We start from the raw sequence: 144,179 nt of genomic DNA, 5'->3' as shown, positions 1-144,179 counted from the left end.
AGGCCCAGGAGCAGGCTGCCCACACAGCAAAAGAACAGAAGACCTAGCAGGGCAGGTGCAGGCCGGCTGCAGCCGAAGGAAGCTGCTAGCAGGAGTCTTGGAGAATAGCTCCACAGAAAATGGTGAGGAAGGAGGAAGAAGCCCCGGTGGGCAGGTGCACAGAATGCAGACACAGCCTGTGACTTGGGGGAGACCACAGGCAGCCACTTGCCCTCTCGGTTCTGGTTCTCAGAATGGCTAATAGCGTCCCTCGGCCCCTGCAGGGCTAATGTGTGCTAATGTATGAAATGGACCGGAGGCACTCGGCTTTGGCTACAAAATAAATTCAACAAAATGCCTGTTCCTGCTGGATGTGGTGGCCCCTGCCTATAATCCTAGCACAAGGGAGGCTGAGGCAGAAGAATTGCCACGTATTTGAGGCCAACCTGGCGTACACAGGCAGACCTTGCCTCAAACAACAACAAAAATCTGCTGCTAATGCCATCTCAGCAATTGTCTTGCCTGCGGAAGCCTGCAGATTAAGGAAGGAGAATCACAATCCTGTTTTAAATGCTGCCTACAGGATATGTGTTGTGATGAGCCTCAGAGCAGATGTGTGTCCTTAGGAAAAATGATGCATCTGTTTTTTTTTTTTTTTTTGACATTGAAACAAGCTAAACAGCCCCCTTTGATTGCTACAGAGAAGCAGCCCAGTGCAGCAGTTGATAGCACAAACTGTGGACCAGTCTTAATTTCAACCCCCAGCTGTGCACCCTGGTATAAGTCTCACCTCAGCTGGCACATCGGTAAAATAGGACCATGGGAGGCACAGGGCTTGGTGAGAATTCAGTATGACAGTGAGCTCTTGATGCTTGGCAGCTGGCCTGTAGCAAGAACCTGGGAAGCATATGCTTTTATGGCTATTTTTTTTTTTTTTTTTTTTTTTTTTTTTGCTTAGTTGTTGCAATAGGATCTTGCTGTGTAGTCCACGCTGGCATTGAGTTCAGTATGTAGCTCAGGCTGGCCTTGAACTCAAGGCGACTCTCCTGCCTCAGCCTCCCAAATGCTGAGATTATAGGTGTGCACCACCACACTTGACCTGCTGTTATGCTTTAAACCCTCTAGTTAAAGTGAAGAACACCCTCCCCTCAGCCGTGTTTGGGTAAATGGGAACTTTCACACCAGAGCCGACTGGATTTGTCACGGGGTTTATGGGCCACCCTGGGCAGTCTCCTGGCCAGTCAGGCTGGGCTGCAGTAGGCTCTCAGCTCTATGAGCTCATGAGCCAGAGGGAAACAGTTCTTTCCTCACATCCCAGCTGCAGGACCGTCAGAGGCCCAAGGGTCAGCATGGTCCCGGCCCACTCTCTGGAAGTGTCCTAAGTTCAACCTAAAGGGAGCATGGTGGGGGGAGGCCTGGGGGTGAATAGGTGCTCCCCAAAGACCTCAGCCACCTTGGCCTGAATCCCTGAGTGGCTGCTGCTTGAGCTGCTTTCAAAAGCAAATCACAAGGCTGGGGGTGTGTTGGGAGCCTGCCATGTTATTCATGAGAGCATATTCATAAGATGGCACCCGCCTGCCGCCTCTGCTGCTCCCCCGCCCATCGTGTGCCCAAGATGGCACCTACATCCTGCTTCCGGGTTCTTGCTCGGCTCACCGCCACCGCCAAATATGGTAGTCATTGATTACTTCCCCGTTATCACCCAATTGCCTGTCCCCACGTGTAATCTCATGGTTGGATAGTACTAGCCTTATAAGCTTAGGCATAGGAAGTGCTCGGGGCACAACACGGAAGAAACCGTCGAGGAAGGACATGTATTGAGGTTGCTGCCCAGTCAATAAAGGTGCTTGCAGAGGCTGAGTGTTCATGTGCTCCATTCCGCGGGACGGAAGCAGCTCTGGACAGCTGGTGGCCCGTACGGGGACCCTGCGATTGCCCCCGCGCCCTCTGCGACTCCTGTGACTGCGTTGAGAGACGGTACGTACCTGCGGGTGAGTGGAGGCTCAACCCGGCCCTTGGTGGACGCACTTTAAGGGATTTGTTAGTCGACCCCTTGTTAGGGTCGATTTTGCCCGAAAAGGAAGGGCAGGCCCCTGCTGGCTATAGCGCCTCGGGGCTTTCTATATTTGCTGAAATGGGCAATGTTAATTGTGGCCCCCTCGCCCTATCATTGCGGATGTTGCTTGGGGCACGAGGAATTAGGATGGAAAAACAAACGGTTTTACAATTCTTCAAATGCATCAACGATTTGGCCCCGTGGTTCCTGCCCACCGGCTCCCTCACCTTGCCCTCCTGGGAGAAATTAGGACGAGACATTCAATTTGCAGAAGAGCAAGGCACGGGTGTCGACCCCATGGTTCGCCCCATTTGGGAGATGGTTCGTGCATGTCTCAGAACCGAAAGTATGGTAGGCGCAGCCCAGGGACTCAAAGAGGCACGCCACGTTTTCGAGCAGGTGCGCTCGGAGAGCTCCAGGGAGGCCTCAGAGGTTGGCTCACCGAGCCATTCAGATTCAGAGGGGGAAGACCCTAAGGTGGGCCCAAAGGAGGAAACTGACAGTAAGATAGGCCCACATCACAATACAGGGCAGAAAGTTCATAAACCTGCTGGAGCCTTGTGTGAAGGGATGATGGAGAGCCTAGGGGAGGAGCTCGAGAGGGTGGAGAGTGATCTACAGGAAATGCGCACCCCCGGCGAGGCGGGGTTAGTCCCGTCGGCCCCTCCCTGGGAACCACCCCAGGGAATGAGTGCCCCTGGTGGTTGGGGGCCGCCTCCTCCCTTCCCTGCCACGCTTCCGTTCTCCGGGCGCCGCTCATTTCATGGCCGTTTATGGGACGTCTTGCGTAGGGGCCTTGCCTCATATGACGCTCCCAGCTTCTACCCGGTCCTCCAGGACCAGGCCGGCGCGCCTTATTATCAGCCCCTGGACATGAAAGTGGTTAAGGGGTTAAAAGAGGCAGTCTCCACTTACGGCCCCAACGCCCCCTTTACACAGGCTCTTTTGGAAAACATAGGAGCCACCCCTCTGACACCCTCGGATTGGGCACAACTCGCAAGGGCGTGTTTGTCCCCAGGCCAATTTATGGACTGGAAGGCATGGAATGATGAGTATTGCGGAGAGCAGGCTGAGAAAAACGCTAGAGAGCGCAATGTCAGGTGGAACAAAGATATGTTATTAGGCCAGGGAGCCCATGCACAGGATCAAATTCGACATCCTCAGGCAGTTTATGATCAGATTACTAAGTGTGCCATCGCCGCTTGGAAACAACTTGCCAAGGCAGGCGAACATACTGCCTGTCTTACCAAAATTGTGCAGGGAACGACAGAGCCTTTTTCTGATTTTGTGGCCAGGATGTTAGATGCCGCCGGCAAGGTCTTTCCAGACCCTAGTGTAGCCCAGCCCCTGGTAAAACAGCTAGTCTTTGAACAGTGTACCAAGGATTGCCGTGCAGTGATTACACCGCACAAAAATAAGAGTCTAGAGACTTGGACCAAGTTATGCAGAGAGGTAGGGGGGCCGCTATCCAATTCAGGCCTTGCAACCCAGGTGAGCGCGTCTATTAACGCCGCCCTCAGCTCTCGCACCCCAGCAACACAACAACAGACACAAAGAAATAAAAAATGTTTTGAGTGCGGCCAGACAGGACATGTTAGGAGATTTTGTCCAAATAAAGAAAGCAAAGGTGACCACCCTCAACCAAGTGGGACACCCCGTGAAGGACAAGCGGGCCTATGTCAACGGTGCCGTAAGGGCCACCATGCCGCCAAGGACTGTCGTTCCATTTTTGATAAGGAGGGCAATTCTCTAACTGGCCACAAAGAGTCCCAGTCAAAAAACGGCCAGAGGGGGCCCTCCCACCGGGCGGGCCCCCATCCCCTCAACAACCTCTTCCCGGGAATGAACAGCCAGTTAGGGCCACCCCAGGATCAGCAGGAGTGGACCTCTGTGCCACCTCCGGACTCATACTAACACCTGACATGGGAGTCCAATTGATAGAAACTTCATTTAAGGGGCCATTGCCACCGAATACTGTTGGCCTGCTTTTAGGGCGCTCTTCAGTGGCCCTTCATGGCCTTACAGTTGTGCCAGGTGTCATCAATTCTGATTATATGGGCAAGGTTAAGATTATGGCTCAGTCATTACAAGGAACACTGATTATAAACAAAGGGGATAGGATAGCCCAGTTACTTATTCTGCCCAGCTTGCATGGTCAATATCCAGCTAAGCAACAGTCTCGGGGTGCCCAGGGATTTGGGTCCACAGGCGAAAATTTTATTGGCCTTCATATGACCTTGCAGGAACAACCCATGTTGCTCCTCTCAATCAATGGTAAGAAAATTAAGGGGTTGCTAGACACCGGCGCTGACCGCTCTATCATTGCTCATAAAGATTGGCCGGCCTCCTGGCCCCTCAATGTGGCAGAACAGACCCTTCAGGGATTGGGATTTGTGCATTCACCCAGTATAAGTGCGCAGTCCCTTCCCTGGCAGGACGAGGAGGGACATGGTGGGTCTTTTCAACCCTATGTCCTTAACCTCCCAGTAACCCTTTGGGGCAGAGATATTCTAGTCCAAATGGACATCACCCTACATACGGGATGTTCTGAGGTGTCTCAAAACATGATGAAGTGGATGGGCTATACCCCCGGTAAAGGCCTGGGAATCAAATTGCAAGGAAATACTTCTCCTGTGTCCACTACCATTAAACAAGACAGGAAAGGGTTGGGTTTTTCTTAGGGGCTGCTGCAATGCCTCTCACACCCACTCCCATAAATTGACATGGAAGTCAGATACCCCTGTCTGGGTGACACAGTGGCCCCTGCCTACAGAGAAAAGAGAGGCAGCATTTCAATTGATACAAGAGCAGTTATGGCTGGGGCACATCCAGCCGTCCACTTCCCCTTGGAATACCCCCATATTTGTTATCAAAAAGAAATCTGGAAAGTGGAGGCTTCTCCATGATTTGCGGGCTGTCAATGCACAGGTCCAGCCACTGGGAGCAGTACAGCGAGGCCTGCCGGCACTCACAGCCCTACCGCGAGGATGGCCTCTCTATGTGATAGACTTGAAGGATTGTTTTTTCTCTATCCCATTACATGAGGCAGATACCTCCCGATTTGCATTCACCTTGCCCACGATCAATCAGGAGGGTCCAGATTTACGCTTTGAATGGAAGGCTCTGCCCCAAGGAATGACCAATAGCCCCACTATATGCCAGCTGTATGTCAGCTCGGTCATTCAGCTGGTGCTTCAAGAATTCCCTACCATCAGGTGTTTTCATTACATGGATGACATCCTACTTTCTGGGAAGGACGAGGTCAAACTACGGTCTGCCCTCAGTTCACTGGTTGACACACTCCGCCAGGCTAACCTGCATATGGCCCCAAACAAGATCCAACAGTCTTCCCTAACCTCGTATTTGGGGGCTAACATCTCACCTACTCAGATCTTCCCTCAAAGGCTTACCATCTGCAGGGACACCATAAAGACCCTCAACGATGCTCAGCAATTGCTAGGTGATATTAATTGGATCAGGCCGTATCTGTCTTTGCCCAATCACGAGCTACAGCCCCTATTTGAAATTCTCAAGGGAGACTCAGATCTAACTTCCCCCAGGGTGCTCAACCCGGCGGCAGAAGCTGCCCTGCAGAAGGTTGAACAAGCACTAACCAAGGCAGCACTGCAACGTATTGACCCAGAAAAACCTTTTGTCGCATGCCTCTTGAAAACAGCAAAACAACCTACAGCCGCTTTATGGCAAGATGGACCCCTGCTTTGGGTCCATCCCAGAGTCTCCCCTGCTAAGGTTATACAGTACTACCCAGAAGCGATAGCCTCTCTCACCCTAAGAGCTGTCCAACAATCCATCCAACATTTTGGCGTCCCGCCCGCGGCGTTGCATGTTCCTTATGCCAAGGAACAGATACAAACCCTAACAGCTTGTGTAGATGTGTGGGCTATCCTCAGATGCTCCTTTCATGGACCCATCAATAATCAGATGCCCAGAAGCCTGCTCCTACAATTTATGACTGCCCACCCGGTTATTTTCCCTAAAATAACCTCCTCACAGCCCATCGCGAATGCTCCGGTAATATTTACGGATGGGTCGAAATCGGGGGTAGGGGCATATGTAGTGGCCGGCCACCCCCCGGTCTCTCACCAGTTCGCCCCTGATCAGCCTCAGGTAGTGGAACTCCAAATTGTGTTAAAGGTCCTTCGAATGTTTCCAGAGAACATTAACATCGTTTCAGACTCCAAGTATGTGGTCAATGCCATGCAGATCTTAGAATCGGCCGGATCTGTTAAGCCCTCTTCCACAGTTACTCACTTATTACAAGACATACAGAACCTGCTGCTCTCCCGCAGGGGTAAGGTGTTCACCACTCACATTAGGGCCCATAGTCAACTGCCTGGACCTCTGTCCCAGGGCAACGCTGTCGCTGATGCGGCAATGCGCCCCTTGTGGATCTTCGAATTCCAGGACCCATATTCAGCAGCAAAGGAGTTCCATTCCTTGTATCATGTTAATGCGCGCACGCTAGCAGCACGATTTGGGATACCTAGACAACAGGCACGTGAGATAGTAAGGTTATGCTCAGATTGCACGGTTCTTCTACCTACACCCTCTGTCGGAATCAATCCTAGAGGCTTGAGTCCCAATCACATCTGGCAAATGGATGTTACCCATATTCAAGAATTTGGAACCCTTAAATACATGCATGTGTCTGTTGACACCCTTTCGCAGGTTATCTTTGCCACTGCAGAAACCGGTGAAAGGGTCACACATGTTATTAATCATTGCCTGGCTGCCTGGGCTGCATGGGGAAGGCCAAAAATACTAAAGACTGATAATGGCCTGGCATATACCAGCCAAGCCTTCGCTCAATTCTGCTCTAGAATGCAAGTAACTCTCAAACATGGAATACCCTATAACCCACAAGGGCAGGGCATTATTGAACGAGCTCATAGAACACTCAAGACTGTCTTACAAAAACAAAAGGAGGGAATAGGCCATGGCCTCCCCCCGAAAGGAAGACTCTCATTGGCTCTGTTTACATATAATTTTTAAAATCTGAATGCACATGATTGCTCCCCTGCAGAGGAGCACACAAGTCCCTCTCCTAAGCATAAGGGTATGGTAAAATGGAAGGATGTCCTTACAGGACAATGGAATGGCCCAGACCCAGCACTCAGCTGGACCCGAGGTGCGGTTTGTGTCTTCCCACAGGAACCAGGAAAGGAACCGGTGTGGATTCCAGAACGACTGGTGAGGATCTCCAACGCGCCGTGGACGGAGGAACCACAGGAGCTGAGAAATGACTCCATCACCGAAAAGCAATCGCCCTCCCAACAATGCGACAGTTGAGGTCTGGGGGATTCCCCTGACGTTACCGGTCACAGGTACCTTGGGAACCCCCACTCACGTCAAGTTTGCTAGGCGAAGCTATAGTGTATATCTCCACATAGTATTGCTTGCTATCGCCACCAGCATGGCTGCCACACAGGATACCCAGTATCTTTGGGGCCTTTGGCACCACCCCCCCACTTTGGCCCCCTTTTCCGCGGCTTCCCCTGCGTCACCCATGGTATATACTATCAATCAGACTACCCTAGACCTCCCTCATAAGCATGTTTCACGACCCCATTATGATTTTAACCTCTCCTTCCCGCTTACTTCCGATACGATTATACTCTCTTATGCAAACTTATCCATCACCAAAGAAAGGGCCAACCTGACATTCCCATTGCTGGAATTTGTTAATTGGACACGCCAGGAATGTGAGGGTACATCCAGGGTCAATTCGTCAGAAGGATTAAAAACCCCAAAAACCTGTCTGACCCTTAATGAGGCGTGGTGGCCCATACTGCCTGACTGTAATAAAGATTTCCAGGCCCCAAGGCATCCGTCCTTTGAATCCTGCTCTAATATTCCCAGAATGACTAGACTTAGAAGCCTCTAATATTCCCAGAATGACTAGACTAGAAGAACTCTTCTGGCGCCGCTGTGTCCCGGTTGTGCATCCCTACCCTGTAACACAGGAGGGATGGTGGCTCTGGACCACTCACCCTAGAAAGGAGGGTAATATATCCAAAATCCTAAATTACTCGGTGGAAGCCGCCTGGTTGTCTACGAGTTACTGCAGTGAGCCTCAATCTAACCCCCTCAAATATACTTCCTCCATATTTGCACAACATCAGCTCTGTAACATAATGGGAGCATGCTTAGACCTTCGCCCCTTCATGACACTTAATCAGACATTGTCCAATACTTCCACTGCCACCGGGGCAGCCAATAAGACCCACCCGCTCAACAAGGAGATCTGTGTAGACCCTTCGTTTGTCTTTGTCCTCTCCCATCGGTATTCCTTTTATTGTAACTCATCTGCTGATAATGAGACCAATGAGACCATCTGCACACTGTCCAACTGCTGGAATGGTTACCCTAATTTCGCCATTCTAGCTTACTGCCCAAGTTATCTTTGGATTCCCGTGCAAGCCCAGGACTGGGTTGGACCGGTCTCACAGCAGATCTCGCTCTCTTCCTTATCAACCAGAACTAAAAGAGGGATAAAAGATTGGTTGTGGCAGGCAGTGGGGGTGGTCTCTTCTTTGTTTGTCCCTGCAGTGGGACAGGCTGTTTTGCAGGCATGGACCTCTGACCAGCTTGCGTTGACCATGGAGGCGGTCAATCGGCTGAGCAACGCCACACGGGAAACCATTAGAGCCCAGGAACAACAGATAGAGCTAAACAGCCAAGCAATACTCCGGCTACAAGAAGAAATCCAACTCATCGGACAAGAGATCAATGCCCTGTGGCAAGTTGCCACTCAACTTTGCGACCAGAGGTGGCTGTCCTTCCGGGTGTGCGTCACTCCCGTTCGCACCAACTTGACTGAAACCACAAAAACTATGACCGCGTGGTTACAGGACACTTATCTGCCAAAATTTCATAATCTGTCTGTGATTGTTAATCACGAGTTAAACGAGATAGAAAAGGTTCAATTAAACCCAGTTAGGTTTGATTTGTCTACCCTGAGGGACGTCCTAAAAGGTTTGTGGGACCATGTCGCTTCCTGGTTCTCTTGGCCCAATTTGACTACTTGGATTCTGATTGTTGTTGCCATACTGGTGGGGTTGGTGGTCGTCAAATGCTTGCTAGACCGCTTGATGCAAACCCAGCAGCAGGTCAAGTTCACAGCTATGGCAGCAATGCAGCTGGTGGAGGGGGGCCCATCCGGTAGCCAGGCGGCTGCATATCTCCTCCATGTCGCAGAGCATCAGTAATAAAATGCTGGATCGGTGAGCCAAAGACAGGTAAGACTGAGGTACCCCACCTTGCTCAACCTAAGACAGGCCCCATTCCACACAATGACAGCAAGAGGCACCAAGGTGCGAGAGCAGATGGTACTGCATGACACTCTACTCTTGGGGGTGTAAGAGAGAGGTCAGACTATATGCCTGTATGCATCTAGGTTTCATCCTAAATACCCTAGCCCCACGCAAAGGGATGAGGCTCGAAGGTTCCTTTGGACACAGGGGTGGCCAACCTGTGCCTGAGGGTAGCCACAGAGCCATACACAGTGGAGTACAGACCACTGTAGTCACTTGGAAGACCTCGCTGTCATTTGCTTGTAAATAAGAAAGGGGGAGATGTTGGGAGCCTGCCATGTTATTCATGAGAGCATATTCATAAGATGGCACCCACCTGCCGCCTCTGCTGCTCCCCCGCCCATCGTGTGCCCAAGATGGCACCTACATCCTGCTTCCGGGTTCTTGCTCGGCTCACCACCACCGCCAAATATGGTAGTCATTGATTACTTCCCCGTTATCACCCAATTGCCTGTCCCCACGTGTAATCTCATGGTTGGATAGTACTAGCCTTATAAGCTTAGGCATAGGAAGTGCTCGGGGCACAACACGGAAGAAACCGTCGAGGACGGACATGTATTGAGGTTGCTGCCCAGTCAATAAAGGTGCTTGCAGAGGCTGAGTGTTCGTGTGCTCCATTCCGCGGGACGGAAGCGGCTCCAGACAGGGGTGTAGCTCAACTGCGTAAGCACCTGCCTTGCAAGCAGGCAGTCGTGAGTTTGATCCCTGGTACCGACAAAAAGGAAAAAAGACAAAAAAAAAAAAAAAAAAAAAGAAATCAAAAGCAAATCACCTGAAGAGGCCACAACAGCCATCTTAGCACCTGTGCAGCTACTCTGGAGGCTGACACAGGAAGATCTCAATTCAAGCCCAGTCTGGGCAATGGAATGAGGCCCTGTCTCAAAACAAAGGAAATAAAAGGGGCTGGGGTGTTGCTCGGTCAAAGAGAGCCCCTTGATTTGATTCCTGGCACCACAAACACAAGGCCCAGCGCTGAACACAGGCCCAACCACACTGAATATCCTGATGCACTCACACAGATGACAGTATCACAGGGGAACTGGAAGTCACTGGGGAGTCCCACAGCCTAACAGGTGAGTGCTCTGGGTTTCTGTCTTTTGGTTTCTTTCCGTTTCCCCCCAGCCTTGTGAACTCTTGAACGCACCTTCCCCTGCAGGGCTCCTCTCTTCCCCGTGCACCTTTGCTCCCACGCCAGGTCTCACGTACCCCATGTCTCATGGCCTTCTGCACCACCAACAGCTGACACTTAGGTGGCTTCATGGCTCCTGCTGCTAGGGACAGTGCCAGGACTGCGTAAAGGCTTTTCTAGCTTTGTGATTGTAATAACTTGGACCCCGGTATAAAATCCAAGGAAGCAAGAGACTGAATTTTGGGAAGCAAAGGCTTTATTTCCACACCTGGTGATGAGTCTCTGGGAGCCAATTTGGAGAATGCATGCCAGAGACTGAAAGAAGGACTTTAAAAAGAGGCTAGAGGAAAAGGAAGGGGAGAAACAAACAAACCTGCAGAGCCATCAATCTTGTTGACCCGAATCTGGAAATTGTATAGCTGTCCACTTAGTTCTGACAACCTCAGGAGCCTTTGGCGCCTTTTGAGTTACTCCCATCCTGCAGATAAGAATTATCTGCAATAACATTTGGAGAAGAAAGTAGAAAGCTAATTATCTCAGGACAGCTCATCAACACTAACAGGTGGGAAGGGGTCGAAAGTTACAAGAAGCTGAAACTTAAGCCTTCACAAGGATTTGGAACTTAACCCTTTTGGTGCATTAGGGTTAAGCCAGAACATTTTCCTGTAATTTCTTTGAAGCTAAGGCACATTTTATGACAGACCACCACCAGGTCAGAAAGAGGTCACCAGAAACCCCAAATCTTTATGGCCTAGCCTAGATAGATAGGTAAGGGGAGAGGGGAGGCAATAAGGTGCCATACAGAACAGAAAATGGCGGTTATGTTTTTCTTTCTTTCTGGGGAGGGGGATCAAGGTCAGGTAAAGGGTTATGCTAATAAGCAAGTCTCCTTGCACACAAGCAAGTTACTTCAAACAAGTGTAAATTAGAGGGCCATCCTAGTTTTCTTTAGCTCTTTAGTGGAGAATGGAGGAGCCTAACAGTGATTAACAACCCTTGTTAGCTTGGTTTAGGACAACTTCTGTTGTTTGTAGAGGGCAACAATGGTTAACATATCAATTAGGTAAGGTTTTACAATTCTTTAGAGAGAAGAGCATTGATTAACATATCAATTAGGTCATCCCAAGACATAAGAAGGAAAACACATACAGTAAGCCCCTGTTACAGGTTTTATTATAATACACATATAACGAAGCTATTTTCTTAGAGTACAACATTCCCCACTGATTTTAGTCAGTGAGTCAAATCATTGACTCATTGACATCTGTTTATAACCTTGTATGTGTCTTTAAAATCATAAGCTTTTAAGATCTTTGACATAGTTTATCAACTTGTTTACAATACAAGGCCCAGTAGGAGGATTAACAAAGGTCTTGCAGCTGTCATTAAAGCTGTTAACCAAAAGGAGAAAGAAAACCACCATTTAAATTTACTCTGTTTTATCATACAAGTGACAATTTTTAAGTCAGACAGAGGCCTCCTTGGGGTCTCTACAAAGGAGGAGAACACAAAATTATCAGTTACATTAGACAATCTTAAGCTTTAAAGTGTCCTTGGAAGAAATGACAGTTCACTTATCTGCAGGCTGATTGTCTTTGAAGTCCAGACTTGCTTGCAGTAGGAACAATGAATCCAGGCAGGCTTTCAGCTACTTTGACAGTCCATTGTGGCTCAAGAGATTCACAGTGAGGTCGCTTGTCCAGGTGCCTAGGCTCTCCAGCTTGCAGTGGGCAGCAGCAAAATAACCAGTGGTTGGAAGTCAGAGCTAGCTGAAAAGTCGGGGGGGGACTTAATAAGATCTTGATTAGTTAAATCAGCTAATTTTTAGAAACCTTTAAGGATAAGAGGAAGGTCTCTCATATAAAACCTCAAAAGAGGAAATATCTGCAACATAGGGAGTGCATCACACACGCAAAAGGGCAAAAGGAACATAGACTCACCCAGTTTTCACCAGTTTTTAAGGCCATTAGTAATTATGGTCTTTAAAATCTGACTTATCTTTTTACCTCTCCTGAACTCTGAGGCCGGTAAGCCCAATGGAGTTTTCTAATTGATCTGCAAAGCTTAGGTTAATTTGAGTTACTAGGCTATAAAAGCCAGGCCATTGTTGGACCCCACGGATAAAAAGGGAGATCAAATCAGAGAAACTGCTATCAGAGCTGAATCAGACTAAGTAGGAAACGCTTTTACCCATCTAGTGAAAGTATCAACCATCATAAGTAAACACTTATATCCTTGAAGTTCAGGCTTTTTATTTTTGTAAAAATCTTTTTTCTAGTATTTTCTAGGCATAGTCCCACGATAACCAGTGGTTTCTATTTGTTGCAGTACTTTTGGATTTACCAATTGGCATTGAGGGCATCTGAAGCTCACAGACTGGGCTAGCTTTATATTAGCCCCCAGGGATCTCTTGGAAGTTGAGCTACCAGATGCTGGTCTTTTCGAGTGCAAATGGGCTCTGACAAAGAAAGTAGGTGGGATCAGCAGTAATGTCAAGCTTATCTCAATCCCCACTGATTTGGGGGCTTTCTGGCTGTCTTTTGGAAGGTGGTATTTGTCAAATTATTTTCCTGTATAACAAGATCATCTTCTGCCCAATGGCTTATACAGCAGATAGTAGCCACTTGCCTTGGCATCAAGATGGCAGCCAACAAGTCCGAATTTGGGGAGCATTTTTAATCTTTTGACCCCAGAAGCCAATAAACACCATTTTTGATAAAGACAACTTGGGGCCTCAGTGTGGGCAATGAGTTTAGCCCACTATGCTGATGTCTCTGGCTCTAAGATTTGTTCCCATAGAACCTGAGAGTGTATAATGGCAGCTCCTGCAACCCGCTTACCTTGATAGACACATAACTGCTTCTATTGGAGAAGTAGAATGGAACTCCAGATAGTGGCTTATCCACTAGATCAGGTCGAAGTCCCGTGAGGTGATCGATGACCTCAGTACAATTGTGGTGAGGCAATGAGGGGTCGTCCTCAGGCAGCAAAGTAGCCGAGTTTGAAGCCGCTGTTTCCAGAAATAGTGCCTGATAATGTACGGCTCAGGAGTTAGACATCCATCGGTCTGGTGAGGCCTTGATGAGAGTCTCCAGTGAATAGGAGGAAACAATTAAGAGTTTGTGTCCAAAAGTCAATTTTTAAGCCTTCTTTATGAGGGGGCCACTGAGGAAATCACTGCAGACAGGGTGGCCATCTGGCTGCCACAGAATCAAGTCTCTTGGAAAGATAGGCAATAGGCCTCTGCCAGGGTCTCAAACTCTGGATCAGTCCTGTGGTTCCTAGAAATTTTTCACTTGCCTTCTAGTCACAGGAACTGGAATCTGTTGGATGGCTTGCAACAACCAGTGCAGTCTTTCTTTGTGTAGACTGGTTCTGACAAGGTTGGAGGGACTAGCATCAGAGCAGTTACTTTTTCGGTTGGCCCATCTGATGTGGTTGTTACTTTTTTTTTTTTAATTTTATTTAAGGAGAAAAAGAAAAAAAAGCAGAGAAAGGGTACAAGTTATACAGATTTACAGAAAAAAATAAACAGTAGGAAATCACTAGTTAATGGATTACATTTTGTCATCTCAGAAACAATTGTTCAAGTTACAAAATTAAAGCTTATAAAGTGGACATTCCAACAGTGAGACTGCAAACAGTCCTGTTCAATGATCCAACAAAACTCAGTAATATCATTATCTATCTTATACACTTAAATATACATGCAGTTATATCGTTTAGAGCACTTTCTTTTCCTCTCTTTTGTACAATGACAATTACACATTTTGGGTTTTGTTGCTCCCACAGTTCTTATTACTTTTTTGGAAGAGAGTAGAACCAAATGTGACATAACAGAACAGTCAGTCAAATCAAAAGGGTGGACATAATAGATAATGTAAAAGCATAATACTAGGTGATCAACAATGGTTACCATAATGCCTCCTGCTATCTCTAATAGAATTGCCTATATCATTAGTTATAATAAAATTGAACAAAACAGTAAAGAACAAAACCAAAACATTGGAGACATTATAGGTCTTCAAAAGTAGATAATAGTCAACCAGAATGGGCGTCATAATGAATCCCACTATCTTCACAGCTGTTGCCTAAACTATCGAACCTGGTACTATCAAGCAAAACAGAATAGAGGAACATCAGTCAAAACAAGATGGTGAGAGCAATACAGGGCTTTAAATCAAGTTAATAGTAAATCAAAGCAGGTTACTATGATATATCCTGCTATTTTTAAATTTATTTTTCCCTTAATTAAAAGGATAAAAATAAAAAAGTAAATAATAAAATGCCAATTGAGATAAAAGAGGGCATAACAGCAGGTCAGCGCAGATCAAAACATAACCATTTCAACAAAATAGTCTTTCACCACAAGATAATCCTGACATAAAAGTAGTTACCATATTGTCTCTTTCCTTGAAATCTTTGAGCATGACTTTGTATACTGTAGCATCAAATATATGAAAACAATGTAAAACCATTCAAGATTTAGAATCAACTAACAGAAAATAAACAATGGTTTCTGTATAATCTCCTTGTCTATAAAAGGTTTTGCTTATGCTATCATATATAATAAAATCCAATAAGATACCACCTGTTTAGACCAATGGAGACAGAAGAACAAAAGCTTGATGAGACTTCAAAACAAGATGATACTAGATCAGTACTACCTCTTAAGACATCATTTTCTCCAAAATAGCTGTTCCTATCATCCAATCTTCTCTGCCTCATTTCTGTTGGGCTCTTTTTCTGTCATTAGTTGTCAGTTTGTCTTCTTCATTTTGTTTTCTGCTCCATTCATTGTGGCCTCTCTGCCACTACTTCTGGATTCTTCGTATTTTTCTTTTTTAAATATCTTGCAGTATTCTCTGTAGAGTTGAATTGGTGGTTGCATATTCCCCTAGTTCCTCTTTATCCTGGAAGCACCTTGTTTTTCCATCAATTTCCAGGGATAGTTGTGCAGTCTTGGCTGGAGATTATTATCTTTCAAAGCTTGAATTATTTCCCCCCACGCTCTTCGTGATTTGATGGTTTGTGCCAAGAAGTCTGCTGTAATTCTGAGGGTGTTCCCTTGTAAGTGATCTGTTTCTTGTTTCTGATGGCTTTTAGTATTCTGTTCTTGTATTGGATTTCTGGAATTTTAATTATTATATGCCTGGGTGTTGCTCTGTTTGGGTTGTAGGTGGCTGGGGTCCTGTATGCTTCATACAACTGAGTATCTTTACCTTTTGCTAAATTAGGAAAATTCTCCTGGATTATTTCTGTGAGTAGCTTTTGTAGTTCATTTGTTTGTGTCCCTACTTCTTCTTTTATGTTCTTAATTCTTAAGTTATAGACCCTCTTATCATCTTCTAGTCTTTGTATTATTGCTGTTTGTTTCTTTGTTATTTTTAAGAAGTTTTTCATTTCAATCTCCCATATTACAAATCTACCCTCCAGTTCAGATAATCTGTCCTTAGTTTCTTTCAAGCTGTTATGCCAATTTTCGATAGACTTTTTAGTTTCCTGGTATTCTCTTTGAACCTGCTTCACGTATTCTATGCTTCCTCTATTTTCTCCATCAAACAATTCTCCCCTCTTTTTCTGTTCTTCCATTCCACCATCTGTTTTTTCTTGGGTGGTGCTTAGCACTTCTCTAACTATTCTGCTTATGTCTAGCTTCAGGTCATTAAAAACTTCATTCCTGAACTTGTCTATGAGGCTCTCGAGATAGCGCTTTATGTCTATTGGTGCTGTGTCTGCTGTTGTCTCTTTCTCAGGATTGGGGGCTGAGGAGCCTTTCTTGTTGCTCCCTCTTCCCATATTCTTTGTTCCTTGTATATGCAAGCATATGTAGGAGGCCCAGCTTCCTTCCCTGTCAGTCAGAGTCTGATTGAATTGCGCCGGCTAGGTGTTCCTGCCCACTGCAGCACACCAGGAAGTTGCAGACCAGGCAGCCTATGCGGGGAACGCCCCTCCAGATCACCTTCAGGAGCTGGGACCTGGGCTGTGCTAGCCTACTGGGTCTCAGCCAGCAGTGTCACGTGGGCTAGGCACTGCTCATCAATCCCACTTGAGAGACGGATTGGTGACTGAAGTCCCTACAGCGCCCTGTTCCCGCAAGTCTGCCCAGTCCCAGAATTTCCTCTGTTGGAGTCTCCTAGACCATGCAAGAGACCCAGTTTTCCCTCATTCACCAGAGGTGGATGCAAGGCTCTCTGCCTGTCCCACTCTCAACTCCGTTCACCGATTCCCGTTTTCAGAGCTTCCGCACGTCTCTCTCCCTGCTGAGCCAATGCAGACGCAGCCGTGGTGGAGGGAAACCCAGATCGTGGCTTCCAATGGTGCAGGCTCCAGCTTCCACGCTGAGGCTTTATCTGTTCCTGTTATAGCACCAGGATTGCATTCCCAGTTGGTTTCTCTCAGCCCAATTCATTCTTGGGTCACCGGGGCATATCTCCTCTTGCTTATGATTCCTTACTCAGCACCATTCCTGAATTCTAAGCTGGGTGTTTCAGAGAGCCTCTGTAGCTGCTGCTATCTGTCCACCATGTTCTCCTGGAAGTCCGTGGTTGTTACTTTTTGAGCATCCTGATCTGCCAAACTGTTTCCTAGAGTGAATAACAGCAACCTGCTGAGGCAGCCAGACTGCTGCCAGCAAGTCTAGGATCTGTGGAGCATTTTTTTTATCTTAGCTCTTATCAAGTTTAAGAGACCTCACTCCTAATAGATGGCTCCATGTACATGTATAGTAGCAAAAGCATATCTACTATCAGTATAGATGTTTACCCTCTTTCCCATGGCTAGTTTTAGCACCTCAGTCACAGCAATGAGCTCTGCCTTTTGGGCAGAGATGCCAGGCTCTAACTGCTTAACCCAGAGTACCTCCTTTTCGGTGGTCACTGCTGCCCTGGCCACTCATCTGCCTCTGCCATTCTGGATGAGGCTGCTTCCATCTGTGAAATTCCTCAGGTCATTGTCAGGCATAAGGGTGGCTGGGTTTAAAGCTGAAGAAGTCTTGAAAACTACCGACTCTGGGTCTAGGAGCAGGGCCTAATAGTGTGAAATTCTAGTGTTTGAAAGCCATTTTTTGGGAGGGATTTTGATAAGAGTCTCTAAACTGTGGGAGGTCACTACAGAAATCTTCTGTCCAAAAGTGAGTTTCTTAGCCTCTTTTAGTAGCATTGCCACAGTGGCCAGAATTTTTAGGCATGGAGGCCACCCTCCTGTTACTGGATCAAGCCTTTTGGAAAGATAGGCTATAGGCTTCTTCCAAGGACCAATGTCCTGGGTTAGGACTACTTTGGCAATGCCCCTGAGTTATTTATGAACAAGGTGAATGGCTTGGTAACATCAGGGAGTCCGAGGACTGGGGCCTCTGTCAAGGCCCACTTGAGCTGCTGCAAGGTCCGTTCACATTTATCAGTCCAGTTCAGCGAGTTTTTCCCTTAATGGAGTTATATAGGGGGCGAGCTGTTTTAGTAAAATTTAGAATCCACAACCTGCAGTATCTGACAGCTCCCAGAAATTCACACACCTGTTTCTTAGTTTCTGGGGATGGGATCTGCAATATAGCCTGGACTCTTTCTTTAGACAAAATCCTCTTTTTTCTGCAATTTGTAGCCCAGATAAGTCACAGTCTGACAGCACAATTGGGCCTTTTTAGCTGAGATTTTATAGCCCAATCGCCCCAAAGTCCTTAACAATTCCTCAATTGCCTCTAGACAAGCTTACAAGCTTCTGGGGGGGGGCAGGCTATTAACAAGTCATCCACGAACTGGAGGAGCACTATCTCAGGGTGTTCTTCCCTAAATTCCAAAAGAGCTCTTGCTAATGCCTCATCAAAACAGGGGGAGAGTTCTTGTAACCCTGAGGTAAATGTGTCCAGGTCAGCTGTTCTTTTACCCTATATCTGGGTCAGTCCATTCGAAGGCAAAAAGGGGTTGACTCACCAGAGCAAGAGGCAAAGTGAAGAAAGCATCTTTCAGGTCCAGAACAGAGTACCAGGTGTTCTCAGAATTTGGCACTGTTGGGTGTAGACTCAGAACTTGTCTATTAACCTCTCTGAGATCCTGTACAGGGCGATAGTCATTTCTCCCTGGCTTCTGGAGTGGAAGCAAGGGCGTGTTTCAGGGAGAGACACAAGGAATGAGAATACCATTTTCTCTTAGCCTCTGTATGTGGACTTTAATCCCTTTCCGGGCCTGCAGGTTTCTCGGGTATTGCCACAAGCAGATGGGGCGTGCTTGGGGTAAGAGTTCCACAAACAAGGGGAACCTGGTTAATTGCTAGCCCTGGAGGGTTGCTTTCTGCCCAGACTTCTGGAATCTCCTGTTTCCATTTACTTAACAGTTTTAACTCTAAGTCAGTTTGTTATGACTCAGGTACACCGGACAAATTTCCCAGTAGACGGTAATTTTTTCCTGTTTTAAAAGACCTTTTGTGCTATCTCTATTAACTGGCTGAGGGGCATTTTCTCAAAACTCTCAAAGCTTTGTAATTTTTGTCTAACATGTGGGGCCAACTGAGTTGCAAAGAGAACAACTGGCGATACTAGGGAAACCTCCTTACCTCTGGATGTCCAATCGGGGTGTCCACACTCTTTAAGGAAATGGACTTTAGGAGACTACAGATTCTTGGTTTTATTGATAACACAGGTGGACATGAAAACAAATTTATTTATATAAATAAGATATTTATATAAATAAAATATTTATATTTTATTTATTTATGTCATGCTATAGACTTTTGGCATGTTACTTTTCATAAGCAGTTGTATGGCTACATTGAGAAGTGCTTTATTCCCATGGAAAAGACTTTTAATAATCATATAAATAAAATAGGTATCTTACTGTTATTTGTCAGTTGTTATAAGTCTCAGAAAAGTTTCCTAGTGAAACATTTTTTGCTTGAACTCATGTTTTCATTATTATTCTAGCTTTTATGCAATAATGCAAAATATAGCATCTGTTCTCATGAGGACTGAAATAGTGGTCACAATTTCACATCATTTGGTTTTATTCACTACATCATAAATCTGTTTAATTTGCCTGCTAGAGATTTTAGAAACACTGTATAGCCAAGAGTAAGGAGCTGTCTTTAGGATGCTGGCTGGATTTTATGTTTTATAAATTAAATATTTTAATGATTGAATTCTATTTATTTCTATGTATTTTCACTGAAAAATTTCTTTGGCCTTACTGTCATTGAGACTATGAATGTCTCTCAAAAATGAAACATTCAATTTCCAAGAAAATAATATGAGTAGGAAAAGTGCTTTTTGGTTACTGATTTTCTAGACCATGGCAGTTGTTGGGCAGCAGCTATTTGGCAGAGCGGTGGCCTGCAGGAAGAATGTTTTCCTCTGGAAAGTTCTGGCCTTTCACTAAGCAATGCCCACTTGGGCCTGTCGTCCTAGAGAGCATTTGTATCAGGTTGGTGATTTTGTTTTATCTTTATCAGAAGCTATACATTGTTTTATATCTTCTCACCTCACTTCAAATCATACATCCTTCTGATACCTGGAATTTGAATTCTTTTTAGAGAAAAAAATGAATTTAAAAAAAAATCTATATCCCATAGGAGTCAGATTAGATTTTCTTAGTTACTTAATGGAGATGTAAAAGAGAAAAAAATGATTTTCTTTTGGTAACATTAGGTTCATATTTTACTAATATCTTTGCAGAAGAACTCTGAGCTTTTGAAATTTGGGTAGTTCTGGTTTTCTTACCCCATTAGCTTTGCTCTGTATTTCACAATTAGCTTTGGAGTGTGAACATGTATTATTGACTAAATGAAAAAGAGTGTAGATAGTGAAACAAGTGTGGTGTGTATGCTGTTCATAAGCTAATGGATGACTGAAAAATCAGGCCCAATTCTCATCTGAAAGGAACTCCAGGAACTAGAGCAATATTGTAGGACACTTGTGCACTGCCTGCATTGTGGCACTGCAGTCTTAAATTCAGGAAAGAGCTACACTGGTAATTTACTCAAAAGTTTAAAATGTGTAATACATTGTGTTTAATAATTTAGAAGCCTTCAGTAATTCTTTACATCTTAAAAAGGAAAGATTTGGAAGGAATACTGTGCCTTTTTAAAATTTCAGGAAAATACAATATTTATTAAAATAAACTGTTGAAAAATGAAATCTATAATACAACCATCCCATCATTTAAATCTTTGTTAAAGTAACTTGAAACTTGTAAGTAACTAACTCTAGCTTTGTGAAATAGGGCTTTAACTCTTGATTACTGACATGTGTGATCTGTAGAATCTGTCAGTGAACAGAGAAGGGAGGGTGCCCTTCTAAATATAGAGTTGAGCTAGGTGTGGTGGCACATGTCTCTAATCTCATTACTTTGGGAGGCTGAGGCAGGATGATTGTCAAATGAAAGCCCAACCTGTAATTTAGTGTCTTAGTGAAACCCTTGCTTCAAAAAATGTTTTTGTCTGGGAATGTCACTCAGAGTGAAAGCCCTGGGTTCAATTCTCAGTACTAAGGAATGATATTCAATGATTTTCCTACCTAGAGAAAATCCATTGACCTTTGATAACTAAAATAGTTTATCATTTAAAATAAGCATAAAAGAGTACTTATTTTAATAATGTGTTAAAATTAAGAATAGATATCCATGTAATTTGTTTTGAGTTTATGTTTAAAACTGAAAGGGAAAAGTGTACTATTTGAAAGTTAGAATGTTTTTATTTTAAACAGAAATGACATATGCCATTATTGAAAATTAACTCATTAATATAGAATAATGTATGTAATGAAGTAGATTTGTTATTATCTATGTTCTAATTTTTTGCTTATTTATTCACTTTTATTAGTACATGTTTGTTATATACAATGATTAAATTCATCATTGGAAATTTTTACCTATTCATATGTTTTAATTCTTTTTCCATTCTCCTCCCCCTTTTTCAACCCTTCTTCCCTTCTCCATTTACAAAATATGTGTTTGTGGTTTTCCCTTCTATTCATTTTTAAAAACTTTTCTCTTTCTTCCCTCCCTCTCTCTTGTTCCACTTCCCATTTGAACATGTTCTTCCTGCCTCTTGATAACTCCCCTCTATTTTGTTCCTCAGTTATCCTTCAGATCCACTACACAAGAGAAGAAATGTGACAATTCAGCATGTGTATCTGATTTATTTCACTTGACATTATGGTCTTGATGTACATCCTGTTGCCTAAAAATGACTTATTTACCCTTGTTTATGAAGGAGTAGTACTCCATTGTATATAAATACCAAATTTTCTTTATCTATGCATATCTTGATGTGCATATGGACTGTTTTCAAGATTTAGCTGATACAAACTGTACTGCTATCATGTATCACTGTGGTCTGATGCTTTTAATTCTTTCATAAATATACCTAGAAGGGACACAGCTGGGTCCAATGGAATCTCTAGTTTTTGTGTTTTGAGGAAGTTCCATACTGATTTCCATAGTGGTTATATCAATTTATACTTCTGCCAGTAAAGGAAATATGTTCCTTTGCCCCCACTGTCCCACCAGAATTTGTCATTGATTCATTTGTTGATGATAGTTATTTTTTCTGGAGTGAAATGGAATCTAAGTGTTGTTTTAATATGAATTTCTCAAAGGACCACTGATGTTGAATATTTTTTCATATATTTATTTGCTATTTGCATTTCTTCATTTGAGAAATGTCTGTTTATTTCAGATTGCCATTTGTGAATTGGGTCTTTAAATTTGGTGGGATCTGATTTTTTAAAGTTCTTTATTCTAGATATTAGTCGATTGTATGAGGAAAATATGTTAAAATATTTTTCCCATCCTATGGGTTGTCTCTTCATTCTGTTGATGTTTTCTTTTTTGTGCAAGTGTTTTATAATTTGAGGTGACGTGGGTTGTTGGTTCTTTGTAGCATTTCCTGTGTGATCAGGGTTTTTAAAAATTATTATTTAGAGAAAGACAAAACAAAATAGAAAATGGGCAGAAATAGTACATAATTTCAAAGAAAAGAAATAAACAGTAATAAAACACTAGTTGTTGTATACATATTTGTGGGGGATGAGGTGTCACTTTGTAGGCCCAACCCCCTCTAACCTGCAATTTACAATAGCCGCCCTGGTATGCGAGAAGGAGGTAGAATAGGAATGCCTGTTCTCAGTGAGCCCCTCACCCTCTGGAATCCATACTGTGAGCTGGCTTTGTTTTGCAGAAGTCTTGAGGAAGTGGCTGGCCACCCTTTGTGACACTAACAGCAGACAAATTAACAACATTCTTGAGCTAATGAATTTCTTCCTGGGCTAGAGAAGTTATGAAAACTGGTTGTGATTACTTACTTCACTTAGATAGCTTTAGAATAAACATTGTAGTCTGTCACGTTGTAGCTTGCCACAAAGAATGCCTTTTCACTACTTAATTATCTGGGCTCTGTGAACTGATCGGGTTTACTATATATGAATCCTAAAATAAAGATTGTGCGTGCAGTGCAGTGTAACGCGGTGCAGACAGTAAAGGTGTCTCTCCTGTCTTTCTTTTCCGAGCACTGTACCCCCCGTGTCCCGATCAGGCGTGTGTGCGTGTTTACCTTGCCCGGAGTTCAGAGTGCTCTAAGACACTCACGACAAGTGGCGCCCAACGTGGGGCCCGAATTCAGGGACTCCGAAGGTCGCTTAGGAAGGTAAGTATAATTTTATTACGGGGAAATGGGACAATCTGCTTCCTCTCCTTTCTTAAAAATTCTTAAACATTTATTATCTATATATGGCATATCGCTCAGGTCAGCTGACTTGGATATGTGTATTGATACAATTAAAGAATATAATCCTTGGTTTCCAGATGAAGGAACTTTGGATGTAGAAGTATGGAGGAAGGCAAGGGTTAGTATAGAAAGGGCTATGCAACAGGAGGAAAAGATTCCTTTACGTTTTTGGGCTATTTGGTCGGTTGTGTACTCTTTATTAAAAGCTATGGAAGATGAACATATTGTAGAAAATCTTCAACTAGAAATTAAGCCAGTTATTCAGGAATTGCCCCTCACAGAGGAGGAGCAGAATGTAGTTCAAAATGACGCTATCGCTTTAAGTAGTGAAAAGGCGTCCAAACTGAAAGTAAAATCCGCTACAGCCGACTCAGCTTTAGCTGCCGCAGCAATATCAAATTATGACAATCACCCAATTTTACAGGCTATACAGCATTTAACACAAGAGGTGAAACAACTCTCTGTTAAGCAGAACCCGCCTATAGTTCCCTCTGCACCTCCTCCATCTAACCCTAATTGGAGTAAAGCCAAGCTAGCTTTGGCTGATTTACCAAAATTAGGGGATTCTGATGAGGAAAAGCCTGCCTTTGCTTTCCCTGTAATCAGGCCGCAGCCAATAGATGGAGAGGCAGTTCCCCCTAGATGGGAAGCATTTAATATGGATGATTTAGCAAAATTAAAAAAGGCTGTAACCCTTTATGGCCCTCAGGCTCATTACACTAGAGAATTAATAACATCGGTAGCAGATCAGTATGGTAATCTTGCTCCTTATGATTGGAAAGCCTTGGCCAAAATTCTTTTAAAGGAGCCAGAATATTTACAGTGGCACATGTGGTTTATGGAAGGTTGTGCGGAAAAGGCAAGACAAAATGCTGACGATCGAGATCCTAATATTAGACTCCTTTCTTATCCCATGCTCTCTGGTACAGGTTTCTTTGATACTGTTGAGCATCAGGCAGGAGCTCCAAGAGAGATTCATGCTCAATTAAAAGATATTGCTTTAAAAGCTTGGGATAAAATACGGCCTAAAGGATCAGAATATGGATCTTGGGCTAAAGTTCTGCAAGGAGCCAATGAACCGTATGTTGAGTTCGTTGCAAGACTTCAAAATGTTATAGAAAAAACAGTAGTGGGACAAGACTTACAAGAGCATCTCTTAAAAATGTTAGCTTTTGAAAATGCTAATGATGAATGCAAAAGGGCTTTAATTCCAATAAAAGATACTGGAACGATTGACAATTTTATAAAACAATGTAAAGATTTAAATTCAGAATCTAGGAAAATGCAACTGTTTGCTGAAACCATGGCAACCACGTGGACTAATTGGCAATCTAAAAAGGAACAGTCTTTAAAATGCTTTAATTGTGGTCAGACAGGACATGTAAAGAGGGCCTGTCCAAAACTTGTAGGCAATGATCAAAAAAAGAGATCTAGAGCTCCTGGCTTATGTCCAAAATGCAAGAAGGGAAATCATTGGGCTCGTGAATGCAGGAGTAAACAAGTTAATTCAGCTGAACAAAAGGGAAACGGGAGAACGGGCCCTACCCCGGGCCCCGGACAAATCAATGGGGTAAATCTACCGTATTCTCCCTACAGCCAGCCACCCAACACAGTGCCGCAGTGGACATACCAGCCTTAAAAGATGTAGAATTAAGAGGAGGACAATCTCCCGTGAGAATTCCTACAGGAATTTTTGGTCCCCTGCCTGCGGGAACTTTTGGCTTGCTCACGGGTAGATCTAGTTTAAATCAAAAAGGCATTACTGTTCACTTAGGAATTATAGATGCAGACTATACTGGAGAAATTCAAATTCTGATGTCCTCACTTATAGATTATAAATTATTAAAGGGAGAACGTATAGCTCAACTCATTTTACTGCCTTATATCCCAATAGGATCCTCTGTTGTTCAGCGAACAGGAGGGTTCGGCAGCACTAACCCTATTAATGTAATGTGGACAGCTAAATTATCTCAACAACAACCTCTTATTAATATTTTTATTGAGCATAAAAAAAATTCAGGCTCTTATAGATACAGGCTCGGATATTACTATTGTTAAACCCACTGATTGGCCTTCTCATATTACTTATACTATTATTCCATGTAATATAAAAGGAGTAAGTAAAACTCCAGTAAATACAATTGGACAAGCCACAATGCATATACATATAAAAAATGAAGAGGGTCAAGTTGCTGTTATTAAACCTTATATCTTAGAGGTGCCAGTTTCTATTTTAGGAAGAGATATATTAGAACAATGGGGAGCTTATATACATTTTTAATATTTTGCATGTTTCTACAGCTTAGGGAAATGAATCCTTTAAAGCTTAATTGGAAAAATGATGACCCAATTTGGATAGATCAGTGGCCTTTGACTACTCAAAAGTTACAGGCAGCACAGGAATTGATTGATCAACAACTTTCTCTACATCACATAGAACCATCCACATCTCCTTGGAATTCTCCAATATTTGTGATAAAAAAGAAATCAGGCAAGTGGAGACTTTTAACGGACTTACGTGCTGTAAATTCATCCTTATTTCAAATGGGAGCCCTTCAGCCCGGCATTCCTTTACCCTCAGCGCTCCCTGCTGGTTGGTTTGTATATGTTATAGATTTACAAGATTGTTTTTTTAACATCCCATTACATCCAGAAGATAGAAAACGGTTTGCTTTTTCAATTCCTCAAACAAACTATCAAAGACCTTATCAAAGATATCAATGGAGGACTTTACCCCAAGGAATGAAAAATTCCCCAACTATATGTCAAATTTATGTTGATGCAGCATTAAAACCAGTGCGTGCACGATGGCCTCAGGTTTATACGGCTCATTTCATGGATGATATTTTATTCTCATATAGTGATAGAAATGTTTTAGAAGATATTTTAAAAACTTTACCTCAATATTTTTCTCCGTTTGGACTTGTAATAGCACAGGATAAAATTCAAAAGGAAGAAGTTAGTCATTATTTGGGATATATTCTTACTAGACAAAAGGTGATTCCACAAAAAATGTCTATTAGGAGAGATAAGTTATCCACTTTAAATGATTTTCAAAAATTATTAGGGGATATTAATTGGCTTCGTCCCACACTAGGTATCCCTACCCATGCATTGCAACATTTGTTTGCTACTCTACAGGGCTCTTCAGATCCATCCAGCCCTCGTTCTTTAACAGCAAAAGCAGAGCAAGAATTACAGTTTGTAGAACAACGAATTAAGGATGCATTTTTAATTAGGATTGATCCTAAATTGCCTCTAACTTTATATATTATTAATACTTTTCAATATCCCTCTGCAGTTTTAGGTCAGAATGCTATGCCAGTAGAATGGGTATTCACTAAAACTAAGCAATCTAAAAATGTTATGCCTTATATTGACATGGTTGCAGCTTTAATTATGAATGGTAGAGCTCGTTCTATAACTTTGATAGGAGAAGATATAAACAATATAGTTATCCCTTTAACTAAGGAACAATGGGAATATTTGTTGTCAATTACTGAAACCTTACAAATTGCTTTAGCAGATTTCATGGGAACTTTTTCATATCATTTTCCTAAAAGTAAATTATGGGATTTTTTTAGATGTCAACAATTTGTGGTTAATACCTTATTAGCTGTACAGCCAATTCCACAAGCTTTGACTATATTTACAGATGGATCTAAAAATAAAGCTGCATATTGGACTCAAAAATCTTACTGGGTACGTCAGACAAATTTTAACTCTGTACAACAAAATGAACTTTTTGCTATATTACAAGTGTTTTTAGATTTTCATAACCAACCTATTAATATTATAGCCGATTCGGCCTATTCTGTTGGAGTAGTGACAAATATCTATTCAGCTGTGTTATATTCTAATAAGCCTGCTTTATTGTCTTTATTTCAAAATTTACAAATACATGTTCAAAAAAGAAATCATTCTTATTTTATTACTCATTTACGTTCTCATTCTCAGTTACCCGGACCATTAGTATCAGGTAACAATGCAGTGGATTCCTTAGTTATGTTCACTACACCCGTTGAAGAACATCAATTTAATCATGCGAATGCAGGACATTTGCATCTTAAATATAAGATACCTTTTACAAAAGCTAAACAAATTGTAAAAGCCTGCCCTATTTGTAGACCATTACATTTAAGAATTATTCCCGCAGGTGTCAACCCTCGAGGAACTCAACCTAATGAGTTATGGCAAATGGATATTACACATGTACCTTCTTTTGGTCGGCTTTCTTATGTACATGTAGTTATTGATACATATTCTTCATTTCTATGGGCTACTGCTCAACAGGGAGAATCCACTAAAAATGTTATTGTACATTTATTGGAGACTTTTGCAGTTATGGGAATTCCTTCTAAAATCAAAACAGATAATGGACCTGCTTATACTAGCAGAACATTTAAACAATTTTGTGATCTCCATAATATTATTCATATTACAGGGATTGAATATAACCCCCAGGGTCAAGCTATTGTTGAAAGAGCACATGGCACTCTTAAGTTGCAAATTAAAAAATTAAAAAGGAGGAGTCAGGAGGATATTCAGATACCAATACTGTTTAAATTGCAAAACAGTCCAAAAACATTACTGCATCAAGCATTGTTTATTTTAAATTTTCTCAATTCACCACAAGGTGAAATATTAACAAGAGCTGAAAGACATTTCGAACAGCAACAACAGCCCTTTGTGATTAATGAACCTATTTGGACTAAAACAGCTCCAGAGGCTGAATGGGAGAAGGGCACACTGCTCTATAAGGGGAAAGGTTTTGGTTATATCTCCACAGAAAATGGAATTCAGCAGTGGGTCCCTGGATGATGGATCAGGATCCGCGCTTCCAGACCCTGTTCGCCAGCCCCGGAGACAACTCCCCAAGGAACCGGAACCGTGCCTTCAGAAGCGAGCGCGAAACCAGCTAAAAGCTGAAGATGCTGAGCTTGTTCCTATCGCAGCCATGGCCAGATTACAGCTAAGAAAATCCCGCCGCTCACAGCGACCAAATTTAAATCCCCTCCCTACATGGGGACAATTAAAGAAATTGACCATAGAAGGGCAACGGCTTGTCCTTCAAGCAGGAAAGCCTTTAAACCCTGAAAACTTGTTTTTAGCTTTATGTGCCTTGCTCACCATTGCATCGGGGACTGAGGTACCTCCACATTCGTACTGGGCATATATTCCAAATCCCCCTTTATTAGAACCTGTAAAATGGGGAACTAGTGATATTTTACTTTATACCACACCTAGAGAAATTTTGTCAGCACCGTGGGCTGATTTAACCCCCCACAATCAAGATGATGGGACATTATTCAATTTTACTTATTATGGTAATCAAAGGCCTATTTGCATTGGGGAACCGCCTTGCATCCCTCTGGGATGGCAGTATTGGATTCAACATGGAATAAAAGCAGGCAACAAAAGGACAAGGCTTCAAGCCTTGGCTGCTCAAACCTTTAATGTTACCTGGAGAAATTTAACAGCACCTGATACAAATACATTTCCTGTATGCCCTGAATTCACTTATAAAAATGTTTCTTATAATCCCATAATTTGGCAACTAAGTATGGGAAAATTTGCTAAAAATATTGATGGGTATATTATTTGGGGACCATTTGGAAAATTCGTTAATGGATGTGCTGAATGGAATGAGACAAGATGTAATCTCTCTGTTGTGTATAGTCTTCCAGATCCAAAGAAAATAACTGACGGAGCTCCTATATTTTCTCAGAAGACGTCTCTTTTGTGGTGGGGAGATGGTGGAATCGCTAACCCTGCTGTTGCAGCCGAAGAATACCCTCATCACCTTCAAAATCATATTTGGAAGATTCCAGCCGCTATGCAACCTGTAACCTTGTACAATGTTTCCTATTCAGGGACTAGTCGATCTGTATCTACTACTTATAATTTTACTAGGTTTAAAATGTATAATATTACTGTTTGTGCACCTCTGCCTTATGTCTTTTTAGTGGGAACTTTTAATTTTACACATTTTTCTTGTACTTGTTTAAATTGTCAATTGTTTACATGCTTAAATAGCACACTAACTTTCACTAAGCCTTATACAGTTATGCTGTTACAACAAAAAACTCATATTTGGTTGCCTGTAAATTTAACTCGACCATGGTCTCAAGACCCGGTAATTTCTGTTACTACTGAATTTTTTAAACATCTGTTAAAACGTACAAAAAGATTTATTGGAATAGTGGTTGCTGTACTGTTAAGTCTGATAACTGTAGCCTCCCTAGCAGCAGTCTCAGGAATAGCTTTACAAACCTCTTTGCAAGAAAAACATGTTGTAGAATTATGGCATGAAAATTCTCATGAACTTTGGTTAACTCAGTGGCAAATAAACGCCAAACTACAACAACAAATAGACCTCCTTAAACAAACAGTTGAATGGATGGGTAGAAAAATATTGGCTCTTCAGCATCAAGTGTTTTTAAAATGTGATTGGAATTCAACTACTTTCTGTATAACCCAACGACCTTATAATCAAACAGAACATGAATGGGAAATGATTAGAATGTATCTAAATGGAAACACCTCTGCCCAGGAGGAAATAGAATCTTTGCATAATCAAATTGACAAGGATTTTGCAAAGCAAAATGATGATGAATCCCTAGCACAATTCGCGCAATTGCTTGCTCAATCTTTGAAAGGATTAGATTCCAAAGGAATCTGGCAGAGCATAACCCACACTTTTAGTGGCATGGGACTTAGTTTAATTATAGTTCTCATTGCCATAGTTCTTGTGTATTTTTACTGCATAAGACGAAATACTATTAATAACCTGATCTTATGGAAATTGTTGTTAAAAAATAAAAAGGAAGGAAGTGTGGGGGATGAGGTGTCACTTTGTAGGCCCAACCCCCTCTAACCTGCAATTTACAATAGCCGCCCTGGTATGCGAGAAGGAGGTAGAATAGGAATGCCTGTTCTCAGTGAGCCCCTCACCCTCTGGAATCCATACTGTGAGCTGGCTTTGTTTTGCAGAAGTCTTGAGGAAGTGGCTGGCCACCCTTTGTGACACTAACAGCAGACAAATTAACAACATTCTTGAGCTAATGAATTTCTTCCTGGGCTAGAGAAGTTATGAAAACTGGTTGTGATTATTTACTTCACTTAGATAGCTTTAGAATAAACATTGTAGTCTGTCACGTTGTAGCTTGCCACAAAGAATGCCTTTTCACTACTTAATTATCTGGGCTCTGTGAACTGATCGGGTTTACTATATATGAATCCTAAAATAAAGATTGTGCGTGCAGTGCAGTGTAACGCGGTGCAGACAGTAAAGGTGTCTCTCCTGTCTTTCTTTTCCGAGCACTGTACCCCCCGTGTCCCGATCAGGCGTGTGTGCGTGTTTACCTTGCCCGGAGTTCAGAGTGCTCTAAGACACTCACGACACATATTGTCCCCCCACAAATAGTTGTTCAGGATACAAAAGTGGAACGGAAAAATGGGAATTCAACCAGGGAGACTGCAAACAGTTCTGTTCAACTATCCAACAAAAACTAAATAATATGGCCATCAATCCTATACACTTAGACATGTATGCATTTATCCATATCTTAATTTATGTTGAGACCTAACTAAATCTATTAGATTAAAATCCTTCTGAACAAAGATTAATAATATTGTTGGATTCCACATCGTAACACTCCAGAATCAGCACTGGGTACTGTAGTGCCCCTTTCTTTCCTTCAGAATATTTGTTCATTTCATCATATGTCATAAGATCAGTTCTCATAAACTGTCTATAGATTTTATGCAAACATGAGTCTTAGCATGTATTTCTATCCTTTCTATATTAGAGGGAGAAACAGAGCAAAGCAGGACAGAACTAAGCATATTCCTATAAACACATAAAACTAAAAAGACATATAAAACTGCTGTATAAGGAGTTCTACCATGGTCACTGTGCTATTTCTTGTTAGCATTAACAGAACTGGCTATATCATCAGATAAAGAACAATTGAATAGCAGAGGAGGAGCTGGGTGGATCCGGAGTGCCTGCAGAAGCCCGTTCCTTTGTCTGAAGGACTGAATACTTCTGCAAGCAGGGAGGGATCACAGGTTCCTGAGGCACCTCAGCCTGTGGTGAGTGCCCAGCACAGTCTGCCCAAATCTCAGACTGTTCCGGACCCCCCAGGCTTCTGGGTGCAGTGAAGTGGAGCAGTGGGTTAGAGGCCACTACAGCCACCTCCCCATCCCTCCCGGCTACACTTGGAAGTCTGCTGAGCTCAAAATGGATGGGCGGGCCTACACTAACCCCTGAGTCCAGCCGCGCCTAGCCATCTGCCTGCAGAGGAGGAGTTGGGCGGATCTGGAGTGCCTACAGAAGTCCCTTCCTTTGCCTAGAGGACTGTGGATATCTCTGCAAGCAGGGAGGGATCACAGGCTCCTGAGGCACTGCGGCCTGTGGTGAGCACCCTAACGCGGCTGCGATTGAAGAGCTGTGGAGCTTCCAAGGGGCAGGTGGGTGCACAGTGTCCCTGAGGCCCAGCTTGTCTGGAACTGCAGAGTTCTGAGCAGGCAGAGGAGGGCCACTGGTTCTGTAGGCCCAATGGCTTGGGGTAGCGCAGTGTCAGTCTCAGTAGCTCCAAACATAGAAGGGGATTTTCAACAGATCCTGAGGAAGCTTTCAAATAACACTTGAAACACAGAAATATAGAAAATGACAAAACGAAAGACCAAATTACAACCTCAAACCTCCAGCCCATCTCAGGAAACCCTAGGAGCAATGTATATAGAAGAAAATATATCCCATCCACCTCATATATCGGACATAATAGCTACTGAAGTTGACAAACAACTCCAGGAAGCTTTAAAGAAATTCAAACTTGAAATAATCTCCCAGATAAAAGAAGAAATGATAAAAGAAATGAAAGAGATTCTAAATATATCTAAAGAAAACACAGATAAAAAATTGGAGGAACTAAACAAAAAGATAGAATCCCTACATGAGCAATATAAGAAACAAACAGAATACATAATGCAGATGCACAGAGATATACAGGAAATAAAAAACTCCACTGAAAGTTGTAAAAACCGCCTTAATGAAAGTGAAGATAGAATTTCAGACCTTGAAGACAGGATTGCAGCTAGTGAACAGGAAAGGAAAGATCTTTTGAAAATAACAAGGAATCAGGAAACAACAATTCAACAACTGCAAGACGATGCAAAGAAGAATAACATAAGAATGATAGGGATTAATGAAAAAGAAGGAGACAACATAAAGGATATCAAGAAGATATTTAGAGAAGTAATAGCTGAAAATTTCCCAAGCATGAGATCAGAAACCGACATCAGGATCAGTGAAGCATATAGAACTCCAAATAGTCATAACCAAAATAAAACTACACCCAGACATATAATAATCACCATCCCAGAAATCCAACACAAGAATAGATTATTAAAAGCTGTCAGAGAGAAAAGACAGATCACTTATAAAGGAAAACCTATCAGAATCACAGCAGACTTCTCATCACAAACAATAAAGTCAAGAAGAGCATGGAGTGAAGTATTCCAGATCCTAAAGCAAAATGATTTCCAACCTAGACTGATATATCCTGCAAAACTATCATTTAAAATAGATGGTGAAATACGATACTTCCATGACAAAGAACAGCTGAAGAACTTCATGAACACCAAACCAACCCTGCAAAAAATATTGAAAGACAGTTTAGATACACAAAGGAAAAAACCACTAAGCAAAGCAAATAATTAAACAGAACAGAAAGATAAAGATGCAACAGCAGAGAGATAAGAATCCTACACATAAACAACATTTAACAGTAATAACCATTAATGTAAATGGTCTCAATGCACCAATCAAAAGAAACAGACTAGCAGAATGGATCAAGAAACAAAATCCAACCATATGCTGTTTACAGGAAACCCATCTAACCCAGAAGGATACTCACAGACTGAAAGTCAAAGGATGGAAAACAATTCTTCATGCAGCAGGAATCCAAAAAAAGGCAGGAGTAGCCATTCTGTTTGCAGACAACGTGAACTTTAAACCAACAATGACCATAAAGGACAAAGAAGGTCACTACATACTCGTAAGGGGAAAACTCCAAGAGGAAGAGATAACTATCTTAAATATATACGCACCAAACTCCAGAGCGCCCAGTTATATAAAACAATTATTAACAGAAATGAAAACTCAAATTATCAGTAACACAATTGTAACGGGAGACCTTAATACACCATTGACACCAAGGGACAGATCGACCAGACAGAAAATGAGTAAAGAAATAACAGAACTGAATCATACCTGTGAACAAATGGGTTTGATAGACATATACAGAATGTTCCACCCAACAACATCAGAATACACATTCTTCTCAGCAGTACATGGATCGTTTTCTAAAATAGACCATATATTAGCTCATAGAACATATTTAAACAAGTGCAAAAGAGCTGAAATCATCCCTTGCATGTTATCGGATCACAGCGCTCTGAAATTAGAAATTAATGATAAGAGATACTGCAAAAATCCCACAAACACATGGAAACTGAATAACACACTCTTGAGTAATCAGTGGGTCACAGAAGAAATTAAAGAAGAAATCAAACAATACCTAAAAGAAAATGAAAATGCAGATACAACTTACCGGAATCTGTGGGATACAATGAAAGCCGTTCTGAGAGGAAAATTTATTGCACTGAGTTCCCACATCAGGAAAACAGAACGAATACAAATAAATAACTTGATGCTACACCTCAAACAGCTAGAAAAGGAAGAGCAAGTCAAGCCCAAAGCCAAAAGAAGAGAGGAAATTATAAAAATCAGAGCAGAAATCAATGCAATAGAGACTAAGAAAACAATCCAAAGGATCAACAAATCAAAGAGTTGGTTCTTTGAAAGAATAAACAAAATCGATAAGCCCCTAGCCAACCTTATTTAAAAAAGGGAAGAAAAAGCTCAAATTCATGCAATAAGAAATGAAAAAGGAGAAATCACTACAGACCCAATAGAAATACAGAAGATCATTAACACCTATTTCGAAAACCTCTACTCTCAAAAGTTTGATAACACAGAAAAAATAGACAGATTCTTAGAAGCATATGAAGTGCCAAAGCTAGATCAAGAGGATGTAAAACTGTTGAATAACCCAATCTCTGTTACTGAAATTGAAAATGTAATTAAGTCCTTACCCACCAAGAAGAGCCCAGGCCCAGATGGATTCACTGCAGAATTCTACAAGAAATACAAAGAAGACCTAATGCCGACACTCCTCAAACTATTCAATGAAATTGAAAGGAAAGCAATCCTTCCTAAGTCATTCCTGGAAGCAAATATTACTCTAGTACCAAAACCTGAGAAAGACCCAACTAAAAAAGAGAACTATAGACCGATCTCCCTAATAAACACAGATGCAAAAATCCTCAATAAAATATTGGCAAATAGCAAATCATCAAGAAGATTATACACCATGACCAAGTGGGATTCATCCCAGGAATGCAAGGATGGTTCAACATACGCAAATCAATAAATGTAAACCACCATATCAATAAAGCCAAAAATAAGAATCACATGATCATTTCTATAGATGCAGAAAAAGCCTTCGATAAGGTCCAACATTTATTCATGATAAAAACTCTACAGAAAATTGGAATAGATGGTCTTTACCTCAATATAATAAAGGCCATTTATGACAAACCAACAGCCAGCATCATACTAAATGGCCAAAAATTGAAAGCCTTTACTTTAAAATCAGGCACAAGACAAGGATGTCCTTTATCACCACTCCTATTTAATATAGTACTGGAAGTACTAGCCAGAGCAATTAGGCAAGAAAGAGAAATAAAAGGGGTAAAGATAGGTAAAGAAGAAGTTAAGATGTCATTGTTTGCAGACGACATGATACTCTACATAGAAGACCCCCTAAGCTCCATTGAAAGACTCTTAGATACAATAAATAAATTCAGTAATGAGGCTAGATACAAAATCAATACTCAGAAATCAATAGAATTCCTATACTCAAACAACAAAATCACAGAGAGGGAAATAAGAGAAACTGGATTATTCACATTAGCAAGCAAAAAAATGAAATATTTAGGAATTACTCTTACGAAAGAAGTGAAAGACTTATACAGTGAAAACTATAATACACTGAAAAAGGAAATTGAAGATGATCTCAGAAAATGGAAAGACATCCCTTGCTCATGGATAGGAAGAACAAACATTGTGAAGATGGCCATTCTCCCAAAACTCTTATACAGATTCAATGCAATCCCAAAAGAAATACCATCAACATACCTTATAGATCTAGAGAAATCACTCCTAAATTTCATCTGGAACCAGAAGAGACCTAGAATTGCAAAGGCAATTCTAAGCAGCAAAGGCAAAGCAGGAGGCATCACAATCCCTGACTTGAAATTATACTACAAAGCAACAGTAGTAAAATCAACATGGTATTGGAATCAAAACAGAGGCGAAGATCAATGGAATAGATTAGAAGATACAACCACAACTACGAACACACTCAACCACCTTATCTTTGATAAAGGAGCCAAGCAGGTTCACTGGAAGAACGACAGTCTCTTTAATAAATGGTGCTGGAAAAACTGGCTCTCCATTTGCCGAAAACTAAAGCTAGACCCATGTCTATCACCATGTACTAAATTAAAATCTAAATGGGTCAAAGATCTGAATATTAAAACAGAAACACTAAATCTACTGGAAGACAAAGTGGGTAGAAACCTTGGAGACATAAGAGTAGGTAGAGAATTCATGAACAGGACTCAAACCGCACGGGAAATACTTCCCAGAATCAATAACTGGGACCACTTCTTATTAAAAAGTTTCTGCATGTCAAAAGAAATCTCCAGCATAGTGAAAAGAAAACCCACAAACTGGGAAAAGATTTTAGTGAACTCTCTCTCAGACAAGGGACTCTTGTCTAAAACATATAAAGAATTAAAAAAACTCAGACCTCCAAAATTCAAAGATCCAATCCAAAAATTGGCATCTGAGATGAATAGGCAATTCTCAGATGAAGAAATGCAAATGGCAAATAAATATATGCAAACATGCTCATCATCATTGGTCATCAGAGAAATGCAAATTAAAACCACACTGAGATACCATCTCACTCCTGAAAGAATGGCCAGGATCAAGAAAACCAACAACAACAACAAATGCTGGAGAGGCTGTGGGGAAAAAGGAACTCTCCTGCACTGCTGGTGGGAGTGTAGACTGGTACAGCCTTTGTGGAGATCTGTCTGGAGGTTTCTCAAAAAGTTGGGATTGGAAATACCATTTATTCCAGCTATTCCACTTCTAGGCATATTCCCAGAAGAACTGAAAGCATCATACCACAGGCATATATGTGCACCTATGTTTATAGCAGCACAATTTGTAATCGCCAGATCTTGGAAACAACCCAAGTGTCCATCAACTGAGGAATGGATAAAAAAGTTGTGGTATTTCTATACAATGGAGTATTATTCAGCTATAAAGAAGGATCGCATTGAGATATTTATCAATAAATGGGCGCAGCTTGAGACCATACTCATAAGTGAAATAAATCAATCTCGCATGTATGAATACCGAATAGTTTCCCTAATGTAAGTAATGATTCAAATATATGAAAATATGTGGCAATCATGATTCCCCATTATGTGGCCTTGAAGCCTTATAAAATTTTCACTTATTAATTAGAAAGGCTTTATTCTGGGCTTCTTGATATGGAAATATTTGAAGCTATAGTATATGAAGTTTTATCCAAATATCTCAAGGAAAAAGACAGACACTATGGTAACTATTATTCTTTAAAAAAAATTATTTAGTTATTTCTTATGTTTATTTTAATTAAGGGAAAAATTTAAAAAATTAGGATATATAATAGTAACTCTTTTCGATTTCCTATTAACTTGTTTTGAAGTCCTGTAATACTCCCACGATCTTGTTTTGACTGATTAGACTCTTCCATTCTGTGGGATAGTATCAAGTCTGAGGGTATAGGCAACTACTTTGAAGGCAATAAGATTCACTAAGATGCCCATTCAGGTTTGACTATTGTCTCCTTTGGAAGTCCTGTAATGTTTACAATGTCTAAGTTTTATTGGTCTTGTTCTCTACTGTTTTGTCCAACTTTATAATATCTAATGAGATAGACAAATCTTTTTAAGGAAACAAGAGACAACGTTGATAACTATTGTTTTTTTTTTTTAAAGAGGAAAAAGAGAAAAACACAAAACAAAACAAAGCAGTGTAAGGTTACACATAATACATAACTACAAAAAAAAAACATAACAGTAAGAAATCACCTGTTAATAGATTACATAATATCATCTTGGAAATAGTTGCTCAAATCACAGTATCAAAGAATACAAAGTAGACATTCAAACGGAGAGACTGCAAACAGCTGTGTTCAATGATCCAAAAACATTAATATAGTCAGCTATTTAACATCCCTAAACACACTTGTTGTTATATCCGTTAGAGCTCTTTTTTTTTCCCCTCCCTCTCTTTTTTATAACAAAATTTATACATTTTGGATTTTATTACTCCTCAGTTCTCATTACTCTCTTGGGGGGGAGAGAATAAACTCAAATATGGCAAAACAAAGCTGTAAGTCCAAACCAAGGATAGACATAGCACATGATGTAGAACAGAGTACAAGGTCATCAACAATGGTTATCAACATTGTCTCTTGTTTCCTTAAAAGGAATTGTCCATCTCATTAGATATTATAAAGCCGCACAAAACAGTGGAGAACAAGACCAATAAAACTTAGGCATTGTGAACATTACAGGACTTCCAAAGGAGACAATAGTCAAACCAGAATGGGCATCTTTGTGAATCTTATTGCCTTCAAATTAGTTGCCTATACCTTCAAACTTGCTACTATCGCACAGAATGGAACAGAGTCTAATCAGTCAAAACAAGATCTTGGGAGTATTACAGGACTTCAAAACAAGTTAATAGGAGATCAAAAAGAGTTACTACTATATATCCTAATTTTTTAAGTTTTTCCCTTAATTATAATAAACATAAGAAATAGCTAAATAATATTTTTTTAAAGAATAGTAGTTACCATAGTGTCTGTCTTTTTCCTTAAAATATTTGGATAAAACTTCATATACTATAGCTTCAAATATTTCCATATCAAAAAGCCCAGAGTAAAGCCTTTCTAATTAATAAGTGAAAATTTTATAAGGCTTCAAGGCCACATAATGGGGAATCATGATTATCACATATTTTTATATATTTGAATCATTACTTACATTAGGGAAACTATTCGGTATTCATACATGCGAGATTGATTTATTTCACTTATGAGTATGGTCTCAAGCTGCGCCCATTTATTGATAAATATCTCAATGCGATCCTTCTTTATAGCTGAATAATACTCCATTGTATAGAAATACCACAACTTTTTTATCCATTCCTCAGTTGATGGACACTTGGGTTGTTTCCAAGATCTGGCGATTACAAATTGTGCTGCTATAAACATAGGTGCACATATATCCCTGTGGTATGATGCTTTCAGTTCTTCTGGGAATATGCCTAGAAGTGGAATAGCTGGAATAAATGGGATTTCCAATCCCAACTTTTTGAGAAACCTCCAGACAGATCTCCACAAAGGCTGTACCAGTCTACACTCCCACCAACAGTGCAGGAGAGTTCCTTTTTCCCCACAGCCTCTCCAGCATTTGTTGTTGTTGGTTTTCTTGATCCTGGCCATTCTTTCAGGAGTGAGATGGTATCTCAGTGTGGTTTTAATTTGCATTTCTCTAATGACCAATGATGATGAGCATTTTTTCATGTATTTATTTGCCATTTGCATTTCTTCATCTGAGAATTGCGTATTCATCTCAGATGCCCATTTTTGGATTGGATCTTTGAATTTTGAAGGTCTGAGTTTTTTTAATTCTTTATATGTTTTAGACAAGAGTCCCTTGTCTGAGAGAGAGTTCACTAAAATCTTTTCCCAGTTTGTGGGTTTTCTTTTCACTATGCTGGAGATTTCTTTTGACATGCAAAAACTTTTTAATAAGAAGTGGTCCCAGTTATTGATTCTGGGAAGTATTTCCCGTGCAGTTTGAGTCCTATTCATGAATTCTCTACCTACTCCTATGTCTCCAAGGTTTCTACCCAATTTGTCTTCCAATAGATTTAGCGTTTCTGTTTTAATATTCAGATCTTTGACCCATTTAGATTTTAATTTAGTACATGGTGATAGACATGGGTCTAGCTTTAGTTTTTGGCAAATGGAGAGCCAGTTTTTCCAGCACCATTTATTAAAGAGACTGTCGTTCTTCCAGTGAACCTGCTTGGCTCCTTTATCGAAGATAAGGTGGTTGAGTGTGTTTGTAGTTGTGGTTGTATCTTCTAATCTATTCCATTGATCTTCAGCTCTGTTTTGATTCCAATACCATGTTGATTTTACTACTGTTGCTTTGTAGTATAATTTCAAGTCAGGGATTGTGATGCCTCCTGCTTTGTCTTTGCTGCTTAGAATTGCTTTTGCGATTCTAGGTCTCTTCTGGTTCCAGATGAAATTTAGGAGTGATTTCTCTAGATCTATAAGGTATGTTGATGGTATTTCTATTGGGATTGCATTGAATCTGTATAAGAGTTTTGGGAGAATGGCCATCTTCACAATGTTTGTTCTTCCTATCCATGAGCAAGGGATGTCTTTCCATTTTCTGAGATCATCTTCAATTTCCTTTTTCAGTGTAATATAGTTTTCACTGTATAAGTCTTTCACTTCTTTCGTAAGAGTAATTCCTAAATATTTCATTTTTTTGCTTGCTAATGTGAATAGTCCAGTTTCCCTTATTTCCCTCTCTGTGGTTTTGTTGTTTGTGTATAGGAATGCTATTGATTTCTGAGTATTGATTTTGTATCCAGCCACATTCCTGAATTTATTTATTGTATCTAAGAGTCTTTCAATGGAGCTTAGGGGGTCTTCTATATAGAGTATCATGTCATCTGCAAACAATGACAACTTAACTTCTTCTTTTCCTATCTTTACCCCTTTTATTTCTCTTTCTTGCCTAATTGCTCTGGCTAGTACTTCCAGTACTATATTAAATAGGAGTGGTGATAAAGGACATCCTTGTCTTGTGCCTGATTTTAAAGTAAAGGCTTTCAATTTTTGGCCATTTAGTATGATGCTGGCTGTTGGTTTGTCATAAATGGCCTTTATTATATTGAGGTAAAGACCATCTATTCCAATTTTCTGTAGAGTTTTTATCATGAATAAATGTTGGACCTTATCGAAGGCTTTTTCTGCATCTATAGAAATGATCATGTGATTCTTATTTTTGGCTTTATTGATATGGTGAATTACATTTATTGATTTGCGTATATTGAACCATCCTTGCATTCCTGGGATGAATCCCACTTGGTCATGGTGTATAATCTTCTTGATGATTTGCTGGATCCTATTTGCCAATATTTTATTGAGGATTTTTGCATCTGTGTTCATTAGGGAGATCGGTCTATAGTTCTCTTTTTTAGTTGGGTCTTTCTCAGGTTTTGGTACTAGAGTGATATTTGCTTCCAGGAATGACTTAGGCAGGATTGCTTCCCTTTCAATTTCATTGAATAGTTTGAGGAGTGTCGGCATTAGGTCTTCTTTGTATTTCTTGTAGAATTCTGCAGTGAATCCATCTGGGCCTGGGCTCTTCTTGGTGGGTAAGGACTTAATTACATTTTCAATTTCAGTAACCGAGATTGGGTTATTCAACAGTTTTACATCCTCTTGATCTAGCTTTGGCACTTCATATGCTTCTAAGAAACTGTCTATTTCTTCTGTGTTATCAAACTTTTGAGAGTAGAGGTATTCAAAATAGGTGTTGATGATCTTCTGTATTTCTATTGGGTCTGTAGTGACTTCTCCTTTTTCATTTCTTATTGCATGAATTTGAGCTTTTTCTTCCCTTTTTTTAATAAGGTTGGCTAAGGGCTTATCGATTTTGTTTATTCTTTCAAAGAACCAACTCTTTGATTTGTTGATCCTTTGGATTGTTTTCTTAGTCTCTATTGCATTGATTTCTGCTCTGATTTTTATAATTTCCTCTCTTCTTTTGGCTTTGGGCTTGACTTGCTCTTCCTTTTCTAGCTGTTTGAGGTGTAGCATCAAGTTATTTATTTGTATTCGTTCTGTTTTCCTGATGTGGGAACTCAGTGCAATAAATTTTCCTCTCAGAACGGCTTTCATTGTATCCCACAGATTCCGGTAAGTTGTATCTGCATTTTCATTTTCTTTTAGGTATTGTTTGATCTCTTCTTTAATTTCTTCTGTGACCCACTGATTACTCAAGAGTGTGTTATTCAGTTTCCATGTGTTTGTGGGATTTTTGCAGTATCTCTTATCATTAATTTCTAATTTCAGAGCGCTGTGATCCGATAACATGCAAGGGATGATTTCAGCTCTTTTGCACTTGTTTAAATATGTTCTATGAGCTAATATATGGTCTATTTTAGAAAACGATCCATGTACTGCTGAGAAGAATGTGTATTCTGATGTTGTTGGGTGGAACATTCTGTATATGTCTATCAAACCCATTTGTTCACAGGTATGATTCAGTTCTGTTATTTCTTTACTCATTTTCTGTCTGGTCGATCTGTCCCTTGGTGTCAATGGTGTATTAAGGTCTCCCGTTACAATTGTGTTACTGATAATTTGAGTTTTCATTTCTGTTAATAATTGTTTTATATAACTGGGCGCTCTGGAGTTTGGTGCGTATATATTTAAGATAGTTATCTCTTCCTCTTGGAGTTTTCCCCTTACGAGTATGTAGTGACCTTCTTTGTCCTTTATGGTCATTGTTGGTTTAAAGTTCACGTTGTCTGCAAACAGAATGGCTACTCCTGCCTTTTTTTGGATTCCTGCTGCATGAAGAATTGTTTTCCATCCTTTGACTTTCAGTCTGTGAGTATCCTTCTGGGTTAGATGGGTTTCCTGTAAACAGCATATGGTTGGATTTTGTTTCTTGATCCATTCTGCTAGTCTGTTTCTTTTGATTGGTGCATTGAGACCATTTACATTAATGGTTATTACTGTTAAATGTTGTTTATGTGTAGGATTCTTATCTCTCTGCTGTTGCATCTTTATCTTTCTGTTCTGTTTAATTATTTGCTTTGCTTAGTGGTTTTTTCCTTTGTGTATCTAAACTGTCTTTCAATATTTTTTGCAGGGTTGGTTTGGTGTTCATGAAGTTCTTCAGCTGTTCTTTGTCATGGAAGTATCGTATTTCACCATCTATTTTAAATGATAGTTTTGCAGGATATATCAGTCTAGGTTGGAAATCATTTTGCTTTAGGATCTGGAATACTTCACTCCATGCTCTTCTTGACTTTATTGTTTGTGATGAGAAGTCTGCTGTGATTCTGATAGGTTTTCCTTTATAAGTGATCTGTCTTTTCTCTCTGACAGCTTTTAATAATCTATTCTTGTGTTGGATTTCTGGGATGGTGATTATTATATGTCTGGGTGTAGTTTTATTTTGGTTATGACTATTTGGAGTTCTATATGCTTCACTGATCCTGATGTCAGTTTCTGATCTCATGCTTGGGAAGTTTTCAGCTATTGCTTCTCTAAATATCCTCTTGATATCCTTTATGTTGTCTCCTTCTTTTTCATTAATCCCTATCATTCTTATGTTATTCTTCTTTGCATCATCTTGCAGTTGTTGAATTGTTGTTTCCTGATTCCTTGTTATTTTTAAAAGATCTTTCCTTTCCTGTTCACTTGCTGCAATCCTGTCTTCAAGGTCTGAAATTCTATCTTCACTTTCATTAAGGCGGTTTTTACAACTTTCAGTGGAGTTTTTTATTTCCTGTATATCTCTGTGCATCTGCATTATGTATTCTGTTTGTTTCTTATATTGCTCGTCTAGGGATTCTATCTTTTTGTTTAATTCCTCCAATTTTTTATCTGTGTTTTCTTTAGATATATTTAGAATCTCTTTCATTTCTTTTATCATTTCTTCTTTTATCTGGGAAATTATTTCGAGTTTGAATTTCTTTAAAGCTTCCTGGAGTTGCTTGTCAACTTCAGTAGCTATTGTGTCTAATATATGAGGAGGATGAGATATATTTTCTTCTAAATACACTTCTCCTAGGGTTTCCTGAGATGGGCTGGAGGTTTGAGGTTGTAATTTGGTCTTTCGTTTTGTCATTTTCCTATATTTCTGTGTTTCAAGTGTTATTTGAAAGCCTCCTCAGGATCTGTTGAAAATCCCCTTCTATGTTTGCAGCTACTGAGACTCTGGCACCACTCTACCCCAGGCCATTGGGCCTGCAGAACCAATGGCCCTTCTCTGCTTGTTCAGAACTCCGTGGTTCCAGACAAGCTGGGCCTCAGGGACACTGTGCGCCCACCTGCCCCTTGGTAGATCCACAGCTCTTGGATCGCAGCCGGGTTAGGGTACTCACCACAGACCGCAGTGCCTCAGGAGCCTGTGATCCCTCCCTGCTTGCAGAGATATCCACAAACCTCCAGACAAAGGAAGGGCCTCCTGCGGGCACTCCTGATCTACCCCGCTCCTCCTCTGCACGCAGATGGCTATGCGTGGCTGGGCTCAGGCCGAGGTGCCTCAGGAACCCGGGACCCCTCCTCCTCCAGCCAAAGGAAGGGGCCTCTGCAGGCGGCTCCGGATCCGCGCAGCTCCTCCTCCGCACACGGATGGCCAGGCGCGGCTGGGCACAGGCCGAGGTTCCTCAGGAACCCGGGACCCCTCCTCCTCCAGACAAAGGAAGGGGCCTCTGCAGGCGGCTCCGGATCCGCGCAGCTCCTCCTCCGCACACCGACGGCTAGGCGCGGCTGTGTACGAGCCGAGGTGCCCCAGGAACCCGGGACCCCTCCTCCTCCAGACAAAGGACGGGGCCTCTGCAGGCGGCTCCGGATCCGCGCAGCTCCTCCTCCGCACACCGACGGCCAGGCGCGGCTGGGTACGGGCCGAGGTGCCCCAGGAACCCGGGACCCCTCCTCCTCCAGACAAAGGAAGGGGCCTCTGCAGGCGGCTCCGGATCCGCGCAGCTCCTCCTCCGCACACCGACGGCCAGGCGCGGCTGGGTACGGGCCGAGGTGCCCCAGGAACCCGGGACCCCTCCTCCTCCAGACCGATAACTATTGTTAATAACCGTGTACTCTGTTCTACATCATGTGCTAAGTCTATCCTTGGTTTTGACTGACAGCTTTGTTCTGCCATATTTGACTTTATTCTCCCCCCCCCCAAAAAAAGTAACAAGAACTAAGGAGTAATAAAATCTAAAATGTGTAAATTTTGTTGTAAAAAGAGAGGAAGGGAAAAAAAAAGAGCTCTAACGGATATAACAGCAAGTGTGTATAGGGGTGTTGAATAACTGACTATATTAATGTTTTTGGATCATTGAACACAGCTGTTTGTAGTCTCTCTGTTTGAATGTCTACTTTGTATTCTTTGATACTGTGATTTGAGCAACTATTTCCAAGATGATAATATGTAATCTATTAACAGGTGATTTCTTACTGTTATGTGTTTTTTTGTAGTTCTGTATTATATGTAACCTTACACTGCTTTGTTTTGTTTTGTGTTTTTCTCTTTTTCCTCTTAAATAAAAAAAAAGAATAATTGAATATATCAGTACATAGCATAATTAATAGAAATACAACTTTGTTTATAGCATAGAGCTACAAAATCAGGTAGTAATCAAATCAGAATGGATATCATAGTGAATCATTGTCATTTTCAGTATAGTTGTCCATACTGAACTTGAGGCCAGCAACCTAACAGTTTTGAATAAAATCTGTCAATAATAAGCAGCAATGAAACAAGTCAGATTTAACTAAGATCAGCCATAATACAACAGTATAAGTCATACATGGATCCTGATTGAGTTAAAGGAAATTAAAGATGACCACTGTGCTATGTCCTGATATCTTCAGGACAGCTGTCTGTGCCCTCAGACCCAGTGCTTGTATACAAACTAGGACTGAACAAGTTCCAATCAAGCAGATTGGTGCAAGTAATAAGAGTTTTAATTAATGATACACTATTAGCTATATCTTCTGATGTTTTTTAAAAGACTATTCTTCCTCTTTAACTCCCCCAGGATGAACTGTGTATTTTTGGGTCTCCCCAACACTCACAGTTTTTACTGGGGAGCAACCTGCTATTCACCTCAGTGTTTCTGAACTTTATCACTGCTGGACTGGATTTCTAGTTATATTTCTTCATTTATTAAAGCTGTCTGTTCAACCTATCCATAAATACTGGTCCAGTTACTCCTATTATTCTCTGGTTCCCTATCACATCAAGTTCCATTTTCTCATATTTGATTTTGGTCCATATAACCTTCTTCTGGCTAATTATATTTCCTATAAAGAGCCTCTTGGTGGACCCTACCTCTTGATCCACTCTGTCTGTGATTCTCTATTTTTTCCATTATGTTAGTGTATCTAGGCCATCTATATTAGAAATTATATCCTACATTCTCTGTCGCATTTCTGTTGTGCTCTTTTCCCATTATTAGTTGTCTGTTTGTCTTCTTCATTTCACTTTTTGTTCCATTCGTTGGGGCCTCTCTGCCATTGTTCCAGAAATCCTTGTGCTTTTCTCTCTCTTTAGAATGTCCTGTAGTATTCTCTGTAGAGTTGGATTCATGGTTGCAAATTCCCCCAGTTCCTCTTTAACTTGGAAGCACCTTGTTTTTCCATTAAATTTTAGGGACAGTTTTGCAGCATGTATCAATCTTTGGTGGAGGTTATTGTCTTTCAAGGCTTGGATTATTTCATCCCACACTCTTCTAGATTTGATGGTTTGTGCCGAGAAGTCTGTTTTAATTCTAATGAGTTTTCACTTGTAAGTGATCTGTTTCTTATCTCTGACAGCTTTTAATATTTTATTCTTATATTGGATTTCTGGAATCTTAATTATTCTATGTCAGTTCTGTTTTGATTGTAGTTCTGTTTTGATTGTGGGTGGCTGGAGTTCTGTATGCCTCATACATCTGAGGTCCTTTCCTTTTCCTATGTTTGGGAAGTTTTCCTTAATTATTTCTGTGAATATCCTTTGCAGTCCCTTTGTTTGTACTCCTGCTTCTTCATTCCATTCTTTATTCTTAAGTTATAGATCTTCTTGTCATCTTCTAGCCTTTGTATGTTACTGCTTGTTTCCTTGTTATATTCAAGAAGTTTTTCCTTTGATGTTCCCACATACAAACCTGTCCTCCAGTTCAGATAATCTATCCTTAGTTTCTTTCACACTGTTATGTCAGCTTTCAATAGAGTTTTTAGTTTTCTGGTAATCTCTTTGAACCTGCTTCATGTATTCTGTGTTGCCTCTATTTTCTCCATCAAACAATTCTCTCCCCTTTTTTCTGTTCTTCCATTCTTCCATCTGTTTTGTCTTGGGAGGTGCCTAGCATTTCTTTATTTATTCTATTTATGTCTTGCTTTACTTGGTCAAATATCTCACTTTTGAGCTTGTCTATGAGGTCCCAAAAATATCACTTTATGCCATGCCTGATATTGCATGTTTTCTGTCCTCATTCTCCTTTGCATTTACCTTTCCTGGATCAGTGTTCTCAGGATTCGGGACTGAGGACCCTTTCTTGTTGCCTCCTCTTCTCATATTTTTTGTTCTTTCCATACAGGCATGTATAGGAGGCCCAATTTCTTTTTTAGTTGGTTTCAGTTTGTCTGAAGCACACTGACTAGGTGGTTCTGCCCACTGCCGTGTACTAGGAGGTACAGACTTGGGCAGCCTATGTTGGGCCTGCCCCTCCGGGTCAACCTACTGAAGGCTTCACTGCATTTGGGTGCACTGTCCAGCATAGGGACTTGGTTAGGGCTAGCCTATTGGGCCTCCACCCATGGCATCACCCAGGTCAAGTGCTCCCCACCAATCTTGCTTGAGAAGATATGGAGTATCTGGCTGAAGTCACTGCAGTGTCTTGTTCTGGCCAGTCTGCCTGGTCCCAGAATGTCCTCTGTTGGGGCCTCTTTGTCTATTGAAGAGTTTTTATTCCCCTCACTCACTGCAGGTCAATGCAGGGTTCCCTGCCAACTCTGCTCTCAATTTGGTTCATCAGTTCCTGCTCTCAGATTGTTCACATATCCAGTGAGTTAAAACTAGTGGGCAATCCCACCTATGCCAACCGAGATGCAGCAGTGGCAGGGTATTCAAGCTGCAAGTTCAAGCAGCGGCACCGAGACTTTAGCTGTTCCAATCATAGCACCAGGACTGTATTTTTAATTGGTTTCTCTCAGCTTAGTTCATTCCTGGGTCAGCAGGGTATTTCTCCCTCTGTTTGGGACTCTCCATGCTGTATTATTTTTGGAATCTAAGTTGGCTATCTCAGAGAAACTCTGTAGCTGCTGTTAATCTATCTACCATCTTTTCTAAGCATCATCAGGGTTTTGTCATAAAGTTTTTGCCTATATCGTTGTCTGCAAGAGTTTTACCTAGTCTGTGTTTCAGCAGGTTAAATGTTTCTGTTTTTATATGTAGATCATTGATCCATTTTGATTTTAGTTTTTTTTTTTTTTTTTGTCTTTTTCATTTTTTATCGGTACTAGGGATCGAACTCACGACTGCCTGCTTGCAAGGCAGGCGCTTATGCCGCTGAGCTAAATCCCCAGCCCCTTGATTTTAGTTTAGAGCGTGGGGAGATATATATCTAAGTTCAGTCTCTGACAAGTGGGAAGCCAGTTTTCTCAGCATCATTTGTTAAAAGAAGCTTTTTCCAATTCAGTCTCTTTGTCAAAGCTAAGGTAGTTGAGTGTATTTGGAGTTGTTTCTTGTGTCCTCTGTTCTGTTCCACGATTCCTTGGTCTGTTTGTTTGCCAGTACTATGCAGTGTTTTGTTTGTTTTATGATAGTAAATTTGTGGCATAACTTCAGATTGGAAATTGTGTTGCTCCCTGTCCTGTCCTTGTTTACTAGAATTGTTTTTGATATTCCTTGTCTCTCCTGGTTCTAAATAATTTTAGAATGACTTTCTCTAGCTCTATGAGGTATGCTATTGGTATTTTACTGGGATTCATTAAATTTTATAACAGATAACAGTCATAGAAATATGACTTTTTCACTATATTTTTTCTGTCTGTTCATGAGCAGATGTCCTTTGATTAATCTCCTTTGTGAGAGTGCTACAGTTTTCAATGTAAAAGTCTTTTAGGTCCTCTATTAAAGTGATTCCTAAGTATTTTATTTTTCCTTATGTTATTGTGAAAACTGTTGTTTTGTTGATTTCTCTCTTATTGAATGTGTTACTTGTACACAGAAATGGTATTGATTTTTGAGTATTAACTTTTATACTGCTTGGTTACATAAAAATTTGCTTAACACCTGAAAAAAAAATCTCTTTTCCTTATGTACTATATTAAAAACTATCATTACTGTTCAAAAGTTCAAAGAGGTTTTTAGTATTTGTGTTTAGCGTGTACAATGTATTAGAACATTCTCTGCGAGCATGTATTTGTTGACTATTTAGAAACACACATCTTACCACAAATCACCCCAATACTGAATATGGAACTGATATGGGAGATTAGGATGTGGCAAAGCTGGCTATGGAAGTGGGTGTGACCTGTTAATTACAAAGTCCTAGAGCACATACACAGACTGTTCCCAAAGCCCTGCACCTGAACTTTTTCTAAGAACTTGCACAGATTTTGAATAGGATAGCTTAGACCTGGCATCAGTTGTGGATGTGGGATCCTAGTATTACCTCTCAGGATCCATATGTAGAAGTGTTCATGGGTTTACTTGATATTTTAACACTGTAAAATATCTCAGATGCCAAGAAAAACATGCTATTGTGCTTTCCTCATGAGAGCCCACTCTGCTTTCTCCAAAGTGTTCTTTTATCTTAATTTTTCTTCTTTCACTCAGATCAAGCTTTTTCTGAAGAACCAGTTGCTCGCATACTCCTCACTTTTACTTTTTAAAAATAAACTTTACCACTGGTTTTTGCTTACTTCATTCAGTTCTTTGTTTAAGATGAGAAGACCCTCAAATCTAACTCCAGAATGAGAGGTGAGCAGCCTAGAGTCCAGTAATGTTTAATTGGAAAGGCACTTTTAGATGAGTTAGCCTATAATAGAAATATGAAACTTAATGTTCTCTCTGATGGATTTTGGTCTTTCTTGGGCCCTATTTCTTTCTATACCCTTGTTAGTACATTGTGGAATGGAAATGTTTATCTTGTGTCATTTTTATGTTAGATATACTTACCTTTCTTTACATTTTTATAGAGGATCACAGCTAAAGGTTGGCCTTAAATCCTAGAGGAGATTTTGGATCTGGACTTTTCTGTAAGATTTTAACTTGCTGTGAGAGCTCCTAAAATCCAACTTGACATAATCATGAAAGACTTTCAAAATTAATATGAATGTTCAGGTAATACATACAAACTGGGAGAAAGATACTTATTGTATTTGGGTGAAATGACACAAGGAATGTGACAACATTCTCCCTGTTACTGAGGCACAACACCAGATTCCCACAAGTTAAAGGAAGAAAAGGTTTATTTCAGCTCACAGTTTGTAAAGGTTTCAGTTCATAGTCAGCTAGTTCCAAGGCAGGGAAGCATGACAGTGGAGCATCACAGAAGAGAAACAGTTTTTTTATGTCTTTTTTTTTATTTAAGGAGAAAAGAAAAAAAACAGTGAAAGGGTACAAGTTATACAGATTTACAGAAGAAAAAAATGAACAGTAGGAAATCACTAGTTAATGGATTACATATTGCCATCTTAGAAATAATTGTTCAACTCACAAAATTAAAGCTTGTAGAGTGGACATTCCAACAATGATACTGCAAACAGTTCTGTTCAATGATCCAATAAAACTCTGTGATATCATTTTCTATCTTATACACTTAAATATACATGCAGTTATATAGTTTAGAGCACTTTATTTTCCTCTCTTTTGTACAATGACTATTACACATTTTGGGTTTCATTGCTCCCACGGTTCTTATTGCTTTTTTGGAAGAGAGTAAAACCAAATGTGACATAACAGAACAGAATCAGTCAAGTCAAAAGGGTGGACATAATAGATAATATAGAAACATAATACAAGGTGATCAACAATGGTTACCATAATGCCTCCCGCTATCTCTAACAGAATTGCCTATATCATTAGTTATAATACAATTGAACAAAACAGTAAAGAACAAAACCGACAAAACGAAAACATTGGAGACATTGTAGGTCTTCAAAAGTAGATAAAAGTCAACGAGAATGGGCGTTATAATGAATCTCATTATCTTCACAGCTGATGCCTAAACTTTCGAACTTGATACTATCCAGCAAAACAGAATAGGGGAACATCAGTCAAAAACAAGATGGTGAGAGTAATACAGGGCTTCAAATCGAGATAATAGAAAGTCAAAGTGGGTTACTATAATATATCCTGCTATTTTTTCCCTTTAATTAAACGGATAAAAATAAAAAAGTAAATAATGGAGTGGAGATTGAGATAAAAGAGGGCATAGCAGTGAAACAGCGCAGATCAAAACATAACCATTTAAGCAGAATAGTATTTCTCCACCAGATAATCCCGACCCAAAAGTAGTTACCATATTGACTCTTTCCTTGAAGTCCTTGAGTACAACTTAGTATACTGTAGCATTAAGTATATCAAAACAATGTAAAACCTTTTAAGAGAATGACAGCATTACAGAGTATTTAGAATCGACTAACAGAAAATGAACAATGGTTTCTGTATAATCTCCTTGTCTTTAAAAGGTTTTTGCTTATACTATCGTACATAATAAAATCCAATAAGATACAACCTATTTAGACCATTGGAGACAGAAGAACAAAAGCTAGATGAGACTTCAAAACAAGATGATACTAAATCAGTATTACCTATTAAGATGTCATTTTCTCCAAAATAGCTGTTCCTATCATCCAATCTTCTCTGTCTCATTTCTGTTGAGCTCTTTTTCTGTCAGTAGCTGTCAGTTTGTCTTCTTCATTTTGTTCTCTGCTCCATTCGTTGTGGCCTCCCCGCCACTATTTCTGGGTTCTTTGTATTTTTCTTTTTTTAGAATATCCTGCAATACTTTCTGTAGAGTTGAATTGGTGGTTGCAAATTCCCCCAGTTCCTCTTTATCCTGGAAGCACCTTGTTTTTCCATCAATTTCCAGGGACAGTTGTGCAGGATATCTCAATCTTGGCTGGAGATTATTATCTTTCAAAGCTTGAATTATTTCCCCCCACGCCCTTTGTGATTTGATGGTTTGTGCAGAGAAATCTGCTGTAATTCTGATGGGTGTTCCCTTGTAAGTGGTCTGTTTCTTGTCTCTTACAGCTTTTAATATTCTGTTCTTGTATTGAATTTCTGGAATTTTTATTATTATATGCCTGGGTGTTTCTCTGTTAGGGTTGTAGGTAGCTGGGGTCCTGTATGCCTCATACATCTGAGTATCTTTACCTTTTGCTAAATTAGGAAAGTTCTCCTGGATTATTTCTCTGAGTAGCTTTTGTAGTTCACTTGTTTGTGTCCCTACTTCTTCTTTTATGTTCTTAATCCTTAAGTTATGGCTCTTCTTTTCATCTTCTTGTCTTTGTATTATTGCTGTTTGTTTCTTTGTTATTTTTAAGAAGTTTTTCATTTCAATCTCCCATATTACAAGTCTGCCCTCCAGTTCAGATGGTCTGTCCTTAGTTTCTTTCAAGTTGTTATGCCAGTCTTGGATAGACTTCTTAATTTCTTGATAGTCCCTTTGAACCTGCTTCTCGTACTCTATGCTTTCTCTGTTTTCTCCATCAAACAATTCTCCCCTCTTTTTCTGTTCTTCCATTCCACCATCTGTTTTTTCCTGGGTGGTGCTTAGCATTTCTCTAACTATTCTGCATACTTCTAGCTTCAGGTCGTTGATAACTTCATTCCTGAATTGGTCTATGAGGCTAGAAGAGAAACAGTTAATGGCAGCAAGGAGCAGCAGCAACAAAAAGTCTGACTTTCCCTTCTCCTTTTACATTTTGAGATATTATAATGGATCAAATATTTTGTTGAGTTCATTTTTAAAAAATTCATTCTTAAACTATTTGAATCATCTATGCAACATTCATGTATCACTCATCCATAGAAGCCCTGTAGCAGAAGCCTATAGCTGTGTATGCCCGGTCAGTCCTACAGGTTGAGTTTTTTAAAGACTGTGCAGTGTAGCTGTGTTAGATGTGTTTTCTACCACCAAAACTAGTCATCCTCTCATGATTGTTTCTGTGCTGGGTTGGGAGGCCTGGAGTAGAGTCTTGAAGGCTACTCTGATGTCCAGTCTTTGGAGAAAGTGACCATCTCCAGCTGCTTCTTTTCAGGTAGGTACACTTATTAGAGTACCAGTAAGTTGTTCAATGAATGATGGAAAAATTAGAGCATGATTGGTCTGCGAACAAGTGACTCACTTAGAAGTCAGAGGTAGGCTGCTTCATAATCTGAGCACATTGCTCAGAGAGAATTCAGAGAACATTTATTTTGGCTGATTTGACCATGAAACGTTGTAGGAGTAGATTAAAGCTATGTGTGCTCTGAGCCACGAGTTTCAAGTTTTGTGGGTGTTTGATTTAATCTTCATGGTGGTTTTCTCTGTATGGTGGGGTTTATTGTGGAACATTGGTTTCTTAGTTCAAATATTGACTAACTTATTCTATCAGACACAAATGAGCATTTTGTGAAGAGAGATTGATACATATTTAATAAATTCCATGATTGTAATTTGAATTTCTAATATGCATAATACATAATTACTATGCTAATAAGTATGCCTTTTCATCTGGCAGTGGGATTTTTTGCCCGTAATAATGAGTTCAATGATTTTTAGGAACAAAATTTCAGATTTTATTTTATTTTAAAGAGGGTAAAATTAAATACAACAAAATAACATAAGAAAGCAATGTAACAGACCTAAATTTCTTTTTTACAGTTTTTTAATTTGAATTTTTATTTTATTTAAAGAAAGAATAAAACAGAAAAAGGGTAGAAATAATACATAATTTCAAAGAAAAAATAAGGAGTAAGAAATCACTAGTTGATAATTACATATTGTCCTCTTTCAAATAGTTATTCAAGTTATGAAAGTGAAGCATACAAAGTAGATATTCAAACAGTGATACTGCAAACAGTTCTTTTCAACTATCAAACAAAAACTTACTAATATGATTAACAATCTTATACACCTAAACACACATGCAGTTGTCCATATCTTCATGTATGTTGAGATTAAACAAACCAAGGCAGGCTAAAATCACTCTGAACAAAGAATAATAGTATTGCTGGATTTCATATCATGACACTTCAGGATCAGCACTGGGTACTGTAGTGTCGGTTTTTCTTCAATGTAGTTGTTCATTTCTTCATGCATTATAAAATCAGTTCTCATAAACGGATTTATAGATTCTATGCATGCATGAGTCTCTACATGTATTTCTATCCTTTCTGTATTAGAGGGAGAAACAAAACAAAGCAAGACAAGAAAAACATATTTCTACAAATACATGGAATGAAAAAGTCATACAAAACCACAGTACAAGGTGTTTTATAATGGTTACTGTGTTGTCTCTTGTTATCTTCAATCGAATTGTCTATATCATCAAGCATAGCATAATTGAATGTAGCAGTACATAACAATGTTAATAAAAACAAAACATTGTACAGAGTGTAAAACTTCAAAAGCAGGTAATAATCAAACCAGAATGGTATCATAGTGAATCTTGTCATCTTCAGTCTACTTGCCTATACTCTCAGACTTGATACTATCAATCATAACAGTTTTGAATAAAATCTGTTGATGCCAAATAGGAATCTAACAAACCAGATTCAACTAAGATCAGTCTTGGTAAAACAGTGTAAGTTACACAGGGCTTCAGATTAAGTTAATAGTGAGTTAAGGATGATTAGTGTGCTATATCCTGCTATTTTGGGGATAGCTGTCTGTGCCCTCAGATCTAGTGTGAATAGACAAACTGGGACAGAATATAATCTATCTAAACAGAGTGCTGTGAGTAATGTGGGTTAAAACAATATCCTCTGCCTTCTTTTTTTTAGATTACTACTCCCCTTTAACTTCCACAGGATGCACTGTGCATTTTTGGGTCCCACAAAATCCCTCACTATTTAGATTGAGGGTGCAACCTGCTATTTACCAAAGTGGTTCTGAACCTTATTCTTCCTGGACTTAATCTCAAGTTGTATTCCTTTACCTACAAAACCTGTCTTTCCAACGTATCTGCAGGTGCTGGTCGAGTTGCCCCTATTACTGTCTGGTTCCCTGTCACATAGAGCAATGTTTTCTCATATTTGATTTTCAGTCTGTAAACCCTTTTTCAGGTTAATTAAATTTCTTATATATATTACTTGTATACAGCACCTCAGTGGACCCTGCCTCCTGATCTACTATGCCTGTGTTTCTTTTTTCTTTTTTTTTTTTTAGTGTGTCAAGTCCATCTATATTAGAGATTATAGCAAGCTTCTCTCCCTCATTTCTGTTGTGCTATTTTTCTGCCATTAGTTGTCTGCTTTTCTCTTTCATTCCACTTTCTGCTCCATTCATTGAGGCCTCTCTGCCACTGTTCCTGAAATCCTGGTACTTTTTTCTCTATATATGATTTCCTTCAGTATTCCCTGTAGGGTTGGATTGGTGGTCGCAAATTCCCCTAGTTCCTCTTCTCTTGGAAGCATCTTGTTTCTCCATTAATTTCAAGAGACAGTTTTTCAGGAAACATCAATCTGGGCTGGAGGTTATTTTCTTTCAGGGCTTGGAATACTTCACTCCAAGATCTTTTTGATTTGATGATCTGTGTTGTGAAGTCTGCTGTGATTTTGATGAGTTTTCCTTTATAGGTGATCTGTTTCTTTTCCCTGATGGCTTTTAGTATTCTGTTCTTTATTGAATTTCTGGGATCTTGATTATTATATGTCTGGGTGTAGCTCTGCTTTGGTTGTAGGAGGCTGGAGTTCTATATGCCTCATACATCTGAATATCATTTCCTTTTCTTATGCTTGGGAAGTTTTCCTTAGTTATTTCTGTGAATATCCTTTGTATCTCCTTTATACATACTCATGCTTCTTCATTCACATTTTTAATTCTTAAGTTATAGATCCTCTTGTTATCTTCTTGCCTTTGTATGGCTACTGCCTGTTTCCTTGTTATTTTTAAGAGATATTTCCTTTCATGGTTAACATTGCAAACCTGTGTTCAAGTTTTGAGAGTCTGTCTTTTGTTTCTTTCAAGTAGTTTTGCCAGCTTTCAATGAAGCTTTTAATTTCCTGGTAATCTCTTTGAATCTGATTCATGTATTCTAGGTTTCCTTTATATTCTTCATCAAACATTTCTTTCCTCTTTTGTGTTCCTCCATTGTTATGTCTGTTTCTTCTTGAGAGGTGGTTAGCATTTCTTTTATTAATCCACTTATATGGCTGTGGCCATCCCAAGAGGAGAACCACCAGTGTCTCCTGAGATCCACGCCATGTTGGAACTTAGGGCCCTGGGCAACCAAGCAATCAGCTTACCTCCCTGGTAAGGGGCTGTGGTGTGGCAGGCTGCAGCTGCCCCAGGGTGAGAACCACCAGCATCTCCTGAGATCCATGCCATATTGGATCTTAGGGCACTGGGAAACCAAGCAAATAGCTCACCTCCTTCTAAGTGGTAGTGAGCCTACTGGCACACAGGCTGAATCAAACATCCCACTTCTTCTCCCACTCCATTAGCAAATGGGAGCCAGAGATTTGGGCATCTCTTAGGAGGCTGGCCATATGCAATATAGCAAATAAGGGGGATTTCCTTCTACCATCTCTTTGAAGGTAAATATTTTTACCACTGTTTTGCTTTATTCTGATTAATGGTATTGCTCTATTCAATATCCTGTTTTGATAAGTTCTGTAATGTTCTGCATATCATTTTATTTTGCTATCCATGATTGAAAGATCAATTATTGTGAAGATAACAGATATACTGTGGTACCTATTACTGTTATCCCATAACCTGCTGTGAAGTTCTGTACCAATGTCAGTACACTGTCTAAATTGGCTTTGTTCTGTCTTGTTTTGTTGTATTTTACTACCTTCAAAGTAAAAAACAAAAAAATTAATCCACTTATATCTTGCTTTACTTGATTAATTATTTCACTTTTGAGCTTGTCTATGAAGTCCTGAAGATATCTCTTCATGTCCACTGATCCTGTGTCTGATATTGCATTGTTTGCTTCCCTCAGTCTTTTTTGTATTTAACTCTCTTGGATCAATATTCTCAGGGTTGGGAACTGGATACTCTTTCTTATTTCTTTCTCTTGTCATGTTTTGGTTTCTTCCGTACAGGGTATAGAGGAGGTCCCAGGCCCTTTCCTTGTTGGTTATGGTTCTTCTGAAGTGCACTGGCTAGGTATTTCTGCCCTCTCCAGTTTGCTATTGGTCATTTAGGTGCAAGCAGGAGCAGCTTATGTTGGCCCCTCCCCTCCAGGTCAGTCAACTTCAGGGGCCTTTACTGCATTAGTGTGTGCCATGTGTACAAAATTGGTTTGGGATGACTTATTGGGACCTGGCCAGGGTCACGATCCAGCCAAGCATATCCCACCAATCTGATCTGGGAAGGGAACAACTGACTGAAGTCACTGCCATTCCTTGTTCCTGCCCATCCTGCCCCATTCCAACATGTTGTCCAGTTGTTCACCCCTTTCCTGTGAGAGGGTCTTATTCCCTGCACTCACTGTGAGTTAATGCAGGTCTCCACGCTGGCTCTGTTCTCTGCTGGGTTTGCCAACATTCAACTTCAGTGTGATCACGGATCCGGTGGGTCACAATGATGCAAGTTCGGACAGGTCCGGTAAGTCATGGTGGTGTGAGTTTGGGTGACTCCAGCGAGAGCGCTGTGGCGGCTAATCTTAGTTGCTCCAATGGTAGCCCTGGCACTGTGTGTTTGACCAGCTCTTTTACCTTTGGTTTATTCCTGGGTCAAGAGGATCCATCTCTCTCTGTCTGGACCTCTCCAAGATGTTTCATCCTGGCATCTGAGTTGTCTCTCTCAGGGAGCCTCTGTATGCTGCTGCTCACTGACCTGCCATCTTTGTGAGAGTCCCAAATAAAATTTCTTATGCTGCTTTCAAAAGAGAAGATTTGGTTGTCTTCTAAGGGGCCATACTAAAATTTCTTTCATATATATTTTATGAAAAATATTTTATATTTTAAATCAATCTTATATATACATCAACAATTGCCACTTGAAATATAAAATTATAAGAATGTCAAGATAAACTTAGAGCCAAAAAGTTGATATTGTAATTATATTTCACTCTGATGTTTTATGAAAAAACTTTTTAAAATGATGAAATAGAGAAGAGAGGACTTTCACATGGAGATAAAAGGCCTACACCTGTCATAACAGTGAAAAAAAAAAAAAACCAACACAGATCAGTGTACATATAGCTTTCTACCCAGGTATAAAACAACCTCATACCTTATGATGTAAACTTCCATTGTGCCTATTGAAATACAATATTGTTTCTTTTCTTCATTAACTTTATTAGTACAATTTAGATATACATAATTTCATATTCATTATAGAATATTTGTAACTGTACATGATATATCTTGGCTCCTCTTCTATTCACATTCCCATGCCCTCTCTTCAACCCTTTTCCCCTTCCTTATTTACAAATCCTTGTTTCCATTTTAGCTTTTTTTCTCATTTTTTCTTTTTCATTCCATCTCCTCAGTTCTCCATTCCTTTTGAAAAATTACTTTCTATTACTGTGAAGTGTCTATTATACATTTTGATTCTTATTTGTACTTTCAGTTTCTCACACCAGAGAGACAGTATGATATTTACACATATGTCTTATTTATTTCACTTAAGAGTATGGTCTCAAGGTTCATCCATTTAGCTATAAGTGCCTCAAATTTATGCTTCCATATAGCTGAGTAGTACTCTGTTAGATAAAAAATACCACACCTGTTTTTATCCATTCCTCAGTTGATAGGCATTTGGGTTGCTTCCAACATTTTTAAAATTTTACTTTAGAGATTAAGACAAAAGAGGACAGAATGAAGCAGATCAGAACAGAACAATGTAAGCACCACAGCACTTCACAACAAGACAACCGTATATTAACCATAATGTCTCTTTTTTTTTAAATAGTTGAGCATACCTTCACACACAATAATGTCAAACGTAACAAAATAGTATAAAACCATTCAAGAGAATGAAAGAATTACAGGGCATTCAGAACCAAATAACAGAAAATGAATAATGGCTAGTATATTATCTCATTTGCCATATAAAACTTGCTTATACTATCCATATTAAACTCCAACAAGATACAACATGATAGAACCAATGGAAATACAAGGACACATTTAGCTACTACAGACTGTATTGCTATGGTTGTGCATATGTTTTTAATTCTTTTAATGCTTTTAATTCTTTAGGAAAGATACCAAGAAGAAGAAAGGCTAAGTTGAAGGGGACATCTAGTCCTAGTTTTTTGAGGAATCTCCATCTGATTTTGACAATGGTTGCACCAGTTTACAATCCCATCAACAACAGAGAAGTGTTACTTTTGCCCCACAGACCTATCATTTATAACTGATTGATGTGCTGATTATAGGCATTCTTTCTGGACTGAGATGGGATTTAAGCATTATTTTAATTTGCATTTCTCAAATTTCAGTGATGTTGAACATGGTTTTAAGTATTTATTTGCTGTTTGTATTTCTGAGAATTATGTACTCACTTCAGATGTCTATTTTTGGATTGGGTCTTTAATTTGCAGATCTGATTTTTTTCAGTTCTTTATATGTTCTAGATATTAGTTCTTTGTTTGAAGAACTGGCTAAGATTTTTCCAATTCTGTGGGTTGTGTTTACACTCTGTTGGTGATTGATTTCCTTTGCTGTGTAAAACCTTTTTAATAAGATGAGATCCCAGTTGTTGATTCTTTGTGGTATTTCTTGTGACACTGGAGTTTTATTTAGAAGTCCTTGCCTACACTTATGTCTTGAAGAGTTTTACCTATTCTCTCTTTGGGCACACTTAGTGTATCTGGTTTTTTTTTTGTTTTGTTTTGTTTTGTCTTTTTCCTATTTATGGGTACTGGGGATTGAACTCATGACTGCCTGCTTACAAGGCAGGCGCTTATGCCGCTAAGCTAAATCCCCAGCCCTTGTATCTGTTTTAATACTTAGATATTTGACTTACTTTTATTTTAGTTCAGTGTATGATGATATGTAGGGGTCTAGTTTTAGTTTTTGGCATGTGGAAAGTCTGTTTTTCAGCACCATTTATTAAAGAAGCTTTCTTCCAGTAAATGTATTTAGCTTCTGTGTCAAGGGTAAGATGGCAAAATGTATTTAAAGATGTTTCTGCCTATTCTAATATGTTCCATTGATTCTCCGATCTGTTTTTCGGTCAGTATCATGCTGTTTTTATCACAACAGCTTTTCAGTAGAGCATCATGCCATCTGCATATAATGATAATTTAACTTCTTTTTTTTAAATTGGTACTGGGGATTGAACTCACGACTGCCTGCTTGCAAGGCAGGTGCTTATGCTGCTGAGCTAAATCCCTAGCCCCTGTTAATTCAACTCCTTTCTTTCCTATCATCATTCCTTTTCTTTCTTTCTTTCTCTTACCTAATTGATCTAGCTAATGTTTCTAGAACCATATTGCAAAGGAGTAGTGATAGTGGTTGTCTTTGTCTTGTTCTTGATTTTTTAGTGAAAGTTTTCAGTTTTTGAACATTTACTGTGATGTTGGCTATTGGTTTGTCATGTATGACTTTATTCAGATTGAAATAAGGATCATCTATTTCAATATTGTGTAGGATTTTTAAAAAAATCATGAATTGGTATGGACTTTGTCAAATGCTTTTCATGTAACTACTGAGGTGATGATATGGGTTTTGTCTTTAGTTTCATGAATATGATATATTATGTTTATTGATTCACATATTTTGAATGATCCCTGAATCCCTGGGAGGAATACTACTTGGTCTAGAGGTATAATTCTCTTGATGAATTTTGCATATTCTTTCTGTCAGTATCCGAGAATTTTTGCATCTATGTTCATTAGGGACATTGGTCTATACTTCTCTTTTGGGGTTGAATCCTTCTCTGATTTTGTTATCAGGGTAATACTTGCTTTCAGGAACGAGTTTGTGAGTTTGATTCCCTTTCATTTTTCTTAAAGAGTTTGATGTGTAATGACATTAGATCTTCTCTAAATTTCTTGTTCAATTCAGCTGTATACCCATCAGGCTATGGACCTTTCTTTGTTGGTATATTTTAAAATTACATTTTCAATTTCATTGAAAGATATTGTCTTATTTAGAATTTTTATATTTTCCTGATTCCCCTTTTGTCACTCATATGGATCTAGGAATCTGTTAATTTCTTCTGCGTTATTCATCTTTTTAGAGTACAGGTCTCTAAGTAGGTGTTGATGATCTGCATTTCTACAGTATCCATTGTGATTTCCTCCTCTTCATTTTTAATTGCATGAATTTGATTCTCTTCTTTATTCTTTTTGGTAAGGTAGGCTACAAGTTTATAAATTTCATTGAATCTTCTGAAGAATCAACTCTTCAATTCATTGTTTTTTTACTGTTTTCTTAGTTTCTATTGCATTAATTTGTGTTCTGATCTTTATAGTTTGCTCTCTTATATGAGCTTTGTGTTTGATTTTTTCTTTTTTTCTAGAAATTTAAGCTTCAGCATTGACTTGTTTATTTGAATTTTTTCTGTTTTCCTAATATGAGAAGTCACTGCTGTAAGTTTCTCTCCCAGGATTGCTACCATTGTGTCCCATAAGTTCTGGTATGTTGCATCACTATTATCATTTAACTGTGGATATTGTTTAATTTATTCTTTAATTTTATCTATGATGCATTTGTTCTAAGTGTTTATGTAGTTATTGTGGTTTATGTTGCTATTGATTTCCATTTTCATTGCTCTATGATCTGATAATATGCATGGGGTAATTTCCTTTCCTTTGCATTTACTTAAGCATGTTCTGTGGGCTAGTGTTTGGTCTAGAACATTTCATGTAGAGCTGTGAAGAATGTGTATTCTAATGCTGTGGGGTGGAACACTGTAGACATCTAATAAGTCTATTTGTTTGCAAGTTTGATTTAGTTCTGATGTTTTTTGTTCATGATTTTGTCTAGTTGATCTATGTATTTGTGATGAAGGGATATATTAAGGTTCCCCATTGCAATTGCTTTAGTGATTATTCAAATTTTCATTTCAATTAATATTTGTTTCATGTAGGTGGGTGTACCAGTATTTTTTGCATACATATTTATGATTGTTATTTTTTCTTCCTGGAGTTTTCCCTTAACAAGTATGTAGTCACCTTCTTTGTCTCTTTTGATCTGTATTAGCTTAAAATTACAATTGTGTGTGAATCAAATAGCTATTCCTTCTTTTTCTGGGTTCTTGGTGCAAGGAGTATTGTGTTCCATCCTTTCAGTTTCAGATTATGAATTTCTTTTTGAGTTAAATGTGTTTCTTAAATGCAGAAAATAGTTGGGTCTTACCTTTTGATTCATTCTGCCGTTTGTGTTTTTTTGTTGTTGTTGTTTTGTTTTGTTTTGTTTTTGCATGTAGTTTTTTCTCCCTGGTACTGGGATTCAAACTCAGGACCTGTCACTTGCTAGGCAGCTGAGCTATATCCCCAGCCCTCAGTTTATTTCTTTTGATTGGTGAATTGAGACCGTTTACATTGATGGGTATAGCTGATATGACTATGTTGTTTCTCATATATAATTTTCCCATCATGGCTCATTATCATTTCCCTCTGTTTAATTTCCTCCCCTGGCATGTGGCTTATTTATATTGGTTCTCTTGGAATTGTAGGCTTTCCATTTTCTTTTAGAATACTTTTTATCACTCTTTGTAGAGCTGGTGTGGTTGTCATGAGTTTCGTTAGTTGTTCTTTAGCACAGAAGTATTTTATTTGTCCATTAATTCTGAAAGATAATTTTATAGGGTACAACAATTTGAGCTGGAAGCTGTTTTCTTTCAGGTATTGATATACTTTACTCCAAACTGTCCTTGACTTATTGGGTTTGTGTGGAGAAGTAAGCTGTGATCCCAAAGGGCTTTCCTTCACGGGTGTTTTGTCTCTGTTTTGTAACAGCTTTTTTTTTTTTTTTTTCTTTTTCCTTTTTATCGGTACCGGGGATCGAACTCACGACTGCTTGCTTTCAAGGCAGGCACTTATGCCGCTGAGCTAAACCCCCAGCCCTTTGTAACAGCTTTTAATACCCTCTTCTTGTGCTGAATATCTGGAGTTTTGATTATTATATACTTTGGTATAGATTTATTTTGATCATGGCTAGTTGGAGTTCTATATGCCTCATTTATGTAATGTGAAATTATTTTTCCATGCTTGGGAAGTTTCTTGTTATTAAATATCTGAATAGATATTTTAGGTCATTTTTTCACTGATTCCTGCATTTTCATTGACTCCAGTTAATCTTTTTGGTTGTTTTGTTTTGTTTTGTTTTGTTTTTTTCTTTTTTGGAACTGGGGATTGAACTCATGACCTCGTGCTTGCTAGGCAGGCACTTATGCTGCTGAGCTAAATCCCTGACCCTGTTAAAGTTTATAGAAGCTCTTTTTAAATGACTTACCCTTGTCCATCCATACTTACGTAGAAGTTAGGAACCCTCTCTCCTCCGAAGGTGGGGGCTGCGGAGGTGAGGGGAGCAGCCGCTGGCCGGGGAGCGCGCGCAGCAGGCAGGCAGACAGAGCACTCGCGGGCTGTGAGTGGGGGACGCTCCTGCGACCCCACTGGCTATTCTGCTGGGGGAAGTAGTTCATCTTCACTGATACGATCCTTTGAAATTCTTTTATTTCAAAAACTGTTACCTTCATTCTTTTCCTCCCTACTTTATTTTTTCCTGATAGATTTGTCATAGAAACATTGGGCTCTGATATAGACTTTCAAAATATGTGAAATGGTATTTCAATATATGAATTTGTTTCAGGCTCAGGATATCAAAAAAACCCTCAAGAATGGTTTGAACAGCAGGTCAGAATGAGGACTAGGATGCAGAGTAAGTAAATTTGTTTGATGTGTTTTTCCTGGTTATCTTATATACAAAAATAATCATTTGTTCATACAAGCATTTGGGTTGTTTATGATCTCACTAATAAAAAACAGCTGCAATTATTAGTTCACTAATTTCCATTTGCTTGGACTGGGATTAGATGGACTGGGTGTACAACATAGATAGTGGCATGAGAAAATCTGGATGATGGATGTGGCGTGACAGTATGTCCAATCATAGCAGCAAGCATATATAGAATGACATTGTACTACTTTGACAATCATGGTTTTTAGTTAGCAGACTTTATAGTAACACAACAGTTTTACATACCCATTCTCTTATGTAGTAAGAGCTGGGATGCACAAACTGTTTTCTTGTTCAAGTTTAGGATTGGATTAAGTGTCATAGAATTTAAGAAATGCTCATAAACTGATGTCATGAAGTTTTACTTTGAACACCTTGCCTGTCATAATTTCTGTAGAAATGTGTCCAATTAATCCTTGACTATATTAAACTTGTACATGTACACACCCACACACACATTGTGTGCCTTAAATAACCTTTATATTCTTTAATATTCTTTTATATTCTTTATATTCTTTTATATTCTTTAATAACCTAAATATTCTTTATCTCTATTTTACTCCTCTGACTATAGTGGTCTCAAGGTCCTCAGGTGTCCCCTTATTTTTATTAAATAATAGAAAAATCTCTATTATGTGTCTCATTTATGGAATGATTAACTCTGTAACTGGACAAGATAACCTCTTTGGCTTTGTTTTTCCATGAATATTAATATGATCACAATTCTTTTTTTCCTCAGCAGTGACAGACTGTTTTTACTTTTTTCCCATTTACCATATGTAAAACAGTGTGAATAGGAAAGGATGTGTCTCTAAAGATGTAAGATCATTAAATAAATGCTTTGGAACCTATTTTAAAAGTTGGTGTGAAATGCCTATCATCCCAGCTCTTGGGAGACTGAGGAAAGAGGATTGTTGTGAGTTCAAGACCAGACGGGGCTACAAAATGAGCTCAAAGCCAGCCTGAACTGCATAGTGAGAAAGACCAAAAAATAAAATAAAAGATGATGTGGAGAAAAGAAGATAGACTTTGGAGTTACAGCACCTGGGTTCTAGACTTAACACTCTTCACTTGCTAATTGAAAGAGCTTGGTAAAGTCACTTAAACTTTATGAACCCTGATTTTCTTACCTTAGGAACACCAGTGTTTGTAACTGAGTTATTATAATGAGCTTCTATGTGTAAACAATTTTTTAAATTCTAAATATAATATCATATAACTAAGTGATTATTTGTTCTTAACATATTGTGTAAAGGTCAATAACTGGAAGATCAAGCTTTCTACTCTTTTACAGAGTAATTATTGATGTATTCTTTAGACTAGAAAAGCTTTATCTTTTTTTTTAAATAGGTACTGGGGATTGGACTCACGGCCGCCTGCTTGAAAAGCTTTATCTTTTAAGATTTCTTTCAGGATTTTTGTTACTGCCTCTAATGATTTTAATAAGAATAACTTTAATTAGTGTGTATATACTGTGCTGTATGTGTTTCAGGAATTATATAACTATTAATGTATAGTATATAATAAGTTATTCATCATAAATACAGATACTTCACAGGATTTTCATATGTATTATTTCATTTGATCTTTGCAAATCATATAGTAAGGTATTTAGGATAAACATCTGATGGGTTTGAGTTTTTTGGTTCATATTTTGCTTTGATAATGCAATTATAACTTTAATGCCTTTAGAAACCTCTAATATATGAATTAATTAAGCTAATTTCCTAAGCTAAAGTAGTAACTAAAAAAGTTTGCCTCGGGGGGCTGGGGATTTAGCTCAGTGGCATAAGCCCATGCCTTGTAAATGTGTGGTCGTGAGTTCGAGCCCCAGTACTGATAAAAAGAAAAAAGAAAAAGACAAAAAAAAAATGATATGGGGCTGGGGATTTAGCTCAGCGGCATAAGCACCTGCCTTGCAAGCAGGTATTCATGAGTTCGATCCCCGTTACTGATAAAAAGGAAAAAGACCAAAAAAAAATTTGCCTCTTAGATTTAAGGTTGATGTTATTTTGTTTTGAGTTTCCTTGTCATATAATAAAAAATGAGGCTATTTCTGTGTCTTAGCAATGCTAATTTTATTCCTCCTGTTAGTCTAGTGTTTCTCATATGAATACTGTAACTGCATGCCAGGAAAATCAATTATATATACAAAAGTAATAAAATTTGAGGCAAACAATAGATGGCAGTACTGCCTGGTGCAGATAATAGCAATGAGGTTGCTCATCCTTTTTACCCTCTGAACCCTGGCCCTTTTCCTGCGTTTCCTCTTAGATGTCAAAACCTGCTGCCCTGATAAGACAGATGGAAGGGGAAAAGGGAAAGGCTGGGATAGTTTTAAATATTTTCTAAAGTAATGATGGAAGTGGAGATCTGGTGAAGTTGTGAAAAACTATTTTTGAACTTTTATTTAATCACAAACCTAAAACAGTTGTGTCTGTTAACAGAAATGATGGGAAGTTTTAAAAATACTACTACTGTTTGAAATTGTCAGAAACCCCAGAGGAAATGTTGAGTTAGTTTGAGGTAGAATAATGAGGATCAAAATTGAGTTTTATGTTGAAATACCTTATCCAGAAAGTTACTAGTCAATAATCCACATTTTTGTCCTCCCCCCCCCTTTACAGCATCTTCAGCACTCAAGAGTTCGATACATGACCGTTTTTCAGATGGTATATGTTTCCTTTTATTATGGTGTGCTTATTTTCTTTGTCCACTTAACTTTGTGCTATAGTTTTACCAATCTCATTAGATAAGCATAGGTCAAATACTTCAAGGCTTTCTCTCAAAACTGAAGTGTATACTTTGTATTAGATAACTACATGTTCTGAATAACTTTAAAAGAAATATGTCTTATGTCTCAAAGAGCTTTCAGTACAATGGGCATTAAAATACTCTTTTTCTTCTGCTTCTAACCTGTGCTTTCTTTTTCCTTGGTAGAATTAGTATCTTCTTTCTCTACTAAAAATAAATGTTCAAATTATAAAACATACATTGATAGTGTATTTTAATTATTTGATCATTAGGTGACAGCGTTCAGGTGTCAGAGCTTAGAAACCAGTCTCCATCATCTTTCATCTGGGCTGTCATAAGGATTAACTTAATTCATACACACAGGACACTTAGAAAGTGCTTGGCACATAATAAATACCCAAATAAAGTACTATACATGAAGCTCTAAAAATTAAAGATTTTATTTATTTTATAGGATGACCGACGCAGCCCCCCAATGAGACCGAGGACGCTCTTGTTGGTAACAGGAACTGCTGCTTTATTGCCGCGCGCTCTGGCTTATATATTCGGCCGTGACCAATCACATATCGCCACAGAATCAGCACGGGGCGAGCATGGAGTGTGCACGGGGAGGCTAGTTAGGAGAGGGACATAGCGCATTGCGGAAGCTGACGTGGTTCTTAGTTCCGGGCGGGGTATAGTATGTTGAGCACCTGTGCCCAACAATAGGAAAACTCAAAGGTTCTATTATCTCTCTCTCTCTCTCTTTTTTTTTTTTTTGTCTTTTTCGTTTTTATGGGTACCAGAGATCGAACTCACGACTGCCTGCTTGCAAGGCAGGCGCTTATGCTGCTGAGCTAAATCCCCAGCCCCAAGTTTTATTATCTCTTTACCTTCCGTTTGTTCTATATCTTCACTTTTTCTTTAAACAGTCGTTAGAGGAAAACCTAACTAGCTAATTTTTTTTGTCTTTTTCCTTTTTATTCGTACCAGGGATCAAACTCACGACTGCCTGCTTGCAAGCCAGGCGCTTATGCCACAGCTAAATCCCCAGCCCACTAGCTAATTTTTTTGACATGACAAAGTTTTTTGATAAATCATGCACCAAATATTAAAGTCCTTACAATTCATCATTATTTGTTCTCTTATAAAATGTACCCTAAACATTTCAATATTGCCAGGCATTGTAGCTCTTACCTATAATCCAAGCTATGCCAGAATCTGATGCAGGAGGATCACAAGTTCAAGGCCAGCCTGGGAAATTTACTATCACTCTACCTCAAAATTAAAAGGGATGAGGATATAGCTCATTGCTCCTTGGTTTAATCTCTAATACTGTTTAAAAAAATTAAATATGAATTTTAATGTACTTTTTTTTTTAAAAAAAAGATCATATCACTGTATTTTCTGATCAGTGTCCAGAATCAGTTTGGAAATTACTACAAAGTAAGTAAAGCCATGCTTACAGATATAACTATAATCATGGCCAAATTTTGTTCTTATTTTTAAAGATCTTCTTTATTTTTAAAGATCTTCTATAATTTGTATCTTTTTCCCCTTGATTATGTTTCTTGAGTTACTCTCTCTACTCAAATCTGAGTTTGAAATTCAAAATGTAACAATAAAAGTCTATATGTTGGTTTGCTTTTAGTTTGATATAGTAATAGTTTGAGTCTTACCATTTGGAAAATTTTCATATAATGTTAAGAAAGTATGACATATGGCCACGGATATAGCTCAGTGGCACAGTGCCTGCCTGTCAGATGTGAGGTTGTGAGTTTAATTCTCAGTACCAAAAAAAAAAAAAGAAAGAAAGAAAGAAAGAAAATATGACACAAAAAATGTTACAAAGTAGTATGCTACAATATAATAGTGATTGTTCAGAACAAAAGATGCTGGTATTTTTCTTTTACTGTATAATTTTCTGTATTTTGCAGATTATAGGCAATGGCTATGTTTCTTAGATTATATGAAGTATAATCTAACAGTATACTGCCTTTCTTTTTCCATTTTTAAATCAAGTCCCAAAATTTGAGGTACTCATCAGTTCAGCTAAAAAAAATTATATATAAAATCTTCATAAAGCTTTTTTCTTCTACATCACTTTTTCTAAAGTAAAAGACTAAAGAAAAAGCCTTTGGAAGTCTCTTGTGTTCATACATTTTACATGGTATTTAACTTCAGTTTTTAGCAGATTCTAGTGATGAAATAATAAATGAGTAAGTTTCTGGAAAAGTAAAAGAAAATGTTTTGTGGAAAATTACCCTTTATGTAAATATATGCCCTATTTTGCTCTAAATCTTTGACTTTTGAAAACTCTTAAATGGTAGCCCTCTGCTGCCACAGTTGCCTCCTGATGCTTCAGTCCCAGGAAACAAGACTGTCCGCAGATGTAACCTACAATGGAGGTTGGGAGAGCAAAGTGCAGAGCATGCAGCTGCAGATGATGAGGTCATTAGCACGATTTGGAGAATGGATGAGTTCACGGGGACTGTCTGCTTACACATATTTATATCCCCGGTACCATACATAGAGTATGACACTTAATGGATGCTTTAACTGTTAATTAGATGAAACCGAGAACATCCGGGAGAACATGGCGGACAGATAGCAGCAGCTACAGAGGCTCTCTGAAACACCCAGCTTAGAATTCAGGAATGGTGCTGAGTAAGGAATCATAAGCAAGAGGAGATATGCCCGGTGATCCAAGAACGAACGGGGCTGAGAGAAACCAACTAGGAATGCAATCCTGGTGCTATAACAGGAACAGATAAAGCCTCAGCATGGAAGCTGGAGCCCGCGCCATTGGAAGCCGTGATTTGGGTTTCCCACCACGCGGCGGCTGCGTCTGCATCGGCTCGGCAGGGAGAGAGACCCATGGAAGCTCTGAGAACGGGAATCGGTGAACAGAGTTGAGAGCAGGACGGGCAGGGAGCCATGCCATCCACCTCCGGTGAGTGAGGTAAAACTGGGTCTCTTCGCCATGGTCTAGGAGACTCCAACAGAGGAAATTCTGGGACTGGGCCGACTTGCAGGAACAGGGCGCTGCAGTGACTTCAGTCACCAATCCGGCTCTCAAGCGGGTTTGGTGAGCAGTGCCTAGCCCACATGACACTGCTGGTTGAGATCCAGTAGGCTAGCACAGCCCAGGTTCCAGGGCCTGAAGGTAGATTGACCTGGAGGGGTGGGCCCCGCATAGGCTGCCTGGTCCATAACTCTCTGGTGCGCTGCGGTGGGCGGGAACACCTAGCCGGTGCAATTCAATCAGACTGTGGCTGACAGGGAAGGAAGCAGGACCTCCTATATACGCTTGCATATACAAGGAACAAAGAATATGGGAAGAGGGAGCAACAAGAAAGGCTCCTCAGCCCCCAATCCTGAGAAAGAGACAACAGCAGACACAGCACCAATAGACATAAAGCGCTATCTCGAGAGCCTCATAGACAAGTCAGGAATGAAGTTATTAATGACCTGAAGCTAGACATAAGCAGAATAGTTAGAGAAATGCTAAGCACCACCCAAGAAAAAACAGATGGTGGAATGGAAGAACAGAAAAAGAGGGGAGAATTGTTTGATGGAGAAAATAGAGAAAGCATAGAATACGTGAAGCAGGTTCAAAAAGAATACCAGGAAACTAAAAAGTCTATCGAAAATTGGCATAACAGCTTGAAAGAAACTAAGGACAGATTATCTGAACTGGAGGGTAGATTTGTAATATGGGAGATTGAAATGAAAAACTTCTTAAAAATAACAAAGAAACAAACAGCAATAATACAAAGACTAGAAGATGATAAGAGGGTCTATAACTTAAGAATTAAGAACATAAAAGAAGAAGTAGGGACACAAACAAATGAACTACAAAAGCTACTCACAGAAATAATCCAGGAGAATTTTCCTAATTTAGCAAAAGGTAAAGATACTCAGTTGTATGAAGCATACAGGACCCCAGCCACCTACAACCCAAACAGAGCAACACCCAGGCATATAATAATTAAAATTCCAGAAATCCAATACAAGAACAGAATACTAAAAGCCATCAGAAACAAGAAACAGATCACTTACAAGGGAACACCCTCAGAATTACAGCAGACTTCTTGGCACAAACCATCAAATCACGAAGAGCGTGGGGGGAAATAATACAAGCTTTGAAAGATAATAATCTCCAGCCAAGACTGCACAACTATCCCTGGAAATTGATGGAAAAACAAGGTGCTTCCAGGATAAAGAGGAACTAGGGGAATATGCAACCACCAATTCAACTCTACAGAGAATACTGCAAGATATTTAAAAAAGAAAAATACGAAGAATCCAGAAGTAGTGGCAGAGAGGCCACAATGAATGGAGCAGAAAACAAAATGAAGAAGACAAACTGACAACTAATGACAGAAAAAGAGCCCAAAAGAAATGAGGCAGAGAAGATTGGATGATAGGAACAGCTATTTTGGAGAAAATGATGTCTTAAGAGGTAGTACTGATCTAGTATCATCTTGTTTTGAAGTCTCGTCAAGCTTTTGTTCTTCTGTCTCCATTGGTCTAAACAGGTGGTATCTTATTATATATGATAGTATAAGCAAAACCTTTTATAGACAAGGAGATTATACAGAAACCATTGTTTATTTTCTGTTAGTTGATTCTAAATACCCTGTAATACTGTCATTCTCTTGAATGGTTTTACATTGTTTTCATATATTTGATGCTACAGTATATGAAGTTATGCTCAAAGATTTCAAGGAAAGAGACAATATGGTAACTACTTTTATGTCAGGATTATCTTGTGGTGAAACACTATTTTGCTTAAATGGTTATGTTTTGATCTGCGCTGACCTGCTGTTATGCCCTCTTTTATCTCAATCTCCATTTTATTATTTACTTTTTTTATCCTTTTAATTAAGGGAAAAATAAATTTAAAAATAGCAGGATATATTATAGTAACCCACTTTGACTTTCCATTATCTTGATTTAAAGCCCTGTATTGCTCTCACCATCTTGTTTTGACTGATGTTTCTCTATTCTGTTTTGCTTGATAGTACCAGGTTCGAAAGTTTAGGCATCAGCTGTGAAGATAGTGGGATTCATTATGACGCCCATTCTGGTTGACTATTATCTACTTTTGAAGACCTATGTCTCCAATGTTTTGGTTTTGTTGGTTTTGTTCTTTACTGTTTTGTTCAATTTTATTATAACTAATGATATAGGCAATTCTATTAGAGATAGAGGGAGGCATTATGGTAACCATTGTTGATCACCTAGTATTATGCTTTTACATTATCTATTATGTCCACCCTTTTGATTTGACTGACTGTTCTGTTATGTCACATTTGGTTCTACTCTCTTCCAAAAAAGTAATAAGAACTGTGGGAGCAACAAAACCCAAAATGTGTAATTGTCAATGTACAAAAGAGAGGAAAAGAAAGTGCTCTAAACGATATAACTGCATGTATATTTAAGTGTATAAGATAGATAATGATATTACTGAGTTTTGTTGGATCATTGAACAGAACTGTTTGCAGTCTCACTGTTGGAATGTCCACTTTATAAGCTTTAATTTTGTAACTTGAACAACTGTTTCTGAGATGACAAAATGTAATCCATTAACTAGTGATTTCCTACTGTTTATTTTTTTCTGTAAATCTGTATAACTTGTACCCTTTCTCTGCTTTTTTTTCCTCCTTAAATAAAATTTAAAAAAAAAAAAAAGAAAAGAAAACTCTTAAATGTATCTACCTATGCAAATGGTGCTACAGAGTACTTAGAACTTGATGAAAGAATATATAAAAATGCATGTGTCCAGGTTTCTAAGTATATTGTTAATATAGGCTGAAAGGAAATCTATATCAATCTTATGTACCATGTATTTGCACACTGAATGTTCTACACATAGTAAGTACTTAACAGATACATTATTCATAAATGTTTAAATTATACATTCCTAGGATACATTTTATAGGTCATATATGTTACATTTGCATTCAGAAAAAGTGAAATTGTGAATAAATTCACATTGATATCAATGTAAATTCTACCATTCTACCAATGGATAGAAGTAATTTGTTTCTCAAAGGCAGATTTTAACGTTTACCTTATTATAATTATTTATGATATCATTTTCTCATGACCCCATAGCTTCAATTTATAGGTATCCTTAAATAACACTTCAAAATTGAAGGTAGGATTTTACTTCATAACTACCTATCAGTGCTCACAAATTTGCATACATAATACATACCATCCTATATGATAGTATGTACGGTTATGGACTTAGTCCTATCATTTTCAGATATGTAATCAGGAAAATTATCAATTTCAGTTTTCACTTATGAAATATAGATAATAATATCTACCATATAAGGGTATTAGAATTAAACAAAAAAATTAAGTTACACTTAGTACCTAGTAAACATTGCATACATTTGGCTTTCTGTTCCACCTCTCCTAATGCTAGGGATCAATCCAGGCCCTCAATGTGCTAGGCAAGCACTCTACCACTTAGCTGTATTCCCAGCCTATAGCCCTTATTTTTACTGTGGTAACCTTAAAACTAATGTTATGTTGTTGTTTAGTTTCTGAACATTTTTGAAGTTTAAAAAAGGAGAAAATATTATCTTTTGAGATTGGTCAGAGAAAGATTTGATTTTGTCATAAGAAATTGACCCTTTTCTGTTTTTGTTTTAGGACAAGACTCCACAGCTCATACTAAGCAATCTTCCATGCTGAGTAAGTGGCCAACAGTTTTTCTTTTAGGCCTCCTTCATGAGGCCTATTTCCTGAATCCTATTTCCTGTGTTCTCCTTCCTGAGTTCTATTTTTGGAATCTAACTTCCTGTGTTCTCCTTCCGAGCTTCTAATTCCTGAATCCTACTTCCTATGTTCTCCTTCATGTGGCCTATTTCCTGAATCCTAATTCCTGTGTTCTACTTCCGGAATTCTATTTCCTGAATCTTACTTCCTGTGTTTCCTTCCTGAGTTCTATTTCCTGAATCCTACTTCCTGTGTTCTCCTTCATGAGGCCTATTTCCTGAATCCTACTTCCTGTGTTCTACTTCTGAAATTCTATTTCCTGAAACCTACTTCCTGTGTTCTTCTTCCAGACTTCTATTTCCTGAAACCTACTTCCTGTGTTCTTCTTCCAGAATTCTATTTCCTGAATCCTACTTCCTATGTTCTCCTTCCTGAGTTCTATTTCCTGAATCTTACTTCCTGTGTTCTCCATCCTGAGTTCTATTTCCTGAATCCTACTTCCTGTGTTCTACTTCCGGAATTCTATTTCCTAAATCCTACTTCCTGTGTTCTACTTTTGGAATTTTATTTCCTGAATCATACTTTTTGTGTTCTACTTCCTGACTTCTATTTCCTGAATCCTACTTCCTGTGTTCTCCTTCATGAGGCCTATTTTCTGAATCCTAATTCCTGTGTTCGACTTCCTGAGTTCTATTTCCAGAACCCTACTTCCTGTGTTCTCCTTCCTGAGTTCTATTTCCTGAATCCTACTTCCTGTGTTCTCCTTCATGAGCCCTATTTTCTGAATTCTAATTCCTGTGTTCTACTTCCTGAGTTGTATTTCCTGAATCCTACTTCCTGTGTTATCCTTCCTGTGTTCTATTTCCTCAATCTTACTTCCTGTGTTCTCCTTCCTGAGTTCTATTTCCTGAATCCTACTTCCTGTGTTCTATTTCCGGAATTCTATTTCCTGAATCTTACTTCCTGTGTTTTCCTTAATGAGTTATATTTCCTGAATCCTACTTCCTGTGTTCTACTTCCGGAATTCTATTTCTTAAATCCTACTTCCTGTGTTCTACTTCGGGAATACTATTTCCTGAATCCTACTTCCTGTGTTGTACTTCCTGAGTTCTATTTCCTGAATCCTACTTCCTGTGTTCTCCTTCCTGAGTTCTATTTCCTGAATCCTACTTCCTGTGTTCTACTTCCCGAGTTCTATTTCCTGAACCCTACTTCCTGTGTTCTCCTTCATGAGGCCTATTTCTTTTTTTTTTTTTTTTTCTTTTCATGAGGCCTATTTCCTGAATCCTACTTCCTTTGTTCTTCTTCCGGAATTCTATTTCCTGAATCCTACTTCCTGTATTCTACTTCCTGGGTGCGGGGGACTGAATCCAGGACTTCTCACAGTTTAGGCAAGGATTCTAGCATTATTCCTAGTCCTCCATTTTTATTTATATATTTCTAAACAATAATTTTAAGTGTATATGTATATTTAAAACATATATAAAATTTCATTATGAGTATATACTATATGCTTTCTATATTATGTGAGAATGTACAATGTGAAAAAATACACATATGCAAATACAAAATAAATAAAAATATATAGGTAAAAGCCATACATGGTGAATTCATTAGTCAATTTTGGTATCCTTTGACAAAATATATGAGAATAAAAACCTAGAGAAGGATAGATTCTCTGCAGTTTACAGTTACAAAGGTTTCAACTCATGATTGGTTGGTGACTTTTTTATGATTATTTTAAGGCAGAAACAAAATAAGAGGAGGTCATGATTTAGGAAAATTGCTCAACTCATGGCAGCCTGGAAGCAGAGGGAAAAGGGAAGATTCACACATGAAGAGGCTGGGAGCAGACAGTGTTCCCAAAGTTGAGCCCCCAGTATTGAGTTCCTTCAACTAGGCTCCATCTTGATTCTACAATCTCTAAAAAATCTCATCAAATTATGACCTCGTTGGTGGATTAATTCCCTGGTGAATTAGAGACTTGTGATCCAATCACTTTCCAAAAATCCATTCTCTGAATATGAACATCTATGAAAACATTTTAATCTAAACCAAAACACTAAATAACTCTCAGTTATATAAAATCTTTCAATCATTCAGTGAAAAAAAATAGTCTGTTGTGGCACTTGTGTTACAGATTTGCCACCATGGCTCTAAATGATGTTTTTAGTGTACTGAATAAAAGCTCCATGGAACTGATATTTTATCTTAATATACTTAGAATTACTGGAGGTGAACAGAAGAAGAGAAACATCCATGGATAACAATATGCTTTTCATTTTCCAGAACAAAGATAGCCACAAATTGATACTGCATGTTGTAATTATATCTAGATAGATGATAATTATTTACTGTGTCTGTAAAGGCATAACAATCCTACGCCTAAAGTTATACTATAAACCTACAGTGATAAAAACAGTATGATAACAGGAAATACACAACACAAATGTGGATCAGTGAAGCAGACTAGAAGATGCACAGGGTCAGGGATATATCTCAATAGTATAAGTAACTGCCTGTCACTGCAAGGGTCTGAGTTAGGAGTCACCATCCCAACCCCCTACAGGAAGTCACTGCAGTGAAGCATGCCTGCTTACTACATAACTCATTCCCCTGTTTGCTCCTAATTTAATCAATTTTACCTGCGCAATTAATCTTATAGGTTGATCACAGTTCTGTCCCACCTTATGCCCACCTTGCAAATTCTCATTTTTCCTCTCCTTTGACCCATCTAATCTCATGACTTAACTCAAGTCCCTGGAAAAGACAGAATCCTTGGCAACCCGCTCGGAACCCCTTCTGTCTCTTTTAGAAGAAGCGTTCTTTCTGTCAATAAACATATTCTGCTCTTAACCTCCGTTGTTTCTAAAACTCATTCTTCGATTTTAAAGAACACGACTCTACCGGATAGTAGGTTGGGAGTATCTTTCCCCTATATCAGTTTGACCCACATGGTACCCACCTTATGATTTTGCTCTAAAGAACTTCCTTTGAGAAGTGGATTCATTGGCCATACACTTTTGGGTTCCCTCTTGAGTCTCAGGAGCTATCTCGCTCTTAGTAAAGTTCGTACTCTTTAAATTCTGTTATTCCTTAGAATTCTTTCGCCAATTTGGGGAACATAAACTCAGTGCATCTGACATCCAGCAGGTTGGGAGCCACATTTACTTCCCCTTATATCAAAATGAGGAACTAGAAGCCGATTGTTATTTTAGACGGGCTAAAGTAAAAGCAGATACGCACAACTGCTTCCGGGTCCCTCAAGCCCAGACCCGAGAGCCAGCGCGCATGTCCGACCTGGCGCGCAGGCGCTAGAAGGAAAGGAAAGATTGAACCGCCAGCCGTAGTTTCCTTGATTTGTTTGCGGGCGTGGCTGGCCTGGGTTCCCGGAAGTAGTGTGTACGGGACTGTTCGGAACGGAATCTGTGTCTGGCAGCAGGCAGTGGTGCTGCCTGTTCGGTGACTGCTAGGGTTGCTAGACGACGCAAACTAGCTCTCGTCACTTCCTCAGCCCGCCGTCTGTCCACTTCTCAGGCCGGAACAAGGGGACCAGGAGCCGGGAGAGCTCAGAGTTGTCCTGCTAAGTCCAGGACAGCGGGAAAGCCGAACGGCGGGAGTCGGGGGCCACACCACCTGCAGGAAAGAACCCCAGCCGCGGCGGGAAGATGGCTGCAGACAAACCTGCAGGTGAGGCGGCGGGGACGCGCGGGGGCGGGCTAAACGGCGCGGCGGCGGCAGGGTCCGGGTGAGACGAGGCGGTGGGGACTGGAGGGCTCCTCAACTTTGGCTTGCATTTCTATCCCCTACCTCAGTGCTAACGGGAGTTGAGGCTTACAGGTCTGATCTACTCAGGTGCTATACAAATCCATGACTGACCGCCTTTGCCATGGTCCCCAGAAAAAACTAGCCTGAAACGCTTACTTGTATCTTGCCGCTTCACAGACTGCGATTTCCAATGGGATGGGCAGACCGAGGAAGTTCATCCCAGAACGCGCAGCTCCCATAGTGTTCTATAGCTCAGGCCGGTATTCTGTGCTGTTTGAAGCACTTGAGGCTCCCTCTGGTCAGTGATGAGCTGTGGAATTAACTTTGTGGCAACCGCGCATTTAAATAGGCGTGAAGCTAAAGTGCCTCATCTGTGTGCGCTTTCTGATAAATTTATTACCCGTTTATCCCCAGTTCCTCGGTATTAATTCCTTAGTCTGGGTGATACGTTATGGATTGTTTGCCTCATTTCTAGAATCTCCCACATTAAGGAATAAAATTCTTTCTAGCCTACTTCTAGGAATGACTGACACGTGAGTTGCAATTAATATTGTATGAGGAGGGGCTGGGGATTTAGCTCAGCAGCATAAGCGCCTGCCTTGCAAGCAGGTAGTTGTCAGTTCGATACCCGGTAGCGATAAAAAAGAGAAAGACAAATACATATATATATATATATATATATATATATAAAACCTGGAAGCCTCATACAATAAATATATATAAGGCTTCCAGGTTTTACCAGAAAGAATTAACGTGACAATTTAGAAGAGATCAACACACTTTTTACAATGAGAAGTTGAAAAGGAAAAAAGTTCATTGTGCTGTGAAGTTTATTGGATATTGATCTCAATGACAAATGAACTTCAATGTGAAATTAAAATGAGCCAATCCTCTTATACAAGTACAAAATAATAAATTATAGGAAGAAATCAGGGATGTAGCTAAATGATACATTGCTTGCCCAGGATTCAAGACGCCCTGTGAGTTGGAGCCTAACACTGCCCACACTCACACATACACACACACACTGATTAGAGAATATCTTCAGTAATCTGCTAAGAAGACAAAAGTTTTAGAAAATGAGAGTGCTATGGGATTTTAGATAATTTGGTCAGAGAGGCCCTCTGGTGAGCTGCTACTTGAACAGAGACCTGAGTAAAATAAAAGAGTCATGTAGAGGTTCAGGGATTTGGCTCAGAGGCCTAAATGACTGCCAGGTAAGTGCAAGGTCTCTAGTTCAGTTGAAGGTAGGGGGAGCCATGTAGAATGGGGAGAGGAGGATCAGAGGCTTGTCACAGGCAGGAAATAAACATGGTTTACCCACAATTGAACAAGGGAGCTAAATCTTTAGAACAGTGCCTTTGTTCCCAAAGTTTACCATTCCTCATTGCTAATTCCATTGCATTTGTTTGCCTGGAATCACCTTTGTAGATCTGCAAACAATCCAGTTTTTAAATCCTACCTCAGTTCTTTCTCTTATTTTTTCATTTGTTCATTCACAAAACTTGCGAGTAGCCACTGTCTTAGATGTTGAAGAAATGAATATGACACACTATTGAGGACCTGCTTTTAAGTCTGTTAGAGATAACAGACCTATCATAGTTGTAGTCCCATTTGGTAAGAGATGTACAGTATTTATATAGTTAAAAAATATGATCCAAAGTTTGTAAGAAACTTTTCTGTAGTAAAAAATCAATATAAAGTAGATGAATGTTAGTATGGTTCCCTCGAATCACTGCTCCTTCCCGTCTCCATTTCAACTAATGTAGTTCTTATCTTTATTTTCTGATAGGATTTATTTTACATCAAGTAGCCCTTTGTGAACATTTGTGTGACAGTGCATGTGTTGGGGGTCATTTTATGAACATTTGTGTGAGAGTGCATGTGTCATTTACATGGAAGTACATTTCCGGCCTTTTTTTTTAAATCTTTTTGACAGAGTTTCACAATGCAGTTCAGGGTTGTTTATTTTGTAGCTAGGCTGGCCTTGAACTCACAGTGATCTTCCTGATCCTCTTGCCACAGCCTCCCAAGTACTGGGATTACAAGCATGCACCATTACTCCCAGCTCCATCCCTTTTTTGAGACAGGGTTTCACTAAATTAGAAAGTTGGCCAGGGCAGCCTTCAATTTGCAATCCTCCTGCCTTTAGCCCTAAGTGCTGAAATCAAAGGTGTGTGCCACCATACCTAGCTAAGTAGCTTTTGACTACTACCTGGTTTATGAGCATCTTCAGTTTATTTCCAAGTGATTTTTTATACTCTTCACACCAGAAATGATTCCCTTTTTATGTATTGTCCTTTTGTGAGTTTACATTATAGTACCCTTCTTTCTCTTCTCCAACTATTTAGGATATACTTCACATGCTACTCTGAGCTCCTGAAGTCAAGGTTCGGATTATGGCCTTGCAGGGATTTAAGAAGACAGATGACCAAGGTGCTGGACATTTAGCTCAGTGGAAGAACATTACTTAGTGTGCTCAAGAGTTAAGGATCTAGCACTAAAAACAAAAAAAGAAAGGTAAACTACCTGATCTCTGTAGCTGTAGATGAGTTTAGGTCAAGCAAGACTGGAAGCCTAGAAAATACCAAACACTGTCAAATATTGTGATATTAATGTATTCAGTAAATTTTCACTTAACAACCTTGTTTGTCATTCACTGTTTTATTTTATTTTATTTTATTTTTGATACTGAGAATCAAACTCGTGACTTTTCACTTCTCAGCAGATGCTGTACCACTGAGCTATATTCCTGACTCCATCCACTACTTTAGAGAGTAGACTAGAGAAAAAAGACAAAGCAACTGTCTTAGTGGAGCTTACTGTGTAGTACAGAAGACGTAAACATGTAAATAAAATAAAAAGTATGATTTCAAGTTATGATAAGTACTCTGAAAAAAGAAAAATGAATGCTATGGTTTGGATATGGTTTGAGTGCTTCCCTCAAGGCTTATGTGTTGGAAACCTGATTTCCAAATTAGGATATTAAGATATGATATGGGGGGGGGGAGGTTGTAGCTCGGTGGTAAAGTGTGAGCTTATCACACATGAGAGTCTAGGTTTGATCCTGGTACCAAACAGAAGGGGTCCCGGAATCTTTGTGAGGTAGAGCCTAGTGGGACATGATCACATCATTGGGATATTGCCTAGGTAGGGACCTTAGCTGTTCTTGTGAGAGTCAGTTACAGAGAGCAAGCCTGGCCTTTCCCTGTCTGGCATCCTCTTTTGCTATGTGCTCTCTGCCTCACAGGTGTCCTGTCATACTGTCAAGAGGGCCCTGACCACACCGCATGAACTTTAGAAATCATGGGCTTTTCAGCCTCTAAAACTGAGCTAAATGACCTTCTTCTTTACAAAATACCTGGCCTCAGGCATTTTGTTATGGCAATGAAAAATGGACTGAAAGAATAGAAGAAAACTGAAAATAAGAACTCTAGTTTTAGATGGATTAGTTAGAGAGAGGCTCCTTTAAAGGTGACATTAGAATACAGACCCTAAATATGAAGAACCAGTCACCTGGCAGAAGAGTAATCCAGGTAGGAAAATGTGCAGAACCCGTGGAAAACATTTAAAGAACGTCAAGAAGATCCCTGAATAAAGCTCTCTGTGGACAGAGGTTTGTATCTGCATTAGTTGTACTGTAGCATCAGAGCCTAGAACAATGTCTGACATGTGCCAGGTTCTGTATACATAGTTATAGTGAGCTGAGTTCGCACAGCAGGAAGGAAAGGAAAACTTGTGGCGGGAGCTGCTATATGCTGGACTTTGTAGGCCATGAAGGAAGTGTGTTTCTAACTAATGGGAAGCCACTTGGGAGTTTTCAGCAAAGCTGTTATCCAGTGTTCTGATTTATATCTTAATGGAACCAGGTGAGAAAGGGTGACAAGTTAGGAGCATGGGTTTTGAAGTTTATCCTAGCTTGGTATTTGTGAACCTAGCCAAGTCTTAAGAACCACCTTTTTCTTTCTTTTCTGCTTCGCTTTGCCTCTTTCCTCTGCCTCTCTTTTCTCTCCCTCTCCCTCTCTTTCTTTCTTTTGCCTCATCTTTCCCATGTGTAGGATAAAAAAGATAATAGTGTCTGCCTAGCCTGTGATGCTGGAGAAAGCTAATCTAAGGCTTTGATTTTTTTTTTTTAATGCTAGGTGGTATTTAGGTTAGTGGTAAAATGGAGAGGAGAGGTAGATATGAAAAATTTTAAATAAAACTGGCAGACTTTGGTGATTGATTGGAAATACCAATAAACAGAAGAAAACCATGCTTCTTTAGACACGATCTTAGTCAAACTTTGCTTTTTTTATTTGTAAAATGGAAACCGTAGGAGCTTTCTAATATAGTTTCCTTACATATTTATAGTTTTATAGTTTGTGGGGATCAGCTGAGGTAAAGGGTATTTTAGCTAGGCAGAGTGGCTCACACCTGTATTCGGGAGGCTTAGGCAAGAGGTCCCCTATGAGTTTGAAGCCAACCTGAACTACTCATGTTCAAAGTCATCCTGAACTGCATAGTGAGTCCCAGTCTCAAAAGGAAGGGAGGTGTTTTAGGTGAACCTGAGTTTTAGCAGAACCCAGTTTTCCCTTGAAAAGTACAATTCTAGGATGCGAAAAGTGAAGATGAGAAGAGAAATGAAGATGTAATTATTTCATAACTGGTTCCTACTTCACTTTGCAAAATGAAGACAAATAGCAGGTCAGTTGCATGTGAGGTCTTTCTGGAAGGATTTTGAAGAGAAACTTAAAGAGTACCACACAGAAGAGAGAAAGGAGGAGTGACTTATCCATTCCTCTCATTTCCTCTTTTTTAATTAGTTAAGTTCATCCCATAGGAGCCTAATTTATTTCTGTCTCTGAACCATGTGGCATCTCAGTAATGGATCACCAAGCAGATTCCACACTCACAGTTATATTTCTTTTTTTCTTTTTTTTTTTTTTCTTTTTTTTTGTCTTTTTCTTTTTTTATCGGTACCAAGGATCGAACTCACAACTGCCTGCTTACAAGGCAGGCGCTTATGCCGCTGAGCTAAACCTCTAGCCCCTCATAGTTATATTTCAAGCAAATCCTAAAGAGAGAGGTGTCCCAGAATGGAGAGGCACTAGCCAAAGACAAAGAGTGAAAAGAGACAGTAGAAGGCTCACAAGCTTGTGTCCCTGTTAACATGGATGAGTAGTGTGAAATCAGTATCATTTATGACTAAAGAAATACCAGCAATGTTTTAGGATGACTTGACTTTTATAATTATTTGAAGCTGGAGTTAGAACTCAAACTCTTGGATTTGAAGTTACTAGAGAATTGGAACTACAAGGAAAGTCATGGGGTATCTAATAGAAAAGAATGGGGGTTGAAGATGTAACTCAGTGGAAGAGAGAAAGAAAAAGAATATGAAGAGGAAGAAGATAGGACATGAGTAACCTGAAATCAGGAAAAAGCTACTTAATAGTAACTTTGAAATTTGGGACCATCTTGACCAGAAAACCTGTACAAAATACAAACAAATAGTGAGGCAGGAGTATAGCACAGTGGTAGAGTACTTGTCCAGCATGCACAAGGCCCTGGGTTCAATTGCAGCACCAGAAAGGAAAAAAGGGAGGCTGGAAATTGTAAGCCAGAGCAATTTTAGTTTATTTAAATACCTAAAACATCTTATTAAATGTTAGTTTTCTGTTAGTGTCACCGATCCTACTCTATAGAAGTAGTACCAAAGTTGTTTTTCCAGACTTGTTTGCCTATATAAGCTCACATCAATTTATAATATACATGTGTATCTAGTATATGTATTTTTTAACAGCAAGTACTTTAGAAAAGAAGAAAGTTACAAAATATCCTCATATCTTTCCTTAAGAAATTAAAAATAAAAGACAGAATAAAACCAAAAACAGAAGAAAATAATAAAGATCAGAAAACACAATCCCTTATTAAAATGGCAACATCATTTTTCATAAAAATCAACATTTTGATTCTTCCATTACTATAGAGATATAAGAGACTCAGAATAGTCTAAACAACTTTGATGAAGGAACAAAATTTAGAACCCCAGCCCTCCCCAATCCCACGACTTATCACAAAGTTACACTAATGAAAAAATGGCATTCATATCAAGATAGACAAACCACCATAGCAATATGAAGTCCCAAAACAGTATATGTATTTAAATTTTAAAATACATTTTAAAGATATGGACATACATCTATCTGTATAAAAAGCACATGTATGTTAAGTCATCACTACATTAGAGAGATGAGTAAACATGCTAAGCAGCACTGTCCTCCTATCCCCCACCATCGCCCAGTCCAGCAAGAAATCTCTGCATTATTTGTTGTTTCAGCTTTTTATTACAAATCACTTCAGACATTTAAAAAATTGAAAAATAAAATGACTGTGGTAGCACTTGCCTGTAATCCTAGCATTTGAGAGGCTAAGGCAAAAGCATCACAAATTAACATGTAGTCCGAACACTTGCTACTTAGCAAGACCCTATCTTGAAAGAGAAAATCCATGTATCCACTTCATATAGTTCAGCAGTCATGTCTAGCCATGAAGAGGTAATAAAAATTGTTACACTTCACTTCTGAATACTTCAATATGCGTTCTTTAAAAAAGAACATTAACTTTCATAGCCACAATGCCATTTTCCCAAGTATGCTTTAAAGCTATGCTTTTTAAACTAGAATGCTATTAAGGTTTACCTATTTTATTTTATCTATTGAATTCCCACTGTTTGATTTTTTAACGAAGTTTCTTTAAGAGTGAGTCAGTTTTTTGGTTGGTTGGTTTGTTTTCTTAAAGCAGGATCTTGCTTTGAGATTTAGGTTGACCTTCAATTCACTATGTAGTTCAGGCTGGCCTCAAACTCATGGTGCTCCTCCTGCCTTGGCCTTCCAAGTGTTGGAATTATAGACCTGCTCCAGCACAGCTGGTTGAATCATTTATTTTGTATACACCCAACATTCTGGACTGGTCTGATTGTTTCTTCCTGATATCCTTTAATTCGTTCCTTTATTGCTTGTATTTTCATGAGCTGAAATGACTTCTACAGAATTGATATATGTAATTTGTGTAATTCATAAAGCTTATAACATAAATTATCACTGTTAATGATAGCAAATGTGATTGGTTTTTTTTTTCTTCATTTACAATTAGTCTTATAGGATGGCCTATATGGATGTGGTGGTATACACTTGGAATCCTAGCACTCAGGAGGCTGAGGCAGGAGGATTGCCTCGAGTTTGAGGCCAACCTGGGCTACATAGTGAGTTTGAGGTCAGCCTGAACTGCATAGCCAGACCCTGTCCCATCTCAAAAAAATAAAACAAAAAAGGCAAAATAAATATTAGAATTTAGAATAATATATTGGTCTTATGATTCCAAGTTCAAATATGTAATTATATACATATATAGACAAGTGCTCAACCACCAAATTACATCCCCAGCTTTTAAAATTAAGACCTTACTGAATTTATATTATTGCGTGAACACAAATAACCAAGAATTACTGTAAGTTTAATTTTTTAGATTTATAAATTATATAGGGAAATGTTTACTGTTTCAAATTAAGCATTTATTCAAATTGAATCGAATAGTAAATTTTTTTGAATAGTTAAAATTTTTTGTTTGAAGGCATTTAGCGGTGTAAATGGATTTAAATATCAGTAACAACCCTTTAAAATTACACCTTAAAATAGAATAAGATGCCTAAATTGGTTGTAAAGATTTTAGGGGAATCTAGGTTTTTTTAATTTGTGACTTAAATCAAGTACTATTTTAAATCTAAAGTAAATCTCAAGTCATTTGTATGCATTAAAAACTGCTCTTAGAGCAGAGCATGGTGAGCAGAGCTGTAATCCTAGTGCTCCAGAAGCCAAGGCAGGAGGATCACTGTGAATTCCAGGCCAGCCTGGGCTACATAGTGGGTTCAAAGCTAACTAGAACTAAATAGTGAGACCCTGTCTCAAAAAAACAAAACCTAAAAAAATTTTTTTTTAAACTTCTAGTAATGAATGGCTAATCTTTTGGGCTTGGGAATATGTCTTACCCATTTCTCCAGCTCCTCTGTCCAGTTCAAAGTGGAGGGAACACGATTTAAGGAATTTGGATTATAGAACATGGTTCCTTTGATCATGTGTTATTTCTTGGTGCTATTTAGAAATCAGCGTTTACATGTCAGGAGTTGTTGTTTCATACTAGGAATCAGAGCCAGGATCTTTGCACTGCACTACATTTTCAGGCTATTTTGCATTTTTTATTTTGAGATGGGGTCTCACTAATTTACTGTGTTTCCCAGGCAAATCTTGAGGTTGCCATCTTTCTGCCTCAGCCTCCTGGTGTGTGGGGATTACAGCAGTAAGTCACTATACCTTGCTGTGTTGGGTGTTGATGAGTCATTTATTCTTCAGAAGAAAGTACATGTGAGGAGCCAGAGATAGAGCTCAGCAGCATAAGCACCTGTCTGGCAAGTACAAGGTCCTGAGTTCGATTCCTGATACCAAAAGAAAAAAAAGTGTATGTGAGCCAGGCATGGTGTACATGCCTATAATCTCAGCATTCAAAAGGCTGAGGCAGGAAGAGCACCACAAATTTAAGGCCATCCTGAATTACAAAGTGAGACCCTGTGTAAAACAAACAAAAAGCCAGGCATGGTGGTACATGCCTGTAATCCCAGCACGTAGGAGACTGATACAGGAAGATCACTGTGAGTTTGAGGCCAGCCTGAACTGCATAGTGAAACCCTGTCTCAAAAAAGACAAAAAAAGAAAAAAAAAAAAAAAAGAAAGCACACCTGAGGTTTCTTAACCTCAGCTATCTGGTTACTTCAGTTACCAGATTTTCTTTGTTTGGTTTTGGTTTGGGTTTTTTTTCTTATTTAAAATTTTCTGAGGCTGGGTATGGTGGCTCAAGCCTGTAATCCCAGCAATTGGGAGGCTGAGGCAGGAGGATCCTTGCTAGCTCAAGACCAACCTGGCCTACAAAGTGAGCTCAAGGCCAACCTGAACTGCATAGCGAGACCCTGTCTCAACAAGAAAAAAAAAAGTTTTCTGGGCAAGGGGATGTAGCTCAGCAGCAGAGCTTCTGCTTGGCAAGTATAAGGTCGTAAATTTAATCCCTGGTACAAAAAAACCTTTCCTTCATGAGGGCAGCATCAGTATTTTGTGACAACAGTCAGATTTCTTTTTTTATAAAACCTTTTCCTAAACATTATTAAGGCTGTATTTTGGTAGTGTAGCATGCAGTTGTCCTCCAATCAGATTCGAACTGCTAATATTCTGTATTGGAATGTGTCTGTGCCTTCAGTTAACTGACTTTCAGCTTTGAAAAAGCAGTGCATTTCTTTCCTACTTTGTTGAAGCTTAAAAGGCAACTGTTTGGCTAAATATGAAGTCTGTTGGCTTAAAGAATATCAAAGTTTGTTGCTCAAAGAGTTCTGTACACCTAGACCAGCCATGTTCAATAAGCCAAATTAGAAGGAAAGTCAGGCTTATGAATGAACAGTCACATATGCTTTCATTTGGAAATGGAGACTACTTTTGGGCAAATGAAGACATATTGTGGAATTACATGCAGACTGTATCTGGTAAGAAGTCAACAGTTAAAATAATGATTCTTTTTAAAACATTTGAAAAACATTACAGCCTGGCATGGAGGTGCACCTTTGTATTCCCAGCACTGGAAAAGCTAAGGCAAGAGGATCACTGCAGGTTCAAGGCCAGCATGGGCTACATAGTGAGTGCAAGGCCAGCCTGAACTACACAGCTGAAACCCTCTCTCAAACAAACAAAAGAAAAAGCTGATTACAGAAGTTAATGCCTGCCTCTTAAAGAAAACTTTGGAAGTATTCTGAAATACAATAAGAAAAATAAAAGTAATAGTAATGTCATTGTTAAGGTGTGTATCTAAATATCCCCCCAAAACCTCATGCCACCTGTAGGGGGATGCTTTTCAGAGGTGACTGAACCTAGAGTGTGTGATTGACTCATGGTGCAATGCTGGGATTAAAGGTGCTGAAATTTTTAAGGGTGGGTGATAGCTGGATCAGTCCACTGATTGGATTGGCACTTCCCTAATTCCAGTAGACTGGACATAATATAAGGGACAAAAGGAGGCTTGTCTTGTTCTCTGTCTTACTGCTTTTGCTGTCTTCTGCCACTATGAAGTTGCCCCTGTCTTGGAACCAGTTGATTATGAACTGAAACGTCCTCAAACTGAGATACATAAACTTTCTTTCACCCCTTTAACTTCAGGTGCTGGGTATTTTGTCTCAGCAATGGAAGAAAAGTAACATAAGACATTGAGGCGCAGTTTTTTTGTTTTCTCTGATTTGTTTTTATTTTTTGTTTTTTGAGACAGGGTCTCCCTGTGTAGCCCAGGTGGGCCTCAAACTCACAGTGAGCCTCCTGCTTCAGTCTCCCAAATTCTGGGATTACAGGTGTGTGCTACCACACTCGGCAAAAAAGAAGTCTTTTTGCTCAAGTAGAAGAATGTAGGTAAAGTAATGGTTTATGAGCATGTAGATGATTTATTGAGACCAATCATCTAAAATGTATGTAGGAATGTAGATACTGGAGTCTCTTGTCAGCTTTTGTCACTAGCTTATTTATATTGAAGTTGGCTTCTTTATGTTTCTTTGGGGATGATGACAGGGTGGCCATATAAGCCACTCTACTTTCAGTGGAAAATAGCTTACCTTGGTGAATTGTAGGGTATTTCCTCTGACCTATATTCCTAAGTCATTCTGACAAGTGGGATCCATTAAAGTATTTTACTTTAAAAAGTTCCATTAAAGTATTTTATTTACCAAATATATCATGCATGTATAAACATCATATTGTTTCATTAGAGTGACAAGCTGAAAGAAAAAACATGTATTTTGTCCCAAAGAAAAGGACTTCAGCCAGACAACAACTCAGGCCACACTTGCTTTTACTTTAACCCACTGTGAGCCATTTTAAGTTGACTTTTGGATGTCTTAAGAAATTTTTGATGTGCTATATGGTTGGGGCTTTTTGCATGTGGATATCCAGTTGTCCCAGTATATTTTATTGAAGGTACAATCCTTTCTCTATTTAATTGCTTTTGCATCTTTGCCAGAAATCAATTGTATGTAATGTGGGTATCTATTTTGAGATTTTTGGTACCTTGGTGGTTTTTCTTTCTTGATAGCATTGCCATTTTGTCATGATTGGGGTAATTTTGTGATAAGTTGTGGGACTGGGGAGGGTTGGAGCTCTAATTTTGTTCCTTTATCAAAGTTGTTTAGACTACTCTTAGTCTTTTGTATTTCTACAGAAATGTAAGAATCAAAATGGTAATTTTATGAAAAATGTCATTTTGATAAGGGATTGTGTTTTCTGATCTTTATTATTTTCTTCTGTTTGTTTTTGGTTTTATTCTGTTTTATTTTTAATTTCTTAAGGAAAGATAGGATATTTTATAACTTTCTTCTTTTCTAATAAATATACCTGGTGTTAAAAATTTTTTTTAATTTAATCTAGGGAGGGCATACCTTAGAACAAAGAATGGGGATAAGTTGATAACAAACCAAGATTTGATTTGATTTTTTTTTTGAGACAGGGTTTCACTGTACAGTTCAGGCTAGCCTTGAACTCACTTTGTAGCCCAGGCTGACCTCAAATGCAGCTATCCAGCTGTCTCAGCCTCCCACTAGTGGGATTATAGGTGTGCATCACCCTGCCCAGCAAACCAAGAATTTTTGACATTTAGTTTAAATGTGTTTCCTTATACCTGACATGGTGGTGCATGCCTGTAATCCCAGTACTTGGGAGGGTAAAGCAGGAGAATCGTTGCAAGTTTGAGACCAGCCTGGGCTACAAAGTGAGCTCAAGGCCAGCCTGAACTGCATAGTGAGACCCTGGCTCAAAAAGACAAAAATAAACAAACAAATAAATAAATATTTTTCCCTATGAGGGAAGATATATTTCTTAAAGGTTTTCTAAATTCTTCTTTTCCTTAAAATCTTAAATAATAAGTGTATAAAGGATATTTATGTTCATTATTAAAACTTTGAGATAAGAATTCTGCTTCAATGTAATAGATCCTTGCTTCCCGTGGTCCTAGACTCCTATGTCCCGTTTTTATACTATTTTTCCCTTTTTCTGAGCTAAGGTCTCATTAAGGTGCCCAAAATGGCCTTGAACTTGTGATCCTCCTGTTTCGGCCTCCTTAGTATCTTATAGACATTTGCCAGCACACCTGGTATACACATTTTCATAAATCTTTATTTTATTTTACTTTTAGTACTGGTCATTGAACCCAGAACCTTTGCATTGAGCTATAGTCCCAGTCTTTGGTGTGGTGTGGTGTGGTTTGTGTTTGTTTTTGCTTTTATTTTTGTTTTTGTTTTGAGATAGGGCCAAGTCACTAAATTGCCAGGACAGGGCCCTAATTTAGCAGTCTTGCTTCAGCATCCCAGTTAAGTAGGATTACAGGCATGTGTGCCATACCTTGCATACACATTTTAAAGTACTGGATCCTTACTGTTTTTGCGTACCTGAAAGTTTTTGCCAAACATACTTAAATGGTTTATAACCTTACAGTCAAACTCACTGAAATTGTTTTCCAAAGAAAACCACGGTGGCACAGGCCCATAATCCCAAGACTGTGGGAGGCTAAAGCAAGATGATCACAAATTAGAACCCAGCTTTGTGCAATTTATCAACTTCATGGGACCCGCTCTCAAAATAATAAATAAATAAATGGACTGAAGTATAAAAGCCCTAGAGTCAGTCTCCAGTACTAGGAAAAAAGCCCCCCCCCCAAAAAAAAAAAAACACACATTTAACACTGTCTTTTTAAACTGGTAAACTTTCCCAAAACTTACTAGTTTTTCTTATCTCTGCTAGGACTCAGTTCTTATCTTCATGCTGAGGAACAGAAATAACCAATTTATCTGCTGACTTGATGTTCAGAAGTAACATTTCTGATAGCCCAAATACCAGAGTGCCTTTTCCTGGCTTGGTCCTGGGGATTGAAAGTAGGACCTTCTGCTTGCCAAGCACAGGTTGTACCACTGAAATAAAGGCCTGGCCCCAGAGTGGCTTTTCTCTTAGATAAATCTTAAGTAAATTCTCTGAAATACAGGTTATATTTTGTTCTTGGGGGGAGATGGGTACTGGGGATTGAACTCAGGACCTCATGCTAGCCAAGCAGGTGCTATATCATGTTTTGCGGTGTTTTTGTTGTTGTTGTTGTTGTTGTTGTTGTTGTTGTTGTTGTTGTGCTGGGGATCGAGCTCACGACCTCAAGTTTGCCAAGCAAGCACTTATACTGCTGAGCTAAACCCCCGGCCCTATATCATGTTCTTAATATGCACAATAATTCTTTCATTTGGGGGGAGAACGAGGAACCAAGCTCAAGACCTCATGCTTACCAGGCAAGCACTGCGCCACTGAGCTAAATCTCCAGCCCATGGTAATTTTTTTTAATTGGTACCGGTAATTTTTTTTAATTGGACCGCAAGCTTGCAAGGCAAACACTTACGCTGCTGAGCTAAATCCCTAGCCCCTCCATGGTAATTCTTAAAAGAGTATGCATTCTTTTAGCAGTCTTATAGTGATATAAAGAGCTATTCCATAATCAAGTCACACTGACTCTAACATTACATCATTAGTGTCTATTTTTAAAGGACAAACATAAGTGTGTTTTAAAAAGTGTAACTCCAAGAATCCTTAGCTGCGGGGCTGGGGATTTAGCTCAGCAGCATAAGCACCTGCCTTGCAAGCAAGCGGTCATGAGTTCGATCCCTGGTACTGATAAAAAAGAAGAAGACAAAAAAAAAGAATCCTGAGCTGCCAAAGAAGAGGACCCATATTTTTTAGGATCCTCAGTAAATGACAGACCAGAAGATCTCAAATTTAAGCCTGATCTGGTAATTTAGCAACACCTTATTTCAAAATAAAAGGTGAAGCATGGTGACACACACCTGTATCCCCAGCACTCTGGTAGGCTGAGACAGGAAAATTGCAAGTTTGAGCCCATCCTGGGTGACTTAGTAGACCTTGCCTTAAAAAACAAAGTCTGGGCATGGTGGCATACACCTATAATCCCAGCACTCACGACAGGCAGGCAGGAGGATTGCCGTAGGTTTGAGGCCGGCCCAAGCTACATAGTGAGTTTAAGGCCAGCCTGAACTGCACAGTGAAACCCTGTCTCAAACACACACACACACACACTATAAAAAGAAGGGCCTGGATTCAATGCAAATAAAAAGGGCCTGGGAAACATTATTTCAGGGTTTTTTTGTTATTGTTGTTTTGTTTTTTTATTGGTACCAAGGATCGAACTCATGACTGCCTGCTTGCAAGGCAGGCGTTTATGCCGCTTATGCCGCTGAGCTAAATCCCCAGCCCCAGTTTTCTTTTTTTTATATTGGGGATTGAACTCATGACCTCACACTTGCCAGGCACACATTTGAGGTTTTCAGAGGAACAGTTCCTTATTACAGCACTGATTAGCCAGTATTGAGAGAACTCTAATTTAGGCAATTTCATTAGAAATGAATGTAGCTCAGTGATGGAGCCTGTGCTTAGAGTGCTCGAGATAAGAAAGGAGGAAGCAAGATTGAGACTGAAGTTGTGACAGACTCATTAACCACTTTCATCTAAAGAACTCTAAAACTTGTGTGTTTACAGATCAGGGAGCAGAAAAACACGAAGGGACAGGTCAGCCCTCTGGGATCACTGACCAGGAGAAGGAGCTGTCTGCCAGCGCTGCCCAAGCCTTCACAGTAAGAAATGGTCTCACTTTTAAATCTGCTCACATTAGGACTGCCAAGTATGGATTTGTTCACATGAATTTTTAAGTTTATAATTTTGGTTCTATACTAATTCAAGAGTTAAGATATAGAGAAGTAGGTTTCATTTTAAAGCATTTTAGAGTTTAATTAAATATAGTGAAAGAAATAGAATTTAAGTTATTCTCAAGTTTTTATGTTTCATAATTGTTTAAACTCCACACTGTTGTTTTTTAAGTCTTTTAAATTTAGATTTGTAAATATGTGGGTTAGTCTTTTCATTTCACTACTCTGTTCAATTCTTTGTCTTGACTGTACTATAAAGTGGGACCCCAAAAGTTTGTCAGAATTTTAACCTTTTTAAATTAAGTGATAAGAAAAAAAATCTTATTTGACTACCAGCATATATGCATGTAAGCAAAAGAATTTGATACTTGCATATTTGAAGTGTATTTACCAGATATGAAAAATTTAGAGTAATATTACTTTTCTTAGCTAGTCTTTGCTATTTACACACTGCTAGCAATATGCACACATATACATCAGTGTACCTATCATAGCTACATGTATGTGTTATAGATATATGTGTCAGTTCAGAGAGTGTTAGGAATAAATATCCATATTTTTAAATTGATATGAATATTGCTTTGTCTAATGATTTCAATTAGTGTATTTAGGGGAACGATCTAAGAATTTTAAAGCTAAAGATAAGTGAAATTATTTGGAAATGATGTGTTGTTCTTAAAGCTGGTATGTAATTTTGTGTGTGCATGTGTGGCTTTTTGTTTTTTGTTTTTTTTTTAGTCTGGAAATTATGATGCCTGTCTACAACACCTTGCCTGTCTACAAGATATAAACAAAGATGATTATAAAATAATTTTGAATACAGCAGTAGCTGAGTTTTTTAAAAGTAACCAAACAACAACAGATAATTTGAGACAAACACTTAACCAGCTGAAGAATCAGGTGATACACAAATGAATTTAACTATAAAAAATTGTTATGTTGATTTTGTGAAAGACAAGTAGCTAAGGAAAATAAATGTGATCTCATTTGTTAATGGCACAATTTCTAATGTATTTGAATTTGTTGATACTAATTTTGTTTGTATAAAGTTGTTATTCCAGGAAATGAAAGGTATGTTATGTATATATGTGTATGCTTTTCCCATGGGTTTTTCATTAACCTGAACAGAATAAACTTATACCAGATTTGAATGAACTTTAGAGTTTTTAAGAATTTAAGTGGAAATATATGAAGAACCTTAACTTCTGAGATACACCTTGTTTATGTATGTCTGATAATATCTTTTTTGGAGGGGGTTCTGGGACTTGAACTCACAACCTCATGCTTGCCAGGCAGGTACTTGTGCCACTGAACTAAATTCTTGGCCTATATCTAGTAATATCTTGATTGTTGATAATACTGTCAAGTTGTTTCAGCATTTGGGGCAAGGAGATGGTTAATTAAATAGAAGATACTCTGATTTATGTCTAATTTGGGGCTCCAGTTGGTTATCATTTTACTGTATTCAAAACAGCCACATTTCTCACATCACAGGGCTAGATCTTTTATGTTGGAGAGGGCTAAGACAGATGGAGTTCTTAAGATCATCTAGCAGACCTAAAAGGTCCACTGCATGACAGGGCTCTAATAAGAACCTACATGCTGCATCTCAGTAGACCCATGAAGCAGCTACTGTAATTTTTCTCATTTTATATGTTGGAGATCTTGAAAAACCAAGAGTATGTTAGCTATTCAAAGACACAAAGCTCTTAAATATTAAGAGTGACATAAACCCAGTTCTGTTTGGCTTTGGAGCTAGTGAGTGTGTGTGTGTGTGTGTGTGTGTGTGTGTGTGTGTGTGTGTGTGGTACCGGGGATTGAACTCACAACCTTGTGCTCTTCAGACAGGTGCTTATACCACTGAGCCAAATCCCCAACCCAGAGCTAGCACTTTTAATTACTTAATGCTGTAGGGATTCCAGAAATACTTCTGAGCTCCTGATCTATAATCAAAAGTACCTTTATACTGTACCTACTCTCGCCCTAGGTATAGTGATCCCTTCAGGTTTTGTATAACTTTATAGAACTAATTTTTAAACTCTGTTAAAATTCCTCAACAAAATGACCATAATCAACATTTATTTAATACTTATTTGATACCAGATTTTTTATTAAATACATTTTATGCCCTATTTCATAAAATTCTAACTTTCAACCCATGACATATTTGCTAATTCAGGGTTGTTTGGGTTTTTATTTTGTTTCATTTTGTTTTTGTTTTTTAGGTTTTGACTTTTGAGTTTGTTTATTTGTTTCAGTTTTGGTTTTGGTTTTCAGTGTAATGAAAACTGAGCCAAAGACCTTCCCAATTAAGTACACCCAGCCCTTTGAATTTTTTAAATTGAGACAGGGTCTTAATAAGTCACTAAGTTGCCCAGGCTGGGGTCTGAAACTCATGATCCTTCTGCCCCAGGGTTCTACACTACTGGGATTATGTGTGCTGCCACCCTAAGCTTGCTATTTCAGTTGTAAAAGTAGGGTTTAAATTGTCTAATAACTTTAAATATAAATCACTGATAAAGAGAGGAGCAGGATTTGACTTACCCAGGCTGACCCCTGAGACTATTGTAACTAATAGAGTCTTCATAAATTTGTACATATCATATTTCAGCATTTTTGTGGATTTATTACCCATGACTCAGAATTTCAGAATCAAAGGAAAGATATCTGCTTTTACGTAGTCCATGTGGTCTCTAACCCTATAGACAGTTTTTTTTAGGACAAATTTGTTTGGCTTTTAACCAGAGGCTTCTGCAGACTTCCTGTTAAGCCAAGAAACTGCTTTTTAAATTTTTTCTCCAGCATTTAGTCTTACTGAAGTTGGCTCAGTACCTTTGAACTCTGAGTTTCTTGCAGGGTTTGTTCGTATGTCTCCTGACTTTTAGATCATACTTCTGTTCTTATTTATGTCATGGACACACTTACCAACCTATCCCAGTTTTTTTTAACTCATTTGGTGTGTTTTTGTTTTGACTGGAGCAATTAATTATTTTGGTGAATTATAGAAAACAGGGCAAAATGGGCTGGAGATATAGCTCAGTGATAGAGTGCTTACCTAGCATGCCTGAGACCCTTGGGTTTGATCCCTAGCAAGACAGAAAAGAAAATGTTGTAAAGTTATTCACATTGTAAGTTAGTCAATTCTGAATACAGAGCACCTTATCTAGCCCCCAATTTTTTCTGGCCACAAACTATTTTGTAGTTTGGGGGTTTTTTCCTTCATTATATAACTACAAGAACATAAGTTGCCTTTTTTCGAAAATGAGATTTTCTGTTTAAAGACACTAATTTTTTTAGTATGGGGGATTGAAATCAGGGTGCTACACATTTAGATAAGTACTCTGTGGTTGAGCTACATCCTCAGCCCATTTAATTTTTTTTTATTTTGAGTCAGGGTCTCAACATACTGTCTATGCTGGCTTCAGATTTACAATCCTCCTGCCTCAGCCCCCCACTTAGGGGGGATTAGAAGATTGCATCACTATACCCAGCTAGTTATAGTTAGTTTTTGTTATTGTTGTTTTTTGTTTTTGTCTTTTTGAGGCAAAGTTTCACTGTGCAGTTAAGGCTGTGAGTTTTAGGGCCAACCTGAACTACATAAAGAGAGCGTCTCTCAAAGAAAGAAAGAAATATTGCCCTGGCCTGGAGATGTAACCCAGTGGTAGAGCAGTTCCCGAGCATGCGTTAGGCTTGGACTCAATCCCCCATGACTTAAAAGAAAAATGTTAACCAGTGTTCTTGTTTACTCATATGAATTCTTTTACTTTTGCCCTTAATTGCCGTATTGTTGTTAGAACATGTTCTCTCCATTGATTGCTTCATAGGTCCACTCAGCTATTGAAGAAATGGATGGATTAGATGATGTTGAAAACAGCATGTTGTATTATAATCAAGCAGTCATTCTTTATCATCTGCGGCAGTATACAGAAGCAATAGCAGTTGGTGAAAAACTTTATCAGTTCATAGAACCTTTTGGTATGTTATCTTTTGTGAAGTCCAGATTTCCTTATATTCTTATACTGGCAAAATTCTCCGGTACTTTTTTTTTCTTTTTGAGGCAGAGTTTGCTGTGCAGTTCAGGCTGGCATTGAACTCACTTTGTAGTCTAGCCTAGCCTCAAACTGGCAGTGATCCTCCTGCCTCAGTACCCTAAGTGCTGGGATTACAGGCATGCATCACCATGCCCAACTCTGGTACTTTTACCTAAATAACCTCAGGCAAAAAATTACATGTCAGTAGTTAAAGGAAAAATAAACTATGTCATCTTTCTCAATGGTTAGAAGAGATAGAAGTTTATGACATTTGATTGATCCAGGTTTTCTTTTAGCACCTCTCTCTATCCAGTTTTTTGAAGATAACTGTTAGGAATACTGTTGGAAAGACTTACTGACTTTTCTTTGCTGTTTAAATATTACTTTGGTAAACTGGATTGTTTCTTACCTCGGTGCCTTTATAAAGAAGAGCATTTGAAATGTTAGAGGGCAGTCTAGGATATTATTTTTGTCTGTTGCCTAACTGCAATTATGGTACATAACTGTAGAGAATATAGTATAAAAATATGTTGCTTTTTGTTCTTACCTAGCTTACTATTGCTGGTCTCAAGTAGGAGTAGTAAGAAAGATAAAGGCAAATATGAAACAGAGTTAATGAAGCAGCAGAGGTGATTAGAGGAGTTGTCAGTGTCCAGCCTCCAGGCAGTCCAGTGTCATTTTGATTGATATTTTGTCTTCTACGTGGTTCTTTTCTTTCCAAAATTAATAGGAGTTTCAAATTGATTAATACCTGATTGCTATGTGCTTACCACAGAACAAGTGGTAGGTGTGGCAGCACCCTGAGGTGCTTTGGGAAGAGTTTAGGATCCTTTCTTGCTGAGAGCTGGTTCCAGGAAGCCATTTTGAGGGTCTTCTATTCTTTCTCTCAACTTTGAGAGCTTGGTGGTTGGACGGACCAGGCAAGAAAGATGTCAGTAAGGCATTGTATAACTGGTAACCACTTTTTTCTATGTAGCTAGCAGTCAGAATTGTGGCCCACTTGTTTTCCTATGAAGCTACTGTTTATGTTTTTTGAATTCCCCTAATAGCCCACACAAGATCTAGTTCATTTGTATCATGGCTGAATAGAATATAGCAATCAGTATAGTCAGGATTCAAATTGACTTGATTTTTCTTATTGAAAATTGTTATGATTATTTTTCTGACTTTTACTACTTGGGGTCTTCTAAAACATTTTATCCTTATAAGAGGAGCTAGATTCATAGCAAAACTGAGAGAAAGGTACAGAGATTCCCCCATGTGCTACTTCCCCTCACTTTAGAGTCTCCCATTTTGGTAAATGTACATCACTATGTTCATTATAATAGATAAACCTGTATTGACATTTCATTATCACACAAAGTCCATACCTTTCATCAGGGTTCACTCTGGGTGGTATATGAGTTAGGACATTCATATCAATTACAGTGCTACACATAGTGTTTTCATTGCCCTAAAAGTTCTCTATGTATTGATTCTCTTTTTTCTTTACAACTTGTGAATTTTTGTTGTTGTTGTTGTCTTTATAGTTTTGCCTTTTCTAGAACACCAAATTTGGAATCACATCTGTCCTAATTTTTCCTTCAGTAATAATTAGTGTGCACAAGGGCCAGTGCTAGGGACCAGACACTGTTCTGGAATCTGGCGATACTATAGAAACCCAAATAAAGTCTTTGGGGTTTTTTGGGGTTTTTTGTTTTTTTATTTTTTGTTTTCGAATCGATTGAATTCATGACCTCACACTTGCCAGGCAGGCACTTGTGCCACTGAGCTAAGTCCCCAGTCCCAAGAAAGTCTTTATTTTCATTAAGTATATTTTCTAATGGTAAAGAAAACACAATGAAGTAGTTTGAATGCTGTGAAATAAAGCTAAATTTGTTTTAAGAGGATAGAGATTGACTATATGGTAATCAAACAAGACCTGAGATATGTCACTATTTAAATAGAAATGTTGCTGGGTATGGTGGCATATACCAGTAATTCCACCATTTGGGAGGTTGAGGCAGGAGAATCCTTGCAAGTTCAAGACCAGCCCAGGCTATAAAGTAAGCTGAAGGCCATCCTGAGCTCCTGAACTGTGTAGTGAGACCCTGTCTCAAAGAGACCAAAAAAATCAAAAACAAAAAAACCATCATAACACAGAGATGTGGTGACGCCTCATAGCATGACATTTTTAGCATAGCACATTACTTTTATTTGTGGCTCCAGATGATAAGCTTTCTTTAAATAAAGATTTGGATTTTGCTCTTCAGAGCTTTGTATGCTTTGGTGGGTAGTCTGAGATATGTGCTTCACTTTGGATTATGACTTTTTTTTTTTTCCCTGCCAGAAGAAAAATTTGCCCAAGCGGTATGTTTTTTGCTTGTAGACCTGTACATCTTAACCTACCAAGCTGAGAAAGCTTTGCATCTTCTTGCTGTCCTAGAAAAAATGATTTCTCAGGGTAGCAATAACAAAAATGGAAAGAACGAGGTAAGTGTTCTGAGATAATAAAATTAAAATTTAGAAATATGATTAATATTTGTGGACATGAAATCTTGACTTTATTGTGGTATAATTCACATAAACTACCCTTTATTTTTTCATTTTGCCTTTGTCCAAACCCAGTAAATTACCATTTTAAAGTGTACAGTTCTGCTGCACATGGTGGTGCACACCTGTACACCCAGCACTTAGGAGGCTGAAGCAGAAAGATCACCATGAGTTCGAGGCCAGCCTTGACCACATAGCAATACCCTCAGAAAAAAAAAAAGAGTAAAGTGTGTATGTAGTTCAGGGTTTTTTTGTTTTAGTATATTCACAGAATTGTACATCAGTTATCACTAACTCCAGAACATTCGTATCACTTCAAAAAGAAGTCCTGTGTTTATTGGCAATTCCTCTCCATTTGCTCTTCCTTGGCAGCCATTGATACGTTTACCTGTCTGCAGATTTGCCCAGTACTAGCTATCTGGCCATTACATCTAAATGATGTCCTTTAATACTCCTTTTTGTGTGTGTGTGTGTGTGTGTGTGTGTGTGTTGAGGCAGGGTCTCACTATGTAGTTTAGGCTGGCCTTGAACTCACTATCTGCTATATAGACCATGGGCCAGAAATTTGGCTCAGGGGCACAAGCGCCTACCTGGCAAGCACAAGGTCATGAGTTCAATCTCCAGTACAAAAAAAGCATTCTTGTCAAGATGTGAAGCAGAGGATACCAATATACTATGTAGCCCAACCTTGCCTCAAACTCATGACAATCCTCCTGCCTCATGCTCCTGAGAGCTTCAGCCTTCTGAGAGCTGGGATAGTGGTTGTGTCTCACCATGCTCAGCAATACATGACCTTTTGTGACTGGCTTCTTTTACTTATTATAATTCTTTGAGACTACCTCCACGTTATACCATGTACTCGGTCCTTTTTTCATGTACTCTATCCTTTTTATGGATGAATACTGTTCCATTCATTATATTAACATATCGTGTTGTTTCAAATTCATTCATCACTTGTTGGGCATTTGGGTTTTCCCTTTTTTAGGGCTATTATAATATTTCTCTGAACTTTGACGTACAGACTCATGTGGGAATGTTTTCAACATTTTGGAGTATACATTTAGGGGTGGAATAACTGAGTAATACAGTAACTGTATGTTACATTAGGAGAAACTACCAGACTTTTCCAGAGTGGCTGCATTGTTTTGCATTACCATCAGAAAATTACAAAAATTATAATTTTTCCATACTTTAAAAAAAAAATTTTACCTGTCTTGGTGATTTTAGTTTTGATGTATATTTCATTAACTAGTAAGGATGTACATTTAGCATCTTGTCATGTATGAGCTGTTTTTACAGAATGTGAAGGTGGAAATTAAACCTATAATCTAGCTAAGTGTGGTAGCATGCACCTGTAGTCCCACCCACTTGGGATGCTAAGATAGGAGATTTGCATGAGCCTGGGGGACTGTCTTCCAGCTCCAAAAGAGAGAGAGAGAGAGAAAGAGATGGAGGAAGGGAGGAAGGAAGGAGTAAAGGAGTTTGATTCATAATCTAAATACACAGGATTGTTTTCATTAGGGAAAGTTTTATCATTAAAGCTGTTTATACATTTATGAAGATTAAGCTTTATTATGTTCTGCTAAGAGACATAGTATATATAAAGAACACATCTTGGACCTCATGTTTTGTTTCTTTTGTTTGTGCTTCTGGTTGTAAAGGGATGCCCATTTTTATTATTCTTGCCCTTTTGTTTTAGCAAAGAAATATTTGCAGGAAACAGATTGTCAGTACCTTTCTGTATAAATTCATGAAGTTAAAGATAAACATCTAACATATTTTCCTTTTTCACCTTAACAAGTACGTATATAAAAGGGACCAAACAATTTTAGTTGAATAATCAGCATTATTCTTCCATGTTACATAGTAAACTACTTAATATTTATAATTCAACACTTAGGATATTTACTAAAATATAATTCAGTTCAGATGTTTGTATGCTCTCATGGATACTAAAGTACAAAAATGTACACTGCAGTTCTTGCTTTCTGGATCTTGAGTGTGAAGGCATAGGAGATTAGGGATGTTTTGGGGGAGTTTGGGTGTTTAATTTGGGCCTTGAATACTTTGACAAGTTCAAAAAGAAGAGCTAGAGCAAGATAACAGTGCTGCTGGAGAAAACAGAACAAAAAATGTAAGCGTCTGGCATGCTGGAGACTTTTTCTGGTAATGAAACAAGCAGGACCTAAGATATGTAATGGAAAGTAGCAGGAGATGCAAACTGCAACATGAGTATGAGTCATAACTTGAAAGTCCTGTACTGCTTTTTTAGGGAGTTGGGATTTGATGATGTTTGTAGCAGAGAAGGTTTTTAAGATGGCAATGACGTGCTCTATTGTGGGTTTTGGAAACAGTTTGAGCCTGGTGTAGTAGTGCAATCCCAACCCTCAGGAGGATGAAGCAGGAGGATCACTTTGAGTTCCGGGGCATCCAAGTTCCAGGGCAGCCTGTGCTATATAGCAAACCTATCTTGAAATGAATGAATGAATGAGAGAGAATAATACCCATTCTTCTTATTTAAAAAAAATCCAATATTATGCTCAACTCTGAGCTTCTTATACATAGTTTCTTATCACCCACTTCAGACTACTAAACCTGAATTTCTGGGAATGGAATCTGGGATTTTGCATTTTTATTTTTTGTTTGTTTTGTTTTTTGTTTTTGTACTGAGGCTTGAACTCACAACCTTGTGCTTACCAGGCAAGTGCTTGAGCCACTGAGCTAAATTCCCAGCTTTGTTTTGGTTTTGAGGTAGTGTCATCAGTAGTTCAGGCTGGCCTTGAACTCCCTATGTAGTCCAGGCCAGCCTCAAACTTGAGACAATCCTTTTGCCTCAGCCTTCTGAGTGGTGGGATTACAACAATGTGCCACAATGCCCAACAAGATTGTACATTTTGAAAATACTCTATAAGTGTTCATATCTGATCACTTGGAACTCAATTATGGTCAAAAATATTTAATTTCAATTAACTTTGTTTCACCATCCTGCAGACTGGTAATAATACCAACAAAGATGGATCTAATCATAAAGCTGAAAGTGGAGCTCTGATAGAAGCTGCAAAATCAAAGATACATCAGGTAGTGTAACCTTTGAAGGGTGGTTATAGTTGATATATATTTGCTTGTACTGTGGTATAAATAATGAAGCAATGTGACCAATCATTGAAAGCAGTATATAATTCAAAGCATGTATATTTATTTGTCTTTGAGGGTATTGTACTTTAGAAGTACATTTATTGTAATCCCAGCACTCGGGAGACTGAGTCAGAAGGATCACAATGAGTTTGAGGCCCTTTAGGCTACATAGTTTGAGGTTGACCTGGACTGTATGGTGAGACCCTGTCTCAAAAAACAAAAAAGAAATACATTTATCTTTCTAAATATATTTTGATTTAAGATGTTAGTGTGATATAATTTCTAGTTATTTTACAAAAAAATTGAGAGAAATGGCCTGGGAATGTATTAGATGATAACATCAACTTGTGATTACCATGTGCAGGTAAGAATTAATAGGTTTTTTTGCTCAGAACTCCAGTGTAAATTGTATTTTACTGTATTTTTAGTGTTTTAAAGTATATTCCAAGCATATAGTCAAAATAAAATACTTAAAATAATTTTAAACTTGTTTTTTCAGTGAACTGATAAAACTATGTTATAAATATATTGGGTTTAATTTCCTTAGCTAGAAAGTAAAACTCTCCCAGAAGGAAATGAACCACACTGCTTACATATTAACATACTTCTTTGACAGTACAAAGTAAGAGCTTATATCCAAATGAAGTCCCTGAAAGCATGCAAAAGGGAAATCAAATCAGTCATGAACACAGCTGGAAATGTGAGTTTCTTCTAGACTATTCTTTTGTTTTTCAGTTTATAATGTTCTTATTTAAAGTATGGGTACTCATCACTTTAAATAATTTATTTTGCACTGGGCATATAAGTGGCAGAGCATGGGCTTGGCATGTGCAAGATCCTGGGTTCTGTTTAGCACCAAATAATTTATCTTAGTATATTATCTTTATTATTATAAAATCTAAATCTTGATATTTAAAGTCCAGAAGTAGTGATCATACTGCATCCATAATTCAATATATTTTTCACTTAAAAGTATAACATCTTGAGCCCGGCATGGTGGCTCACGCCTGTAATCCCAGCATTCGGGAGGCTGAGGCAGGAGGATCGTTGTAAGTTCCAGACCAGCCTGGGCTACAAAGTGAGCTCAAGGGCAGCCTGAACTGCACAGTGAGACCCTGTCTCAAAAAGACCAAAAAAGAAGTACAACATCTTGGACTGGGAATATAGCTCCATGGTAATGTGTTTGCCCACTATGAATGCACAAATCCCTGAGTTCAGTTCCCAACACTGCAAATTAAAAAGAATATTATTGCCTGGTGCGGGGTACATGCCTATAATCCCAGCACTCTGGGAGGCTGAGGCAGGAGTATCACCATGAGTTTGAGGCTGACCTGGGCTACATAGTGACTTCAAACCAAATATGTAAGTGAATAAGGAATGGACTGAGAGTATAGCTCAATGCAAAGCCTCTGGATTCAATACCCTCCTCCCAAAAAAAGAGCATTTTCTTTTTTTTGGTACCAGGGATAGAACTCATTCATGACTTTGTACTTGCCAGTCATGCACTTACGCTGCTGTGTTAAATCCCTGACCCCAAAAAGAGCGTTTTCAGTTTGTAGCCTTTAGAACCTCCATTTTATTTATTGTTACTTTTTTTTTAAACCTCCATTTTAAATACTTGCGTAGTGTTCTGTGAGGGTTTTATCACAGTTCACATAAACATTTTGCTGACATTAGTGATTTATATAATTTTAGCATTTTTTTAGTATTATACTCAAGACATTTATTAAAAATTTAATGATCAGATTATAGCAAAATCCTGTTCCTTCCAAATGCGTTTTGGTTAGAGTATGCCTTTGGTGTTTTCCTGGTACTAGAATATTTGATATATTGTTTCTTCTCCCTTTCCCTCCACCCTGACCCTCTATTGATAAATAATTAAGATGATAGGGGGGAAAAAACGGAATTGTGAAGAGTCTTACTTTTTTAGAAAAACTTGATTTGGAAGTATGAATCAACTGGATATGGTAGCGCAAGCCTGTAATCCCAGTACTCTGAAAGCTGAAGCAGGAGGATGGCAAGTTTATGCCCAGCCTGAGTAATTTAACAAAGCCCTATTTCAAAATAAAAAATTTTTAAATGGGCTGAGATCATAGCTCAGTGTTAAGGGGCTAGGTTCAGTCCTCAGTACTGCTCCCTCTCACCTTACCCCTCAGAAAAGTGTCAACCTTGAAAACCCTTGTTTCCTAGTGACCATAACCTGGATCCTGAGGCAGACCAAAGGAAGAACTAAGATTTCGAAGAAAGGAAAGCCTAAAGCTAAAGTGAATAAATAATGAGGCAAGGATTCCTGCCATCCTCCTGAGTCTGCCTGCTTTTATATTCTTAAGTACTATTTAGAAGACCCTCCACTGTCAGGATCCTTTTTTCTGTTTTGTTGTTCTTTTCAGAACAAGTCTCAGTATGTTGCCTGGGTTGTACGCCTCAGCCCCTCAGTAGCTGAGACTACAGAAGTACAACACCACGCCCAACTCCATGAGGGTTCTTAAGAAGGGCAAGGTGATCCGGAATCTAGAACATGATCTGTTAAAGGGTGAGACTAGTGCTCATTAAAAAAGACTTCCTATTGGATGTGCCAGACATGGTGGCTCACACCTGTAATCCCAGCACTTGAGAGGCTGAGGCAGGAGGATCACTGTGATTTTGAGGCCAGCCTGGGCTACAGAGTGAGTTCAAGACCAATCTGAACTGCATAGTGAAACCCTGTCTCAAAAAAGACCAAAAAAAAAGACTTGCTATTGAAAAACTCTTCCATTTATAGGATGATGCTTTTTATTTCTATTTAGAAAAAGTATTTGGTTATTTGGGTCCTAATGAAAGATGCATTTGTATTTTATATTTTTAGAAATAGGAAAGATCCCTAGTAAGTGCAAGGTCCTGAGTTCAATTCTCGGTACCAAAAAAAATAAATAGGAATGATAGTTATGTCCCCATTAGAATGAAAGACCTACTTTGTGCTCCTAAACTGAGTTCCAGCTAAACAAAGGCAATGGCACCTACCTGCAGTCCCAAGTACCCAGGAAACCAGGGCAAAAAGATCACTTGAGCCTATGAGTTTGAGGCCACCCTAGGCAACACAGTGAGACTCTGTCTCTAAAAGTTAATTGGCTTCTAATTAGTAGTCAAATAAAATATAGTCATTTGAAACTATATAGAAAATATGTGTGTGCATATGTATGTATGTATGTATGTATGTATGTGTGTATGTATGGTGTGTGTATGTAGATCCTGGGGATTAAACTCAAGGTCTTTTGCATATTAGGCAAGTATTCTATCACTGAGCTACATCGCCAGTCCTAAACTATACTGATACATACTTTTTTCTTTATAGATAGACCCTAAATTCTTTCATACAGTTTTTAGTCTTTTAGGTTGTAAGAACAGTGAAAAAGTTAGACCATATATAGTTTTTTGTGACCATAACTTAATGGATTCATTCATGCTTTTCAAATATATGCCTAGGCAACAGTACAATTATGATCTTGCATTAGGCTGCAAGTAACTTTTATATTTCCTTTTCAGTCTGCACCTTCTCTGTTTCTTAAAAGCAATTTTGAGTACTTAAGGGGCAATTATCGAAAAGCTGTGAAGCTATTAAATAGTTCGAACATTGCTGAGCATCCAGGATTCATGAAAACAGGTAAAAAAGAATTATCTACCTGGCTCATCTATGCCTTGTTACCTCCCACCCAACCCATGCCCTGGACTGTTTTCAAAGTGATTTTTTTTTGCTGATTTTAAATGAAAATGTTGTAATGTTCTGCTGTAGAAATTCCTGGAATTTTAGTTCATGATTTGTTGTAAAAAGTCTATTACTTTTTCTTTCACTTTTCTTTCTTTCTTTTTTTTTTTTTTTTTTGTCTTTTTCTTTTTTGTTGGTACCAGGGATCAAACTCACGACTGCCTGCTTGCAAGGCAGGCGCTTATGCCCCTGAGCTAAATCCCCAGCCCCTCTTTCACTTTTCTTAACCTCACTTGTTTTTTCTTTCTTTTTGGTTTTTAATATCAACTTAGAAATTGTATACAAGGAATAAGATCCTTGGGGTTTTGCTTTGTGGAGTGAGACCTTTTTAAGGAAATGAGATAGTAATTTTAGTTTTTTCCTTTTCCCAGAAAAGCGGTAAATATTATAGTGATTTATTTAAACTATTACTTATATCAAAACTATTTCTATAAACTTAGAAAAATAGTAATTATTCTTGTCTATTTAGAAAGTTAATTGCTTAATACCAAACGTAAAATGAAAAGTTTAAGTGGTAACTGTTACAAAGGTTTGTACCCTTGCTATTTGATTTTATTTATTTAGTATTTTGTTTTGTTTTGTTTTGTTTTGTTTTGTTTTGGGTACCAAGAATCAAACTCACGAACTCACGTTTGCCAGGCTGGTACCATGTCACTAAGCTGTATCCCCAGCCCACCATTGCTATTTTAGGATAGGAAAGAAAATTGCTCAAGAAATGAGGGTAAACTATTATTTAAAATGCTAGTGTTGTATGAAGTTTAAAGTATAAATAAGTGACTATAGATATTAATTACAGAGTAGATGGATAACATGCATGAGTCCAGTTCCCAGCACCAAAAAGAAAAGAAAAGCAAAAAGTTAACGAGTTGTTTGATTTGTTTCGGTGTTTTGAATTATCTTCAAACACATACATAGTACACATACTAATGTACTCAAGCCTTCCACCTTTCAGTGCACTGGATTGGAGGCGTGACAATGAAAAGGACAGCTTTTTAAATTTTTGTAGAGGTATTTTATTCTAGATGCCTGTTTTTAGTTCTGAATTTTTGTTTTTTTGAACCTAGGAATGCTGAGCTACATCTATATGACCAGCCCACCTGCACTTCCCTGTCTCTCCCTCCCTCTCTTTCCTCGACTCCTCTCCTCAGCCTCTGCTCCTCCTTTCTTTTCTTTTTGTCTCTGTCTTTCTGCCTGTCTGCCTTTCTTTTTCTTTCTGGGACTAAAATTGAATCTAGAGCCTTGACACTGAACTATATCCTCAGCCCCCTTTTCTTTTAACTTTTGAGACAAAGTCTCTTTAAGTTGCCCAGGCTAGGCTTAAACTTGTGATTCTCCTACCTCAGCTTTCCAGAGTGCTGATATCTCATAGGTTTGTAATACCATGCTGAGTTTTTTGTTTCTGTTTTTTGTTTTTTGTTTTTGTTTTTTTCTTTCAGTCCTGGTGATGTAACCCAGGGCCTCACACATGCTAAGCAAGCACTGTACCACTAAACTACATTCCGAAGCCTTGTTTTTTAACTTAGTAATCAGGTCTTGCTAAAGTGCCCAGGCTGACCTAGGACTTGGTAGTCTTCCTGTCTCATCTTCTCTAGCAGCTAGAGTTAGGCATGTGCCACCACACCTTGCTGATTTTTCATATTTTAATGAGGAATATAGTTTAATATAGAGACCTGGGATTCAATCCCCAATACTGCAAACAGAATTAACCTACGTAATATAATTCATCTTGTATAAAGGCTGTCAAGGTTCAAATTACTTACTTGTTTATTTAATACTGGGGATTGAACTCAACATGGAAGATCACGTCCCCAGTCCTTTTTTTTTTTTTTTTTTTTTTTCAGACAGGGTCACACTGTACTGCTCAGGCTAGCCTCCAACCTCCACTCCTCTTTCCTCAGCCTTCTGAGTAGCTGAGTTTACGGTCATTTGCCTTCACTCACATCCAGCAAGAGTATGATTTTTTTGTGGAAAAAATTTATTTGTGTTTTCAGGTGAATGTTTGCGATGCATGTTCTGGAATAACCTTGGTTGCATCCATTTTGCCATGAGCAAGCACAATTTGGGAATTTTTTACTTTAAGAAGGCACTGCAAGAGAATGACAACGTCTGTGCACAGCTCAGCGCCGGGAGCACTGACCCAGGTGAGCCCAGCACTTGGGAACAGTTTGTATTTTACTGCTCAATAAAAGAATAAACCGGGGGTGGTGATTCACGCCTGCAATCCGAGCACTTGGAAAGCTGAGGCAGGAGGATCCTTGAGAGTTCCAGACCAGCCTGGGCTACAAAGTGAGCTCAAGGCCAGCCTGAACTGCACAGTGAGACCCTGTCTCAAAAAGGCAAAAAGAGGCTGGGAATTTAGCTCAGCAGCATAAGCACCAGCCTTGTAAGCAGGCAGTGGTGAGTTCGATCCCTGGTACCGATAAAAAAAAAAAAAAAAAAAGACAAAAATAAATAAATAATATGATGTAAAGAGTAAAATTTTTTTGTTTGTTTGTTTTTGAGACAGTCTTGCTGTGTAGTTCAAACTGGCCTTGAACTCACCTTGTGGCTCAGACATTCATAGCACTCCTCCTGCCTCAGTCTGAGATTACAGGCATGCACCACTATACCCAGTGGGAGCAATTCTGAATTACAGAAAATTTGTTAAGTTCATTTTCTTTCATGCATTTAAAGTCAGTACCACTGCATGATAATGTTATGCACTGTATTTGATTAGCCAAAATTTGTATTTCTACTGGGTGTTGTGGTGCATGCCTGTAATCCCAGTTTAAATTAGTTGTCTAATTTTAAAAATAATGACAACATATTTAACTGATACACATTCTAAATAACAAGTAGTCTTATTACAGATAATGAATAAATCATTAAATAAGTGATCACATGTCAATAAAATGGTTAACCAAGCTGAAAATGAAAGAGGGAACTCTACTTTCCTAGAGCAGTGCTGCCTGCATTGCTGACAGATGAGCAGACATCTCTGGGCCTACCAGCATCTACAATTGAGATGACTGGATAATATCTGTAAGCTTTCACCACTGATGAAATCTATTGCATTTTCAGATTTTGGCACTTACTTTAAATGTGGTGTTAAACATGGTAGGGTTCAAGTACTTACTAGAATTAAAGTCTTCAGTGTAACTGTTACTTTAATGATTTATTCCCATTGAATTTTTATTGCTAGGCAAAAAATTTTCAGGAAGACCCATGTGTACTTTATTAACCAACAAGAGGTATGAGTTGCTGTATAACTGTGGGATTCAGCTTCTTCACATCAGAAGGCCTCTTGCTGCCTTCGAGTGTCTGATTGAAGCTGTTCAGGTTTATCATGCAAATCCTCGCCTATGGTTACGGCTGGCTGAATGCTGCATTGCTGCCAATAAGGGGGTGAGTGCTGCTTGGCTACTTTGTTTTTTAACAATTTCTCTTCATTTCTTACATGGAAAGCAGAGAATACTTGGAACATGTAAGACCTCATTTTTGTTTTAACCCTCATTGAATTCTATAATTTTGCTGTTTTGTATTATTGAGGGAAATTAATTTCAAAAAGTCCTTTGTTAATAGCCTGGTTCTTGGTCAGTGTGTCACTTTGGCATTGAAGCCAGTGAGAAGATGCTGTCTGTTGGGACAGCAAGCTGCTAGCTGCTGGGACAGGGCTTATACATCTGCTGGTGTGAGGACAATATGTACACCAAGGATGAGAGGAAGACTGGTAATAGAACATGGAAAGAACTACTTTTACTTCAATGCTTAGGGCTTTTATTTTATTTCAGTAAAAGGTAGTAGAACTCCTGGATTACAAGGCTATTTCTGACATATTTGTGCCTAAGTAGATAGGGAAATAAGCCAGTTTACAATTGTTATTATATCTGCAGATGACAGTTGTTAGAAGCCGTTTGAATCTGAGTTGAAAGGGTGTTATGTTTTGTGTGCACATATCGCCACAAAGCCTCATGCAGCTGTAGGTGGGGCTTTTTCAGAGGTGGCTGGCTTTAGAGTGTGTGGTTGATTCATGATGCATGCTAGGATTAAGGCTGCCAAGATTAAGGGTGAGTGATTACTAAATCAGTCCACTGATTGGGTTAGCACTGTCCTAATCCCAGTAGACTGGATTCAGTGTAAAAGCTTGTCTTGGTCCTTTCCTGACTTGCTTTTTTTCTGCTGCCATAAACCTGTTCTCTTCTGTGTTGCCCCTCTGCCAAGTCACCTTGCTTCAGAACCAACCAATTATGCACTGAAACATGTATAAACTGTGAGCTAAATAAACCATTCCCCCTTTAATTTTGGTTTTTGCTTTGCTTTGTTTTGTTTTGTTTTTGATACTGGGGATTGAACTCATGACCTCATGCTTGCCAGGGAGGCACTTGTACATATATCCCCAGCTCCCCCTTTAACTTTGAAAGTCAGGTAATTTGTCTCAGCATGAGAGAAAATTAACTAAGAAGAGTCAGTGGGACTTTGGGGAAGGACAAATTAAATTATCAGATATATAATTCTGATATTATCCTATTTCCTGTTCTCCTGCCCTCCCCATGATCTCTGGTTGTGTGAAATCTCCAGGTACTGACATGATGAGGTTTGCCTGATGCACCTGCCATGGGTGATACAGGATGTTGAAGCTCTTTTACTTAGCAGCAATTTCTTTTTTTTTTTTTTTTTTTTTTTTTTTTTGTCTTTTTCATTTTTATCAGTACCAGGTATCGAACTCAAAACTGCCTGCTTGCAAGGCAGGCGCTTATGCCGCTGAGCTAAATCCCCAGCCCCCAGCAGCAATGCAGCAATTTCGAGAAACAACTTATAAAAACAAAGAGATTAAAGAAGTATGTGTCCCTGGCAGTGTTCGCAATCAGTGTATAAGTAACGTGTGATATGAACACACCAAGGGAGAGAGACCATTGGTGATGTCTTTGATCTATGTAATTGTACTTTACTTGCTTGCTTTTTTTTTTTTTTTTTTTTTTTGTACTGAGGCTCGAACTCATGACCTCATCCTTTTCAGGCAGGTGTTTATGCCACTGAGCTAAATCCCAGCCCCATACTTTGCTTCCTTTTTTATTTGTTTTGGTTTTTGAGATAGTTTCCTTGTGTAGTTCGAACTGGCCTTGAGTGGAGATCCTCCTACCTCAGCCTCAAAACTGCTGGGATTACAGGAATATAATGCCATACCCAGCCATACTTTGTTTTCCTAAAAGGCAGCTTTCTTTTATGAACTTGATTGTGCTAGTATTTAGTGCATATACATTTCTACAGTTCTCTCTTCCTGTTGAATTGTTTCTTTAGCCAATATGTAATCACCTGCTGTGCCTTTGTCTGATCGTAAGGTAGCTACTGCTGCTTATTTTAGGGCTCCCATTGCAAAGAATGGCATTTTTCTTCCTTTAGTTTTTTAGTCTGGTGAGTTTCTTTTTGGATTAAATGTTTTCTTGTATGAGACATACTGTTGGGTTTTGGTTTTGTTGACCCATTCTGCCAATCTGAATCCTTTGAGTGAGGACCATTCGTGTTGAGAGTTATTATTGAAACTTACTGACTTGTTCTTGTCATGGTATTATTTCCTATTGCCAATTCCTTGTTTTCCCTTTTGCTTATCAGCTCAATGTAAACAGTCTTCCCATTACTCTTTCTGACATCATAGGCTTCATTTTCTCTTTCTAGGATATCCTTGGAAATTTTATAGAGTATTGGTTTGATGGTCATGATTTTTTTTTTTTTTTTCTTGAGACAGGTCTCTGTCTAGTTCAGGCTGGCCTTGGGCTCACTTTGTAGCCCAGGCTGGTCTCAAAATTGCAATGATCCACCTGTCTCAGCCTCCTGGGATTACAGGAATGTGCCACCACACCTGGTTCTAGTCATGAATTTCTTAAGGTGCTCTTTGTTGCGGAAATACTTTATTTCTCTACTTTTGAAGGATAGTTTTGCAGGATATGTTAGTCTTCAAACACTTCACTCCAGTCTTCTGGCCTTTAAAATTTATGTTAAGAAGTGAAAATTAAAAAACAAAAAAAAAAAAGAATTGTATAATTCCAAAAAAAAATGTATAAATCTAGTGGATTCACCTTTATAAGTGGTTTGTTGCTTTTCTTTGACGGGCTTTTTTGTTTGTTGGTTTTTTGGTTTTTGGAGATAAGATCTTGCTATGTAGCTCACCTGGCCTCAAATTCTCACTAATCCTCCTGCCTCAGCCTCACTACTGTGTTGGATTTGTTCCTCCTGGGATTTGATAACATAATGTATCAGGGAGAAGTTATTGTCTGATCTTGGCTATTTGGAATTTTGAGTATACATTATATTCTTTCACCTCGAAGGTCATGGTGGCACATGTAATCCCAACACTAAGAAAGCTGAGGCAGGAAAATCACTGTGCGTTCATGGCCAGCCTAAACTACGTAGAGAGACCCTGTCTCAAAAAAAAAAAATGAAACAAAAATCCTCCCCCATACTTGGAAAGTTTTCTGCTGTGATTTCTGTGAACTGATTTTTTTTTTTAGAATGTTATTTGTGCCATGTTCTGATTTTTCAGTAATTTTAGTTAATATTAGTTTATAAAAAATAAAAATAAAAACAGGCAAACCAGATATTGGCATACAGTAAAAACCAGCTAATAGCAACCCCAATAAAAGCTAGAAAAGAAGTTAAGGAAGGGAAAAAAGCAATCACCATTAGAAAAAAGAAGAAAATTTTAGAGAAATATGAGGGTGGCATTCATGTGACTGATCTCACGAACATGAACAGCATTTGAAATCCACCATCTCAATAGTCCTACAGAGAAAAGATTTGTATAAGGAAGCTAGTGTTACTAAAGATGTTATGCAAATTAGTAAGTTACAATCAACAATAAGGTAGAAAGACTACTATTATATTACTGTGAATAAACAAAAGATAGATGGCAAGTTATAACCTAACTGAGTCTATAATTTGTGAAAAGCTAGGAGCATAAATGCAGATCTCATAATGGATAATCAATTAAGTGATGATGGTGAAACATTTAGTGGCAGTAAGGAGCGGTTTCAAAATTTTAGAGTGAAAATCAGGGTTCATAGCATCACTAGGCATGGTAAAGCAGCTAGTGTTTTAACAGGGCTGCTGAAAATTACATACACCACTTCTAAGTGATGACACAGGAATGGCTTCTGTAAGTTTTCAGCTGTGATGAAACTGACCTTTTCTGGAAGAAAATGCATACAGTACCCAGAAGAGAAGAAAGTGCTAGGCCACAAGCCTATGAATGATAGGCTAGCATTACTACTATGTTCCACTGTGAGTGGTGACACCTCAAGATAAAGCATCTCTTGATTTATCACTCTGAGATCCTAGGTATTCAAAAAAATGAAGTCCTGAAGTGGGGTAGGGTCATGTGAAGATCCAACACAAAAGCCTGCATAACAAGAGCACTTATTCTTGAGTGGATCCGGGAGACTTTCTGTCCTACTGTTAAGAGATACCTAAACGACAAAAGTTTACCACTTAAGGCTCTCTTCATCATGAACAATATTTCTGCTCACCCACAACATTTGGAAGAAGAATCAGCTGAAGAATTCCTCCTCAGTTAAGTTCCTCCCACCTAATACAGCCCCTCTACTGCAGCTTAAGGGCCAGTAGGTTATAGGTAACTTCAAAAAGTTATGTATATATAACAAGGAACTGTTGCTGAAGTGCTTCCAGATGGTCTCAGATACAGATTTAACCCTTAAAGAGTTCTGAAAGAAACATTACAACATCCTTTTCTGTGTGGGGTTAATTGAGAAATCCTGGGCCATTGTCTCCAAGTTAAACACTGAAATCTGCCTGAAAGAAAATGTGACCTAAAATTATACAAGACAGAGACTTGGAAGGCTGTGCAGAAGAGTTGACCCTGTGGTTGATGACACTGTCCCTATAGCAGTCCATAGGCTTTCTGATAGACAGTGGTGATGTTGAGTGGAGGAGGAATACTTAGAGGAACTTTAGTAACTTCTGGCCAAGCAATAGAGAATGGCAGTTAAGGAGCTTTTTAAGGAGGAAGGAGAGTATCAACAATCAGTGCAGCAAAATTCTTTTGAAATAAAGGAAATCCAAAGAAGATGGACAGAGAAGATGGAAGAACATGGCGGATAAATAGCAGCAGCCTCTGAGGCTCTTGGAGAAACCGCACTTGAAATCTAGGAATGGTGCCGGACAGGAAGTTCAGGCAAGGGGGGATATTCTTTGCTGACCCAGGAACGAACTAAATTAAGAGAAACCATCTGGAAATGCAATCCTGGTGAGACAGCAGGCACAGATAAGGTATCAGCACGGAAGCTGGACCCGTGCCACTGGAAACTGCAATTTGAATTACCTGCAGCCACTGTTGTGTCCCAGTCGGCACAGCAGGAAGAGAGGTGCAAAAGCTCGGAGAGTGGGAAGCATTGAAAGGAGTTGGGAGCAGGACTGGCTGGGTGCCCAGCATCGACCTGCGGTGAGTGAGCAAGCGAGCGAATCGGACCCTTACATAGAGAAGTATGTCCTCAGCAGAGGACACACTTGGACCTGGCAGACTTCCCGGAATGAGAAGCTGCAGTGACTTCAGTCACATATCCCCCTCTCAAGCAGGATTGGTGGGGAGTGCCTAGCCTGTGAGACGCCGCTGGCTGAGACCCAATAGGCTAGCCCAACTCAGGTCCCAGCGCCTGAAGGTGCACCCTAGAGGCGAGGCCTTGGGGTAGGTTGACCTGGAGGGGCGGGCCCAGCAGAGGCTGCCCTGGTCTGTGTCTCCCTAGTACACTGCAGTGGGCGGGGACACCTAGCCAGCGCAATTCAAACAGACTGTGGCCGACAGGGAAGGAAGCTGGGCCTCCTATACACGCTTAAATATAAGGAACAAAGAATATGGGAAGAGGGAGCAACAAGAAAGGGTCCTCACCCCCAATCCTGAGAAACACGCCATAGTAGACATGGCACCAATAGATATAAAGCACTATCTCCAGAGCCTCATAGACGAGTTCAGGAATGAAGTTATTAATGACCTGAAGCAAGACATAAGCAGAATAGTTAGAGAAATGCTAAGCACCACCCAAGAAAAAACAGGTGGTAGAATGGAAGAACAGAAAAAAAGGGGAGAATTGTTTGATGGAGAAAATAGAGAAAACATTGAATACATGAAGCAGGTTCAAAGAGATTACCAGGAAACTGAAAACTCTGTAGAAAACTGGCATAACAGCTTGAAAGAAACTAAGGACAGATTATCTGAACTGGAGGGCAGATTTGTAATATGGGAGCATGAAATGAAAAACTTCTTAAAAATAACAAAAAAACAACAATACAAAAACTAGAAGATGATAAGAGGATCTATAACTTAAGAATCAAGAACATAAGAGAAGAAGTGGGGACACAAACAAATGAACTACAAAAGCTATTCACAGAAATAATCGGAGAGAATTTCCCTAATTTGGCAAATAGTAAAAATACTCAGATATATGAGGCATACTGGACCCCAGCAACTTACAACCCAAACAGAGCTACACCCAGGCATATAATAATCAAAATTCCGGAAATCCAGTATAAGAACAGAATATTAAAAGCCGTCAGAGACAAGAAACAGATCACTTACAAGGGAACACCCATCAGAATTACAGCAGACTTCTCGGCACAAACCTTCAAATCACAAAGAGTGTGGGGGGAAATAATTCAAGCTTTGAAAGATAATAACCTCCAGCCAAGATTGATATATCCTGCACAACTGTTCCTAGAAATTGATGGAAAAACAAGGTGCTTCCAGATAAAGAGGAACTAGGGGAATTTGCAACCACTAATTCAACTCTACAGAGAATACTGCAGGATAGTCTAAAAAAAGAAAATACCAAGATTCCAGAAATAGTGGCAGAGAGGCCACAATGAATGGAGCAGAAAATGAAATGAAGAATGACAAACTGACAACAAACGACAGAAAAAGAGCTCAACAGAAATGAGGCAGAGAAGATCGGAAGGTAGGAACAGCAATTTAGGAGAAAACAAGACATCATAATAGCTAGTGCTGATTTAGTATCATCTTGTTTTGAAGTCCCATCAAACGTGTATTCTTCAGTCTCCATTAGTCTTAAAAGGTTGTATCTTATTGGATTTTATTATATATGATAATATAAGCAAAAACTTTTATAGACAAGGAGTTTATATACAAACCATTGTTCATTTTCTGTTAATTTGTTCTAAATACCCTGTAATAATGTCATTCTCTTGAATGGTTTTATAGTGTTGTGATATGTTTGGTGCTACAATATAAGAAGTTATACTCAAAGATTTCAAGGAAAGAGACACTATGGTAACTATTTTTGTCAGGATATCTTGTGGTGAAACACTTGGTTTGCTTAAATGATTATGATTTGACCTGCGCTGTTCTGTTATGCCCTCTTTTATCTCAATCCTCCTTTTTTTAAATTATTTACTTTTTTCTTTTTATTTTTTTAATTAAGGGAAAAATAAAAAATAGCAGGATACATTATAGTAACCTACTTTGATTTCCTATTAACTTGATTTGAAATCCTGTATTGCCCTCACCATCTTGTTTTGACTGATTTTCCTCTATTCTGCTGTATAGGCATAACTGTGACGACAGTAAGAATCATTATGATGCCCATTCCGATTGACTATTATTTTCTTTTAAAATCCTGTAATGTCTCCAGTGCTTTGGTTTTATTCTTTACTGTTTAGTTCAATTTTATTATAACTGCCAATTCTTCTTAAAATAGCAAGAGGCAGTACGGTAACCATTGTTGATCACCTTTTATTTTGTTTTTACATTATCTATTATGTCCATCCTTTTGATTTGACTGACTCTGTTCTGATATGTCGCATTTGGTTTTACTCTCTTCAAAAAAAATAATAAGAACTGTGGGAGTAATAAAACCCAAAATGTGTAATTGTCATTCTACAAAAAAAAAAAGAAAAGAAAGTGCTCTAAAGGTTATAACTGCATATATGTTTAAGTGTATAAGATAGATAACCATATTACTGAGTGTTTTTTTGGATCAATGAACAAAACTGTTTGCACTCTCACTGTTTGAAAGTCCACTTTATGTGCTTCAATTTTGTAACTTGAACAACTATTTCTAAGATGAGAATATGTAATCTATTAACTAGTGATTTCTTGCTGTTTATTTTTTAAATTTTATATTACTTGTACCCTTTTTCTGTTTTTTTTTTTCCCCTTTTTCTGCTTAAATAAAAAAAAATTAAATTAAAAAAAAAAAAAAAAGAAGATGGACAGAGCTGTAAACATTTGTAGAGAGGACCCACCCGGGGGCTGGGGATTTAGCTCAGCGGCATAAGCGCCTGCCTTGTAAGCAGGCAGTCTTGAGTTCAATCCCCGGTACCGATAAAAAGGAAAAAGACAAAAAAAAAAAGAAAAGAGAGGACCCACCCAGAGAGAAAAATCCATTCATTGCATTCACTTGCTTAAAGACAATGTCATGTCATACTACAAAACAATGTTAAAGAAAAGACAGAAATAACCAACCTTAGGCCAGTTTTTAATTGTGAAAAGATTGAGCCTGGTGAGCCAGAAGCAGTCCAAGTGGGCTACCGACTCTCCCAAGGAGAAAAAGGACACCAGAGAGCCAGATTCCGATGTTCCTATGGAAGGGAACTCTCCTTCCAAACAGTAACCACCTTCCATGTCATCCACCCTTTCTACAAGCCAAAGGTGCCAAATTGAATAGTGAGTACAGTATAAAAGTGTTGTTTTTGTTAAACTAGATTAGCATTTTTGATAAATTACACACATTATACAACTCATTATGGAAGCAATATATGTGCACCTATGTTTATAGCAACACAATTTATAACAGCTTGATCTTAGCAACAACCTAAATGCCCACCCACTGAGGAATGGATTAAAAAAAAGATGTGTTGCTTTTATACAATGGAGTACTACTCAGCTATAAAGAAGGATAAACTAGAGACTTTTATACATACATGGGTGCAACTTGAGACGGTACTCATAAGTGAAATAAGTAACACACACATGTAAACATCGTATTGTCTCACTAGTGTGAGAAGCTGAATGAAACAACATATGTGTGCGTGTGAGATATATATGCATATATGTGTGTGTGTATATAAACTAGTCAAAATAGTTATACTACGGATTTCTCTCATGTTACTAAAGAGAAAGATTTGTGTGGGTATTGTTCAGACAGCTGAATGTAGATGTCTTATGCTCTGGATGATTTGGGGATGACAATACACAGTGTAGGTACCATTGTTGGCCCCTGATTGATGTATTTTCATTTTTATTGAGACAGGGTCCACTGTGCCATTCAGGCTGGTCTTGAGCTCACTTTGTAGCCCCAGGCTGATCTCGAATTTGCAACTATCCATTGGCCTCAGCCTCCTGAATGCTGGAATTATAGGCATGTGCCACCATGCCCAAGCTGTGTTTTGAAATTTTTAGTTTTTCTCCTTTTTTTTGTTTTGTTTTGTTTTGTTTTCTCCTTGAAATAAAATAGATTTGAAAAAATAAAAACAAGCATTTCCTTGTTTATTAAAACTTATATGTGTAAGTACAACAGTAATAAAGTTAAAAACTAAAGTTAGAGCATGTAACTCAGTGCAAGCCCCTGGTTTTGGTCTTTAGCACCAAAAGGGCAAAAAAATTTTGCATAATATGAAAACACTGAGGAAGAATTTAATTCTACAAGGTCTTATTCATGAGCTCCAGTTTGAGAATTTGTAGTTTGTTTTTATGGTGCTAAGCAAGTCTAGCACTGAGGTACATCCACAGTGCTAGGCAGTTTGGGTGTCTGTATGATGAATAGTTGGGATCCCTCATAAAGGTACCCTAGGGATTTAGAGTGAAGAGAGAAGTGTGGCCTCAGTGCACATGCATTACCTTTCAGTGCTGCATTCTGGGTAAAAATTGGAAAAAGTTTGAAGGACACACACGTGTGAGAGCTGCTTCCTTTTGCCTCCTTATATTCCTGGAAGCAACACTAGCAGCTCTAGTGGAGCCACCTGAGGAAATTTGACTAAGGCTCTTGCTCTTGCTACATTAGCAGGGTCTGATTCAGAAATGTGGCCAGATGTGCTGCCATCATTTCTGTCAGTACGGGAAGGATATCAGCTTCGCCAGGCGGGGCCAAGTGATCATCCTTCAGTGGATTATCCAGGACATCCATTCACTGAAGGAGCCTGTACTTACTCTTTATCCTTGAATTAGACAATTTAAAAACTTTTTAAAAAATAGAAAGAGGAGATATACCATACATGTATATAAAAGTAGCCTTTACTGTTTTCAGATTAAATAGGAATTTAGTAAGTATCTCCTTTTTTTTTTGAAACATGGTCTTGTTATGCAGTTCAGGCTGCCCTTGAGCTCACTTTGTAGCCTAGACTGGTCTCAGACTCACAGTGATCCTCCTGCCACAGCCAACTGCTGGGATTAAAGACATGTGCCACCACACCCAGTTGAATTTCAGATTCTTAGAAGGCAAGGATTATGCCCATATAAACTTAAATGTGGATAGTTTCTTAGAGGTTATATATTGCTGGAAGTTTAATGAATACTTTTAGGTAAGGAGGAGAAAGATCTGTGGTTTTTTGTTTTTGTTTGTTTGTTGTTTGTTTGTTTGTTTGTTTGTTTGTTTTTGGTACCAGGGATCGAACTCATGACCTCAACACTTGCCAGGCAGGCACTTATGCCACTGAGCTAAATTCTCAACCTGATCTATGTTTCAAGATAGGCATGAGGCAGGCTTGGTGGTACATTCTTGTAATTCCAGCACTCAAGAGACTGAGGCAGGAGGATCACCATGAATTACAGACATAAATTCAAGGACAGCCTGAACTACATAGCAACAAGAGGCATGATGGTGCACGCTTAGAACTCCAGGACTAAGGGAGGGACTAAGGGAAGAAGATCACAATTTGAGCCCAAGCCTGGGCAACTCAGCAATTTAGTAAGGGCCCTATCTCAGAGAGAAAATTAGGGGGTGGGAGAATCAAGGAAATGTTTTTGTTTTTATTTTTTGAAGGGAGAGTTGGGGTTTTTTGGTGGTGATAGTGGTAGTAGTGTTTGGAGACAGGGTCCCTCTATGTAGTTCAGGCTGTCCTTAAACTCACTTATGTAGCCCAGGTTTAAACTAATAGCAGTCTTGCTGCCTCAGCCTCCTGAGTGTTGGGATTATAGGCATCTGCCACCATGCCAGGCTGAAAAAATGTTTTAGAAGATAGAACTGCCTCTCTTTTTTCTTTTACACTGTATTTTTACTCTGATGCCCAAATGCCCATAACATGCAACATGGTCCTGGGAGTGTAGAATGATGTAAACAAATAATTCTAATAATAGTCATTTTTGGATTGGCTTTTTTCCTTAAAATTGCCTCAAGTCTCATATTAACAAAGTATATGTACTTTGTTTTCAGCTTCATGTACTTCTTTCCTCCAATAAACATTTCCTTTATCACAAAAAACTCACATTAATGAAAATTAACTTTCTTAAATTTAGAGTAATTGTGAAAAGTAGTTCATTTTTTAGATTATATCTTTTGAGGGGGCAGGTCAGGGTCTTGCTTTGTAGTTCAGTCTGTCCTTGAACTCACTGTATAGTCCAGGTTGACCTCAAACTCACAGCTTTCCTAAGTGCTGGGGTTACAGGTATGTACCTCCATGCCCAGTCTCACATTGTATCTTATAGTTTCCTTAAATTTATTTGAAATGATTTGTATTTTGTAGACTTCTGAACAAGAAACTAAAGGTCTTCCAAGTAAAAAGGGAATCGTGCAGTCTATCGTTGGTCAAGGCTATCATCGTAAAATAGTTCTGGCATCACAATCCATACAGAATACAGTATATAAGTAAGTATTTTGCAAAAACTAAATGTTTCACATAATGTACTTATGCATTAAAAATATGCTTAGAATTCATCATTTCAAAGGAGTGATTGCTTTGTAACTAGGTTTTATTACCACTTCAGTAAACCGACCCAAAGATGGGTCATAATGCATGTTATCTGATACCATTTTGGTTTACTGTTCCGTGTGTGCTTGAAATTGATGCCCTAAGAAACTGTGGTTGATTCAGAGTCATTGCTCAGAATATCCAGAAGAGGGTGTCATGGTATCTCTCTTCATAGAGAGTCACATCTCAGGATCCATGCTAGATTGGCTCTAGGATGACTGTCAGCCCAAAGCTGCTCCCTTCTGTGAGTTCCCTGTCAGTGGGTCCAGCCAACCACAGGTGAAAAATATTCGGAAGAAAGAAATTATATCCTTATGGAATGTGTACAGACTTTCTTGTTATATCCACAAGCAATATAACCACTTAGGTAGCATTCACATTGTGTAGGTAGCATTCACATTCTGTTAGTTGTAACAAGTACGCTAAAGACAATTTGAAGTATATGAGAGGATGTGTACAGGATATATGCAAGTATTGCTTTGGGAGAAGGATTTTGGTTGTTTCTTTGTTTTTTGTTTGTTGGGGTTTTTTTTATTTGTTGGTCGATTTGAAACAGGGCCTCAGTATGTAACGGGCTGGTTTTAAACTCTTAGCAGACCTACTGTGTCAGCCTCCCAACTGTTGCAATTAGAGGTGTGCGCCACCACACCCAACCAGAACTATTTTTAAAAGCAAAGATCAACCAAAACAAGGCTCAAATGTGAAAATATTTTTCCCCTTCCACAGTATTACTTTACTGGTCCTGACCTTCATTACATTTTTCCTTGTTTGAAGATCTTCTGAGCATTATTAGTACTGGCACTGTAGTAGTCAGTCATTCTTGGTTTATATAATGTACATACTTACTTAAAATTCATTATTTATGCTTTTTTTACATCTTATATATACGATTCTGGATTGGGATTCTTATACTTATTTTTTGGTCTTTTTCCTTTTTATCGGTACCAGGGATCGAACTCACGACTGCCTGCTTGCAAGGCAGGCTCTTATGCCGCTGAGCTAAATCCCCAGCCTCTGGATTGGGATTCTTTAGCATTCTCTTTTAACTCTCCATATTAAAATTTCTGCTGGGGTGGTAGCCCAGTGGTAAAACACTTGCCTTAGCATGCCTGATGCCCCTGTGTTCAGCTGCCTGTCAGAACATGTAGTATAATAAGATCAGCTAATACAATCTGCTCCCCAGCACTATAAAAAAAAGAAAGAAGGCTGGGGACTTAGCTCAGTGGAGCAGTGCCTGCCTGGCAAGTGTAAGGTCCTGAGTTAAATTCCCGGTATACACACACACACACACACACACACACACAAAACCTAGAAAATAAACTAAAATTTCTACCAAAGAACAAATTTTATGCCAGCCCAGCCTGGACTACATACAAAAACTCTTATCTCCAAAAAACCAATTTCATTAACAGCTCATTGGTTTTGTTCCTGATAATAGAAGATTCTCCTGTCTCTCTCCATCTTCTCGAGTTAGCTCAATTTGGTTTTCTTCTTTTAAGTGACGGGCAGTCTTCAGCCATTCCTGTAGCCAGTATGGAGTTTGCAGCCATTTGTCTCAGAAATGCCTTGTTGCTGTTATCTGAAGAACAGCAAGATCCAAAGCAGGAAAATGGCTCTAAAAGCAACAGTCAGCTCGGAGGGAACCCAGAGAACAGCGAGAGCAGCGAAACTTGCAGGTAAGCTGAGCCCTGTCTCTTGCCTCTTCAGTTAACATCATCTTTTAAAAACTCCTAAAAGCTTTAGCCTGAATTTCCAAAATTCTGTTTTAAGCCATAACAAAAGGGATTATATTTCCAGAAGACAAAAATAAAATGAAGATTAAATAAGGAAAAATTCTTGAAGGAAAAGATGGAAATAGCAGCCAGGCATGGTGGTATACTCCTGTAATCCCAGTACAGAGGCTGAGGCAGGACGATCGCTGAGTGTTCAAGACCAGCCCAGACTACACAGTGAGTTCAAAGCTAGCCTGAACTGCATAGTGAGACCTTGTCTCAAAAAGACCAAGAAAAAAGCCCTGTGATTATCAAAGATAGCTTTACTGTTAACATTTCTGAAAATACTTAAACCCTAAAATGTCTTCATTTCTTGTTATACTTTGCTTTTTCTCTAGTTATACGGTAAACTGCTAACCCACCAAATATTTGTTTTCTGGAATAAAGTAAAAATCACACACCAAATACAGAAATTGAGAGAATTGACTTAATAGTAACAAAATAAATACCACTAGATAAAGTTCTGCATTTTATGCGAAGTGGTTTGGTTTTGTTCGTCTGTTTTGTTTTTGTTTTTTTGTACTGGGAATCAGACTCAGGATCTTGCACTTTACCAGGCAGGCACTGTGCTGCTGAGCTGTATCCTGCACCACCACCCCCAACTTTTTTTTTTTTGACAGTGTCTCTATAGTTCAGGCTAGCCTCCAACTCATGGAGATCTTCCAAGGCCTCCCAAGTGCTGGGATTACAGGTGTTCACCACCAAAGCTGGCAAGTATTTTTTTTTTCCTGTTATTGGAGATTAAAAGTAGGAATTTTAGATTTTATTAGACAGTAGGAATGAGGAATGGAGAATAGGAATAACTCCTAAGAGACACAAGGGGTCCTGAATGGGTTGCCCCAGCAATTTTTTTCTTGATTATAATTTTTAAATTATTATAGAAAACTCAGGAGGCAGGCTTGGTGATACATTGCCTGTAATTGCAACACTTGGGAGGCTGAGGAAGGGAGGGTGACAAGTTTGAGGCCAGCCTGGGCTGCATAGGGAGTTCTAGACCAGCCTAGAGTAGTAAAGAAGACTCTGTCTCAAAAAAAAAAAAAAGATCTGTGACATAGGCAATTAACCTCAGCTCTTGGGAGGCTATCTTATTTACTTTTTTTTCATTGCGATGCAAAAATACTCAACACCCAATATGAAGGAAGGGAAGGTTTATTTCTTACAGTTTGGAGGTTTTAGTCCATACTCAACTGGCTCCAAGACAGGGTGGCATGGCAGGACAGCCGTTTATGGCCACCACAAACAGCAAGAGCAAACAGAGCAAAAGAGGGAAGATGCACCTTTTTCCCACCCTTACACTGTATGTTAGCTGCACCCTTGGGTGGGTGCAGCACTTACACCACCAATCCCAGTGCCAGACAACAAGTCAGTCACAAATACCAGACTCATCTGCATCCATGATTTCATCCGACTTGGGGGACCATCTGAGCACAAACCGTAACAGAGGCTGAGGCAGGAGGATCAGGAATTTGAGACCATCTTAATTTAGCAATTTGAGAGGGTGGGAGAGCACACATCTGTAATCCCAGAAGTCAGAAGGCTGTGGCAAGAAGATGCCACATAGTGAGTTCAAGGATGGCATGAACTTTCCAGAGAGACCTGTCTTAACTATAGAAAGAAAAAATGAACGAATGACAGACAAATTTTTAAATTATGAAAGGTTTGTCCCTGATTGATTGATAGATAGATGTTTAAATTAGGAAGGATTTACCCATGTCAACCAGTTAGATTTTTTACTGTAGTTGATAAAAAACAATGTGAATATTTTTTAAAATGTGTGAAAATATTGGAGTGATTTCCTTTATAATAGGCATGTTTTCAGTTTTTTATTGTGGGTTTTTTTGTTGTTTCTGATGGTGGAGGTAGTTGGTTGGTTTGTGGTTTTTTTGTTTGTTTTGTTTTTCTTTTTTTCTTCTTATCTTTGAAATAAAATGAATTTGTTTGATTGTTTTGAGACAGTCTCCCTATGTAGTCCAGTCTGATTTTGAACTCAAAAGAATCCTGCCTTAGCTTCCACTCCAGTTTTTGGTTTGGTTTAGGTTGTTTGTTGTTGTTTTGGGGTTTTTGCTTTTATGGTAATGGTAATCAAATTTAGGTCATTCTGCCCCTGAGCTCTACATTCTCAGCACTTTCATTGTGAGACAGAATCTTACTTGGTTTTCTAATCTGGCCTTGAATTTGTACTTCTCCTGTCTCATCTCCTACGTAGGTGGGATTTCAGGTGTGCTCTTCAGGGCCCCACAAGTTAAGAGACTTTTTAAAAACACTATTGTATGCTGGGGAAATAAACCAATACACCAGTAGTTTTAACATAGTGGTGATACCAAATTTATTTTGACTCATATGTTATCATGAACACTTGCATGGGAATGGGGCGAGAGAGACAGATTTAACATTTGTTTCTTTTCCTAATAAGAATCTGTCTATTTCAGCAGTAAAAGCCATGATGGAGATAAATTGATTCCAGCTCCACCCTCTTCTCCATTGAGAAAACAGGAACTAGAAAACTTGAAGTGAGTATGTAAGCAAAAGGAGCACTGCACCTATTAAAATGAGCATTTTTTATTTTTATGCCCTTTGTTGGTGATAGAATTAGGCAACACCTCAGTGTGTGAAATAAAACGAATGTTAATAAGCTGAACAGGTTTTGTAAACAGAAGAAGGCTGAAGAAAGCAAAATGAGAAAACAAAATCTGAGCATTCTAGGAGGCTGAGGCAAGAGAATTCCCAAATCTGAGCCCAATTTGGACAATTTAGTGATATACCAAGACCCATCTCGAAATAAAAAAAGGACTGGGGAACATCGTGGGTTCATTCCCCACTATTGCTAGATAACAAAATAGCAGTCAAATTCCAACCTTATAACTAAGTTTAGTGCTAGATTTTGTTCTGAGTGGTAATGTAAAAAAAAAATAATAATAATAGGGCCGGGGATTTAGCTCAGTGGCATAAGCGCCTGCCTTGCAAGTGTGCAGTTGTGAGTTTGTTCCCCGGTACCAGAAAAAATAATAACAATAATAAATAAAGTGAATTTCACATTATAAAATAAGGCAAACTTGGATTCTTCTGTATATATTAACTTTTTTTTTTAACAGCAGATGGAAGAAAGGAAACATAATAAGATAGAAGGGACCTTAAGGTATATACAGAAAAAGGATTACTGTGCAAGACTATAGCAGCAGAAATGTGGAACAATGGCCAAGAGAAGAAGTCCTAGAAGATTTGTGCCATAATTTCACAATGGATGGCCAGGCATGGTGGCACATGCCTGTGTAATCCTAACACTAGGGAGTCTAAAGCAGGCGGATTGCTACAAATTCAAAGCCAGCCTGTAATACGCAGCAAGACATCATCTCAAGAAAAAGAAGAGAGAGAGAGAAAGCCCACAATGCAGTGTTAAAGGAAGTCTATGACAGGAGCCAGCTGTCTTTTACATAAGAAGCCTGAGTGTATTGGTTCTTCATAAGATTATGGAATTCTTTGAGAGTTCATCTATTTATGAGCTGAATTCTTTAATGTGATTGAAAATGTATGTGATTAGTATAAAGTTTAGTTTTTATGGATAGTTATATTTCACCCTTTGTGCTCTAAAATACCCAAGACACCAATACAAAGCCCAATTTTTCTAACATAAGTAATATGCAAAAATTATCATTATCTGATGGTCACTTCTTATGATATGGGCTCATAGTCTCTTGAGTATTGTCAGTTTGTTCATTTGTACAGAAATGAAAATGAATGAAAAATTTTCCCTCTCCAAGATACATTTATGTTTTCCAAAGACAGGAGACAGTTGAAGCAGTATGGAATCTTTGTTAAAATCAGTGTAGCTTTTAAAAAATATTCTTACATTTGAAACAAAAATTTGTCCCCAAATTGGGAAAATGTCTCTGAAATCAATTAAACCTTTTAATTGTAAGGCTCAGATAATTTAAGAGACATTAATATCACACAAATCAGGGCTGGAGGTATAGCTGAGTGATAGAGGGTTTGCTGGCGTGCTGAAGGCTCTGAGCTCAGTCCCCAACGTGGTAGAAAATAAATAAAACCATGGATCAGGAAGAGGATAAATGAATAGACAGATGGACAAACATACACTAAAATAGTGGTTTGGTTCCTGAAGTACTCAAAGCTGCACAAAGCCATTCATTTCATTCAGTTGAGAAAATGTATCAATGTGCATACTCTGAAATCTAAAATTAAATACTATGACTTTAAAACTTCAAAGTGATTCTTGCTCTGCAAAGCCAGTTTCTCCCTCACACTTTACTTTCACTTTCTCAAGTAAACTTTTGTTTACTTAACAAAAAAATCTTAGGCATGGTGGGTGGCACATGCCTATAAAACCATCATTGGTGAGGGTGAGGTAGGAGGATCTCAGTGAGTTTGAGGCCAGCCTGGGCTACATAGTAAAGTCAATGTCAGCAGGAATTGCATAACAAGACCCTGTCTCAAACCCTGTACCACCACCACCCCCTAGAAATTCTGTATTTTATCAGCTTCAGGTTACTTGTACAGCATATAATCAAATTATTTGCCCAGACTGTATCCTCTAGATCCAGGCTTAGTGACTCGTACCTATAATTCCAAGACTGGGGAGGCTGAGGCAAGAAGATCTCAGCAAGTTTGAGGCCCAGCCTAAAAAACATAGTTAGTACTGTATCTCCAAAAGACCATGAAGCTCAGGTGGCTTTATGGGCACTCTGGTTGGGGAGTCCACTTCCTCTTCACTATCCCAAGCTTCTCACTAAGCAACACAGTGCTGCTGCTGCTACAGAGGGCAGTGCATAGAGGTGGCCACCTTCTGCAGGCCAGAACTGGTCTTCAGGGCCTCCGTGACCCCCTTGCAGACCACGTGGGCTCAGCAAAAGGAGTTGCAGGTCTCCAAGTTACTGGGCTGTGTGCCATTATGTCTGCCTATCCCTCAGGATCAGGAAGCATGAGTGACTTCCACACTGCCATCCCTGCAGATGCAGAGAGACAAAGAGACAACCCCTGGCCCTGCTCTAGCAAGAAAGCCCATCTTTTTATCGTATGTTATGGGTGCAAAGGATATCTTACTGGCTTTCATACGCATTTTCCTGAAGTTCCAAATGAAGCAAAGTTTAATGTACTTAAACATTCCTTGAAAAACATTAATTGAAATGCTTTACTAGTTTTTTTTTTTGTTTTGGTTTTGAGACAGAGTTTCACTCTACAGTTCAGGCTAGCCTTGAACTCATTTTGTAGCCTAAACTGGACTGGAATGCACAGCAATCCTCCTGAGTGCTGGATTACAGATGTATGTCACCATGCCCTCTTTTTTTTGTTTCGTTTTTGTTTTTGTTTTGTTTTGTTTTTATCAGTACCAGGGATCGAACACACAACTGCCTGCTTGCAAGGCAGGCGCTTATGCCGCTGAGCTAAATCCCCAGCCTTTGTTTTTGTTTCGTACTGGGAAATTAACTCACTGTCTCCAGAGCTTGCTAGGCAGATGCTGTGCCACTGAGCTATATCCCCAGCCTATAGTTTTTTTTTTTTTTATGGTGGTGTGACTCAAATTTCCTGAATGCTGAGCAAGAACGTCACTGAGCTACACTGCCAGCCCCTTCTTACACATTTAAAGAGATTCATCTTTTGTAGTGCGATGTAATAGTTCTTCATGTATTCTAGATGGAAGTCTCTATACTAGCTGTTCCATTCATGGTACAAAATACTCGACCCCAGGACTCTAGAGGGAGTGGACATGAGACAGACCCCTCACATTCTCCTGGCTCCAAGCCTGAAAGGTGTGACAGAGCATACCTGCTCCAGCCTGGGCAGTCCAGAAGCAGAGAAAGAAAGCCAGAGAGACAGCCTAAGAGCCACACCCCAGTGACATGGTCACTCTTCAACTGGGCTCTGCCTCCTGTAACATGGTCAGCTCCAAATGAGTACAACAGCCCCATGTTTGTTCACCTTCCCAAAACCTTGCCTCTGAACACAGGCTTTCTGGGAACGTCCTAACAGTCTCCTAGAGGCTGTGTAACTCATCAATGTTTTATAGCATTCTGTGGGTTTTCACTATTTTGAAGATGTTCAAAGAACATTTCTCATTTTTTTCTCAAATATTTACTGAACAGATGCAGAATAAATGGTCTAAGGGTAATCTTAATCTGAAAATATAACTTCAGGCATTCAGAGGGCTATCTCAAAGAATGAAGACTTATTTAGCATTTCTAGAACTTGAAACAAATAGAGGCAACCAACAGGCTGCAGGAGAGCACTCAAAGTATACTACTTATCTTACTAGCTTCTCTCCACATAATGCATTCCACATTTAACTTGTCCCTTCCTCTGAAAAAAGGTGTTAGAATTTAATATTTCCCATACTACCCTAAATTGTACATGCATGGTAAAGGCTCCTCTGCTAACAATGTATATACTCATACTATTGGGAAAAATTGTAAGTGTAACAAACTTACACTTTGTGACAGGATCTTGCTGTGTACCTCAGACTGGCCTTGAACTTGTTATGCAGCCCAAGCTGGCCTCAAACTCAAAATTTTCCTGCCTCAGCCTCCCAAATGTTGGGATTTATAGACACTACCACACCCAACAAAAATGGACATGTTTAACATTTTCCTGGATTGTAGATAAATGGAATAAGATTGAGGTGTTTTTCTATTTTTTAATTTTAAAATCTAACACTTATCAGGCTGGGGATTTAACTTAGCAGAATAAGCCCCTGCCTGTCAAGCACAAGGTCGTGAGTTCAATCCCTAGTACCAAAAAAAAAATTGCAGCAATAATATCTAGCACTATCTTCAGTTTGTTAAAAGAAGTTACCTCATTGAATATTTGTAGTCATTTTCCAAGTAATATTTGCCACGAGATTTCACTGCAAATTTATTTTCCTTTGACAAATACTGACTGACTAGATTTTACTCATCCTAGCTTCTTTTTTTTTTTTTTTTTTTTTGTCTTTTTCCTTTTTATCGGTGCCGGGGATCGAACTCACGACTGCCTGCTTGCAAAGCAGGTACTTATGCCGCTGAGCTAAATCTCAAGCCTCCATCCTAGCTTCTTTTAGTAAGTGTTAGTATTTCAGATACTTGGATTAGATAAATTTAACTCAGGTTATAGGACTTTACTTTTTTTTTTTTTTTTTTTTTTTTTTGGCTTTTTTTCATTTTTATCGGTACCAGGGATCAAACTCACCACTGCCTGCTTTCAAGGCAGGTGCTTATGCCGCTGAGCTAAATCCCCATCCCCTAACTTTACATATTTTAATACACTGTCTTGCATAGTTGTAATTTAGGCTAAAAGCAAAAAGAAAAAACAATTCCCTTTTTCTTTCTCTCTTTCCTTTTCAGGGGTTGATGTCTGAGAACCTAGGAGGGAAGAGTAGGGTTTTGTTGGGTCTTTCCCAGGGAGAAGCACCTATATCTGTTCCCTGGGGAGAGTTCTTCTGGTCTGCTGAACTGTCAGATCCGCTGAATGGTTGGTAAAGCAGATTGGACAGTGCCTCAAAGTAGTGTGTGTGTGTGTTGGGGAGGGGACGTATTTTAAGCAGTAATGATCAAAAGTGAAGTGATTCTCCAGGAGCTTAGTAGACAGAGCCATATGCATTTCTTAAGTGTTTCTGTCTGTAGGAATTGTCATGTTCTAGGAGAAAGAAAAAGCTGCATGTGGGAGAGATTTGGGATAGATGAAAAAGGGAGCATAAATGATGGGGTGACTTTGGCATTGAAACTTGTTTAATCCTAATGTTCCTTGATCATAATGCCAACCTCAAAGATACTTTTGTTTTGTTTGGGGTTTTTTTAGAAGGAGGTATTTGTTTTGTTTTGTCCTTCTGAGACAGGTCTCACTATGTAGTCAGGCTGGCTTTGAACTCACTATGTAGCTCCAGCCCAAATTGAGCAATCCTCCTTCCTCAGACTCCCAAGTGGTGGAATTACAGGCCACCACACCTGGCCAGGTTTTTGTTTTTGTTTTTGTTTTTGTCTTTTGGTAGGAGATAGACAAGGTCCTGTTATAGTGCAGAGCAATTTTGAACTTGCCATTAACCCAAACCTAGAACCTCTCACCTCAGAATTGGAGTGATGGGATTACAGGCATGTGTGACTATGCCTAGCTTGCTTTCTTTGCTTGCTTGTTCCATTTTTCACAGTGTTGGGGATTGAGCCCACATGCCTGTGCATGCTAGGCAAGTGCATTACCACTGGTTTATACTTCTAGACCCCAAAATATGATTTTCACTTAATTATTTTTGACAGAATGATTATTTTATTGAGTCTATTATGAGTTAATGTGCTATTTTATAGAAATATATACTGCTGGGGATTTAGCTCAGCGGCATAAGCGCCTGCCTTGCAAGCAGGCAGTCATGAGTTCGATCCCTGGTACCGATAAAAACAAAAAAGACAAAAAGAAATATAGTATCCCTTTGGAAGGGATACTACTTACATGCACTTACATTACTCTCCTCTGTGAACAGTTACATTTAAAATTATATACTCCTGCCTAGCAAGCATGAGGTTCTACGTTTGATTCCCAGTTCCAGTAAATGAATGAGTAAATGAATAATAAATCACTCACTCAGGCCAGGCATGGAAGTGTATGCCTGTAACCCCAGCACCTAAGAGGCCTATACAGGAGGATTGCCATGAGTTCAAGGCCATCCTGAACTACAAGGCAAGACTGTCTCAAAAAAGAAAAAAATAAATAAAACTATAGTTAGTACTGTTAGGTTTTTTTCTTCGCATGACAGAGAAGCAAGGATGGAAAAAAAAGGAAAAGGATTTTATTACAGGCACGTGAGGGATGCAAAAGAGTACAAGATCCCTTCAAGGCAGACAAAGAAATGCAGGCTGTTATTAGGTTTGATGGGGGTAGAGATTGAAGGGACAGGCAGAATAACGTATTGACAGCTGATTGGGGGAACTGTGGCACACCTGAAAAGCGGGAAATTCAATTTCGGCTTGAAAGAAGAACACAGAAGTTAATATTGAAGGGACATGCTGTCATCTTTAGAGTCAGTCCACTGCCATGTTGGGCAGATACCACACTGAGGCTGGCAGAGCTTCACGTGAGCAGAACCCATCAAGTACCAATATATCTGTGTAGTGTTATGGTTAAATTTTCTTTTCATCCTTTTTAAATCACAAGTTAGAACTGAATGTGATGGTGCCTGCCTGTAATCCAAAGAAGTCATGAGTTTAAAACCAGCAGGAAGGTCATGATTTAAAACTAGCCTGACCTACATAGCAAGACTTGCTCTCAAAAACAAAGGACAAGCAGGAGTACTAAATTATATATGCCTAGCTAGACTTCGTGGCACACAAATAATCCTAGCATGCAGGAGGCTGAGGCAAGAGGATCACTGCAAGTTCAAGGCCAGTTTGGGCTACCTAATTCTCAGCCAGCCTGAACTACATGGTGAGCAAGACCCTGTCTCAAAAAAAAAAAAAGAAAGAAAAGAAAAAGTAATATATGCCTAGAAGTCAGAATATAAACTTTGTATTGTATTTGCAGGGTATCTTGACAGTGTTGTGAATCAGTCAGAAGCAGTGTCACAGGATGTGACAAGCAGTGAGTGGGAGTCTATGGGGCAGATCCAGAGAATCTGTCTGACCACTTTGGATCTTGAACTCCACACCATTTTTTTCTTTTTTTGTTTTTTTTGTTTTTTTGTCTTTTGTGTTTTTTTGTCTTTTTCCTTTTTATCAGTACCGGGGATCGAACTCACGACTGCCTGCTTGCAAGGCAGGCACTTAGTGCCTTCTCCAGGGCCCATTTACTTTTCTGTGTTAGGAGTTGAGAGTCCATGGCCAGGGATTTAGCTTAGCAACATAAGCACCTGACTGCATGGAGTTGAGAGCCTGTATTTCCTTTAAAGGAGAACCTTTCTGACTCTAGTGACCTACAGGCTAGTGTTACAGGTGTGCACCACTGCTCCCAGAGCAAGGCTTGTGCTAAATAAACTGAGCTTCATGTGAAGTAGAAAACTGAACAAACTTAGGTTTGCACCCAACTTAGCAAAATTCGTGTACCTTAAATTTTTATATTCATATATATTTTTTATCCTGGCTTTTTCCCTTTAATATTCATGAAATAACAGTAACTGGATTTTTTCCCCCTCGTACTGGGATTGAATTCAGGGACTTAACATTAAGCTCCCACCCCACCCTAGCCCTTTCTTATTTTGAGACAAGATGTCACCAACCCACTAACTTTCATCAACTGGACATGAACTTGAACTTCTCCTGCCTCAGCTTCTCAGAATGTTGAGATTAAAGGCATGCGCTATTGCCTAGCTATGGATTAAGTTGTAGGTGTGTGTGTTGCAAGGGATCAAAGACAAGACCTTGCTTGTGCCAGGTCAGGACTTCACCACTGTCTCTCCAGCCCTAAAGCTACCCTTAATGTTGTTGCTGACCAATAACCACTGACACCTTAATAGGTTCAGAGGAGAATAGCACTGTGTAGTGAGCTAAGCTCAGATGGTTCTTCAGTAACTTCATTTGGTCATATTTTGGACAGACACTAAAGATGACTTACCTAACTGACTGAACTGCTGCAGGTGGTGGTTTGTTTTTTGTTTTTTGCCAGCTAGTTTGTCTTTCATTTTTTGTTTTTTTGAAAGAGGGTCTCATTATGTAGTTTGGGTGGCCTCAAACTCACAGTGATCTGCTTGCTTCTGCCTCCCAAGTGCTGGAATCACTGGCATATGCCACTACACCCTGCATGGTGGTGGTTATCATGGTTTTTTTTTTTTTTTACCATTCTCTTCTTCCCTGGTGACCAGCTTGTCACTGCTATAAATAGGGCATTCTTTCCCATGCAGCAGATATACCCATTGTCCAATTTTAAGGTTTCAGCCCCTACCCCTTTATGTTCTAGGTGCTCTATACTGGCTTGCAGCGCATATGTGGCCCTCGCACTGGGTGATAACCTGATGGCTTTGAATCACGCAGACAAACTTCTTCAGCAGCCCAAACTGTCAGGCTCTCTTAAGTAAGTATAGCTTACCCTGTGTGTCCTTGCTTTGTTTTATTTCAAGGATTCTTGTTGTGTGATGATAATTCTTTCCACTGCTGCAATGGATCATGTATTTGTGGGAAAGGCAACCAGTTAAAAGTTTTCTTATTTTAGGGGCTGAGAATATAGTTCAGTGGCACAGGGCCTGCCTGGCAAATGCAAAGTCATGAGTTCAATATTTCTGCTACCAAAAAAAAAGTCTTACTTTTTGTCTTAGCAGTGAATTTTTTTTCACCTGTTGTACCTAAGCGATTAGTGAACATGGCATTTGCTGTACTGAGCACTAGAAAACAGAGACTGGACTTTCTGGTGTCTGTTGCTAGGTCTAAGTGGAGCACTTTGGATACAAAATAGTGTGAGTCCTTGAAAGACCTACAAAAAAAGAAATTTGATGCGTGTAATTGCATTTAGAATATAGGGGCTGTGGATTTAGCTCAGCAGCATAAGCGCCTGCCTTGCAAGCAGGCAGTCGTGAGTTCGATCCCTGGTACCGATAAAAAGGAAAAAGACAAAAAAAAAAAAAAAAGAAGAATATAATTTAAATAAGCAAGAATTTCTCCAAATTCCTGTATCATTTCATAAAATAGTTTCTCACAAATGATGGTGATACTTCTTCAATATTAATGTCATTTAAAATTCACAAAGCACACCATCATTTATTTATTTGAAATTGAGAGGCTGGGATTTTAGCTCAGCGGCAAAAGTGCTTACCTGGCAAGCACCAGGTCATGAGTTCAATCCCTGGTACAAAAAAAAATTGTCTTCAAAGATCTTAGGGCCAGGGACGTAGCTCAGTGGCATAAGTGCCTGCCTGGCAGGCATGAAGGTGCAAGTTTGATGTGCGGTACTAAAGGAAGAAAGAAAGAAGGAACAAAAGAAAGAGGGAAGGAAGGACAGAAAAGAAGAAAAGGGCTGGTGATATAATAGCACAGTAGAAAGGCCCTGGATTCAATCCCCAGCACTACCAGAAAAACAGAAAGTGGGAGGGAGAGAAGGAGAAGTGGGGACTGTGTACTTTAAAGTTTGCTTTTTTAAAAAATCTGATCCTGTATAAACAAATTTTCTATGGAAAATGAGATAATATAGTAGCCATTGTTCATTCTCTATTGGGTTCTGAAAGCCCTGTAATGCTTTCATTCTCTTGAATGATTTTATACTGTTTTGTTAAATTTGATACTACCGTATATGAAGCTATGCTCAACTATTTCAAAGAAAGAGATATTATGGTAGTTACTGTTAATCATGGGTTGTCTTGTGATAAAATGCTGTGTTGCTTGCATTGTTCTGATCTGATCTGCTTTGTTATGTCCTTTTTTGTCTTAATCTCTTTAAAATAAAAATAAATAAATAAAAATAAAAAATCTGATCCTGAAATAGTATCCAACGTATTACATCACAAGTATTCTGTATAATGTTGGCTGGAGATGTAGCCCAGCCATAGTGCACATACCCAACATGTATGAAGCCCCAGGTTCAAACCTCAATATTGCTAAAGTAAAAAACACCACAAAATTATAACTGCTACATTTACTAGCACCACTGTGTCATGCCTGTCTACTGCCCTTTTACATTTTACTGGTCTAGCTTACAATGTACAAAACTTAGAATTCCGAAACCATACTCTGCGAATCTGTGAATTTTTTTTTCCTTAAAAAAACTGGGTCAGGGCTGGGGATTTAGCTCAGCAGCATCAGTGCCTAACCTGGCAAGCACAAGGTCGTGAGTTCAATGCCACTACCAAAACAAACAAACAAGAGTCAAAAAAAAAAAAAGAAAACTGGGTGGAGGGTTGGGAATGTAACTCTGTAGTAAAGCATTCACTCAACATGCTCAAGATCCTGGATTTCATCTCCAAAACAAACAAACAAAAAAAAAAACCAAGCAGGCTGAGTGTAGTATAATACCATTTACCTGTAATCCCAGCTATTCAGGAGGCTGAAGCAAAAGGATTACAAACCTGATGCTAGATTGAGAAATTCAGTGAAACTCTGTCTCAAAATGAAAAAGAACTGGGGCTAATAGCTCAGTGGTAGAGCATTTGCTTTGTAAGCACAGGCTTTGAGTTCAGTCCCCAGACCACAAAAAGGAAGAAGAAAAGAAATGAAGTGAAATGAAGATGAAGAAATAGGTTAAAAAAAAAAAATGTTATGCCAGGTGCAGTGGTGTGTGCCTACAATCTCAGCTACCTGAAGCAAGTTGGCAAGTTTGACACATACTTTTGGAGGTGCCTATTTCTGCAAGAGTCAGAAAGTTCTTTTTTATTTTGAGACAGACTCTCACTAAACAGAATAGTAAATAAAATAAAAAGAGCTTAGAATGTAGCTCAGTAGTAGAATACTCTTGGGTTTGATCCTTACACTTAAAAAAAAAAAAAAAAAAACAGTTTATAAGTCGCACAAACTAGTCACGTTGAAAAGCTGGTATGTGCCGAGGATATAGCTCAGTGACACAGTGCCTGCGTAGCAAGCATGAGGTCATAAGTTCAATTCCCAGTGCAAAAAAAAAGCAATGCGCCTGCATTCCCAGCACTTGGGAGGCTGATGCAGGAGGATTGCTGTGTGTTTGAGGCCATTGTGGGCTACAAAATGAGTTCAAGGCCAGCCTGAACTGCATAGCGAAACCCTGTCTCAAAACAACAACAAAAAAAAAGACAAAGCAAAAAAATGATGATTTTAGGACCCAAGACCCATGTGGATGGACTTGTCACTCAGGAAGTAGGCCCTGAGTTTCCTCTTTTAGCTTGCCAAGTGTGGTGGTGCATACCTGTAATCCCAGCACTCAGGAAGCTGAGGCAGAAAGATCACCACAAGTTCAAGACCAGCCTTTTCTAAAAGAGAGGGAGATAGAGAGACTGGAAGAACCAAGCTATTGTAAGCCAGGAGGATGTACATCTTGGCATAGCATCAATGGACATAAAGTACATGTTGTAAAAAGTTGCAAACCTGGTCCAGCCTGGGACTACTGGCACCCTGATTCTTTCTGACTCTTCCAACAGCAGAGAGTGAAGAAAACTGATTCTGATGCCCTATCCCATAGGCATCCATCCTTGGATGGTTGTGGTATGTGTCTGTGTCTCTTTCTCCCTCTTCTCTTTCTGCAGTACATTCCTAGCCCATTTTATCTTTTGAGACAGGGTCTTAAATTGTTTAGTGGACCAGGTGAAACTCAAATTTGCAATCCTTCTGCCTCAGCCTCCACAGTTCTGGAATTACAGGTGTGTGCCACCACATCCAGCATGAAAACCTGTCTGTTACATTAGAATATTTTAGTGTTAGTATTTTCTATTTTTTTTTGGTACTGGGGAGCGAACTCACAACCTCGCACTTGCCAAGCTTGCACTTACGCCGCTGAGCTAAATCCCCTAGTGTTAGTATTTTCTAAATAAATAAAGCAACATTAATTTGTTAGCTTGGAACTGCTTTCTTAATTGATATGTATGCCTTGTTTTACTTAGCTAATATAATGTATTTTAAAATGTTTGTAAAGGGAACATATAAATGGCCCTTAATTCATCTGAGTGTCTTAACATAAGTAAATTTAGATTTCAGTCAAGGGACATGAAGTACACAAAATACATACCTAGTGTGTAACAGCATGATATACCTAAACATTATTCTACATTGGGCATTTGTGTGATGACTCACTTTTCAGTTTGGAGTCTGCTTTTTCTTTCAGGTTTCTGGGCTATTTGTATGCAGCAGAAGCCCTTATCTCCCTGGACAGAATATCAGATGCCATTACTCACTTGAATCCCGAGAATGTCACCGATGTCTCCTTAGGGATCTCTTCCAACGAACAGGACCAAGGTTAATGGGGATGCATTTGATCAAAACTACTCACCATTTAGGCTTCCTTTTTGCTATAATTCACAGCGTTTAGAAACTAAAGGGCAAGGTTATGAAGGGGAAAGTGTTTCCAGTCCATGTCTCCTACCTGGAAGTTGAAATTAAAGTTTAAATTCTCATTCTGAAAGGCTGATACTATTAGGATTTGTTCTGTTCTGTTCTGTTCTTTTTTAAAACTGGCTAAGACCAGGGATTTAGCTTAACAGAGTAAGCACCTGCCTAGCAAGCACAAGGTCTTGAGTTCAATCCTCAGTACTGAAAGAAAAAAGAAATGGCTGGATGGGTGAGACACACCTATAATCCCAGCTATTCTGGGGACTGAGGTAAGAATATTCAAGTTTGAGATTAGCCTGGGCAAGACCTTATCTCAATTTTTTTTTCCCAAAAATTTTAAAAAGATCTGGGTATGTGACTGTGTTGTACAGGGCTTTCTAGCACGTACAAGACCTTGGATTCATTTCCTAGTATCATGGAGCAGGGAATATTGTTACCCAGACTCGGGACTGGGCATTTAGCTCAGCGGCATAAGCACCTGCCTTGCAAGCAGGCAGTCGTGAGTTCAATCCCTGGTACCGATAAAAAGGAAAAAGACAAAAAAAGAAAATAGTAAAATTCCTGGCTCAAGAAATCCTCCTGATAGCTTTCTGAGTAGATGGCTTGTGCTGCTGTCCACTAGTTTAGGATGATTCATTTTGGGGTTTTTGTTTGTTTTTGTTTTTGAGACAAGATTTCTTTATGCAGTTCAGGCTGGCCTAGAACTCACTTTGTAGCCCACGGTGATCTCAGACTCTCAGCCCTCCTCCTGCCTCAAGTCTCCTGTGTGCTGAGATTAGAGGTGTGCACCACCATACCTAGCTAAGAGAATTCATTTCCATTTCATTCTGATACTGTATTTTTTCTTCAACAGATTCCACAACTGAGGAAGTAATAGAAATACTACATTCACAAGTTGTTTGTATCGTGGCTAAGTTTTAGTGGAAGTGAAATTATGTAGCATTTACTATGGAAGTTTAGTTCGCAGGCTTGTGGAGTGGTGGGTGATAGCATTTTGACAGTTCTTTTCAAAGAAGCCACTACATGGAAAGTCAGCACTGTGACAGATTGCTTTATATTGGGTTTCTGTTTCATAAGAACTGGATGTTTTGGGGCCTGGGGATTTAGCTCAGCAGCATAAGCGCCTGCCTTGCAAGCAGGCAGTCGCTAGTTCGATCCCTGATACTGATTAAAAAAAAAAAAAAAAAAAGAACTGGATGTTTAGAAAATAAGCCTTGTTATCTGTCGCTGAGATTTATTTTCACATCTTTACAGGGTCAGACAAGGGTGAAAATGAAGCAATGGAATCCTGTAAGTAAGTTTTATAAGTACTTAAGGCAGCCTGGTTGGCACCCCAAAGTTTGAACCCTAAATCTCAAAGGCCCCTCTTTGCTGAGCTGAGGAATGGCATTGTCCCTTGCCCAAGTGAGCCCTAGCATTTGCCCTTTTTCTGCAGCTGGGAAACGTGCTCCCCAGTGTTACCCTAGCTCCGTCACCTCGGCCAGGACCGTGATGCTGTTCAACCTCGCCAGTGCATACTGCCTGCGGAGCGAGTATGACAAAGCCCGGAAGTGTCTGCACCAGGTGAGGCCACATGGAGCTTTGCACCTTCCTGTAGTCTGCCAGCAACAGGGAATCTTCAAAGGGTTTTAAGCCCTTGAGTGTCACAGACTTTGTGCAAAGCTTCTGATCACTTTTTTAAGCACTGGAATATTACTTCTCCGGGTTTAAAAAATACACTGCAAGGGAAGCAGCTGGTCAGCATTGCAATGAACATAGTGTTGATTTTTTCCTGATGATGTTAATAATTAAAATTCCGAAAAGGTTGAAAACCATCTAAATAAGAGACAACTTGAACCTGTCATATTGGTGCACACCTGTACTCCCAGCACTCAGAAGGCTGAGGCAGAAAGATCACCAAGTTCGAGGCCAACCTGGGAGTATATATATATATATATATATATATATATATATATATATATATATATATATATAGTGAGTTCAAGGCCAGCCTACACTATATAGCAAGATCCTGTCTTAAAATACCAAACAAACAAATCCGCTTAAATAATGGTGCTTCTACACAGTAGAATGCAATGCAGCTATAAACTCTGTACTAAAATAAGAAGATTGCCAAGACACATTTGAGTGAAAAGAACCAGGCATGATGCCTGCCTTATAAGCAGGCAGTCGTGAGTTCGATCCCTGGTACCGATGAAAAGGCAAAAGACAAAAAAAAAAAAAAAAAAAAGAACCAGGCATGAATCAGGTTTTTGTTTTTTTTTTTTTTTTTTTCTTTTTGTCTTTTCCTTTTTATTGGTGCCAGGGATCGAACTCACGACTGACTGCCTGCTTGCAAGGCAGGCGCTTATGCCGCTGAGCTAAATCCCCAGCCCCTGTTTTGTCTTTTTGAGACAGGGTCTTTTTATGCAATTCAGGCTGGCCTTGAGCTCACTTTGTAGCCCAGACTAGTCTTGAACTCACAATGATCCTCCTGCCTCAGCCTTCCGAGTGCTGGGATTACAGGCGTGAGCCACCACACCTGGGTTGTTTGGGTTTTTTTTGTTTTTTTTTTTTTTGTTTGTTTGTTTGTTTGTTTTGTTTTGTTTTTGTCTTTTTCGGTTTTTATCGGTACCAGGGATCAAACTCAAGACCGCCTGCTTGCAAGGCAGGCACCTATGCCGCTGAGCTAAATCCCCAGCCCCTACACCTGGTTATTTTTGATGTTGTTGTTTTGTTTAGTACTGGGAATCAAACTCACAATCTCATGCTTGCCAGGCAGGCACTGTGCCACTGAGCTATATATCCCTAGCCCATGAACTATTTTCTGTATAGTCCTGTTTTGCTTTGTTTGTTTGAGACAGGATTTCTGTGTCACTTGGTAGCCCAGGCTGGCCTTGAATTTGTGGCAGTCCTATTACTTCAGTCTCCCAAGTACTGGGATTACAGGCAGGCACTAGCACACCCATCCTATACTCCTGTTTTTGCATAAAAGATCTCTGAAAGGAGGGACCAACAGTTGCAACATTAGTTAGGGTTAGCGGCTTAACACCTGTCAGAGATAAGGATTCAGAAAGCCAAGATTAGAAGAACTCCAAACACAGTAAGAAACACTGTTGCCAGTATATAACTAGAGTAGACCTCTGCGTTCACTCCTGAAATGGCACACCATCAGGCCTCAAGGAAACTTCTGATTAGTCTTGTTTAGGCACCTGCTCACCCCTGGAAAAACACAGGCATGATTTCATTTCCAGTCATTTTCCATTGACTTCACAGAATTGAAAAAGGCTGATTCCTCAAAAGTACATTATCCGGGGCTGGGGATTTAGCTCAGCGGCATAAACGCCTGCTTTGCAAGCAGGCAGTCGTGAGTTCGATCCCTGGTACCAATAAAAAGGAAAAGACAAAAGAAAAAAAAAAAGTACGTTATCCAGCAGATCCTGTAGCACATTTCTTTTCATGGTAATATGTGGTGATCAGTCTAAGCAGACATGATGCGTCATTGTTGCATGGATTTAAAAGTAGAAGATGCCTTCTTAAAGAGGAATTGCAAGGTCAAAGGGTATTCAAAAAGTTAAGCCTAAAAATGTAGGACATTTATGCCAAACAGTATAATTACCAACAACATATGAGAGACCTCATGTTCTACATGCTGTTAGAGTTGACTGCAATTAAAATTCAACTGGGGGCTGGGAATTTAGCTCAGCGGCATAAGCACCTACCTTGCAAGCAGGCGGTCGTGAGTTCGATCCCCGGTACTGATAAAAAGATAAAAAAAAAAAAAAAACATTCAACCTACTCTCAGGAGATAGAGTGGCTTCCAGAAAATTCCTTCCTATTAGGAGACCTTGATGTACCTAAAGCTGATGATGGTTGCCAGACATGGTGGTGCATGCCAGCACACAGGAGGCTGAAACAGGAGGATCACCTGAGTTCAAGGTCAGCATAGGCTACCTAGTGAGTTCAAGACCAGTCTGAACTACAAAACAAGACCCTGTTTCAAAAAATAAAACAAAAAAGTGATGATTCTGTAATATGGAAAAGACTACGTGATATTTAGTCAACTTAGTGGCATGTTAAGTGAGCATTTCTGATCCCAAATCAAGAGTTAAGTGACAGACTATCTAGGGAAACACATTTGATATTATCTAGGAATTGAGTGCAAGAGTTGAAATATTCAACTGTTCTTTGTGGCAAGATGAGGATATAATAGCCCTACTAAAGTTCCCCGAACAGCACACCCTATAGGGAACAGAGCTTCCTATCTAAAGTGTAGTGTGTCCCAGCTCTTTCAGTATAACTCAGGTTCTCTGGTGGCAGGTGGCCATGGCTGCTCCCATGCTGAGAGGGACAGATGGGATCAGGCCTGGTTTGGGGCTGGAGGAGCTTTTGTTTTGGTCTGTTGGTTTCTAGGTTAATCCAGTGGCTGGGCCTTCGTTAATTGGGAGGCCCACCCTGCTAGGAAGGCAGAACAGTGATGTGAAGACATGGAGGTAAATATCTCCAAGGCTGTTGACCATTCCTTATAGCCAGTTAGCAAAGTGCCAATAAAGTTGTTGCTGTATATTCCTATCTTAGAAAAAGCCATATAGGGGCTGGGGATTTAGCTCAGCAGCATAAGCGCCTGCCTTGCAAGCAGGCAGTCATGAGTTCGATCCCTGGTACCGATAAAAACAAAAAAGACCAAAAAAAAAAAAGCCATATACTATGGTCAGTGCAGAGAACAGTAAATGACCTGTGTTTACTAGCCACTCTAAGAGGAAAAAGAGATTTTGTGTGTTTGTTTTTTGAGACATAGCCTTGCTGTGTAGCCCAGGCTAGCTTCAAACTTACTATGTAGCCCAGATTGGCCTCGAACTTAAGGCAGTCTTCCTGCCTCAGCCTCCCAGGTGTGAAATACAGGAAGGCACCACCATACTTGGTGAAAAAGATTTTAATATCCACAGAATGCTCTAATGATGCTTTTGTCATATAAAGTGGGGCCTACCCAAGCACAGTGGCACATACCTATACTCCCAGCTACCTATGAGGTTGAGGCAGGAAGATCACCACAGTTTAAAGGCTAGTGTGGGCTACATAGCAAGACCCTAAAAACAAAAAGCAAAACAAAGTAAATGTCCAAAAAGAAGCGGAGGGGCTGGGGATTTAGCTCAGCGGCATAAGCGCCTTCCTTGCAAGCAGGCAGTCGTGAGTTCGATCCCTGGTACCGATAAAAAGGAAAAAGACAAAAAAAAAAAAAAAAAGAAAAGAAAAGTAGCAGAGCAGCTGGAAGCAGTGATCTACTGAAACTAGATGTTGAAGTACAAGTTGATAGGAAAAGGCCACTGTCCATGAGGCCCAGACTAAGGAGTAAATACAGTTTTCACACCTGTGACCAGAGCAACCCAGGCTTCCTACCCTTGGTATTAGACCAGAGGAAAAATGCTGGCTCTTAGATATAAGGGCAGCATGTTACCTAAACCAGTAAGTTATTTGTGACTAAATTTTATTGTGTAGAAGAATGGAGACAAGCCAGGCATGGTGACAGGTGACACATGCCTGTAATCCCAGCACTCAAGAGGCTGAGGCAGGAGGATTTCTTCAAGTTTGAGGCCTGCCTGGGTTACAATGCAAGTTCAAGGTCTGCCTGAACTACAGAGCGATAACCTGTCTCAAAAAAAAAAAAAAAAAGAATGGGAACAACTAGCATGCACACCTGTGATCCTCATGCTGGCAGGCTAAGGCAGGAGGATCCCAAGTGCAAACCCCACCTGGGTAGCTAAGTGACTTTAGGAACACTGTTTCAAAAGTTGGGGTTTTATTTGTCTGGTTGGTTGGTTGGCTGGTTGAGACTGGGTCGGCAGTCCTCCTGCCTCAGCCTCCCGAGTGCTAAGATTACAGGTGTGCACTACCATGCCCAGCTGTCTCAGAATTTTCAGAAAAGGAGAGATGCTGGAATGTAACTCAGCATGAAGTCCCAGACTTCAATCTCCAATATAGGAAAAAGAAAAAAGAAACTTTAAACTCTTTCTCCTGACACTGATAACTGCTTGCAGCTTATAATACTGAGATATTACTTATGAAAACAGGTAGACACTGAGATTTTTGTTCATTCTTGCAATACTGAGAATTGAATCCAGAGCCTCGCACAGTGTGGTAGGCAGTCACTCTCTCACTGTTTCATTTCCAGCCCAACATCCAGGGTTTTTTTATGTAAATAGTTGTATCAGTTGTGTTATATATAGATCAGTTGTGTGTATACAGTAGGGCCAGGTGTAGTGGCATACTTCTGTCATCCCAGCACTCTGAGAGACAGAGGGAGGAGGAGCCCAAATTTGAGCCCAGTTTGTGCAATTTAGCAAGAGTCTGTCTCAAAACAAATAGAGCCAAAGATGTAGCTTACTGGTGGAGCAGTTGTCTAGCATTCGGCCCTTGGTTCAATGCTCAGTACTGCAAAAACACCAACTCAGCTGGGTATGGGGGCACACACCTGCCCACCACTCAGGAGGCTGAAGCAGGAGCGATCACTGCAAGTTTAAGGTCAGCCTGTGCTAAAAAGTGAGCTCAAGGCCAGCCGTAGAGTGAAATGCTCTGTAAAAGGAAAACGAAAAACAAACAAACCATACTCACGATGGATTAGTCGAGAAAGTAAATGTTAAACCACTTAACTACGAAAAGTGTTGTTTGGGGGGTTTTTGATCTTTTTTTGGTCATTACTTGGAGTTTTATAAGCCACTGGGTTTCATGAATGCCTTTCTATTTGTGCAAGGCGGCTTCCATGATTCACCCAAAGGAGGTGCCCCCTGAGGCCATCTTGTTGGCTGTCTACCTGGAACTGCAGAATGGTGAGTCACTCTCTGGAGGGCACTGTGTCCCTTCAAGGAGGTCAGAATTTTTGTTGTCTGCTTTTTCTCTTCAAAATCAATACTTTAATCTTCTTCACAGACAGAATCAGGAGTATCAAATATAGCGGGATTCAGAAAAGGAAACCCAGAGGGAAGGGATAGTTTTTCCCTTGTTAAGGGACTGGGATGCACCCCAGTCAGTGGTACAGCACTTGGCTAGCATGCATGAGGCTGTAGGATCATCTCCAGCACCCTAAAGAGAAAAAAGTTTGAAGACCTATCACTGTCCAAGCCTCCATCCATCACTGAAGTCAGAAAGTCGCAACTCCCAGGCCCAACCAGCACTGCAGTCTGCCCCTCTTTCAGGTCTCCACTGCTGGACCCGAGGGCCACTTGTTTGCTTGGCACCTCATGTGCTTGTTTACTAATGGAAGTGTTTTTGTAGGTAACACCCAGTTGGCCTTGCAGATCATCAAAAGGAATCAACTGCTCCCAACAGTGAAAGCACACTCAGAAGTGAGGAAGAAGCCAGTGTTCCAGCCTGTCCACCCAGTCCAGCCCATCCAGATGCCAGCATTCACCACTGTGCAGAGAAAGTGATGCCCTACTTTTGGAAAACCATTGCCTAAGACCCAGGGGCACTATTTACTGACCTTGTTTGTTGTATCACAGCAGATGAATAAAAGACAAGTGGTGAAGGGTACTAATTGTGAAGAGGCTTTTTTTTTTTTTTTTTTTTTTTTTTTGTCTTTTTCCTTTTTATCGGTACCAGGGATCAAACTCACGACTGCGTGCTTGCAAGGCAGGCGCTTATGCCGCTAAGCTAAATCCCCAGCCCCGAAGAGGCTATTTTGAGACCATTCAACCCCTGACCTCTTTGCAAGATGTTTACTTAAAATTAATGATTCACAAATTCATTTTCAGCCTTGTCCTTTAAGCTATAGGAGATTATTTTGAGCCACGTGTGGTTACACATGCCTGTTATCCAGTACTCAAAAGGCTGAGGTAGAAGAATCA

General features: G+C 39.2%; 1 protein-coding gene and 1 long non-coding RNA gene across 8 annotated transcripts; one reads left to right on the top strand and one right to left on the bottom strand.

The window, feature by feature from the left end:
- Nucleotides 1–54,999: 54,999 nt before the first annotated feature.
- LOC134478575 (uncharacterized) lies at nt 55,000–76,072 on the bottom strand. Its single transcript, XR_010051325.1, has 2 exons — nt 75,738–76,072; nt 55,000–62,966 (listed from the first exon to the last, which is right to left on the bottom strand). It is a non-coding gene; the product is annotated as an uncharacterized LOC134478575 (long non-coding RNA).
- A 64-nt stretch (nt 76,073–76,136) lies between these two features.
- Cnot10 (CCR4-NOT transcription complex subunit 10) lies at nt 76,137–143,865 on the top strand. 7 transcript variants are annotated; one of them, XM_003473400.5, is made up of 19 exons: nt 76,137–76,462; nt 91,177–91,271; nt 92,082–92,243; nt 95,168–95,318; nt 97,704–97,846; nt 100,898–100,984; nt 101,658–101,741; nt 104,564–104,681; nt 106,775–106,924; nt 107,965–108,167; nt 119,463–119,584; nt 121,187–121,363; nt 123,889–123,969; nt 132,323–132,436; nt 136,136–136,266; nt 137,614–137,649; nt 137,795–137,922; nt 143,087–143,162; nt 143,608–143,865. In XM_003473400.5, the coding sequence occupies exons 1-19, from the start codon at nt 76,441–76,443 to the stop codon at nt 143,760–143,762; spliced, it is 2,235 nt and encodes a 744-aa protein (XP_003473448.3). In that variant the 5' UTR covers nt 76,137–76,440; the 3' UTR covers nt 143,763–143,865. The 7 variants fall into 7 exon arrangements, with proteins under 7 accessions (XP_003473448.3, XP_005005339.2, XP_063116518.1 ...); XM_063260448.1 differs by lacking the exon at nt 92,082–92,243 and adding an exon at nt 86,876–86,954 and having other exon boundaries at nt 76,138–76,462; XM_063260444.1 differs by lacking the exon at nt 76,137–76,462 and adding an exon at nt 85,889–86,102.
- Nucleotides 143,866–144,179: the final 314 nt, after the last annotated feature.

This window comes from Cavia porcellus, unplaced genomic scaffold, assembly GCF_034190915.1.
Source record: "Cavia porcellus strain 051 isolate PalLab524CR breed Dunkin Hartley unplaced genomic scaffold, mCavPor4.1 scaffold_13, whole genome shotgun sequence".
NCBI classification, from domain to species: domain Eukaryota; kingdom Metazoa; phylum Chordata; class Mammalia; order Rodentia; family Caviidae; genus Cavia; species Cavia porcellus.
The sequence above is the reverse complement of the archived record's forward strand: the minus strand, read 5'-3'. Positions and strand labels throughout refer to the sequence as shown.

Coding starts and splice junctions, on each gene's coding strand:
- Cnot10 (XM_063260444.1), top strand. CDS start 85,904: ATGAAGTCTGTTGGCTTAAAGAATATCAAAGTTTGTTGCTCAAAGAGT. Junction 92,244..95,167: donor TTAACCAGCTGAAGAATCAG/GTGATACACAAA, acceptor ATTGCTTCATAG/GTCCACTCAGCTATTGAAGA. Junction 136,267..137,613: donor TTCCAACGAACAGGACCAAG/GTTAATGGGGAT, acceptor ACATCTTTACAG/GGTCAGACAAGGGTGAAAAT.